This window comes from Vanessa cardui, chromosome 14, assembly GCF_905220365.1.
Source record: "Vanessa cardui chromosome 14, ilVanCard2.1, whole genome shotgun sequence".
Lineage (NCBI taxonomy): Eukaryota > Metazoa > Arthropoda > Insecta > Lepidoptera > Nymphalidae > Vanessa > Vanessa cardui.
Genome location: NC_061136.1, coordinates 6,752,065 through 6,896,243, shown reverse-complemented (window position 1 = coordinate 6,896,243; position 144,179 = coordinate 6,752,065). Strand labels below are relative to the sequence as shown.

Below are 144,179 nucleotides of genomic sequence, written 5' to 3'. Positions count from 1 at the left end.
AAATAACGTGAAACTAATAAATTTAAAATACGTAAATTTGTACATTCGTATCACAAACATTTTATTCCGTAAAATTTTCAGTTAAAATCAATTTGAAATACAGAATTCGCAAGAACGCTTCATGTGAAAGGACGTTAAAAGCTTACCCGTGCTTAAAGATTTATGTTGGAAAATTGTTAAAATGTTCGTTTCCCGTCAGACTGATAGACATAACATAAAATTAAAATATGTTAACAGTAAAAAGTATTACTAGTGTATAGGTTATAAATACTGTGGTAAAGATTAATTAATTTATTATATAAAAACTTTTCGTTAGATATTTCACCTATATTGGTATTATAAAAACGACAGTAAGACTATATCTGTCTGTCTGTTGGTCTTTTAACCACTGAACAGATTTCGATGAAATTTCGTGAAGTAAACTTACTGATTTGACTTTTTATGCCTACCATTCCCCAAAACACGTGTGACAACAACTTCACACAAGATAAGAATAACTATAGTTTGTTGCTGGTTCTTTTTTGCAGGATCTACGTTACGAATCCGATTTAGCTTTAAATCCTCTAGATGACCGGTGAGAAATCCTTATAACCAATTTGAATTGTGGAAGTGACGGTACGGTACGGTGCGACACGAAATAAAAAGCTCCGTAATATTCTCACAGTAAAAATACATAAAGTCAATAAACGTGTGTGTTTGTGTGCTTATAATTGACTGATGCCTAAGTGTTATTGTATTGTTAAATAAAAAGATATTTATAATAACCCTAATAATATATAACAACTAATAATTCTAGTACATAAAAGTGCATCTAAAAAGAAAAAGAAGAGAAACCTTAACAGGAATAGTGAGTGGCGATCAATTGTGATTGTAAAGTGTGTGTAAGAGTATTAATAAGCAGTAAACAATTACGTAAAGTATATCTTATGCAGAAAGAAATGATAAACAAATCGGAATAAACAACAATAACTTTTTGTGTCGGTAACAGCTAAATAAAAATAGTGACTGAGTTTGAGAAGTATTAACCTACCTTCAGTTAATTTTATACGTCATAACAATGATACATAAGGAATAACATTTTTAACTCACTGACGAGTACGTGATTGGTGTAGCGGCAAAGGCCCTAAGGTGTCACTCGTCGTGTTCGGGATCGATTCTCAGCTAGGGCCGCTTATTCGTACTTGTATATTTATATTTTTTTTTTATATTTTTTTTTTCTTGAAATATATGTCAGTAAAGAAAATTAGGAAAAATTATTAATTGAAGCATTATTTCAATAACTATGCCACCAAAAAAAAATAATGTTAATAAAAGAACAGAATCAGTATGCACTAAGTGCAAAGTATTAATAAAAGAGGAAGACTATCTTAATTGTGCCCTGTGTACAAAAATCTACCACAAAGTATGCATCAACAGTATCGATGATATTGATAGTAATGAGACCTGGGTTTGCCACGAGTGTAAAGCTAATAGCCGACGCCGAGTAAATAATACAATTACACCAACGGTTAAGAATGTAACTAAGATTTTTGAAAACAATAAAGTCAAAACTACTGATTGCAAATCTAATTCTTCTTCGCCTAAAGATATACAAATAACAAAACAAGACATTAGAGATATAATTAAAAATGAAATACAGAGCATGAGGACTGGTTTATTAGTAGATATTAGAAGTATGCTAAGAGATTTGATACAGGAAGAATTAAAGTCAGTTAGAGAAGAAATAAACAATATAGAACAATCGATGACTTTTTTGAATGAAAGCTATGAATCTGCAAAAAATAATATAGCAAAATACCAAACCAAGTTAGATAACCTTGAAAAAGAAACCAAAAATCAACAATCAGTTATACAAAACTTACAAAATAGACTAGAGAACATGGACCAGCAAAACAGATGTAATAATATAGAAATTCAAAACTTACCAGAACACAGGAATGAAAATTTGATAACAACTATAATGCAAATAGCCAAAACAGTGTCGTGTAACATCATGGAAGACGACATAGTTCAATGCACTAGAGTTGCAAAAATTAATAACGCTAACAAAAGACCGCGTTCTATAATAATAAAATTCGCAACACCAAGGCTGAGAGACACTATGTTAGCTCACGTAATTAAGTTCAACAAAATAAACCAGCAAGATAAAATCAACACTAGTCACATCGGGCTGGCAGGAGACAAGAAACCTATTTACATTATGGAACACCTGTCACCTGCAAATAAAGCATTACATGCGGCGACCAGGTTAAAAACTAAGGAAAAACGCTACCGTTTTGTTTGGGTTAGGCAAGGAAAAATATTCGTGCGGAAATCGGAAACGACGGAATGCATATGGATAAAAAACCAATCAACTTTAGACAAGTTAGAATAAGACAGGAGATGTTCAATGCATGATTGGCAAGAGAAAACTCATAAAATTCTTTCCGTTATCTATATATTACCAAAACGTTCGAGGGCTTCGTACAAAAACACATGAGTTTCTATGCAACCTTCTGAGCTGTAACCATGATATTGTAATACTCACAGAGACTTGGCTAAACAACCAAATCAACGACTCCGAATTGTTTGATAACCGGTATGTTGTCTACAGAAAAGATAGAGAAAATTCAATCTTTCATAAAAATAAAGAAGGAGGTGGTGTATTAGTGGCAGTTTTGAAAAAATTTAAATCTTACAGACTAAAAACATATGAAAGTAATTGTGAGGAATTATGGGTAAGAGTTCAAACAGCGAATAGTAGCTGCTATGGAATTAACATATGTGCGATTTACCTTCCTCCTCCTGTAAAAAATGAGGTTCTTACTCATTTCATAGAAAATTACAACAGGATCTCCGAAATCATTAAAAATGTTGTTGTCGTCGGTGATTTTAATCTAAGCTGCATAAAATGGTCTCCAAACGAAACGGACGTCACCTACATTAATAAAAACAACATAAATGTAGCAAAGGAATTTGTAAATTATGTATGTCTTAATAATTTTACTCAACACAACAATGTTAGCAACTGCAATGATAGAATACTAGATTTAGTTTTGAGCGAAAACAATAACATTAAAGTGTCGCAAAATTTCATACCTCTGGTACCAGCCGATCAATTTCATCCACCACTAGAGATATTTATTCATAATAACACGTCATCCAAAGGAATTTATAATAACACAGAGAAAATAAGAATGAATTTTTTCAAGGCAGATTATGATAAAATAAACAGTGCACTGGATGAAATTGACTGGCTGCATGAATTCAAAAATTGCAGTACAGTTAACGAAATGGTCGATATCTTTTACCGGAGACTACACGAAATAATAAATAAATATGTACCTAAATGTAAATCCAAGGGCAACAAGCACCCACCGTGGTTTACAAGATGCCTTATCAAAATGATTGGAGAAAAACATAAGCTACTAAAAAAATTCAGATTATACAGGAATCCATTAGATGAAATATCATTGCAAATATTAAATAAACGTTGTAGGGTGCAATCAAAGGAATGCTATAATAATTACATTAAAAATATTGAAGATTGTATAGGCAGGAATCCTAAATACTTTTGGATTTTTTTAAAAAATAAAAATAAAAAATATAATAGCGTTCCTAATAATATGTACATGCAGGGTAAAAATGTAGAGGGAGAAATCAAAATCTGTAACGCGTTTGTGTCGCATTTTTCAGCAGTGTATAACTATCACACACCACCTTTACAAACCACCATCGAAGAGCGGGGGACTGACTTGATGGGCACATCTCTTCTGAACCATTTGCATATTGAAAGAAAATCAATAAAACTTTATTTAAATAGTCTTAAAATAAACAAAAGCACAGGCTCAGATGACATCCCACCTATATTCCTGAAGAGATGTGCTAATCAATTAAGTGGTCCGTTATGCTTAATATTTAACAAAAGTCTGCAAACAGGAACATTTCCCTTGAAATGGAAAGTTGCGAAGGTTGTCCCAATCCACAAATCAGGTGATGTAGATATAATTGAAAATTATAGGCCAATATCTATTTTACCAGTAATTGCCAAAACTTTCGAAGCCATGGTTCTTCCGCACCTTACTTTTTATTTTAAGCAACACCAAAATAATAATCAACATGGTTTTGTAAAAGGCAGATCGACAAACACTAATCTGGTGGCATATGTAGACCGTATTATGATGTTAATGGACGATCAAATACAAGTCGATGCTATCTACACAGACTTTTCGAAAGCCTTCGACAGAGTATGTCATGATACACTATTAAAAAAACTATACAGTTTTGGAATAGTTGGTTCTTTACTCGATTGGCTTAAATCGTATTTAAACGATCGTACACAATACGTTGTCGTAAGTGGTTTTCGATCTGTCTCTTATAGAGTCAGTTCTGGGGTTCCCCAAGGGTCACATCTAGGTCCATGGCTTTTCAATGTTTTCATAAGGGATGTATCCAACACAATCAAGCATAGTGAAGTCTTCCTTTTTGCAGATGATTTGAAACTTATTAAACCAATTAAAAGTAATTTAGACTCTGTACACCTTCAAGAAGATTTAAACGCTTTACATAAGTGGTGTGAAATGAACAAAATGATAATGAATCCCGAAAAATGTTTTCATATAAAGTTCACCCGCAATAAAAAAAACCTTCCATCAGATTATTACATTCAGGGATGCATTTTGAAAGAAGTTACACAAATTCGGGATCTGGGCATCATTTTAGATTCAAAGCTGACTTTTTTGCCGCATTTAGATAACATCACGGCAAAAGCATCAAGAAATTTGGGGTTTTTAATTAGAAATGCCAAAATATTTAAAAATGCGGCAACAAAAATAATGTTATACAATGTATATGTGCGCAGCATCCTAGAGTATTGTAGTACAGTATGGTCGCCACATTATAACGTGAATCAACTTAAAATTGAGAGAGTACAAAAAAGATTTTTGCGTCATTTAACTTTTTCAAGTGAAGGCTCAAAACAAAATTATAATTACAAAGATCAATTATCATTTTATAACATGTACAGCCTTTCAAGTCGTAGAATTCTCTTGGATCTTTTGTTCTTGTACAAAATAGTCAGAAATAAAATCGACTGCCCTCAAATTCTCAGGGAAATAAATTTCAATGTGCCTAGAAAAGTATGTCCACGTTATCCAATAAGTGTATTTTACATTAGACCATCTAAAACTAAACTAGGACAAAATGCACCTCTTGTAAGATTAGGTAAAACATATAATAAATACTCAATGTCACTTGACATATTTGAAGACTCCATTAATAAATACAAAAAATATATTCTGGAGTTATTATTAGAATCGTAACTATAAAATAAAACATATGTTGTAAGCATGTAAATTTAAGAAATTAATGAAAAATGTATTCAATGTTATTATTAATTTTTTTTTTATACTTAAATTTCGAATTTTTCAAAAAATATATATATTTTTTTTAAATTAATTACTATTTATTGTTTTCTTATTTAAATTATTTTGTCATATGTTATTAATGTGATAAATGATTTGAGTGTACTAATTTATAATATTTTTTTAGCTTTATTTTCAATGTTATTAATTATTATTATTAATTTAAATTAGTTTATTTTTAAATCTTTAATTTTATATACAAATGTGGTTAGCAATTGTTAGTATTCAGTATTATAAAAATATTGCTTATGTTGTAATCTGTCTTAAGTAAAACAAAAAAATATATTGTACCTAAGAATGCATGTTGTGGCCGTCTTAAAGAGTCGCACATTTTATATAAGTTTCAATGTGTTTTATGATTATATGTGTAAGTGTTGTGACTGCTGATGGTCCTTAATAAAAATAAAAATAAAAAAATAATAAATAATATTTTACATTATACTAAAAGTTTCGTTATTTGGCAAATGATTTATTGAATTAAATATTTGTAATATTTTAATAGAACTATATTGCTTTATAAAATACTATAATATTAAAAATAAAATATTAAAGTAGACCTTTATTTGTATTATCAGATGATCAAAATGAAGATCACACTGTTTAAAATTGTTATTTTTTCATTGCGTCATAAAACTGAAGTCATAAATTATTAAAGACTATCTAGATAACTTCAATGTTCAATCGTAATTTTGAAGCTCTTGTTAAAATTTTAACATAACTTCATCAATGATAACAATCATATTAAATTTTTTTTTCATAATTAATTTCGAATTTACCTTTACGTATTACTTGAAAAATGTGTTTGAATGCAAAAAGCAATATATTTGACGTAGAATACATACATGTTATGGCCTTATAACCATAGCTGGGCACCGTTAATCAAATAGTTAACTTCGTTAATCGTTAATCCGCTACAAAAAAAGTTAGCTTCGTTAAGCGTTAAAGCGTTACATTTCAGAAGAATTAACGCAAGTTAACGTTAATCGTTAATCCGTTAATACGTGTAAAATTGCATTTTTATATCGTTGCGTTAGTGAACTTGTTGACTTAGGTTCTGGAAGTTAACAGGTTAGGAATAAAACAAAATACTTGTCTAATTCAAATGTGTAATTTAATCGTCGGGCATAAGGTGCATATTCCCCTTCATGAACATTAACATGTTGAAGTTGTCGTCTGAAAGCGAGGTTCGTTTTGGTGTTAAAATGTCTTTACCCGTGGAAAACAGACGTTCAACTGCAGCGCTTGAGGGTATAGCAGTATTGTATTTAATAAATAGATTTATGAATATCTGTTCCCCGAGGAATGCAGCATCGTTGAACGAGTCTTTTGATTTCATGTCCAGCCACATTTTAAGAGAAGAGACTTTGTGCTTTACTCTTTAAAGAGTTGGAGCTCTTTGGTTTTTCTATAGACTGAGTGACAGAATCAAAAAAGTCTTCTTCCTCGTCATCATCGTTGTTACTCGCATTGCTCCCTCCGCCAGTTAAACTATCTCTGTCCTTCGAATTTTCCGCGGCTTCTTGTCGTAAAGCATCTTCTACCTTTTTTTCCATGACCTTTTTTACTGCATCCACTCTACTGCTGACATACGTTTCCAGCCATATCAACCGGAACTTTGGATGAAATGCCGCGGCAAGTAGGCACTGTTCATCATTCAGGAGTAGACCAAACCTTTTCTCTATACCATTTAATAAGGCATTGGCTAAAGCTGTGCAATTTACTGGGCCCTTAGATTTAATATTTTTTAATTTATAGACAGTTGCTGCAATTGTCGGTAGTAGTGATCCGAGATATGCTTGAGCTTCTCCTTGGATACGATCGAGAGGGACGTCATTCGTTTCATACTTGTCTGAAGCTGTTTTTCGCGCCGCGCCGCGGTGCCGAGCGGTAAAAAGTAGGCATTAGATTAACGATTAACGGGCTTCTGCATATTAACGAAAGTTAACGTGTCCGTTAACATTTTTAAAAGTTAACTTAAAAGTTAATTCGTTAATCAAAATGTTAACTTCGTTAATTAACGATTAACGGATTAACGAGTTAATGCCCAGCTATGCTTATAACAAAGCATAATAAATACATAAAATTAATTTAAAGAATATTTGCCTTCTCTAGTTACGTGAGAAGCATAAATAAAGTAGAACATCACAATTACATCGAAGTCATATCAGTAGAACTATTCTGTAAGAAGAAACTCGAAACTCACTGCAGAACACGAGTGTGAAGTAACAGACTGTGATAGGCGATATTAAAATTTGGAAAACACGCATAACAAAGTATAGATACAGTGTGATTCGATTGTCAACATTCCACAAGTGAGATACGAAGTGAATTCATACAGAATAGCACCGCTGAAGACCAATAAAGTGCACATAACGTAATTCATGCGCAATATGCCAGAAATTTACGGCCACGCCAGTTTTACAGTCGCTTGCATATTTTCAAGACTTTTTTAAATTATGTTGTTTTGCGCCAATATTTCATAGAGCTCTCTTGTGGTACGTACATACGAAATGTAAATAAATATTACATAGAGGTTTAGTGGTTCGCGTATAATAGGAACGTATGGAATGAAACCTCTACGGCGTCATTGCACGCCATATAGTCCGCGCTAGTGCACTTTTGATATTGGTAACAGACATCGGTAACAGCAAATAGTTATTAAAGACAAAATGTATATTAAATAAATAAAATCAGAGAAACAAAAACCAATGGATTGTAACTAATACATTCTGAATAATCGAAAACGTGATTATAATTTTATATTAACGAATAAATCTTATAAAAGTATATTTTATTAAAGTATATTTAAGAATATCGACTTAATAATATTTTTGAATATCAAACCTTTGAAATAATAACAATAAAAATAACTAATTACAAGGGCTGCTCTGAAATTCCATAACTGTATTTATTTACCCAATAACAACGATCTAGAATCACATAAATAACAAACCCTAATTAAGCCCTTTCTCTCTGAAATGGCAAGAAAAGTAATATTAATTTAGTTCTTTTTTAAACGACACGTAATCACGAATGTCGTGGAAACAGTTTAATTTAATTTGCTACGTAAAGCAAGAGTATTAAACTACAGAGCTTTGTTATAACCCTTTTTGTGCGAGAAACCTTCGTTACTTTTTGACGCAATTTCCTTAATCTCCTCCATTCGTTAGCCGAAACAACATCGTTACTAGAATGTTAGTAAAATTTTTGTTTTATCTAACAAAGGTAAAATTGGATAAAAATAAAAACTTCTGCTGATAAAACTTTTCCTATAAGACCGTCCGATTTTCCACTCCAACGAAATAAGAATAGGGGGATGGCATGGTAAATTTGATTTTGATACCTCTCATCAAAAAGTCGTTTCGTAACAAAAAAACACGAAGAAAATTTCTAATTCGATCCAATCTAAATCCAATTATACCTAACTGAGGGTTAGCCACACGAAGGGCGTAGACGAAGAACGTAAAAGACGATATACCAGTCATGATTATTAAGGTAAAACTGTTGAAGCAAAAATATGATTATAGAACTCGATAAATAATTTATTTAATCCAAAAGCTTTTCCAGAATAAAATTCAATGTGCTATGGATATAAAATAGTAACAACAAACAACAACAAAGCCTGTAAATTTCCCACAGCTGGGTTAAGGCCTCTTCTGATTTTTAAGGAGAATGTTCGGAACATATTCCACCACGCTGTTCCAATGCTGGTTGGTCGAATACACATGTGGAAGAATTTCTTTGAAATTAGACACATGTAGGTTTCCTCACGATGTTTTCTTTCGCTGCCGAGCTCGAGACGAATTATAAACACAAATTAAGCGCATGAATATTCAGTGGTGCCTGCCTGGGTTTAAATCCGCGGTCATCGGTTGAGATGCTCGCGTTCACCACTGGGCCATCTCGACTCTCGTAAAATAGTAAAGAAAAAAAATAGAGAAATGTGATTATTCAAACGCTAATTTCATGTTCCAAAAATATATACGAGATATGAATTGCGCAGGTTTCCCTCGGATTAATTTGGAATCATGGCTTCAGAACGAGCAAATTAAGTTAAGTTTATGTTTCCAGTTTTGGTTCACAAATGTAGAAGCTGAATTTAATCTCGGAATACATTTGAATTTTTTCATTGGAATACTTTTCTTTATCTACTGGAAATTTTATCATAAAATGCCATTCTTATTCTTTTATGGCACTAATTAATCTTCTAATGATATAATTAGGTTGAATAACGAATTACTTAAAGTTCAGCTATTTCAGCTCAGTCCATTAAGATTTTAAATCGAAAGTACTAACTGGCTGGTTTTAAACTTTCTAAATATTGTTTCGCCTTTACTTTTCTCATTTTGAAAGTATAATATAACATTTAATAATATAGATAATTTATTAGTGTTACGAGAGTAACCTTAGCCTTCAATACGGTGTTATGACATTTGATTCTATATCATAATTTATATCACATTATTATTGCATATTATTAATGTAGTAGGGGCTATTGAATTTACTTTATTATATACAATTATTATTGTATTTAATTAATCAGTAATTTGTAAAACTGTAATTAATATTATTTTATATGGGATAGCATTTAATACTGGCATGTAACACTATTTCTTATTTTAAATATGATTGAGCTGTCATTATAAAACAATTGGACGATAGCGGGGATTCTAACAAAAGATAGAGAGATTGAAGCATCATTGTAAAACGATAATATTATTTTGGCCATCCCGAACTACTGAAATTACATTAGCTTTTATTTTCGTATAAACCACTATTTTTGCATAGATATGTCATGTTTAAGATGCCTTAAACTAATTTATATCAATGACACAGTTTCAATAAAAATGATTTTTTTATAAAAATGCTCGTCAAACTTTTAACTTTAAAATATATTATACGATATGTTAATAATATATTTTACAGTTACCCGTTTGCTAGCGTGTATTTATATAGAAAATATGACCACGAAATCTAGCCAGTTCATCTGGATACATTTCTCACAACTTAGAAATAATTTATTCGTCGACTAAATCCTACAAGTGTGCAATTATCTCCGAGGCAGCAACTGGCGAATGAAAATTTACGCGCCTTCTGTACCTTAATTATAAATGTATATATGTCAATGCATTTAGAAAGTCAATAGAAAGATTTAGAAACAACCTAAAGTTAAAATATTCTAATATATAATAAATCAATAACAAACATCTACAGCCTATAAATTGCCCGCTGCTGGGCTAAGACCTAATCTCCTTTTGAGGAGAAGGTTCGAAACATAATCCTCTACGCTGTTCCAATGCGGGTTGGTGTAATACACACGACGCAGATTTTTTCTGAAATTATTTGATCTTCACGATGTTTTCCTTCACCGCCGGGCACCAGATGGCATATACACACAAATTAAGCACATGAATATTCAGTGGTGCTTGCCTGGATTTGACCCCGCAATCATCGGTTAAGATGCATGCGTTCTACCCACTTCAGTCATCTCGGCTCTTAATAAATCATATAAATTATATATTAGAATATTTTATCAGTGTTCTAAAAATTATATACATACGTATATTTGCAACGCTTATTTTATGAATATGTATAAATTTAATTAAATGTGATTCAATTTAACGGAATCTAAATCTTTTATTCACGTATAAACGCCAAAGAGATTTGGAATACTTTTGTTTCATACTATGTCGTAGCGGTGCACTAAGAAATTTCATTGCAAAGTTTTCAAGGCATCATCTCATTTCAATCTTCGTCTGATCGACTCGTTCAAAATAACATTTTGCTGTAAATACAAGACTGATAACTTGTCATATGCATTGGTTATATAATTAGATTTAGATATATGTATCTTATGGTCGAGCAGCTTTTTAAGCGATAGAACCCAATTCTCGTCAATAAGAAGACTGGAGTTTGGATTGGTTTTCGTGCTTTAAATGCCATAAAAACCCTGTTGAACTTTTTGTCCTCGCCAATTTACCTTCAGTTTATAAAAGAGGAAGATAAATAAAACACACAAACACTTTTGTATGGTATATAGGTTGATTTTTATAAATCTTAGATCCAGAGATATGGACAAATCCGATCAATCGTGCAAGGTGACTTCGCTGCTCACAAAAGTATTACATCTGAGCAGTGTTGGGCATTAATCAAGCAATTGTTAATTATTTTATTAATTGACTAAAAAAGTAATTGCAATTAAATTAATTACAATTAAATTAATCGCAATTACACTTTTAATTGCACCTTGCAATTAAATTAATTTGATTAACGTATGTCAATTGCAACTTACAATTAAAATAATTGCAATTAACTTTTTTAGTTGTTTTATAAAACAATTAAAACTAACAATTAACTTTATACATCAAAATGTAATTAGTAAATTTTTAGGAAAATTAAGCTATAAGTATTAGACTTCAGACGAATAAAAATGTGGTCAAAGACTCTAAGTTTTAAGCTTATTTTTTCTAAATGTCTCTTTCCACAGAAAAAAAGTGTTTATTTTTATATTATATAATATAAAGTTGCATTGATAAATATTTCTTCAGCGTAGGTATAAAACAAAAACATTTCAAGTCGTCGTTTTCGCTCAAGTCTTTATATTTTACAGCAGTATTTTTAATTGTTATTTTTAATTAAAATTAACAAAACAATTAAAAATTAATTAATTGTTAATTGTTACTAATACAGTTAACAATTAAATAATTGTTAGTTGTGATTTTCCACAATTACAATTGATTAATTGTTAACTGTAGTAGTAACAATTAACAATTAATTAATTGTTAATCTTTAATTTTAATTGCAATTAAAATTTGCCCAACACTGCATCTGAGCACGCCCCGAATATCTCAAATTATTTGATCGCGAATTAATTTCTCTGATTTATTTACTTGATGGTAGGGCTCAAACACAAGCTTATTTTTTATGCACTCTACTCAGCGGTTACTCTACCGCCAAACAGTGATACTAAAAATTGTTGTATTTCAGTTGTAAGGCGAATAAGCCAGTGTAATTACAGTGCAAGGCACATAAAATCTTATTTCCAAAGTTTTTTTTATTTTTTTATTTTTATTTTATTCGGGAAACAAACAGTACAAATTAAAAAAAAAAACATAAAATATAAATCATTGACCAATAAAGTTTCCACAATTAAATAATACATAGAATAATGCGAGCAAGTAAATTACAATTTAAAAAAAAAATCTAATACATTGAATAAAAAGTAATATCATATAAACAGAAAATAATTAATAATTATAGTAGATATTTATATAGATAGATGCCAAGTTAATGGCATTGGCTATGTAAAAGATGGGTATTGTTTCTCACCATGATAATGCTTATGGGCTGTAATGATCATTTATCACTATGCGAAGCCAATTGAATATCTACCTACGTAATTAAAAATAAAATAACTATAAACGTTAATAATTGTTTAACCAATGTTTATTTGAAAAAAACATGAACCAAATACTTTCTCTTCGACAAATGAGCAAAGGTAAGTATAATAAATAACAATACAATTAAAAAAAATACTTGTACAATAATTAATATCCTTAACATAAAAGTGGAGAGCAAGTTACAAGACATTTATACATGCTGAAACTACAATTTATTAGATTATAAAATTTTGTTTGAATTCAAATAAGCAATTGGACAAAGCTTCCCCGTTTAATTAATATTAATATAACAAAAAGGACGAAAGTAGCCAGAGCTGTATATAGATTATTAGAAGGTTATGATTGTTTCTGAGCGGTAAAGGCACGTTTTTAATATAAGCAGCGCACAGTAACGTCCGGTCGTAGTTACATAATTAATAAAGTACCCCAGTTAATGGGAAATGAAAAAAAAAACAATTACTAAAGTGATTTATTACCGTTATCGTTGGCCGTTGCCCTCACTTTTTTTCTGACCATAAGCGAAGTAATAGAGGAAGTATGAGGTAAATCATTTATAACTGAACAAATATTTTTCAATACTCCTCTTTGTAGTTACTTCAATAAATGTCAGAATGATCATTAATATTAAAAAGTATGTTTTAAAATGTAATAAAGAGGTTTTAATGTCAATACGTGATAAAAACTTTACAAAAACGAATCTCATAAAGATACCCTTATCTCAATAACAAATAACATATTTATGGGAATTCATTAATTTTATCTTTTAATAACGTGATAAAATTAAATATAATTATTAAGAACGAATAAACAAATTAAGACTTAATTAAAATTCAAAAAGATTTTAACGAATGTTGATTTTTATTTACTTTAATTTGATAAAAATAATCCCGTACAATTTTGATTTTTTTTTTTATATTAAATAATATATGTAGGACTGTACGTTATAGTTCCTTTGCTACCTTATTGTTTTTGTTTTATTCTCTGTAGTATTTTAGTAGGAATAATAGTTAACAGTCTTTGACGTATTTTCGCAATAATGAAATTTAAAAAGCTAATTATGACAGTGACAGTAGACCATATGCAGATAATGAACAATGTTTAGATTTGAATACACTAAAAATACTATAATCGAGTAAGCAGCGCCTCAGTCTTTACTCGCGCCATAAAACTTCTACGACCCGCCTCCGATGACGCACGGACAGTTTTATGACCGTGGTGATTGTGAATACGTTTATAAAACTAAGCGCCGTTTCTGAAATGCTGTCATCAAAGCTGTTAAAAAGTTTTAGAGTTTTATTTATAATCGTATGCAGTGGTATCGATAACACGATCGAATTACATTTTATAAGGAAACTGTAATAAGATAAAAAAATGTTCTGTGTGAGGTCGGGCCTTACTATAATTTATTCTAATATTTCAAAACTTCTTTAAAAATACTGTGACGCTGAATCTCTTCAATTGTGTATAATCTACGTGTGTGTCGAAAATATATTTTTTTTTTTAATATGTCTTATAATTTAAACTGCTACAGTATGAATATTTAAAAATTAATTTATTGAATTCATATACCGAGGGCTCAAGAGACAATTTTTAAGTTCCATTGTTTGCTTTGTATACAAGTGTGCTTACATTACCTTACAGTATATCCGAGTAAAGGCGATAACGAAATCCGTATGCTCATCTGCCTTATCAAAATAACAATCGTAGATTCAATCGATATCCTTAGAAACAGACTCAGATTTTGATTCTATAGGATTAACTTGCGAGTTTTTCTATAATTAGTAAAATAATCGACTTAAAAAAAATATCAATTTTATAACTCGTAGCTTCATATACCTACCTAGGTATGTAACTAATGAAATGCCTAAAAGTCCCTTGATATAATATTATAATAATCCATCGAATGTTATAATGTCCATAGCAGATTTATGATGATTATATATGATATATTTTTTTATGGTATAGGTTGGCGGACGAGCATATGGGCCACCTGATGGTAAGAGGTCACCATCATCCATAGATAATGACGCTGTAAGAAATATTAACTATTCCATATATCGTCAATGTACCACCAACCTTGGGAACTAAGATGTTATGTCCCTTGTACCTGTAATTACACTGGCTCACTCACCCTTCAAACCGGAACGCAACAATACTGAGTACAGTTATTTGGCGGTAGAATAACTGATGAGTGGGTGGTACCTACCCAGACGGATTTGCACAAAGCCCTACCACCAAGTAAGAGATTAATTGTTCTTAAGAAATAAAAGACAACGAAACTGTTACGATCGGTCGTGCATGGATCTTTTGTACAAAATGATGCTCTAGGGACCTAATAACGACCCGAAATCGGGTTTTGCGTCAGTCAAACTTGTAATTTAATGACCAGATGGGAATTAAATAAAATAGAGCTGGTTTTAATAACACTTTGTTTATTTGTTGAACATTGTGTGTTAGAGTTAATGATAAATAAATGGCCCACCGTTTCACGATCAAGAATGTTCCAGAAGTATTATACTTAAACCAACAGCAATCTATTTATTTATAAAACAATAATAAGACAATTATAAATATTTTCAGCGTTTAATTATACAAAAAAGAATATAAACTTAATTTTAGATTATGGTTTTATAAAAAAATTACAAGTTGTATTTACCATGAAACAACAGAAAATAACAAAATATTTTTAATTCGTACTTTCGAGATTTTATATCAGGAACAACAAAAATTAAATATGAAGATGATAACCAAAACACATATAATGTCTAAAATGTACTTATATTATTATTTTATTCTATTATTGTTATTCGTATAACAAAAAGCTTCTGATTTTAAACATTTTTGATAGATTACTGGATTACACAAGAGGCAACCGGTATTTAACCTCCAGAAGTCTTACGGATAACTAACCAAGCCATTAGACTTTTTTTGTAAGGGGTTAACGATCATCAGATGGTTGACAGGAGAGGCGTCTTAACATTCTATTGGCAAGATAAGAAGACAAGACATTCTTCTCTAATATAATCGAAATATACATTTATGTAGTAGGAATCAAACCTAAAAATATTTGGATAAACTGGAATGTTTATGGTTCTCATTATAAAACAAAAACCGGAGTGTGAAATCTTAGTATTCTACTTTATCTATATATATACTTAATGCCTTTAGATGATGCTCTATCTAAAGCGATTACATATTCAATATAGTGCGAAACAACGTTTTTCTGTAAATAATAATACACCAACAATAAATAATGAAAATGACAGAAACTTAGAAGTATCAACAAAACAAAAAATCTGATCGATGTATGTATTAAAAAATAATTCAAAACATGGCTTATTTTTTTGTAATACATATAATGAATAGCTAGTAATAATGTAGATACTTTTGTTATAAGGGTGAATGACCGGTATTATTAAAGGCAAATAACATCTTGCATCACATGGCGACTCTTCCTAAAGGACCAGTATAATGTATAATAACATTGATTTGCTAAGGCCTCATCTCTTCTTAAGGAGAATACTTGGACCTTATACTACAACTTTTCTTAATGGTGATATTAGTCGAACTTAAGTTTGAACTTATAATATACGATTAAGATTCACGAACACAATTATTATTGTCTTAGTGTTAGATTACTTTGTTTTCAATCAATCATGTAGAAAATATTTAAATAATTTTAATTTTACTTTTAATTGCTAGTAATTTGTTCTTAATGAAACAGTTACACATAACAAAAACCTTGTAAATCAACTATACAAAAGTGAAATAAAGAGCAGATTATTAAAACCTTTAATGATCGTTTGAATTAAAATCCATCAATAATCATGAAATCAAAAGTTTATGCTATATAAAAATAAATTACAGAACCACGTTCATTTAGTATAAATTTAAACGAAACTTACTTATACGTGTATGAAAATCCATTAATGCACTAGCTTGCAAATGAGTTCCTTTTCATGAAAGCTAAAATCGTTTGCACAGCGAAGCAATCTTTTTAAATAAGGGGATAGTTTAACGTTTACATATTATTTAAATTCACGTATCCATTCTAACGAGAGAGTTAATTATTGAGCACAATAACGGTTCATGGTAATGTCCATTACGTAGGCGGATGCATTGGTACTAAATAAATGTTTTTTCTAAATAAATCAACAAAAGTACGAGGCGGAAAACGCGATACGTTTGCGCAACTAACGTGTGAAAGTCGTAACTAATCAGTGCCGTAGATAACTAGATGTCACTTAGCTTAAAAGCAACGCGTGATATATCGCTGTTCCATTAAGATCTAGTCGTTTCGTAGTTTATTAAGATAGGTAGGATTGCACGGTCATCGAAAACCAACGCTTTAAGACTACCAATATTCATACAAATATACACACATAAAACATTCAATACACGAACATCACTTCTGAATTATACGTTTTACAAATAATTTTATAAATTTACATGGTACGCATTTGAAATTGTTTTTAATTTAACATTTGACAAAGCAACATTGTATCTGTAAGATATTCCAGTATTTATTAATAATTATGGTACAGACATGTATGTCACCCAAAACATAAAATGGCCGTCACTCCAGCGATGTTTTACAACAAAATATTATCAATACAATACAGTATTACCATAAACACCCTTTTAAACGTGGGAAAACAAACGCATTTATCATCCAGCTACAAGTTTTCATTTTAGAGACGGAGCCCATTAGTTCGGTGATGGTGCAAGTTCATGCAGGTATTGTTTAGCGTAGATGATCGAACAGTCTCAACTATGGAATATTACAACTCCATTGTTGGGTTGAAAATTAAAATGCTGCATTGTTCGCTCGCACGCCATAATTATTGTTGTTATTTCTCGAACTTTCTGTTTATTACAAGCGGAAAATATTTCCCTTGTATTTTGGATACATGCTTAATTAGCAGAGCTTGTATGCAGATATAAAACACGCTGCATCGGTTTGTTATTTAAAAAATAAACCTCAAAAAATAGTAACACTAATATCGGACTAAGAATTATGTTTTGAAATATTATAACATATTGGTAGTAAATTTTGCAGCAATTTTGCTAACGAGTTTTGGTTTTTATGTTCAGTCAATTTTAAAGAGGGAAAGTTTAAAAGATGGCACGTCATGTAATCTTCTTTGGGTCGACCTTAAAAGAAGCGGTCTCCCTCATCGACTCGTGTAAAAGTTTAAATTGTTCGCTACTTTTTCACTATCTCCCTACTGCACTCACTTTTTCCTATTTAAACTTTTTCGTTTCGTTTTAAGCCGCTTCGGACTTGTAGGTACAAGTTTCTTGCAGTTGCGTGATAAAAATACTATTATAATACTGTGGTTAACCGAGTAGATTCAAGCGTTTTCTTTCAATTCCATCTCTAAAGTTTGTAGTAATTAAAAATACTTGAACAGCTCTTAAAGTTGAATTGAAATGTGCAACAATTTTGCATCAAGTGTTTCATTCAATTCAGAAACATTGCAGCCAACAAAATTCAATCCTCAACACTCTCAAAAAAAATTTACTTTAATACCGTCAATTATTAAACTTACATTCCATTCAAACTAAAGGCATCTTAAGATTATTAATGTAATCTAATACATAACAACACTATAAACACAAAACCGTTTTAATTTCAAAATATATTAAAGCATTAAATCCTTTCAATCAAAATAAATTAGAAATCCCATCTGAGTAACGTTGATCGAACGACAATTTAGTTTACTCGTACAATCTCTCGGGTAAGGGCACTCGAATTAAGCGCTCACGGATCGAACGCATTGAGGTTGAGAGCGAACTCGAATCGAACCGTTAATCTCCTTGTGACTGTAAATACTGTGCAATTCTAAAGGCAGACTATTCAGATAATTATTCAAGATGCACTCCCATAGACATGCGCTATTGGAATAACATAGGGTCAAGATTACTCACATAGGTTACGTATATGTTTTTAATGCTTTGCAATTGATAAGAAGCACGAAATAAATAATGTGAGAATATCTAAAATCTCATTTGTGGTGATCACTAGTACTAATACTATGTTGTATAACAATTATGCATTTTGTAGTTTAACAGGTCAATTAAACAAAAAGTACCTACAACTCTTTATTTTTAAAATTCAATATAGAAGTATCTATTTACTTACTAATTGGGACTGACATAACATAGTTTTATTTTTTGAAAACAAACGTTTCTCTACATTTTTAACAAATTAATCAATAGAGGCAGTTTGAACGTCTATCGAGTATGGCTAAACATTTTTGGTAAGACTGAAAATCCCTTATCATAGAGAAAAGCTCGTGGTTAAATATCCACTGAATTGTTTTTGTTTAAACTGTTTTTTAATCTGTACTGACTGAGGTACATTATTATTAAATTATAAGACGCATGTTATCCAAGATAAAATATATACAAATTTAGTTATTGAAAAACAAATAAAATTACTGAATCTAAATTGCAATAATTTAAATACAGTTAGAATTAATATTCAATTAAACGTTGTACATTCGAGATTCAAACACGATTAGAGCAATCTTGTACTTGTTTTAATTTGTATAATTTAAACACTAAGAAATTCGCAGTAGTAGTCTTCGTGTGTAACAAGTTATTTTTACTATTTTTTTTTAAATTAAATATGGGAGATATTTTATATTTCATAAAATTAGGATTTTAAAAAAAGAACATTTTATAGTTTTAAATATGGAAATTGATCATCTAATATTGAAATGCGAAAAGTACTCATATTATTAGTTATGCGCGCAGCAGATTTATTGCAGTTAGTCGTGAAATAAGTATTGTGATATGCAAGTATTATTTCAAAAATGTCTTCGTAATTCTAACCGAATTCAAGAAATGGAGATGGTTATCAATTCCGTTGAATTCTCTTTATTTGTACCTCAGGACTTTGACCGATTTTGATATTTTCCCTTCTATTTCCTTTTAAATTAGAAGTATAGTTAATCATAATTTTATATTACTTTTTACGTTCAAACATGTAAAGTTACTATTTAGCCATTATTGCTCATTGTCTGCAATACTTAATAAAGTATTAAGACTGTCTTTTGTTTTTAACTTTATTTAAATAAGTACTTAGAACAGTTATCGTAAGATTTAAAACCTTAATTAGATGCATGTAAAAATAACATAAAAGCAGGTCTGGCGAGCGACTGTGCATAAGAGATGACTTAATTATGCACGCATGTTGCGACTTAAAGGTTAAACCCAATGGTGTTGAGGAAACAAACAAAAATAAACATTATTGCTTTCATACTTTTTATTCATATGAAATACAACGAAACGATATCTTATTTGTTTTCTTAATTTAAAAAGGTAATCATCGATTAATCGAAATATTTAATAGCAAAACCATTAGTTATGTTATTAAAACATTAACTAAAAGCCGCAAAGTGCTTATCTGAAACCATAAAAAATAATTATATCAAATATAGAAGTTATATGGAAAGCATTCCCAGACGTACATTAAATGCTACATTTTGATGTAAAATTTCACTGCATTGTTTTGTATCGGGTACCATTTTGTTACCTCTGGGCATCAGAACTGGTTGCCATGGCAACGCCCCTGCGGTAAGCCTAGCATCCCGGATTGTTTGAAAATTTCCCCGAACCCGTCCGATGTTTAATCCGAATTAAAACAATAAAATAACTCAATACAAGTTGTTTCGAGAGCCCGTTTATGGATCCCGTTAAAATATTTTCCGTGTAATATGACAATGCAATTGTTTTTATGTTAGCCCGTCGTGTCACGTGAAAATATTTTTATATCTTAAGCGTGTTGGCGCCGCGTATGTAAATAATGAACATTGAATACAAACTCTGTTGATAAAAATACAAGGAATTAAAAATAAATTACAAATTTATAAGCAGGTTACTTTTATTGTGTTTTTTTTTTTATAGCTGTCTTGTTCATATATCAACTGATTGTACAACGTGAAAGTATTTTTATTAACGTTACGTTAAATAAATAACCAATGTTTGAACAAACACAAACCAGGGCAAGCATTTATTTTAATAAATTTCTTATAAAGTAACCTTTTAGTTAAATTTCCTGGCTTCATACGTCTAGAATAAGAGTCTATAGTCTATTTCCTACACAAGAGGACAAAAGTGAAATGAACAATGTTTGACGTTGATTCGACGCGATATCATTGGACGAGAACTTGAATAATCCTCCGTGATATTCACTAGGGATTTTCTATAAAAAAAAATGCATTTAACGTCTTTGTAACTCTTATTGGTACTCTGGAAATAAAATTATAGTGAATATAAGTTTTTTATTTATGGAATAGGTTGGCGGACGAGCATATGGGACACCTGATGGTAAGAGGTCACCATCACTAATAGACAATGACGCTGTTAGAAATATCAACTATTCTTTATATCGTCAATTTGCCACCAACCTTGGGAACTAAGATGTTATGTCCCTTGTGCCTGTAGTTATACTGGCTCATTCACCCTTCAAACCGGAAATAATACTGAGTACTTTTATTTGGCGGTAGATTATCTGATGAGTGGGTGGTACCTACCCAGACGGGCTAGCACAAAGCCGTACTACTAAGTAAAGTAGTTAAGTGGGTTGGTATTAAATTATTAATAAAAACATACCAATTAGGTTCTGTTAGGAGCGTACAATATAGCTGAGGTTTTCGCTACGTATGAAATACGTAAATGTATAAGTTTGTTTAAATATACAAAAAATAATCATTAGATTTTTAGACCAAGATTCAGTCGATAACTGTTAAATAGTCTACAAACGTGTAGATTACCAACAAACACCAGAATCATGAATACTTATTTATTAATATAAAATTGTACTTATAATCATCAGTAGAACATATTACAAAAAAAAAATCCGTACCATTACAATATTGCGATCCCCTTTCGTCAAAAGCTTTTAATCTTAATACAGAACCTAAGCATTGCTATCATCAGGACACCAGTAACATTAAAGCAGTATAGGAACTAGGGTCGGTAATTGCTCGTTAAGCTTCATGGACCATGCAGCCACACTGTAAAGCTGCGTTTGCATCACACGAGTGATAAATACACGAATGAGCGATTTTAACAAAAAAAAAGAAGTCAACAGAGCGTACGTGTACTCTTACAACAATAATAAGATCAATTTTTAATCAAAAAAATGTATAAATAGATTTTATTTCTTTTGCATTGGCAATAATCGATTTCTTTTTTTAATTCGAATTTAAATCGACTAAAATAATGACATTAAAGTTTTTTTTTTTTAAATATATACTTCTGTAATAATATTACAATGATTTTATTTTGACTGTTAGATTTTTGTTTTAGTCGTATAAATACTTACTGTATATTGCATCTACTGCTTTAATCGTAACTAATACAAAATTGTACCATGTACCGGCATTGTCCAAAAAGATGAGACTATAATTATATTCATATTATAAAAAGTTATTGGCACGACAATCCAACCTGAGCTAAGACTACACGTAGCAAACTTATATGGGATATTTATCGTATAAAGTATTTATATAGCGACGAATTTATATAGCGACGAGTAACACGGTCTCTAGTGTGGACCTAGCATATATCGAGGGGACGAAAGGTACTCGAAACAACTGCGCGGTATGAGGATACTACGAGTGTTGTACATCAGGTCGATTGTTATTGATATGTCGATTCCAACACCACTTGCCATGAGAACTCGAATTCGAGTCCGAATTAAATCGATTCGATTTAAGTGACTATTTACACGAAATTGAAGGAGAATTGATCAACGCTCCAAATACTCGATACACCGAATTACTCGTAAATTATATTTGGTTATATATTCTCAATTCCTGATAGTCGAAGTAGCTCAGTGGTTAAAACTTGCGAATCTAAACTGGAAATTGCGGATTCAAATACGGGTAAGTTCGCATAAATGATTATGTTTTAACATTTCATTTGTGTTTATTAATCATTCATTGCTATTGGTGAAAAAATTATAGTAGTAAATGAGAGATAAAAATCTCATGTGAATTTTCCAACCAATATTGGATCAGCGTTTTGGAAACTCTTAGCCGTCTTAAGGAAAATAGTTTTAATTCAAAAGAGAAACATTTACACTATATTATTTTTTTTAGTTTTATATTGTACGTATTCAATTTAAATGAAATGAAATGAAATGAAATTTATTTGCAAGAATATGGTTACATAAGATCTTACAGTAATTATGTCCTTATCATATTCAACCGTTTTGGTATGCAAATATTACACTGAATCATGCAATCAAACTACACAATTGGAATAATTAAGGCAACCATCATGCCTTGAATAAAATATTTATACAATAAAAAAATGTCAATATCTAATAAAAACTGAATATCAATCTAAACAATATTGGAATAAATAAACTTATGATTACACTACTTATCATTGAATTGAAGAAATTAATATTTGTCATGCGGTAAAAGGGACTAAAAATTAATATTAACATTATATTTATCTATATATCCAATTCATATTATATCTATATTGCAGTGTTAAAGAATTAGTATTTTTAATTACTTAAATATTGTTTTATGTCATAATAGCATTTTTCTAAAAGCCACAATTTTATCCTTATTTTGAATTTATTTATTGGTAAATTATGTATTTCATCTGGTAACTTGTTGAAAATTTTAATTGCCTTATAAAATGCATTATTTTTATAAATGTTGAGGTAAGACCTAGGTACATAAATTTTATTGGGATATCTCATAGATTTTTTAACTTCTGAATTGAGCTGAAAATAATTGGGATATCTTTTGACAAATATACAGATTTCCTTTATATACAAAAATGGCAATGGCAAAATCTTTAGTTCTTTAAATACTGGCTTGCAACTTTCGAGAGGTCCTATGCCGTAAATAGCCCTAATGCACTTCTTTTGAACTCTAAATGCTCTTAAGATGTGTACAGAATTTCCCCAAATTATTAACCCATACGATAAAACTGATGCGACATATCCATGGTATGCAGTTATAGCTGCTTCACGTGAAACTGTCAAACGTACACGTCTTAAAGCATATACAATTTTTTCTAACTTAGTACAAACATAGTCAATATGGTGATTCCAACTACAGTTTGTATCGAACATGACACCTAAAAATTTTGATACATTTGTTTCTTCTATTTTATTTGATTCGTATTGAACGTTTATGTGTATTTTTTTACTATGAAAGGAAATAAATTGTATGACTTTTGTTTTATTTAGATTTACTTTTAATAAGTTCACATCGAGCCAATTCATCACTTCATTGAGGGCTTCGTTAAAGTAAATTAAAGTATATATTTATTAATTATAACAAAAGCAGACGAATCTTATAAGTATAGATATTATGAAAAAAGAAACTCGAAAATCATCCCAGAATACGAGCATGAAAGGTTAAGTGATGTGCAACATTGACTATAATTATAAAATTTATAGGAAACACGTATTCAAATGGCGCATCACCGTAAGTTATTTCTCAATATTTCACAAGTGAAATACGAAGTGAATTCTTAAAGAATCGCGGAGCCGCGTTGCAGGTGACGCGTCTGCCATTTATCGATAAAATATCAATTTTTATATAATTTGTAAGAAAAATAAGAAATTTCAATAATGTTTCATATGATTGTGATTCAATTTTAACTGCAACACAGCAATACAAAATACCGATATTCAATGGAGGAATAACTAAAGGATCTAAAGATGGGTTCATACAAAACGAATACCTTTGTAATATTTTGTTCCCCTTAACTTCTATGCCAATAACATAAATAAAATAAAACTTCCAAAACCGACGCTTCATATGTTTTGAAACAATATTGTAGGTATTAAATTTTGTTTTACCTTTACCAAGATTGTAGGCACATGAAATTAGATAATCTAGTTATTATGTAAAGTCATAAACAATAATTTGCGCAAATATATATAAGCAGGCTTAATATTATGTATAAGTAAATAATTTGATGAGATTGTTTATTTTTTTTTTTTTTACAATTTACTCAATTAAAATAACGCAGCTAAAGATATACTAAGTGGTAAGTATGAACACATTATTAAGTTCTCCATATTCAAATAATTTTAAACAAAACCACAAAAGAAATTCCGGTACATTAAAATGAAACAACATTTTATTTAAACAATGAACAACTTCATTTAAGCGTCTAGGCTTTTGTGGCTCACGAATGCGGCAACAATTTGTGTGTCAAAGCCCTAAACTCTGAGAAACTTGAAGTTTGCATAAGAGCGAGGCATTGCTTCAATAATGTAGTGCTTGACTTGAGAGTCTCAAGGGCCCTCTGCCACAGCTGTTGCTGCCTACAGAGTACAGCTGCGCCTCGTCACAGATTAAAAAGAAATACACGCGATCATTGTGCAAACAAATGTCTGCGATACTGTTTAGATGGGACCAAAAAATATTCCTTTACCCTTAAATAAACTTTTGTGGCTTGCTGTTTCTTCCAATTTATGAATTAGTTTATTTTATAAGAACCCTCATAAATTAAAAACTTCAAATCATGCAAGAGTTTATAAACACAGCTGTTGTGGGAATGTTTAACATTGTGTCACAAAAAGTTTGTATATAAATTGTTAATTTATTAGTGATTTAAGGATGTAAGTTACGGAAAAAAAAGTCAAAAAGTGAAGGATAGTACAATATAAATGTCGCGCCATACGACTAACACGCGAGCCGCAGCTTGGATAATGTCAACGGGCAAATAGACAAAACAAGCATTGTCTCTATGCATAATGTGTATGGAACGTATCCAAACGTCCAAACTGCCTGTTTTTATACGCTTGGAATTTTGAAAACAATGTTGACAGTGCTAACAGTTGACACCTGTCGGACCGGACGAGGCGCTAATATCATTCAGTGATAATTTTTCTCTCCATCGACCAAATATAGCACGTTTCTTAACCAACTTTTGAAGTCATAAAAATCAATACTATACGTTACAACAAAAGATTTTAAGTATATAATTCAGAATAATTTTATTGTTTTGTTTTATTTTTTATATTTTTAAGAAAATTTTCAAAACTTATGAAATGATTACAATTGAATTGAAAAACTAAAAAATATTAACAGTGCGAACAGACCAAAAACCTTTACGAGAATTTCGTAACAATTTCGGTTTTAAAATAGCTCCAGATTTCTATGAAATTTCACACCGAACGCGTCAATGAATAACGTGGGATTAGACCGAAAGTTATGACATAGTTCTGCGGTAGGTCGTACAGAACGTTCCCTGAACGGCTAATCCGAAACATGTGCGACAAAAAAATTGACAGAGATAAGGGACGATTTCCAGAACTTGCAACGTACACCGTCTATAAAAAGACCATAGGATCAGCGCACGGATTGACAATGACAACCGCTTAAGAGCCGCTTTATTTATTTGTACAAGTATTTCCTTTTAGCGGCGGAGTCGTGTAAGACAAAACAAGGATCTGTTAGATAAGTTTAACTCGACAGAGACTAGCTATATTATGGTAATAACTTAAGATCCGAGCGGAAGGTCCCGACTATTATGAGTGTAATAGATTAAATAGGTATTAGTATTCAAGAGTCTTGATATGTTCCTTTTTTGAGTTTCAGATGCATTGTTATTCCTTTACATGTGAAAATAAAATTCTGAAACATCTAATTTAAATTCTATAACAGGTATTACATGTAATATTCTGTCTATATACCTACGTGAGTACTTACTGTTCTGTTTTTTGCTTGTAGCAGTAGAAATTATTTAAAAAGGTACACACATACCACATATTTAAAGCAGAATAAGAAAAACATAGGCTATATTCAGTGTTGTGTATCAATTAAAAATATACAAAAGATTCATAAATTTATACAGTGCTATTCTGTAAACTTAATAATAATTCGTATCTCACTCGTGAAATGTTGAAACGAACTTACGGTGATACGCTTTATTGGTGCGTGTATCCCGTAAATATTACAATTAATTATTACACTAATGTACCATGTAACTTTTTGACGTTTCACGTTCGTAAAGAGTGAGATTCTATATAATACTCACAGCGCTACAGTTTCATTAAAAAAATGAATACAATAAACGACAAATTAGAATACACACGTAATCCGAATCTTTATTCTGTTAGTTATACAAACCTTTTATGACTATGCACCAATAAATAATTCATTACCATTAAAATTAGATATACAGCACACATATCCGATTTCAGTACTGTTTTGCATGTATTTTGTTTGGCCGTGTAATTTAATGAGGCTAGATTCATAGTTCAACGTACGCATAAAGCGTAATAGTTTTCAAATCGAGGAGGGAACCACAAAACTATCGAATGTGTAATTGAGTCGTCGTGAGTCACTCAGGCGGGCGCACATCTGCTGCGTAACGCACTGGTATGACGCTATAGGGTATGTTAGTGGAATGAATCTCTTTAAAATTGATAATCCTTTATTAATACTCATAATCATTTGCTTCAAGCTAAAATATCTATGTAAGAATATAATATATGTATAAATATTTTCATTTAGTTTTAATATGTTAAAGTAATAAATGTAGTATCTACGTATTTTTTATATTTTCTATCAAAGGAGGAAAGAAATTGAAAAACGAACCATTGAACCACAAATATTATTTTACGAAATAAACCGTCAATTTTCACTATCTATCTTGCCACTAATTTAATTCGTCTAATATGTTTTACATAGCCTCTTAAAAATAAAAAAGAAGCAATAAATTTAAGTAAAAAAAAAACTAACTATTTTTTTCAAGTATACACAAATCTGAATCGGTTCATAAACGATTTCTTAGAAAAATTCAACAGGATTGAAAATCTCATTTTATTTTTTTAATTTGATTATTAATAATATAAGTTAATCTGTTTTTTTTTTATTTATATTAATAAAGTAATGCATAAAAACAATGGATATTTATTTAAAAGAACAAAAAAGACCTTATTTATGATTGCAAAAAAAAAAAGGAAAATTAAAGAATTTTAGTATTGTTGTTTATCACAGCTACATACCACACAGCCAGAATACCTACTCCCTACAGTACATTACTATGGTTGGTTCCGGTACTTTTTGTTTAGCCCCTCGGCAGCCTCGGTGTATTATTTAGCGAAAACTAAGGGACTCATTTAATGGACTTCGTACTACAAACTAGGGGAGTAAAAGATTAGATTTCTTATCGTAAAAAAAATCTAGTCACGGAGCGTACGTGCACAATTAAATACGAACAAATCGTATTGATTAATGACGTACAATCAAAGAGTCTTTATTTATAAAAAAAATCGTTGTAAGTAATCGATGCATCTTTCTATTTTGAAGGAACTTCCTTTTTCATATAGGTACAATTGTTTTCCGTTTATTTAATATTATTGCAACTCATAATAAAAATACACATGAATCGATTTACTTCTTTAAAGTATTATTAAATAATTTACAAATAAAATTATGATTAAAAAAACTTTTTTTCAAATAACTAACTATAATTCGAATAGAATATCAAGTATTGTCTACAAAAAAAAATCGAGAAATACTCAAAACTTCTTTCAAAAATTAAATGGCTTTAAATTAAAAAAATATATATAAAATACTCTTAACAATTGAATACAAAGAATGACATTTCTAAGACCCACATAATAGATCCATCAAAAATTAAAATAAACGCAAACCACAAAATTTCAATCCATTATAATTGGTTGCGTTAGAATTTACGCCATGCGGGTAATGGGAGTGGTTATTATCACCATTATACACCCATGATGTTGTTCTTATTCAGAAACTATATCACCATACCTAATGAACTAATCTCCACCATGAATACGATAATTAGTGGATTGTATTTAAATGTATATTTTCGAAGCAAAGTTGACACTATTTCCATTTCGTTCGAAAAAGTTTATACTCTGATCTGAGAACTGAAAGGATGTCCATACTTGGAGTTCAAGTTTACTTCATACCAAATTTCATTAAATTTGGTTTAGCGGTTTTGTTGTGAAAGAGCGACAGAGTTACTTTCACATTTATAATATTAATATAGATTTAAAAATAAAGTGTTCAATTTCCTAATTCAGAAAATGAAATAGTCTGAAGACGATTACAGTATTACCAAGGTGTGCTCACATTCATGAATTGCCTACTTGAACTCAATGGACTGGTTTCATTTGAAGGCTTGTTTAATTTTATGAAAACCCATCTGTGTAGGTACTACTTACATGGTTTACCCCCCAATGAAAATAACTTTTATTTATTTAGTCCGATTTAAAGGGTAATTCAGCCAGTAAAACTACATGCACAAGAAATAATAATATATGGAAATAATATAAAGTTTGTTGTGTTGAATTTTTCTTACAATCCCATTATCCGTTATTCATTAACAAATATGATTTATATAGCCTTCATCATTGTTAGTAACCAATTGTTATCACATTCTACATAACCGATTTTTTGTTGAATGGATATGTAAAAAAAAACCATCCTGACAAAACATTTGTCGTGTGTCACCATAGAAAATAATGGAGAGAAACGCATTCTATCCCTCCGTGACATTGATATAGGTGTGAAATATGCATTATCACAATGCAATTTATAGACCTTATGTACTGAAGCATAGGGGTGACATTAAAATAAAAAAATATTAGCCCATACTAGCCCCTGAGGAATAAATTATAGTTTCAGATAAATATCTTATGGTCGCTTCTACCCGCAGATTTGTCCCCTCGGAGCAACAATAGCAAAATAAATGCCACTCAAGAGTGAAAATTGAATTAACTCCAACATTAAGCGGGAACCGAGAAACGTCACGATGAGTTTTACAAGCAACCGACGTTTTTTTATTAAATTATCAAGTGTAACAAGTCACTTGAGATGAATTAATGAGATGGGGGTTTTATCGTTGTGACTTTTTAATTACCTAAAAATAGTTTTAAAACTTTTATAAGAGGTTATAAATAGTCAAAGTAAAATATCTTTGTTTAATAAAGTATAAATCAATCACCGATTCAAAATTGAACACCTCGGACCTGAGAAGAAGGCGAAAGAAGCTCAGCGGGGTTATTTCTTTTATAATAATATGTTGATATTAATTCATAACATCTACATAGATGTTAATTCAATTCCGTGGTTATAAAATAATAAAGATTATTTTTTCTTAATTTCTAAAATTACTCTATTAATTGAAACACCTGATGGTACCAACACCTAACACCATCAGCACTACCAGTTGTCAAAGCTATTATATTGTCAGGATATTATAAAATATTAGCCAGTCTTGACAATATGATGAAACTGTTAGAAGGAAGATGTGCTATAAAAATCTGTATTGTTACACACACTTTAACTTAACAACACTTTATAGTCAGTAAAGCTTTAAACGGTGGAAGTATTTAGCATTTTTTTATAATAAGCATTATTGAATATATTATTTAAGAAAAACTTTACATTTTAGCATGTATTGCCTATGATTATGATTTTTCTTTCAAACGATTTATCTCCTTTCTGAGAGTTATTATTTAAGTTTTTTTGAGTTAAATATATTAGATATATATTTGGCTCATAAACTTTAAATGTCTTTCAAAAACAATTCAATTATAATTTAATATAAGCGACAATAGCAACCAATCGGCATCAGCTATAATAACCACAAGCGTTAAACAGTTCAACGGAATGGTTCATAAAGATGGCGATGCGCACAACAATGACGCTGGGGACATTCAGAGCCAGTTTTATTTTAGTGTGCAGTAAACCCGCCTACGACATGACACTCATGATATCCTGACCTCCGCCCTCCATCTTAAACTTTATTGGCATCTACGAACCCCGAGCTATAAACAATTATTTAATCTGTTTGCAGTTGTTTCCTTCGTTTCTATTTTATTATTAAATTTTTATCGGAAAAAAATATTATAATTTAATCATTGTTGCCATAATAATTGAGTTTTTTTTAATTATCCCTTTTATACGTTTTTTATTAGTATATACCGATAATATAAGAGCCGAGATGTCCCAGTCGTTAGAACGCGTGCATCTTAACCGATGATTGCGGGTTCAAACCCAAGCTAGCACCACTGATTGTTCATATGCTTAGTTAGTGTTTATAATTAATTTCGTGCTCGGCGGTGAAGGAAAACATCGTGAGGAAACCTGCATGTGTCTAATTTCATAGAAATTGTGCGGTGGCACCGCGTTGGAATAGCGTGGTGGAATATGTTCCAAACCTTCTCCTCAAAGGGAGAGGAGGCATTAGCCCAGCAGAGGGAAATTTACAGGCTGTTATTGTATTGGTATATATCATATATCAAACTGGACTATTATAACGAAAGAACTGGAAAAATTAAAAATTATAGTCGTCGTTAAAACCCGAGTATAATATGGTTGTTTGATTAGAATAAGTGTACGTTTTAAACGGCTTGTTAGTGAACATAAAAAGTATTTATTCATATTTTCCACTATAATTATTTGAATTTTATGAATTAACAAAATAATTTAAATATTAAATTCATGAAATATTTAGTTTTGTAAGGAAAACAAAAGTAGTGCAGCAATATGTTTTGGATTCTTATTGTATTTTAATATCGTATGGAATGTTTTCTAATCCCATTGATTTAATAAATTAAAATAGGTATACTTCATTCAAATAGGTTCTTACGAGCACATTTGTATCGTATATATTAAAGAATAACTGAAATATAAAGCTATAAACGACTCCAAATGTAGATTCCCATTATCTGAAGATTTGTATCTTTTCCATAAATCATTACATCATATACAAATTTCTTTATCAGGCATGAAAATCATTCCAATCATTATACAACGACAAATAGCTTGCCTCCTGAATTACTTGAATTTGCGGAGTCGGAAACTTAGTGAACAAGTTTATATTTCCTTCTTACGTTTATGTTATCTATATATTTCTGTTTCTAACAAAGTCATCATAATTATACTGGACATGCAATATATATCCAATATTGTGATTCTATGATAGCCAAGTTTCTAGATATCAGATTAAAAATAGCACGAATGAGTGTTTCTGAAAGTTGTATTGTGTTTTTTGTATGAAGAAATTACTCTAAATACATTATATCATAAGATTAAGTTATGTTTTAACATACTAATCGACTGTTAATGTCTTCTAGTTATCGAACAGTCTTAACTGCACTTTATACTTCCTATTCATAATATTAATTTGTACATAACACATATTAAATTACAAAACATTTGCTTCTTAAAATAAAAACATTGCCCATGAATGCAATTCAGTGCGCAAAATCGTTTGAATTAACATGACAAAATAGAATTGGCAAAAATATTATAACCTAATCCACGAGCTCTTTGTATCTACACGCCAATACACATTTGATAGCGATTCCTGGTCGAGCAAATCTGAAATGCATTTTCCAGATTCTACAGAGTCAATTTTAAGTGCTGTACCTCCCGCAATGCAGTTGTTATGCTTTGGCCACAATCCAGAAACGAAATTGTATATAAAAATATACATTCAAGAAATCTTTTAAACGAGATTGCAAAGAAATATTAAAGATTAAAGTTATATTAAGAATCAACGAAGCTGGTCTGGTTTAAAAAATTCAAATTAGAGTATAAAATTTAACATAACCTCTTATTGGCAAACATGCAAAAGTCATAAAACTGTAAAAATATACCGGATTTACTGGAATGTATCCCGCAGAATATTCCCGCTTAAGCCGAGTTAATATTCCAGCTTAGTATGAATCACGTGAGTCGGTAAACAATATTCTGTTCAAACCGCATGTCAATTACAGATCTGTCTGCATCGATATTATTCATGTCCTTAATGCGCCCAATTTGTCTTTCGGTTAACATGAAGGAGGTAACTTAAATATCATTACGGGACCGTCATACAGAGGCGGTGGTTTATTGCCCGGAGTCGTTTAACTTGTTTAGTTTTATTGGCCTTAAGTCGTTTATCGTATTAAGTCACTCCGTTTGTTACATTATCTTACTTTCCGTAGGGCGTTATGATAAACTGAACAATTTCAAAAGCATTAAACTTCCTTTGATTAAACTTCTACAGTTAACGTTACTTAAGACACTATTTTATTTCGATCTCTTATAGTTATTGTCAATGAACACGATTCGAAATGAAAACAATTATGTTCGAAAATCGTATCAATTAATTTTGATAGGATTTGCCAAGAATACCAGTGTCAACGGTTCATAACTAATTGATAACGGACAGGCAACGCGCCAAATGCACGTGACACAAAATCAATAATCCAATGATGGATGGTGCAGAATTTTAATTAAGCTCACATCACCCTGTTAGCTGACAAAATGAGCTTATAATGGCATACATCGTATACGGATGTTATCTACGCAAACGAGCCTTTACCCATAATAAACATTAACAAGGAATCTTCGCGTTTTAGTATTAGATAGTAAATAAGCAAATTGTGGGCTGTAAGTAATTTAAATTTTATATAGTTCAAAGTCCAACATATTTTATAATGTGAAATTCCCGATACTCTAATATATTATCACTCGACAATGATTTTATGAGCTTACATATAAAACCTTTTTTAGTATTGCAACCGATGATTAAGAGCACTTTTACTGGTTCATTGACATAAAAAGGGGTCGATATGAGATCGTTTCTAAATATAGAATTGAGATGACTGAAAGCGAAAACACAGGGTGCGACGAATTCAGTTAACGCCCAAAGATCGCCCCCTGCGAGGCGAATGAATAACCATGAAATTACTCGTAAAACTTACATTAGTGAGGCAGTTTCTGATGTCCCATACTCCATGTGGTTCACTCGTAAATTCATAACATAAATTCTATTTAAATCCGTAAAAAATTGATAGGTATATAACTGCTTGCGAGTTTATTATACGAAAGGTGTCCTTATTTTGTCGTCATATATTATTTTATAAGCACCCTCAAACACGTACATCCCGTATAATTAAAATGACTGTTTATACGATCTAGTTTATGCAGATTTGTATGTTCTACTTATGTTATACCAACTTATAACTTTACAAGGCAATTACATCACCCTACATTTTTTAGTTAATTACATATAAGTTTTATGATACCCATTATTTTCTACATCGCAAATAAAAACTCTGTCCTTTTAAAATGTTTAAATACTTAGACGAATTCCGGTATGACATTGAGCATACCAGTTCAATCGTTTTTATTAATCCTCTAAATCTTAAACTGGAACATGTTATAAAAAAGTATCCTTAATCGAAACTATCATTCTAATTTAACTATAAGTTTTCATGGTTGTATTTTAATACTAAAATATTTAAATGAGGTTTTTGAAATATACAGAAAAAAAGAGGCTGTCAACAAAAAGAAATTATCTTCATTCAATCAAAATAACAAGCAATTACCGATGAAATTTAATCAACTAAATGCCAACATTTAATAAATCGACATCAATGACCGTCATTCGTAATTGGACGGTTATTTTTCATCATACGTTTCGGCTTCTTGGCTGTCAGCCGTTTTACAGTCCAATGGTTACACAAAGCAGACCGGGCACCGTGACATGATGAGGTGTCACCTCCGGATGATAAACGATACGCCACCTCGCGCGGCAAATGAGAAATCTAATTCTCAACTCCCGATACTTCCTTCATCGAATAACTAGTCGTTACGTAAGATGAGGAACATATTAAATTTGTGTTACGTAAATATAATTCTCACTATATATAATTTGAAGAACATATGAATATAATTATGTTACCTTAAGATGAAATTATAGTTTGCTAATATCCTCCTTTTCCAGCGCCATAAACATACTTTATATATTCTTGAGAATAGACAAACATGTTAAGCTGAATAGGTTTTTTTTTTTATAGCGCGTGTTCGAATTTTGTTCTAGAGCTTAATATAAAAATTGTCTTTTATTATTCTACTAATAAATATACCTTATTAGTTTTTTTTTACGAATATAAGATACCCTTTCGTTCGAACTCTAGAACAACTATTCGTTTTTTAAATTTACATTTTAAGGATTATAATCGGCTGCAGTGTTTATGTTTGTATTACAACATATTATAACAAGGCAACGTGAATACCGATGTATTCATAACTTCCGTCGTCGACGGCCATAAAGCATCGTACACTTGCATTGTTCAAGAATGCAATTTTAATAATGTAACTTCATCGTGTAACTGAGGAGAATAGAAACAATGATATCATTCACTTTTGATAACGATAACGACTACTATATGATTTTAGTATCATGTTTCCTTAACTACACGTGTTCATTGTCCACGTACTTGTGATCATTTAATCATATTGTATTTTATATAAATAAAAATTTTAACAAAAAGTAAAACCGACTTCAAACAAAACATTATTTTAAAACAAATAAATATGCACTAAAAAGAAATAAAAATATTTGCGTATTCATCATATATTTTAGAGTCCTCCTAAGTAAAATGAAGTGAATAATATAAGACTACTAAAAGTCGATTTACAATTATATAACATAGTTATAGTTATTGTTATATTGTGGAGCCGGTGGTGGTGAATGCAGCTCCAAACCGATTTCTTGGCCGAGCAGTAGTAATATTTTAATTTTCTTACAATATATTGTTCTAAAATCCACATTATCTTTTTCATAAAATCCGGGTTCATTAAATCTTAACTACAAAAAGAACGTTTAGTCCATTCATTGGTAGGCATTGTATAATTCATTTAGTGTACAATAGCGATGGTAAACAATCACGCATCTGGCTTGACTGATTAAATATTCAATTAAAAGGCGAACGAAGTCTGAATTAGCGTAATGTTCACTTCCTTGTATGTGTGTCGAAAAAGGGTACCAAATAAGAATGTGAGTTAATCACACATTCACATCGTATAATTAACTAATACTATTATTTCCAAATAATTTAAAAACGGCCCAAAAACTTAAAAATTACAGACAGAACTACTGACATATCAATTCGTATTACAAGTAGTTTGAATTTAAAAGGTCTTTTCATTATATCATTATCTTGATTATGTGCAAAAGGTATTACTCAAAATACTAATAAAACTGTACGTTTAAGACTCTTTTAAACGGCAGTAAATTTAAGAAACCCGCTCTACCTGCAAGTCGTTACTTTGCAAAATGCAAAGGCATAGACGGCAATGAACTTTTTAAGTGGTAAGTCTGAAAGCCGTCCTTGCATTCATAATAAAAAGCCTGAAAAGAAATACGTACGACGGTCATACCTTTAGCAACAGTTTTTGGTTTTTCTAAACTTATAAAACATATAATTACGTTGCTGCTACTCGAAAACTAAAGTTTCGTAAAATTATTTATCAATATAAATATAATTATTCAGTAGCATCGGAAAGCAATATTAAAAGCGATGTCTTTTTAATTAATACCATCCAGTTGCATATCTATTCCACCCACTGCCATGAGCCATCAAACGGGACAAAGCTATAAACTGTGTCAAATTAAAAAACCCTTTGAACCCGCCGTGAACATAATCGTATACTAAAATAAAAAGATCGTTACGAATTCGAGACATGTGTCCACATGTTACTAAGAGACAAACCGTGTATAATGTGATAAACTATAGCCTCGTACCGTTGAGACGGCATTTAATTACCGTATTTTAAGATCTTGCTCTTATTTTTACACCACATAGTGCTGACGTAAAAAAACTTTTGAATGTTTTGAGACAGATCGTGATTGTTTTTCTAATAGTTCTTTTATCTTTATTTAAAAATCGAAGCAGCTTAATAAAAAAGAAACGACAGCTTAGGAAACTAAACATTTGTCTAAACATATTTAATCAAAGAAACTGTTTGATAAATAATAATAAAAAAAACGATAAATTCACTTTTTTGAGGAAAAGGTATAATATATAAATGAAATAAATGTTTTAAGCTATTAGGGATCATATTATAGCAAATTACCTTAACAATAAATGTTCTCTACCTATCTATTGCAAAAAAAAGAAACATTTAAATTACACTATCAGAGATGTCTCTAGTGTTTACTATGGGACGTCTTCCCGTCGCCGAGTCAAGATAACCGATATACAAGCAGTAAATTTGTGAAGCTCGTCCTTTAAAATCACTACACATCATTTTTAACTCTATTTCATTGCAATAAGTATCCTATTAGCAAAACAAAGTACTAGTAAAATGAATAATGTTAAAGGTTTCATGTACACGCACGCCACTGTCATATACGAATCAAAAACGCTCCCACGTCCTCGAGAAGCGCGCCCTAAAATGACTTGGTTATTGACACTCTCTTAAAACAGGAATCAAATCAGTCAAGTGCTGTAAAATAATACCCAATTGTATTATTGTGTACTGAAACCTATAATAATTATTGTTGACTTTATTAACTAAATATGTATCCATTAAAAAGACACACAACCAATCACCACCTCAACCCATCAAGATAATTGAAAGTCTTATTATAATTAATGAAAGATATGTATATAATATTTATGTAGATATTGTTTTAATTCATTTGCCACACAATGAAAAATAAATTATTTTTTGTTTAATTTATACTATCAGTTCAAGAGTTAATTATTTATGTTTAAGGCAACTAATTGCATATTATAAAGATATGGAATTATTTACTAAAAATATCTCTACTTAAAAATCAAGTTGCTACATGACGTCGATTTCAAAACTCCTAGACAGATTAGGAAAGACAGAAGAATGGACGTTAATAATTTCAAATCTCCAAGACAGATCAGGGAAGGCAAAAGCGTGGAGTAAAATAACCGCTACTGCAATAGCAGTTTGCGGTCCTTGCACTACAGGGTTGCACGTCAACGGCGTACCAAGAGTCCACTGATACCTAAGCGGAATGTTCACACTTGGTATTTAGGTTACTTTTTTCAGACGGTTAAGGCAACATCCTCGGCCTCACACAAATCATGTTTACCTCTATGAATGGATATATGATTGTGAGTTGAAGAAATGGGGTATTCCCCACCCTACATATTGCACAAGGAGACCTTTCTTATCCTTATAAGACTCAGAAATAAAGCGAAAATCATTAAAGTGACGAGAGGAGACTTATATTGGCTAAGTTCTGTCGTAAAAGCTCTGTGTGACAAGGGCACTCTTGACCTACCCCAATGTATATACACTTATTAACACATCAGTATCCGAAAAGTAAAAAAAAAAAATTAGGTAAAATATATATAAGGACTTTTCACTTAATAATAAATCCCTGTGAATAATTTCGAAACGTGAGTTACGTATTGTATAAATACTTAATAGGTTAAAAAAGCTTTAGCTTAAAAACTAATAATATTTTCAAAATAGTTATAGTGCGACAAAATTGGTTACCTACCTACAAAAAATATAGATAAATTATTACCTAATAATTTCTTCGATATTATTTCATACCAAAGTATTTCATGGACATTTTTAACTTTTAAAGCTAAGTTGTATTGAATACGTAAGTGATGGTCAGAATGCGTCCATTATAACCGTTACGTGAACCAAATGTGATATTGTAAACAAAGGGAAGGGGTGTTTACCATCAACTCGAGTATTCTGTCTATAATATTGTTATGGTAAGCATAAACATTCGTCTATTTATAAATCGTTACATACCATTTTATATTAGTAAGTATAGGTTTTTTTACTTAGTGCGTAATATATACACAAACTTATTCTATCATATTATGTAACAAGATATAAATAATCTGACAGACATAAATAGACGAAAATTAAACAAAACATTTTACGCCGACATTAATTAATTATTTACATAATCATTTTTATATACCTATTGCTCTAAAAAACATTCTATTATAAACGATAACTTTGAATATTGATGAACCAACCCATAGCGTTGGCAAGCAAGCATTTGGTACCTATATTGTTTTATTTATTAGAAGTAAATCTAAATATCTACCTATGTATTTATCTATAGAGGTTTATTTTTAACGATGATGTTAAAAGTTTTTTTTTTTTTTTTCAAAAAACAAATAGGTACCTATATAAAATAATTCATGAGAATTATTCTAGTGATCGGATCGGATATTCAAATTTGAAATTATTTTTTTATTTTTAATCAATAGCACAAATCTTCAATAATATTTTTTTATAGTTCTTTCTATAAATGCAATGAAAATTCATGTTTTACGACATCTAGTTAAGAGAAGTAGTAACTATTTCGAATATATGTGCGTATATTTAGGACGTATTTAGGTTCTCTTTTTAATGAATTTTTAACACTAGATTGCTTTTTAATTCTTAATTAAATTGAAATTGAATGAATGAAATGGTTTTTTTTTCAGAATATCTTGTTATTTAACTATAAAATAGTCCGCGCACCCACTGTTCTTAGAATTCTGTGGTTAAGCAGTTTTGACTTTTGTCTGACATTTAACCAATAGTTAAATGTCACAACAGACTTGTCATTTCTCATTTCAAAAATCAAATTCAAAATAATATGTAATAATAGGTTATTAGTAAAAATATTATAATTACGACTTCACTGTCTAATACAAGTAAGCATAATGAATATTATAAGGAGACAAAGTTATATTACCAGTCAGCTACTTCGTGTAATCGTAAATGAAATAAGAACAAAACCACAAATAATTAATTTTTCTCAATGTAGTAAAACTTTAACTAGTACTAAATTGGTCAACTCGAAACTGATTAATTTTTCCTGTGATATAACACGTTCTAAATCCAAAAAGGTAAAACTCTTGTTTATAAATATGACGTAAGATTAATTCATGTGAAATGAATTTGCGCCAATTTAGAAACATAAACAGTCGCTTTATTTTTTTTTAGAAAATCGATGCAGATTCTGATGATGAGGCTGAAATTTTTGATGATGACATTTCACTGTCGAGAGATTCCAAAATTGTTAAAATAGCTACAACATCTTTAAGAACTGATGCTGTTCTTAAGTCTGCTTTAGGAATAGCAAGAAAGTAAGTAATAAATATATTAATTAAAAATTATTTCTCAAATACTATACCTTTATATTGTCTTTAATAATGATCCTGTTGGCCTAGCATTTAAATAATTGCCAATTTTCAGCAAAATTGAAAAACTGTTTTATGAAAGCAAGATCAGAGTTAATGGTAAGAAGATTTTGAAGAAAAGTATGCCGGTAAGTTTTTATATAGTAAGAAATAATTAATAGTATGGACTACTGGTTTGGTTTTAAAAACTGATTAGGAACTTTAATATTCAAAATTAAAATCTGTGAGATACAAAATTCACTTATGTTTTATTTAAAGTTTTTTCTTTTTCATCAAATATATATCAGCACTTAACATTAAAATGAATTCAATAATTTTTAAAGGTACAAGTGGACTATGAATTAGACGTAATAAAAAGTGTAAGTCCAAAAAACCCAGAACATTTATACATATCGAGAGTTGAAATATTGAATATAGTGGCAAAAGAGGAGAGCATCTTAGTGACTGCGAGAAGATTTAAAACACTCCTTATAGAAAATTATGAAAATGATCCTTACAAACCTTCTACATCAGATGAAGATCAATAAAAATTGTAATAAGCAATTTTTTATTTTCAATATTAGAAAAAATGTATAAATACAACTAGAATAATAAAACTATATACATTAATATAATCTTTTCCCTTTTTCAACCATGATACAATCATTTCATTTTCTATATGTCTAAATCTATATCACAGTCGGAACTCTCAAAAATAGATATTTGAGAGCTCAATCCTGATGATTTTTGACTGCCTAAAGGATTGCTTAATTTTTTATCATTTGTATTCAATGATTTAACTGTATTTTCTTTAGATGCTAATTTATTAATTTCAGATTTTTCTTCATAAAATTTATTAAAGTCATGTTTTGATTTGAATTCAAATTGTTTTAGTTTATTTGCTGTTGTATCTAACTGTTTCTTATCCTCATTTATTTTAGACTCAATTTCCATTGTACTTATATTGGATTGTTTTTCTTTTCCCACAATAATTTCATTTTGTGATTGTTTTTCATTTATACCACCATTATCAATATCAGTGTCAGAATTATTGAGGATATTAAAATCAATACCCAGTTCTGTGAAAACATCGTTTACACTAGGTACTGCTTTAAAGATTTCACTTTCATTGCAAATATCACTGTTAGGTTTCTTACTATTGGATTTAACTTTTTTATTCTTTTTTGTATTTTTTTGTTTTTTATTTCCATAAAAACTGCTGTCAATTGTTACATCTTTTCGTTTTCGTTTAATTACTCTTTTCTTTTTACTATCAAGAGGGGGCTCTTTTTCAACTTTGTTTAATGTAGCATGTTTCTTCAATGTTGCTGCCAATTTATCGTGAATAACTTTAACATTTGTATTGTCTTTGAAAGTTTCACGCTTCTTATCCAATATTTTACCATCACAATTAGGATTTTTCTTGTTAAAATATGAACTAGTTACAAGTGAAGCTGAGAGTGGTATGTTATCATCAGAGACATCATTATATTTGGCAAATACTTTAAAGTTTTCGTTATCAATATGATTTTCTAAGGTTTTATGATCTACTTGAAGCAATTTTCCATAGTGGAGCAGCTCATCTCGCCAAATATCAAATAAACACATTTTAGTTAACAATTTCTTTGCTGTGCACAAATAATTAAAATCTGGATAATCTAGGAAAGTAGAATGTAAAGCGTCGACTGTATCTTCCAATGTACAGTCTTGCATTGATAGATCAACTAAGGAAATTGCTACAATAGCATCAACTGGTAATATAGTAGTTCTATACATAAGGCGACAATGAGCTTGTGATAACCTGTAATGAAATTTTATTAATTTAACTTTGCAATCTTCAAATAAAGCAGTTGATAGTTACACATTCTTAAATTGTAAAATACCATTTATAAGGAAATTTAATAAGAATATTTTTTTTTACCTTATTAAACTATCAAGCATTCTGACAGTAGTTCTTGAAGGATCTCTATATTCTGACTTTCTCTGCATCATATAATAACACTGTAAAATTGTGTTGGCTGATTTTGTCATCTGCGTATGTCTTGGTCCTATTAATCCTATGTACATCTAGAATAATTTATAACATAATTTATATTTATTCATCTCGAGATATAAAAATGTTTTTGACTACAATAACATTCTATATATAGGCATTTTCATCAAATAAATTTACCTGTAGCTTTTCAATACTCCATTTCTTTTTTGATTCTTGATGATCAGCATCACCAAAAAGTATGTAGGACGAAACTAATTTATCCCATGTTTTGTTTTTTGAATCAAGCAAAATAAATATCAAATCAAACCTGAAAGAATGTTTATAAATTGCAAAATTGTATACATATACTCAATAATATGTTAATATTGCTTTTTTGGATTCAATATGTACAGTATATTAAAAATTCAAAATTCCATTACTGTACTTAGTTACATGAATTATTTTGATATTGAGAATTGAACATGTCTTTTAATGAGTAAACTAATTTATGTCAAAAAATTTTGGGATTATTTAGTAAGAGAAATTTGTTAAAGCCTAATATGATTATTAGATTTTGTGCCTACATTAAGTTCATTTTAGACTATGTATTAATACAGAATATTATTTACCTACTTAACAATGGGGTTCCCAAGGATACATTGACACTAAGTGGCTCATCTTTTTGGTACTGCCCTTTCGGATTACATGCAGCTATGACAGCACAACGGGTGTTAAGCTTACATACAATTCCAGCCTATCATAAAAAAATGGACAACATCACATATTACTCTGATCTCACTGTAAGTAGCTAAAGCACTTGTGTTATTAAAACATTAGAATTACCTAACAACGGTACCACAAACACTCAAGACAACGTAGAAAACTAATGAATTTCTAAATCGACTCGTCCGGAAATCGAAACCGGGACTCCGGAGCGGCGCACCCATGAAAACCGGTGCACACACTATTCGACCACGGAGGTCAATATATTATCAAAATATAAATATAATGTATTACAATATGTTAGACTATATATTCAAGAAAGAAAATAAACGTGGCTTCTTAGGTTTAATCTAATTAATTATAATAAATAATTGCCTTTGCCACTGATATGGTTTGTTGTTCCATAGCTTCATGTATAGCGGTTCTATCGTGATCTCTTAAATGCGATATCTCGTCTATACAACAAACACCACCATCAGATAATACTAATGCACCAGCTTCTAATTGCCATTCACCTTCCTCCTATTGATTATCAAAAAATATACTTTTTAGAAATAAAAAGGAATTAATATAACTAGTTATAAAGAAAAAAGTTTTTTTAAGACACAAATAAAACATGAATACTTAAAAATTTGACTAGCAAAAAAAAATATAAAGTAGTTAAGCAATTAATTTGTGAAGCTTTTAATTTCACACCTACTCTAAGAGCGGCACATGTGAGTCCAGCTCTTGTACTGCCAGCCCCTGACGTAAACACTGATCGGGGTGTTAACTGTGCACCAGCCTTCAATAATTGTGATTTTCCTGTACCTGAAATGACAACATAAACACAACTATAGTCTAATCCATAGATATTAAATAAAGATATGCCAACAAGGGACTAATACAAAAATAAATGAACAAAAACAATTTCAAACACATTCATAAAAGTAACAACAATATTGTATTGTCTAGGAGAACACATACACAAACTAGGCATAAAATACAGCAAGGCAATTAAACGAATAAGCAGATATATTAACTGAAGGTACATGAACTTTACATTGAATAATTATTTTAATCATAGGTTTTTTGTCGTTACTCCTTTTTGAATTTCGAAGGCTATAAACAAAATATAAATATCATGCGGTTTATATATATACACAACACGCTATTTAAATCAAATTAAAAAAAAATTGACTAAATGTATACTATACCTGGATCTCCAACAAGTAATAAATGACATTGTCCTCTAACATGTGTTGCCAGTGCCTCATCAGATTTGGTTTTGTTACTTTCACCTTCCGTCTGGTGATCAGAAACTGTTATGACAGTCAGTAAAACAGCCAGCTTGACCAAATAGAGACCATAAACCTAGAATATAAAGCAAATGGATTATATCACATGAAATGGGTACAATACAGTATCATCCATACTCAATAATTTTTGATTAATGTGGATTGTTACTTTTAAAATATAAATATTATTTAGCCATTTGCAACAGACCTGAGGGCAAACAGATCGCAGTATTTGATCCCTGCCTTTCAAAGGACACTGTTCATATTTTCTCCAGAAATCATCAAAACAGTCCTTAATGTCAGGTGCCATTGCTATGACTTCTGATCTTTGGGCATTTATAACTTCCATATAATTTGCTTGCAAAACAATTTCTACCTCTGATTTTTTATTTTGTACTGCAGGACGCCATCGTCGCCTTACTGTTCCACTGTAAATTTAAAAATAAATTATGTCTTCAAACTGTAACCAAGTCAAAAAAGGGATATTTAATTTTGTCGCTTTTTTTGTTTTGCATTTTATTGAACTCACCAAATTATTATGTCATCCCCGGGCTTGCAACAGTCTACCAAGTCATCTTCCAGAATAACCCACATGGACCCTGGTATTGTTCCGATACTGAGTTTGTTAACTTGTTCCTTTAAATTCAGTCACAATGTGATTACTACTGAGATTGAAAATTAATGATACCTACTCATCATGTATTTATAAGTGTTGTTTTAGGGGCTATTTGTTAAACACTATCTTTTATAGATCATATATCTTTTATTTGAAAGTCACAAGAAATTATGATAGACAATGAAATCTGTGTTTAACTCACCTGTTTAAATTTACTTTACTATGACTACTAAAATTATTTCCACCTATCTTAATGACACACAAACTCTCTTTTACTTTACTTAACTGCAGTTAATTTGCAATAATAACACTGGAACTTAATTAGCAAGAAAATATGTAGGTAGTATTTTGTTAAACAGTAAATACTCACTTGTATTTTAATTTCTTGATAATCTTTACAATGCTCTCTAGAAACAAGATTGATTTGTGTAAATGTAGAGCATTTACATCTTGTTTCAGTATTCCCACACTTTGATGGAGCTTTTAATATATATCGGTACTCAAAATCTGCTTCCACAGAATTTTCATTTTTGCATTTCATGCATACATATTTCCTTTGATATTCTAGCATCTTTGCTTGTGTTACGCGCACCACAGTGCCTTAAATATACATATAAAATGAATGAAAATTATTTAATTAAAAAAAAAATGTGTTTGCATTAAAGAGATTATTACAACTTTATTTTATTGATATGTAAGTTTACACGTGGTGTAGTAATTAGTTGAAATGCTATTCCCTTCTTTCCTTCTATAATCATGATCAAAAATTACCTGTGACTTTTAAAAAGCATCCTAAATCCACATTTTTAGGAAATATTGTCCTATGTAATTCAGGACATACTGGTAAGCCAAAGAACCTTGCATGTACATTTCTTTTTAAATAACTGAAAGGTAACTTTAAAACTATAGACTTATATTCCTCTTTTTCTAAAATATTTTGTTGAATTTTTATTATATCTTTATTACAAGCCGGTATAGTATCTACAGGACTACATAACACCTTATCGCCAACATCAGGATAAGTTTCGAAAAGTTTTAAAAAGCTAGAACAAGAAAAACATGTATAAGAAAATGACATAAACAGTTCACAATAACATATTTAATAAACTTACTCTATTTTAATACTGTAGTATCCTAGAATATCTTGTTCCGATAATATATTTATACAATCTTGTAAATGAAAAGTCGTAAGGTACTCGAATATCATTGTTAAATTAGTTTTATTTTTCTAAAAAGGATTAAATAAATTTAATGTAATAATATTATTTTCAGTCAGTCAAGACATTTTTATACATAAACATTGAATTAAAGAAATTAAGACAAAATAATATGCGTTTCTTGTTAAATTTTCAAATCCTTTATCAATTTCTTACACAAGATGTTTGGTTTATTTTTAAATAATATATATCCATTTATTCAATATAAATTATAGATAAAGAAAGTTCCTCTAAACTCTCAAGTCTCACTTGAACTTATTGACTTATTGAGGTATTTTGATTTTCGGTGGAATTTCTGTTAAATCGACAACTGACAGCCTTGACAAGCATAATTGACAATTAAGATTAGAGTTGACATTGGCAAAAACAATCGAGAAATCAACATTCAAGTGCAACAACAAAACAACAAACAACAAAATTTCGCATTTATTCAAAAGATTTGTTAGGAATTTCAAAACCTATATGACATTCATTAGACTATAGCCGATTTTTGTGTGCAGCTATGGTCCCATAATGACTGGGATAAAAGTTGTTTTACGCTTTCAATAGATAACTCTAAAACTTAGTGGCTCTTGTATATAACTATGAACTACCGTATAATTTTTAAGATGCGTCAAAAATGCGTTAATTTGGAATCATCGGTACATATCATGGCATTAATGCACCGAATATAATTTTTCGATTTGGTAATTCCTAATCGAAATTGCTAAATTCTTAATCTTGTTTATATTTGATTATTTTGATTCTTGCGCATTTGATACTTTAAAAACGAAATAATTCTTGTTCTCTTGCTTGCTTGCATATAATTACTTAGAAAATAATGGTTTTAAATTTATTCCGTATACCATTGCGCAAAGAATTAATTATACAGTACTCTTCCAAAAGGTCGTCAATTTTTATTAATAAAAACAAAAATTGTCATTTTTGTTTTTATTAAATTATTATTATAACCAGAACCCTGTAGAATTTTGTAATGATTTGTAGGGGTGTCAGTTATCATTCTGAAAAATTGATTGGGGCAGAATGTTTAAAAAAATCAATAGTCATAAATATTCTATTTTTATTAAAAGTAATTAATTTGAAATCCACCCATAATTAGCTTAAAAATTTATTAATCATTTGTTAGTTGTATCTTTCAGATGCACTACAGATAGCATTTATCCATTATATTTGTTTAGTGTTTAGTACCTAATAATTTTTAAATAAAACAATACAGTTTTTCTCAATAATGTTGTTACATTTATTTACTTATCTTGTACTTTAGTATATTCTACACATCGAGATGGGTCTGTTGGGAAGTATTCTTGGCATTTCGTCATAAGCCTCTTCAAAGCCTGAATATATTTTCTTTGTGTTTCATCATTCATAACATGGGCGACATTTTTGGAGAAAATTTTTTCACGACCAGTACGAGCGTGAATACCAACCATAGTTACTCCAATGGGCCATGGAGCGTTTCCGATTGCCATTTGAAGATATGCATCGCTTGCCTAGTAAAAATGAAATACACACAAATATTAATTAATATTGCAAAATTATATTAATTCTTTTGTTTATCAAATACATTGTTATTAAGACTAGATGTGTCTGCGACTTCGTGCGCGTTTGAATTTGACAACGATGGGAAGCACCTGATATGATGGCGGAGTGGTGGTATGTGCGCGTACTAAACAGTATTTGGATATTGCAGCAAGTCTTTATTATTATTTTATATATAATTATAAATTAAAGTAAACCTAAGGTATTCCTTATTACTCTTTTGTTCCAGAGATAGCCAGAACAAACAGACAGACATACATCATATTATGCATTCAGAAAAAGCGGTTATTATAAAATTACAAACAGACTCTCCAATTTTAAATACATTGATTGATGATTTCAGTTTGTAAACTTACCATTATGTAATTCCTTTCTAATAAATGTTTAGTTATTTCCATAAGACTATCACAAATGTCTTCAGGAAGAGTTTTCTTTTTCAGTTTCCTCATTAATGGCTTTAGATATACTTGTGTCTGTGTATATGTTGCTCGCACCATTTTGTGTTTAGTTGCAGTTTTTTCTGAGGCATTTGCAGAATTGAGCTGTTGCCCCCACAATTTTAGGAGAAACTGAAATATTAAATTTATGATTATAATTTGAGTCATTTTATAACTACTTCTATACATAAGTAAATCTTAAATAAAAAAAGTTTCATAATATTCATGAAAGAAGATGACACAGTGAAAATGTTGGGTTAATAATCCACTAAAGAATTTATTAAAAATAATTTCCAGGAATAAATCTAATTTAAAATATGAACATTATTTATTGCAATACTTGTACTTACTTGTAATAAAGTCATTATTACATTCATATCATGATTTCTGTCTCCTTGACCCATAGTTTTGGCCATCTCTTGGATTAAGTCATAGGTTACGGAATCATCAAACTCATCATCCTTTTGAGATTTCTCATTGTCATTCTACAAAAAATAAAAATATTTTGCCATCTAGATATATATGTCACCATAAAATTGTAAATACTGTTAGATTATTATCATGAGATTGTGCACTGTCTAAAGATTGGAATCCAAATTATACTGTTTACAATTTTATGACTAATTTTCAGGAGATTATAATCTAACAAAATAAATTTTATCAAATTTTATCAAATTAAATTATGAAAACTCTAACCTAGCCTAACCGCAGTATAATGGACTATTGAAATTGTATATGTATGATGGTAAGTTGAACAAACAATCACAATCTCACTCAATAGATTTTAAACTAACGGTATTTACAATTTCTCAGTAACACATACATTGTAATTAATTTATACCATTATTATTATGTAAATCAAATCAAATCAAATCAATTTTATTCAAGTAAACTTCACAATGAAGCGTTTTTGAATCGTCAATAATCAAATACTACCACCGTTTCGGAAAGCAGCTTCTAGCGAGAAGAAACGGCAAGAAACTCGCACAGTTGCTCTTTTCAAATAAACACATTTACAATGCTGTTATTGACAGTAATTAGCGTCCTATAATGGAACCCGAGCCTAACTCTAGGCGTTTCTCTCTAAAAAGTACTCTTTTAATGAATAGTATGATTTATTTATTAATTTAGTCTTAATAATATTTTTAAATTTTGAAAATGGTAAATTGATTATATTTTCCGGTATCTTATTATATATGCGTATACCATTGCCCAAAAACGTTCTATTTACGGTATGCAAACGGAAACTGTCGGTTACAAGTTTATTCTTATTTCTTGTATTAATAGTATGTACATCAGCATTCATAGAATAATTTTTAATATTCTTTTGTATAAAGATTATATTATCATAAATATATTGTGAAACAGCCGTTAATACACCTATTTCTTTAAATTTCTCGCGTAATGATGTCCTGGAGCTAATATTGTAAATAGATCAGATAGCTCTTTTCTGTAGAATAAAAACAACTTCAATCTCTGCTGCATTACCCCATAACAACATTCCATATGACATAATACTGTGAAAATTACTAAAATAAACTAGTCTAGCAGTACTTATGTCCGTGAGTTTTCTAATTATTTTTATTGCATAAATGGCACTACTTAGTTTTCTTGCCAGGGCATACAAATGGGTGCCCCACTGCAGTTTGGAGTCAAGGGTTATCCCTAAAAAGACCGTCGACTCAACAAACTCAAGCCTTTCATTTTTCAAAGTTATTGCAGAAGGATTTGATTTGACATTTGGCAAGGAAAACAAAACACATTTAGTCTTTTTAGCATTTAGTACTAAATTATTTATATCAAACCAACCAAGAACCCGCGACAGAGCACTGCTTACAACGTCATAGTTGTTTATTTTTCTATCAAGTTATAAAAATGAGGGATGTATCATCTGCAAACAGTACAATATCGCAAGTATTTTTTTACGAAATATGGTAAATCATTTATATATATTAAGAACAAGAGAGGTCCGAAAATTGAACCCTGTGGTACACCCATTTGCGCCACAGCGCCATTTGATTTTGCACCATTAACCACAACCTTCAAAACTCTTTCACTAAGGTAGGAGGAAATTAATTTCAATGCAGGGCCCCTGATACCATAATATTTAAGCTTTTCTAGGAGAATATCATGCCTAACGCAATCGAAAGCTTTTGATAAATCACAAAAAACTCCAATAGCATTTTGTGACTTTTCCCACGCATCATAAATGTGCTTAACAAATGCTACACCCGCATCAGCAGTCGAGCGACCCTTAGTAAATAAAACACATTTTAATATTCTTCAGATATTACCTGTGTGCCCAGAGCTAATATTTCATTTAGATAGGCTTGGTCTACTTTTTCCATAGCTTCTTGAAAGTCATTTCTGAAACCCTGAAAACATAAATATTCATATAATTATTATGTAAATATATATTTGTTTTATATGGTACAACAAATTGATAACAACACACAATACTTAGTTACACTATGTATAGTGTATTTTATTAACTAAGTAACATTAAAAATTACAATTCCAAGAAAAAATTATAAATCAACTACTTAACTTATATGTATCAAAAAATCTTACAAAAAGTGTTATTAGAAGTAATAATATAAATTAATTACCCTGTTGGCTTCTGGTTCTTGAATTTCTATTCTCCTTAGCCTCTTGAAGGACTGCAGTTCACTTTCTCCAAACAATGAAATTGGGTGTCCTCTTTCTCTTAACCTTTTAATTACTTCAAATCTTGGCAGGGATACACTTTCGGTTTGTTCTTTCTCATTTTCTACCTTATTGACTGAAAATATACATGAATATCTTGTGAATAGGTATCATTAGATGTGAATTTAAAAATAAAATTAATAAATAATTATTCTATATTTAGTACTGCTGGAGAAGCTATATAAGAAGCTTTAAATAATTTTAGTTGTTAAAATTTGAATATTTCTGGATTTGTAAACATTTTTAGTTTTACTTAAAATGTATATAGCTTTTTAAGAATTCTTAATTAAAGTTTACTTAAATTTGAGATATATGTCTTTGGATAATAACAATGTACTTGGCAGATGATACTAAGCTTTGACAAATACAATATAATATTTGTAGCAGTCCCAACCTTTTTCAACTTCCTTTTTGTCCTCATTCTCATTAGCTTCAGTGTTATTTGAGTGATACTTTTTGAAATATTCTTCTTGTTCCTTAGCTAGAAGATCACCCCTTTTAAAATATTTCTTGGTTGGATTCTATAATTAATAAAAAAATGTATTATAGCTCACAATCATATATGATAAATCAAAATTATCACTTGTAATTCACATACCAAAATATTTTTTTCTTCTAGAAGTTTCCGTTTTTTTGCAATTTCAGCTTTAAGAATATCCATAGTTAGATCACAATATACGGTAATAAAAAGTTTGAGACTATATTATTGGCCAGATAAATATGTTTTCAAGATGTTACTATCAACGAATTTGATTTTCTTATAAATATAGTTTGCTATTATTTATTGTTGTCAATCAGGACGGAGTAAATTAATAATATGATAAAATAAAAGAATACCGTTGGATACAAAGTCTACGTTTTAGTTGAAAATATCAAAATAAAGTATGAAGCGTAGGTAACAAACACAACACTTTAAGACCTGTATTAGATGTCATTTATGACAGATAATTTGACATATCGAGGCAACCATAACAACAGAATCAGTGTTGTCACATTAAAGAACTTATTGGCTTGCAAAATTAAGATTGTGCCAAATTAATTGAGGTGAGAGCTAAATGGTGCAATTTTAAAAGATCATACCTTAAACTCTGTAAAGAATATAATTTTTTTCCTGTAGGAGGTTAAAAATATTGTACAAGACTACAAAAAACTTCTAAATAAGAAATCTGAAATATAATATTGATTTTTTTATTGAACTATCTACTCATTGTTTGCTAATAATTTTAAGCGTCATTGGCCAATAAGATCCGCTACTAAATTCTGAGCTCGTCGTTATTTCCTTCTTTTCATAAATTTCCCTGTTTATTTTATTTTAGGCTATATATTTGACTATACCTTTTTTATTTGTACATTTTTTATAATTTAATTTAATTCTGTTTATCTTTACTTTAACCTGCAGGTTAAGCGGTAGCTTGAAATTAAAAAAATAATTATACGCTTTACCGCACTTTCCGCATTGTTATGTCATATGACAATTTTATTAGTAAAGTCGGAGGTACAAAGAACAATAATAATCTACGCAATGCTATAAAATCTATCAACGAGTGTCCTAGTAGCCTTTGAGAAATTATATTTGTTACTTTTGCTGAAAAATTCCATCCTGAAAGATTTCAAACCTGAGACTGGTGATCAGATAATCCATTCATGCCATTGCCATTTTTAAAATCAGGGTCGCATCTTCAGAGTTAATTGTAAATGTTTAGTGCCATTTGCTTATAAGTTTACTCTCCTGATAACCTGTTGCCATTCAAGATTGCGCTTAAGCCTTCATTGCAGCATTTGTTTGTCTGGAACTTTAATATTTCGTGCGATTGTGAATCCATACCGATTCGTCTATGAAAACGATTATTCCGATGGTCTTCGATCTAAACTATTTCGCTATCCATTTGGTTAGTGATGCAATTTTTTGATTCACACAAGATGATCAAGGGAAGATAAATCACTTAGATAATCTTTCCCTCGTATATTATTATTAGAAAACGTCGATCAACCTACGACTCTGGCATATTAAAATATGTTTGAGTTAGATCAATTTCCGCGAACCACGATCCATGAGATAATAGATGAATTTTCATTGGTTGAATGCATTTGTTTAATATCTTTAGATTTACTATCGGTCGTAAAGAACAATTTAATACAATGTAGAAAAAACTATACCATCTGACCACTTCGTTTTCGCTAAAGCTTCTCTAAAATTTTTAACATTTCCAATTACATTACGAGCGACGCAAGGGATATAAGGGTTGTGCCATTCTTGAGTCTGATAATCAGCCTTGGGAGTCTTAGTAGAATTGGTTATTATTTAATTACCCCAAATTATCTTTTAGCAAAAGACTGGAAATTCCATTCCTTGCTAGTCAGGATTGTATTTTTCCGAACACCCGCCCTGATAAAGATGTAAGTTATTTGTATTTATTTTATTTGAGGTTTGGTTCAGGCCAAGGACTCCAAAGGCCATTTTTTTTCTTTTTGTAATGAAGATTTAGGTAAATACGTTTCACTATGCGCTTTTACTTCTAGCGTTCCATCCCGATGTATTTTTTAAGTTGAATTATGTGCAATATACTAACATGACTTGCATGTACGAAAATTTACTGAATAATATTATCGTATAAAGACATTAGCAAGTTTAAAATCACAAAGAACTAGTATTTCATAATATAACTCTATACCTATTTATAATAGCTACTACAAATTATAAATATGTAAATTAATTATTGTATTTTATATTCTTAAGTGAGATACAGAAAAATAATACATTTCAATTATTTATAAATTAGACAACTCATATAAAGTTATAACTCCTAAGGCAACAAGCAAGAACGAAGAAAATCTTTAGTAAGGAAAATTTTGAAAGAAACTTATCACAAATATACTTGGTAAGTATAAGTCCTCGGGTAGGTACCACCCACACATCGTAATTCGTATGTTACTACCAAACAATGTAACTAAAAGAATGATTGGTGGTGTAAGGTTTGTTTTTTTTAACGCACCAGTCTGTGGGCCAAGCCACTTACTATCAGATGGCCGTCTCTTATCTATACCAACAAAGGTATATCTATAAGCAGGCAAAATGCATTGCTTTCGTATTTCTTAGAAATAAACAAAGTCGAGAGGCACAATTAGCTTTCGGAAATTATACTTCTAGGTGATTTATTTTATCAGTTTAATATCAAATAATTGTATTGCAATAATCAGATAAGGGCTGAGATTTAGGCAAGATTTTTAAGATATCGAATAAATTGAAATATAATGAATTTGTAATTACTTAAATCATCAAAACAGTCGTGTAAACAATATTGTAAAGTGAAAATGTATGTAATATTTTTACTTCTTTTCTGTTTTTTGTTTCATGCAGAAGGTAAAGTTGCTATTTTTGTTAAGATGAGTTACGTGAACGTGCAAATAATCTTGTAATTGACTTTTCTTTTATTATTGTAGGAAAGTTACGAATAGTGGGTGGTTCCAAAGCTCCTCCAGAATTTGGGAAATTCAGTGTATCACTGCAAAATATTACAGGGCATCATGTTTGTGGTGGTGCTATTATTTCACATAGGCATTTGGCCACAGCTGCACACTGCGTATACCGGTAAGTCGCAGACGCATAATAGGCCAAAAGTTATATTGCTATATGTCTGACATTTAAATGTATCTTATTTCAGAGCTGATGCAAAATATATAAAAGTTGTAGTTGGAACTACCGATTTGGATCTCAAAGGATTAAAATACAATGTAGAATCAATACACATTCATGATTCTTACAACTACACCCTAAAATTAAACGATATAGCAATTATAACCATAAAAGGGTTATTTGACTTAAGAAAAGTAGAGATGATTAGACTAGATGAAAATAATTTAAAAGAGGGAGAAATTGTTCAGTTAACAGGTTTCGGAGCTCAAAAGGTATCGTACACTTGGAAAAATAAAAAAGTTTTACTTATATGTATATAAAATATTGATTAGAAAACTGTTAAACAGCCTCACGGAGAGTCAAGTCGGAAGATGCACGCCCTGAATTTAACAGTATTCGATCAGAATATTTGTCAATATGCCATGCGTTACACGCGAAAAGTCTACGACAGTATGTTCTGCACGTTTACAAAGATTGGCCAAGGAGCATGTCATGTGAGTTTTAAGAAATCTTTATCCATTACAATAATTAACTTAAGGGAAACAAAACAAGGTAAAGAGCGATAAATTCCACAACGGTTAGTGATTATATCATTGAAGAATCTAGATTAAGATAAGAGATTAACATTTATTATTGCCATACATTATAAATAACTTGAGTCTGAAGTCGCTATGTCCCCTACATATTGTAACAGAAATATAGATCTACGCAATGATGATGAAAATTTTATGATTTGGCCGCGAAAAATTAAAATCTTATATGGATTTTATTATACGTTCAGAAATTTGAGTATATATACTTTCTGTCAAATTGTTTTTGATTATGAACAAGTATTTTCATTATGCTGAAGCACAGCATGACATGCAAACTATATAATGAATAAAATGAAGTTGCTTTCTATAACCGCCAATTTTGTCGTCAAGTCACGGGAAATGAACAACTTCATACCTTATTTTCATGTTTATTTTATTACTAGTTTTAGTATAGTAGTGGTGATTAGAGAATAAAATACAATTATCATAATAATTATTATTTTATTCTTTATGAGCACCTTATTACAATTAGGCTGTGAAGTTCAATTAAAAACTATTTTTAAAAACAAAAGATGCTTAACAAGCATCATTTTTATTTGAAGTTAATAAACCTATTAAACAATAAATTTATATTTCTAGGGAGATTCCGGAGGACCCCTTACCAAGGATAATAAACTGGTTGGAATAGTTTCATGGGGGATACCTTGTGCTGTTGGTTTTCCAGATGTACATACAAGAATATCTCAACACGTTAAATGGATTCGTAAAATCATAGATAAAAAAGTTTGTACATATTGCAATTTTGTAAAGACAAATTTGTCTCATAAATAAATATAAGGACAGATTTGAATACTAGAATATTTTGTAGTAATAAAAACAATTTTTGGTTTTTAATTATGTAAGCATTTGATATTTATTTTAGAAAGGTTATCCCTATTGAGATATTCTTTTTATAAATTTCTTTAAACTGTTTAGATTAACCTGTAAAAAAAGCCAAATGTCGCTCATAAAATCAAAAATAAATGATACCTCAATGTAAGAATAAAATAAATACCTTATAAGTAAGATTATTGTTTGGTATTTCCATGATAATTGCCATAACAGGTCGACCATGTGCGCATTGAAAAGGAGTCTTGCAATTTGCGAGAGCACCGATCATATTCACACAGTCATCTTTCGACAATTGATCACCAAACATAATTGCATATCTGCAAGCCTAATTTCAATAAAAGCTAAATTACCATATTGACGATATTTGGAAGATCAATAGTCAATTCCTAACTAATATAAGGTATAATTAGCGCGCTATGAAACTGGAATGGAACCTTGACGAAATATAGGAAATGACAAAAATTGGGTCGTAGGGACGTCAGAAAAGAATTAAAAAAATATTCAATTCTGAAAAGGGAAATAGAAAATTAACATATGTTCAACTGCGTGAATTATTTAGTGTAATCGACTTTTGTAATATTCACCTCTCTTTCTAATCTGATAACAATCTTATCGGTAAAATGATTGTCCTACCATCGAATCGCTAAAATAACTGCGCGAAAATCCACTCTAACAAAGAAGTAATAACGTCTTTGCAGGTCATTAACGCGAGCATTACTACTTATTTGTTATCCGGACGCTACCATTTCCGTGACCGGACAGCGTTTGTCTCATTTCCAAACGGTTGTATAGATCCCAATCTGATAGCGCACTGAATACCTATATATATAGAAATATTTTAAGAGTTTTCCTATAAAGTAATGAATTAATTATAGACACACTTATTTTTACTTATTAAATACGCTCGAAATTTTTAGAGATCTTTCCACTTTATTTCCATAAATCTCAGTCTCTTAATCTGATTTTACTCTATTTTTCCTAAGTTTCACATATTGATGGGTCGGCTAATCCGACAAAATCGAAGAGTTTATATACAACTAAGCTAAGTCTGTACCATACTACGGATGCGCGATAATGTAAAAGCTACCAATATTTTAAGATTTAATGGCATAATAACCCAATAACATTGCTCCGCATTGGCAGCTTTATATGTTAGCAACTAACGATATAGTCATATTTTCAATGAATATGAATAAGAAGTCAAATATTTGTCAGTATTGAGTTACCTATTAGTATATTGTATCTACTTACCTCACTAAAAATAAATTCCATTAGACACTTTGGGTATGATGAAACATTACCTCTGCTTGATTGTATTTCCTCAATCAGTTCAGATATTAGCTTTTTAATAGCAACGAAAATAATTTCCGCCTGTAACATGTTAATTAAATAAGAGAACGATTGGAAATACCCTTTATTTCGTATTTAAATTATCTAAATTTCTTATTAAATATTGATATATATTATATACTATTTAAGTCTGGAACTGGTGACTATTCTTGGCTATCCTTACCTTTCTATGATTTTTACCTAAAATTGCTTCCGGAATAGCATGAATTAATACATGATTTTCAGCAAAAGTCCATTTTAATCCAAATTTACTAAATTTGTCCTTATAATTGTAAAGATAAAAATACTCAGCATGATTAAGATTCAGTTGAAATGTCTCAAATGCGACGCTTTTCCATTTGCTTCCGTCGAAATAATCTAGGCGATTAACATTTGTAAGCATATGAAACAAAATATTTTATATTAATAAGTATCTTTTGATTTTTAAGCTAGGGTTAGATATGAGTTTTCATTAAGAATATCGCAAGCAGCTGCTTAGGTACCTGATAAACTTTTTTCAAGTCTTACTCTCTCATCTACAGCATGTTGATCAAATAATGTTAAAAAATCAGATGACTTTCCGCCGCTAGAATATTGACTTTGCATTTTAGCCGCTATAAATTTTTTATCTACCTGTCCCAATATCTAGAACCAAAAGAGTTTATTACTTATGTACCTCGCTTTTAAATAAATATATTTGTATGAGATTATACCCTACTTGTGCTTGCTTCAACGATTCAGAATTAAATATTAAATCTGCATTATCTTTGTTGATCCTTTCGTTTACTTTATTCAGGTCCTTAGAAATAATGTCTTTGACATTTTTAACATTCGGTTCAAATATTTCAAATTTATCGTGGACGTCTTCCGCAAAATGATTGTAAATAGCCTAAAAAAATCGCTATCCAGTTAGTATTAGAACAAACAGTAAAAATATAACAAATTCATATACAAATCTTACGTCTTCATAATATTCTTCGTCATAATTATTTACATGATCGGTATAATTTTTTAATTTACCCTCGAAAATTTGAGACATACCTAAAATTAATTTATGATTCATTATTTTGTGATTTTATCGTGACATATTGTATGATTTTGTTATAATGAAATTGATTTCCATCGTCAAATGTTCCAAATACCTTTGGGTACAAAACGATGACGACTCTTCAGTTTGAAATCCTTGTTATGAGCCTGACTTTTGAATATTGGCAGCAAAGGTGCTTCATTATCTAGTTTACCGTCAGACCATTCCACATTTGTTATCTTATTTTTTTCACTATTCAATGTGAATCCATCGTTCTGTTCTTTATCCTTGAGACTATTGACAAATTCGTTTCTGTCAACATCATCGAAACAAAATCGAGTACAATTATTGTTACTTTTCGTTATTAAATTTATTTTCTCATAATTAGAAAAACTTGTGTCAAACTCATGTTCAATATCTCTCATTTCGGTACTATTTAAGATAGTTTCGCAAAATTTTAAAGGTTCTATTCCTTCATTGTTTTGCGATGTAGGTGTAAAAATTAATGCTTCGTTTTCAATATGTGATAATTCTTTACTCGGTACAGTATCCTCAATTGAGGTTGATGTATTTATGATACGATTACTTAAACTTAAATTAGTTGACATTTTCACTGAGTACGTTTTATTAACTCCATCATTGAAACTACATAATGAATTTAAAATGTTTATCGTGTAAGTATTTTCGAAGTTCAAATTCGTATTATTCAACGATATTTTACTATTTATGCTATTTTGAATACTATAAAAATTGACAGATTCATTAAAGTTAAGGTTATTTTGCGTCATTGCGTTTTTATAATGAAGTGTGTAGTCATCGTAATGATTTTTGTATTCCGTTAAAATTGCAGATTTTAACAAATTTAATTTTTTAGCTTTCTTTTGACGTTGATTTTTCTCCGTATAAGCACTTGGACATAAAATTGGGTCCAAATGGGACAAATAGCTATGTGATTTGCAAGTAGAATATTTTTCAATTATTTTTCTATTGTTATGGCTGTTAAAAGTGGAAACAATATTTTTGCCTGAAAAAAAACTAACTATTTAGTAAGTCACATATTGTTACATTGGTCTAATATAGAGAATACATGCTAATTTTCAGAAATAATTCAAAATACCTGTAGCTAAACCTGAATAAAAAAAAAGGATGATATATGACACTTGAAATAACTAAATTATTTTATCTATGGGTACGAAATATGAATGACATTTGACAGATATATATTCTCACTTGACACTTGTTTGTTATTGTTACTCAAACTTATAACCTAATTGAAACAAACTTTTAACCATGTAACCGTTTAAGCTTTGTATGCTTAGCCTTATTTTTTGGAAAAAATCTACGAGCTTGTAAAATGTAAACTTACACGATGCGATAGTCTCTTCGATAAAATTGTTTTGAGTATCTGTAAATAAATCGATGGGGTCTTTTTCTTTATTCTCATTAGTTTTTAATAAATCGTATGTTGTTTTAACTAGTTTGGTTCTTGTATGTTCTACAATGTTAGATTTGAAATATTTATGTTTTGATTTAATCTCTCTCATTTCATTTCCACTATTTATATGAAAATCTAAGCAGCGTTTTTCATTAGGATTGTGTATTTTAATATTATTGAAGTATTTTCTGCCAAGTATACTCTGAACTTCAATTGATAGTTTGTGACATCGCCTTTGAACAGTTTTTGTTTGCTCTTCAAACTTCTTTAAAAGAGGTTCATCGCAAGCATGTGCTTTCATTATTTTTTTTGTATTATATTTTGGTTTTGTACTTTTTTTTTCATTTCGTAGCAGGTTTCTTGTATTGTTATTGTTAAGGTAATTGATATTAGGTCTATGATTTTTTATCAAATTGGTTTCTGATTTATGCGACTCAAGCAATCTATCATTATTAAGTTTTTTGTCCATATTGTTAATCATTAATTGTTGCTTATTTTTGCATAAACTGTTATATATTGTTTTCTTCTTCAAAATATTTTGTGCATTGTCATTCATAATATTCCTTTTTTTAACGTTTCTTTTTATGTTCTTACCTAAAAAGTTTCCTTGTTTCAATATGAAATTTTAATTTATATATAACTTATTATTTATTTATATACTGACTTTACCTTTTATACCATTTTGTAGTTGTGTTATATTAGTTTTTCTCTCATTCTTATTTAATATTTTGTCCATAATTTCTTTGACTTTTTTTCTTGTGTCATTATTATTATCTTCATCTATTTCTTCTCTAACAACCAATGGTTTCATTTTAATGTCTCCAAAGTATAAGTTGATTAATTTTTTAATGAGGTTATTAACTTCTTCACAGTTTTTAAATTCAACAAAAGTTTGTTTTTGATTATAGTTAAAATCATAATCATAGTAAGGACACATTATAAAAATAAAGAAAAATGGAATCTTGCTGTTAAAATTGTATTCATCTGTGAACTACATTTAAAAAAAGTATAAAATAAACGATAAGATATAAAACATTAGTTAAACCATATCAAAAATTTACCTTTACTTTTGTCTTATTAAAGTTTTTCTTAGTAAACATTTCATTAATAGTTGTATGTAGAAATGTGTTTGAAACAAATCTTCCGTTTAAGAAAACCCATTGATATTTTTTTGATACCAAACAATCTTTACCAATGTACGCTTTCACCTTATATTGATTTTTTTCTACTTGAAGATCATTTAAATCACTACTATTTATTTCAAAAAGAGACCACAATGTCTGGTATATATTTCTATTTTTATGGATTTTAAAAATAATTTCATTTTTAGAATCATCTCTGAGACTAAATGAAACATTACAATGAACCAACGATAGCTGCTCTAGAGCCAATTTGATATTGTTTATTTCATTTAATAAATCTATAGATTTTCTTTGAATATTACGATTGTAAAGAAAGCCTGATATTTCTACCTAAAAATGTTATAATGTCAATTAGGTGCCAGCAAACAAACTAAGCAAAGTTTTAATTTATGAAGGTACATACAGTGGTTCCTTTAGAGGGTCTTGAAGTTGTTAAAATAAATTCTTCTGTACTTCCTTTAAAAAACATTTTCATCCAAGTTTCTTGCGAATTTTTAAATTTTGAAGATATTTTTACATGTTCAGAAACTTCTATAATACTTGCCAAAGAAATACCTTTATATCCATAATCTTTTGATGTAGATTTTAGGGAAGTGTCATCTATGAATTTGCTTGTAACATATTTGTCTCCTAAAAGCCTAAAATTTTCCTTAGTAATACCTATACCATTATCCAGTACTTGGATATATTTATTTTCTATGCATACTCTAACTGCTATTGAAGTAGAGTCAGCATCAAGTGAGTTATAAACCTATAAAATATTATTTAATTATGTAGATTCTTTAAATATGTATTTTAATACTTAATTACGTTAATCGTATTTTTTTATTAATTACCAATTCTTCAACAACTCTTTTGAAACTGTTTATATATGTCGAAGCCCGTAAAAGATTTTGATTCCTATCAGATATTTTCTTTAATAACGCCATGTTTTACTGATCTGTTACCGTTGTCTTTTGTTTTAAAAGTAAAATATTTAGCTTTACAGTTTTCGATAAAAATAACATTTTAAAACAGAAAATAGGTAGGTAATAAATTTTATATTTAACTATACATCACTAAAATTATTTCAGCTTAAAAATCATGTAAAAAACCCCAATATCATGTAATATTACTATTATCACACTATTATCACATTACACTTACAGCCACGGAAACATTCTGATCAAAACATGTTTTTTTTTTTTAAATATATTTAAGATTTAAATAACAAAGGTAAAATACCTAATAGCTTACAAAGGAAATTATTTTTTTCTAAAATTTACTGGCGAAATTCAAGAATTTTTATAAATTTAATAGTTTTATATTTATGAGTAACATTTATTTAGATACATATGTAAACTTTTTTTAGAAGCAATTAGCGCACTTTAAAAATGCTCAAAATCGATATTATTACAAAAACAATTGATCACGTAAATTATTTAATTTAATTTAATTGCAATTATTAAATATAGAATAACAGATACATACATATTATGTTGTTTTTTAATTATATTTTGGAATATAAGAAGTATTCCGATAATGCGAAGACTTTTGTACTTCCTTCTAATTTTCCCGTTCGTTTATAATTGTCTTTCTTGTCACCAGCCCCTATTGGCCCTAGCGAAAATTTAGCCGTGAGGCCCCTGAGAGCTTTAAAGCTTAGCTATATCGAGAAATTTGAAGCTATAATCGATGATCATTTTTTTTATATATATATCACAGGTAGGCAAACGGTAAAATAGGCCACTCGTTGGTTAGTGGCCACTACTACTCATACACATTGGCGCCGGATTTAATCTAACCATTATTATGTCGCTTGTGCGGTGTGTTACACTGGCTCATTCACCTTTCGAACCAGCACACAGCAATACTACGTATTGCGACAACACGCTGTAGTTGTTTTATTGTAAGACTTAAAAATAAAGAATTGATTTTTACCCTGGTTTAAGCATTTTGCCCACGTAAATACACACACATACATATGTTATATTTACAAGACCCAAATTCTAGGTTTATGGTGGCATTTTTCTACGATATATGTATATTAGAAGAACACATATTATCCGAATTTAATTTGAATTGTGAATAATACTCACTAAGTAGGTATCGTGGTAAAATTTTCAACTCCTTTCTTTATTGAGTTTATAATAAATTATCTGGATAAAAAATGACACTCATTGAAAGTATAATTTCCTTAAAAAAGTTTTCTATCATCCTTTTTGAAAACGAAGAGTGATATTTTCGAATATAGGTCAATCAAGATGGCAAGATCTCCTAAAACGGATACATACTTGTATTTTCATTAAGAAGTGACCTTTAAAAATATTTAAGTTCCGTCTAAATCATTATATTTACAATATTTATAAAAAAATCTACTAATCCTAATTGCTATCTTCCAATAAACGAGTATGGGTACGCAATTGGTATCTACTTGTGTGAAAGAAGGATAAACTACCGAACATGACTTCGATTTTATATTATTTATTATTAAGTATAACGATTATCATATGATATATTTTAATAAACTACAATACATATTTAAAGTATTCTTACCCCAAATGAATCAATAATAGAAATAGAGCATTAATACTTCATACATGATACGACTTCACTAATGGTCATCGATTGCCGTTTCAACCCTGAACTCTTAAAGGGCCCGAAGCGGTGTTTGAACATTCAATAGTCATAGCATGAAACATTTGAACGCTACGTTATCAAGAAATAGACAAAACTATAAACTTTTTAATCGATCTGATCCATATTTAAGTATCAAATCATGTTTCAGTAATTAAAGTTCAATTTATTTATAGTTTATTTAATCGAACAAAAACATAAGTGCTGGTTATTTCAATGTCAATAAATGAAAGATATTTATCGGTTTTACATATGATGAACGTTTCTCTGGAGGAGGAAATCAAATTGTTTTGGGAATATGTGAAACGGTAAGTTTAGTAAAGAACTATATTATAGCACATTTTTTTGTTGACCGGCATTAAGTGCATACTCCTGCCCTTTTCCCAATTTTATTTGGGGTCGGCGCAGCATGTCTTCTCCTTCCATACTTCTCTGTCAGACGTCATCTCATAAGTAACATTCTTTCTAACCATATCGTCTTTCACACAGTCCATCCATCGTTTTCTTGCTCGTCCTCTACCTCTACATCCATCCACATTCATGCTCAAGGCCTTCCTCACAATATGTCCCTCATTCCTGCGCATTACATGCCCATCCCATACCATACCATGACCGGCATTAAGTACTATTGAAAATGTTATGGCGCACGAGGAGCACTTTAGGTAATATTACACATTAGGCTTACTAACTAAAATTATTAGTTAATTATTAAGGTAGTAAGTAATAAGCCACATCTATGTGTACATTTATGTGATACTAGAACACTGAAATACACAATTAAAACAAATATTACCTACTTGAACATTTTTTATGTTGATGTAAAGTTAAGTCCCTAAAAATACAACTCATTTTTTTAATTTTAATTATAAGTTCTACGCATAGTTAGCTCGATATTTATATATTTGTTATTTTAATTATAAGTTTTATACAAAGTTAGAGTCGTTATTGTCGAGCGAAAACTCCCACAGATGAACGTTATCAATAATTGTTATCCGTTCTTTTTATCATATTCGCTCTTTGAATGGAAATCTTTTTAGCAGTTTTGCAATTTTTCCTCACATTCTAAATACACATATGACTCATATTTATATCTCTATATTTACATTGTTATAACACAACCTGCGTTTTTGTTCAGGGCAATGTGCATATATTTGTTTTAATGAACTTAAAAAAGAATGAGTCTCAATCCGCAACCGTTTTCATTGAGATACTTATGCAATTAGACCGATAGTCCACCTAGTAAGTCGTTACCAATGTACATAGACGTTTTAGCGCTCTGTATGTCTATCTGTCTGTTTGTTCCGGCTAATCTCTGGAATGGCTGGTCTGATTTTGATGGGATTTCACTGGCAGATAGTTGATGTATTAAGAATTAACTTAAGCTTCAATAATATAATTTATTATTAATTTGAAACGACATTGAAGTACGAAGATTTCGCATTTCATAGTTAATTGGAATAGATATTATATACAATAGGAATTACGAATAACAATCTTCATTTAAGAGAATGAAAAAAAATATATGTAAAGGCAACCAGTTATTTATATGGCATCTAGCTTCCATTATCCACATCAATATTATCTTAACTTTTACTAACAAAGCGAAAACAGGGTAAGTAAAAACGTCGATATGATTGAACGGGCACGTTTAATTTTCTTAGAATATTTATGGTCATTTAGATAGTCACGGTGACATCTGATAAAGGATCATTGGTGACTAATATTTGAAAAATGTTATTTGAAAGAAGTAGACATAGAAAACTTTGATTTTTATTTATCAAACGCTAAAATCGCTTATATATGTTTACAACTTAATAGCTATAAACGTGCTTGTTATTATGTTATTAAGTATATAAATACATACCAATATTGTGTTATATCATATTTCAATAATAATCAGGCACACAGTAAATATGACTCAAAAAATTGTTATTTATATTTTAATACATCTAGTATTATATTGTACCGTTGTTACTTCTGATTTTCCATAACACAAGTGCTTTAGCTACTTACATTGGTTTCAGAGTAATGTATATGATGTTGTCCAATATTTATTTATTCATTTAATGATTTACCCATTGCAATAGTACTCGTAATCCTTATTAAATAAATATTTTAGGCTACGTCTATAGAATTAAGTATAATCACAATGATCACTCATTATTTAGGAACCCAAAAATAATCGTAAGAGATGCTGATTTTTAATGCAATGATTTAACAATTTTAATTTTGGCTGCTTATGCTATGCGTATGTGAGTATCATACCTCAGTTACATGTTATGTAGAAGACATTTCAATCAACAATGCTATTGTTGGCCGAAGAGATATCACTAAGAAGTAGGTACTATAAATATCTTACAAGATTTTTTTACTTTGCCAGCCATTAATAGAAAAACTTCTGATGGCGACGATTTTTTTTTATAACTACTTTGTCATAATTGACTTAGTCATGTTGTAATGTATTTAACATATGAATACGCTATATATGCCTTTATTTGTCTCATTGTATAAAGTATGTATTTACGAAAAACGATTCGTATTAATTTTGCTATGAATGATTATCGTTGTGCTGAAATTCGATAAATCTTACTAATTTACAATATTGTATCATTATACATTTATCAACAACAACAACAGACTCTAAATTTCCCAATGCTGGGCTAAAACATCCTCTCTCTTTGGGAAGAAGGTTTGGAACATATTCCACCACGCTGTTCCAATGCGGGTTGGTGGAATACACATGTGGTAGAATTTCTATGAAATTAAACTCATGCAGGCTTCCTCATGATGTTTTCCATCACTGCCGTGTACTAGTTGAATTATAACACAAATTAAGCATATGAATATTCAGTAAGATGCATACGTTCCATCCACTGGGCCCTCTCGGATCTGTATTTTTATCACAATGTTAAATATTTTTTCTAACAAAAGCTACGAGTAATGTATTTCTCGAGAACAATTTTAAACAACATTCCACATTTCTAAGGTTTGATTTCTTATCTGACCAGTATAGTAGTCATCCTTATTGTTGCGAAACAATGTCCTGCCGATAAGGTATAAGAATTTATGCCTCTTTTAAATGGTATATCTATAAATACTTTAAGAAAGTGTAGGACTACATCATTCCTGTCTCAAATTTTGGATAGTCAAGAAAGAAAACACAAAAGTAAGTACAGTTTGATTTTTGACTTTGAATTTGACTCTTGGGGTTTTAAATGCTCAAAAAATATATATATTTTTAATATTATTCTTGATAGAAAAATGTTCGTTACTATTTATTTTATTTCAGATGATTAAGCTTTTAGTTTTCCTAACGGTAATAATATCAGTATTATCAGCTGAAATACCATCGCCTGGGATATTGAATAAAGATGACACACACAAACCTGAAATTGAGGAATCAATTGAAACCCATTCTATTCAAAGTAAAATTACGAAATCAGAACAAGAACATCATCCTGTTTATCGATCAGAAGAACATAAGGATGAAAGTCGAGCAAGGATAGAGCCAGTGAGGTCTAGAGGGCCTATAATTAAACATGATATGTTAGCTGATGAACCTAGCGGAGCACCATTTTCAGACGTTAACAGAAACGTAAGTACGATCATTATAAACTATTAAGCCCTACTTACACTGTCGCTAGTACTATCGGGTAGAGACCGAGCACTAATAGACATTTCTTTGCAAATTCCTACACTTTTGTGTCAAAATACAAAAGTCGGTAACTAGCATTACAGACGCGATAACCTGGTTGCTCAATTAGTATACATTTGTATAACATATTTAATATTACATTACCATTATTATATTATTCAATTATTGGATTTTTATTAATACTCTATATTTAATGATTGTGATAAAATTGCAGGATAATAATTATGGTTTCGCGGGACCAATGGAAGTGGCCTATCCTGATATTCCGTATGCTCCTGGCTATGGATATAGACACGGATATGCTGGACAAAATAAGTAAGATTTATTTTATATCATTATATTTGAATATTTTGTAGTAATTTTCACTTATAACTAAAAAAATTAAATTGCTTTTAAAAGTCAGTTATGATTATTTAATCATATCGTCCGATTATTATTACACGTCTATCCAAAAAACCATAAAAAGTATGTATATGAGTTTCTTTATTCCACCTTAACTTTTCAATGTCTGAAGGGATCGGGATGGGTATAGTTAGAATCCTCAGCCCGAGTGTCATCGATTGTGTGTGTGACAAATAAATAATTATAAGGGAGAAATTGAAACAATCTCATTTTTTAAACGTTAATATAAAAAAAATATGTTATCTAGAATAAATTTTATATGATGTTTAATTCGTTACAGCTATGATCTATATGGAATTAGTGATGATTTTATAGAACCAGATACTTCATCTTTTGGACTGCTTTGGAGCCAAGTACCTGATTCAAGGGTATTTATTTTATTTATTTTGCGTGTAGCCTATATATAACTAACTAACGGATACTGTTGAGTGTTTCAAATATAAGATTAATAGATTTTTTTATATCAATCATTCTTTAATAAGATATGAATGTTATTCTTTCATAATTTCAGTATCAATAGTTATAACTGTTGTATGTATGAGGAAAATTTTCTTTGTTATTTCTCAGATAAAAAGGACAGATATTTAAGTCATAATTATTTGCATTAATATTAGTCATCATACATGTAGTTTACTCCATGTAAATAAAATAAAATATGATTGAAAGTGAGCTATTCACGTTATAATAATGTATGCATTAATTTATTTTTAGACGTTGGTGAATTATGCTGGCAGGACTATTAGTTGGGTATTCAGCAGCATTTTCGTACTAATGCTCGGTTCGTTCCTAACCATTGGACTTTGTACCTACACTGATCTGTGCAGGATTACGTTTAACGGTGTTGGTCCAATTCATGAAGAGATGAGATCCCTTATAACCCCAGAACGCTTGGAGAAAATTAGTAACGCTGCTGACTTTGTAAAAACTGCGATCAATAAATATCAAACCATTCAACGTGTACCCGAACCAGGTACTAGGAAGCGACGTTCAATCTTCTATTAAATTGTATTCGAATAATTATAAAATAAATATCTGATTTATTATTTTTTTATTTTTATTTCTTAATTTATACCTCAAATATATACTTATGTTTTAACACAATTCTGTAATTTATACTCATAATTATACTCATATATATACTGCAAGTAAGATAACAAGTTCTAGAATAAATTTATTACTGTCATAAAGACAATGTATACTTTACAACGAAAGAGACTAATACGTGTAATCTTAAAATAATAAGGCATTTGTAATAACTCGACATTGTTTGTAAACATAGATCGTACATATATCACCTTAATTTCATAAAATCAGTGGCGAAGGTCAGGCAGATAGTCACACCTAGAAATTATTATATTTGATGTTCTACGATGGAACGAAAATTCATTGCCTAGATTTCTTTTAATGATTATTATAAAAATATTTTTACACTTATAATATTACACTATTAAGAAATATTACGTGTTTTGATTTTTTTCATTTATAAAAATATTCAATTATAAACTTTTTAAAGCGAATTGTTTACGTTGAGGCTTCAATTATAATCATATAAAAAATGTGTATCTAATGGTCGCAAGAATGCTAGAATTTAGCATTTTCCCGTAAAAACGTTGCACCTATAATGGTGACTTTATTGCATGAATTAAAAAAAAAGTATATGTAAGTCATCTGTTTAAAAATATAAGTCAGTTAAAAATTTGCGATTTAAGATATACTCTTTAATCGTTTTATAGGTAATGTATATAAATAATAAATTAATTAATAAAATAACATATATAAAATAAAATAAAATAAAATAATTGAAATAAATGACATATTTTTCAACAATGAAAATAAAAAAATAATAAACAATGTTAATCTTATGTTAAGTCGCGATCTAAAGTTATGTTTGTGTGTTTAATTTGACACAATTCTTCATTTATACATTGAACATAAAATTATTAATAAAAAATGATTTAAAGTCGAATTCAACTATAATGATTAATTATATAAATTGAATGTGTATAGTACTGTAGGTTCCTTCTTCCTTTAAATAATAAAAAAATGACAATTAGGGTGTCTTGGAATTTTAATGAAAGAGTAAGTCAAGAATGCGTTAAGGTAATTTAAATATTGTATCATTTGCAATTTTAATGGTTTTTTGAATCATGTTAATTATAAATCGACATAATTATGAACGAATTAGTTAAAAGACTTTCCTATTTATAGAATGTCTAATAACTTTTTTAGTCATTCTTTAAGCTACCAGTAATAAGATTATATCCAAAATTATTTGATTTCATTTAAAATGAAGGTTAGTAAAGTTTATGTCAAAAATATTTTTTATCAAATTAAACATTAACAAGTTTTGTAATTTTACAGATATTAAAAGTTGTGACGATCGCTTCAATTTTAACAGCTGTGCGTGGAATTAGATACGCCTATTTTGATAATAATATTATTGAATTCGACGATAGACCAACACAAGTAAGTGAATTTATATTATAATTATTAGCCCAATTTCATATCTATTTATTAACAAAAATGTTTAAAGCCTCTTATCCTCCTGTGGAAATAGGATACTTTATTCATTTGGGGTTTCATCCACTATAGTAATTCAATGTGTATGTATAGACTCTTACGGCAGATTTTTATTCCACACATACAACAAAATTTTAACTATAAATATTCACCAATGCATACCTGTGTTCGAATCATTTTACCTCGTTGATTTTCTACATCAATGTTAAATGTGTCGCTGTAAATTAATTTTGTTCGCGTTCCTCATTGCCATATTATTATTATGATATGTCAATCCTTTTAAAAAAATCGTAAATTTGCATAATTTACATTATACAAAATTACACTGGGCTATAACATGTCACAATATATACGGTACGTCATGTTATAGTAAAACCTTGGTGAAACTATAATTAAAGTAAATACAATAATATGAAAGAGTTGTCGTTTCCAGTTGTTACTCATGAAAATTACAGCCACTGATAGGCATTTTCCATAATCGCTTATACTATTCAAACATCACGTCAATTTAGCAATCAGTGTAACAATTCCTCTCTAAGAACAAAGTACATAAGGAATGACATCAAATCTGGTATATATAAACGCATCTTACGGGTATATATTTTATCTTAAAAAATATATTAAAAAGTAGCTGTCGCTGCGGCTTGACTTGCGTTTTACATTTAGGCATTAGTTGTTAGGCACAAAAATAGCGTTTGTCCTTCGTTGAAGTTCAAGCTTGCCTTATCTAAAGTTCATCAAATTTGGTTCAGTGTTTCAGCCATGAAAGGGCAAGAGACAGACAGTGTTACTTTCGCATTTATAAAATTAGTAGAGGCAATCTCTAACTTATCTACATTGTACATAAATAAGGTATCAGTTCCACATTCGACAATGAATATCTTGGTTCAAAATACTCTGCCTGAAGAATATTTAGGTCAGAAATAAATATTGTTGTTCTAATTGTTAGATTGATAAAGATTAGACAATGGTCAACCATTGTCATTGTGATGACCTCCAGGTCATCTAGAAATTCTTTTCATTTTCTTATATTAGGATTTTGGCTCTTTATTTTTTTTTATATTTTGAAATAAAGCAACCGTATTAATGAAAACTTGCTCTTTAAGACCCGTCAATTTCGATTTTAGTTATTTTTTTTACAGTTGCCTATTATTCTTGACATTCATATTTTTTGTTTTTGGTTGGTAAAACTTTTAAACTATTTTTTAATGAAAATTTTATAGGAAGATGTGTTTTAGATTGCTGATTATGTTACTTAATCGATCAATAATTGAGCGTAAAATATGCAAAAACCTATATGTTGTTTATTTTTATTTTAGACAATTTCATTACCATATCCTTACCAAGAACCTAATACAATGACAATCAAAAAAAGATCACGGAAATACGCCGCCCCAAATTTAGATGAACTCGTATCGACTGCAACAGTCACAGGAGCGGCAGAAGAAGCACAATCAATGCCATCGCCCAATCAACCAAGTCCAGCGCCTCCAGAATCGAGTCCATTGCGCTTAGAACCAAGTCCATTGCCCATAGAATCAACTCCATCGTCCATAGACCCAAATCCATCATCCCTAGGACCAAGTTTATCGCCTGTAATACCAAATACATTGAACATAGAAGCAGCTCCATCGCCCATAGAACCAACTCTATCGCCTATAGACCCAAGTCCATTGCCCCTAGAACCAAGTCCATCGCCCATAATACCAAATCCATTGCCCATAATACCAAATACATTGAACATAGAAGCAGTTCCATCGTCCATAGAACCAAGTTCATCGCCCATAATACCAAATCCATTGCCCGCAGAAGCAACTCTATCGCCCATAGAACCAAGTCCATCGCCCAAAGACCCAACTCCATTACCCATAGAACCAAGTCCATCGCCCATAGACCCAAGTCCATCGCCCTTAGAATCAAGTTCATCGCCCACAATACCAAATCCATCGCCCACAGACCCAAGTCCGTCGCCTCTAGAACCAAATCCATCACTCATAATATCAAGTCCATCAACTTTAGTACCAAGTCCATTGCCTATAGAATCAAGTCCATTGCCCATAGAATCAAGTCCATCGCCCTTAGAATCAAGTCCTTCGCCCACAATGCCAAATCAATTGCCAATAGAATCAAGTCCATCACCCTTAGAAATAAGTCCATCGCCCATAGAAACAATTCCATCGCCCATAGGAACAACATACCACATGATATCAGTAAGTGTAAAAAAATATTTTATTAATTTTAGGCATTGATCGATAAATATTTTTTTCTACGATTTTTTAACAAACAAAAGTAGAACAATTGCTGTAACTACTGAGCCGAAATGGCCCAGTGTTTGGAACGGTTAAACGAAAGTTTTATATAAACCTAGGAAATAAGTCGCTTGATGGAACATACATCTGCTTCTTATATTTAAATTAGCTGCATCCATAAAAAATATTATAGTGAAAATAAAGTAAGTGTTAAAAGTAAAAAATCACAGTATATACTTAGTATACCTAATTTACTCAATGACTATTTTATATTTAACTAATAATATTTTTGTTTACAGCTGTTCGCCGGTTTCGTGAAAAGGATTTTAATGAAAGTCTTCACCAATATAACTATGTTTATATTTAGTTTTTTTAGCACGTCAACTAAATTTCTTGCTTCATTGAGTACACAGCACGATAGCGACGTTGTAGCTGAAATGCCACTGAATTAAGTTTCTTTGTAACTCAAGAACGTCTTAAAAGAGCGACAAAATTATTTGAAACAGAAATGAAAGGCTTGAATTAGAAGTAATGATATAATCTATATAAATAAAGATAGAACCGCCTTGTTTTGTTGGTATTTCAATAAATGTTTTTAGTTATTATTTGTATTTTTTAATGAGGTAATCCCAAAACCTATAATATTAAAATCATCATTTGGTGTGATGGCATTGCATGCATCTTTCGTATTTATTATGATTAGTATGAATTTTAAATGTTTTTTTATTTAATATAGGACTAGGTGTCGCGCGCGGCTACGTTTTAGAGGGCTCGTTGTCATTGGTTAGGCAAAAAAAGTAGATTATATCCTTTTTTGGACTTTAAGTTCGCTTCATACCAAATTTCATAAACTTTGGTTCAATAGTTTTTTCGTGAAATAGCGACACATAGACGGACAGACGGAGTTTCACCTTTATAATATTAGTATAAATTATTGTGATCTTGACCAATTTTCACGTTACAGTCACGGCGGTCAATCTCAAGCGAGACAATTGTACAAGTATTGGTAATCACTCGTGCTTTCTCTATTTCTTTACTCTGTAACTGAAACTATAATATCGTTGAAATGGATGCTTTTAACTGAATAACACATTTTGTATACGAAATTAAAATTATTTATATTTTTTTATTCTTAGCAATCATTTTATCTTCTTCGATAAAATATTTGCGACTTAATTAATAATATGAATTATACACCTATTCTTAGTATATTACACTATTGAACTCGACAAATGTTGAGGCCAAATCAGAAATTAAATATTTGCTAGCTCTTCAGAATGTATTCACTATACCAATCGTAAAGTAATTTGTCACCGAGATGGCACGTGGTCCTTGGACTAAAAATTGGCTATTATTACGAAAGCATCGTCAATAACATTTTTTTTCAGGGATATTAACTTAAAAATATTTTTAGGGATCTTAACTTAAAATTCACAATAACCTTTTATGGGAGATTTGTACATTTTCTTTAAGTTTGACTCATTGGTATAAACTTCAACGTCAGAATTTTTGTCGTTTGCTCCTCAACGATAGGAACTTTCAGAGAAGATTTTCGAGTAAAACTACTTGAAGGTAAATCGAAATACTTTAGCGACTGACAATTTGTGTCTAAAATATTACAAAAAAATCACACACTGCTATAAAATTTAATGCACTGTCTTAAAAAAATTGAAAAAAAGAGCATATAATTAATACAAACAAACAATAGTATTATGAATATAAATAGCTAGGCGGACTAATATAAACGAGGCTTTTACATAGTAAGGACAGGTTAGGTATATCGGCTGGCGACCATTTATATGTTGTTTGTAAAAATATTGCACAACACTTATTTAATCCGAGTCAATTCGAGAAGCTTGTATGTACTTTATAATATATTATACCTATGTAGGTGTAGATTTTCCATTTATTCAATCGGATTGAAGGATTTTGGTTTGATTGTATCAGATACATGAAAAACCCTTAAACGGAATAAGCATTTTGTTCCTCATATCAAAAACAATTAGCATAATAAAATTAACATTATCGGTTAATGGAAATTGCATGTAACAGACTGATTTTTGTTTTATCTGGATAATCAATAATGATATTTTACTACCGATAATTTTGATTGTTGATTGTTTTTAATTCAGTAGTACGTATTGTTTATCATCGTACAAGTACAATCGGTTGGATATCCAAATTCGAGTCTAGGATTGGGTTAAAACATGGTTTTTATTGTTAAGATATACCTACTCGGTGTCAGTCAGACGTATTGATGTCGGCGGAACTAGATTATCGTTAGTCAAAAACATGTAAAGCACATGATGGCCCTTACTAATTGCACTCTAAGTGGGCTATGAAAGTAAGGGTATACGGAGTACCTGAGTCCACACATGCAAATACTCATACCAATATGTCCTGCGCAGTTGCCTAATCTCTGTTTCGAAGGCCATTAAGATAGTAAATGTATAGTAATAGCCGATTCCTTAACAAAAACAATATAACTTAAAAAAAAATTCGTAATGTCCAGCAATTTGTCAAACTTATTCCAGCAGTAGCAAACTCTAAAGTAAAAGTTTATAGTAATGGTTGATATTTATTTTTTTAATTGGATATTGGCTTTGGCTAGCACTAACTCCAGAATACCTGAATTCATATAGTAAATAATTGAATAAAAATACGCTCATGTGTTTTCTTATATTCGATGGAATTATTAGTCGAGATAGCTCATTAGAGCCGCGATAGCCTATTGGTTAAGACACGTGAATCTTAACCGAAGATGGTAGGTTGAAGCCCGGGTAAACACCACTTTATTTGCTTTAATAAATTAAAAACTGCATATATCCGTAACTAACTAACCCGTAGTGACGGCGGATCCTTCACAAACCTTGTCCTTAAATGGAGATAACTTGTATCATTTTCATTAAGGCAAAGTTTTAGTCGTTTTTATTACTAAATTAATAAGCACAAGATTATTAAAACCGCTTATTTATATAACAAAGATGTAAGTAGCAATTGGTTTTTCGAGTAGCATGTGTTAAAACTCGAGTTTAAATAGCCTTGCTTTTATACGAATGTGATGTCATTCAGTAAAGAATTATTTTCGTCCTAGTGACTCACGAGATAACAATAACGCCAGACTGGCACATGAATTTAAATAAGCATGTTGAATTGAATGCAAAATCGTCGACAATGTATCACAATATCATCTTAAAGTGGAATAGAATATAGAACTTCCTTAGTAGTAGACACGTATTGATAAAAAGTACACGTTATTTGTATAAGTTGGAAAAGGACAAAATCATTTATGTAATGCAATTCTCTTTGTGCGTTCCATAATAAGGTTGTTAAACTTTAAACGATTCGAACTTGCAAGCGTCGTAAGCCGTGTCTGTTGAAGCGTTGTTCAGTATTCGTTAAATTAAAAAAAAAAGTTACAGATAGAAAAAAAATATTTAAATGACAATGAAATTAAAATAAATAAACGGTCAATGTTACATTTATACGGGCTGTGTCATTGACGTCTTATCTTGTGAGCAGTGCGATACCACATGTTTTTACTAAATATTTACATCAGTTGCAATTTTGCATTGTGAGTCCGCGGTACGCTTACCATTTAACTCTTATCAAAATAACGTCACCAGTCGACGGAGAATTGTTAATTACAAAGATTTGACCGTTATCACGATTTTATCTTTGCGGTTGGAGAAGCGCATCATAATATCAACAACCAGTCACACATGAGATCGGCTTCATTAACGACACGAAATGGGGAACTCGAAGAGTAAAAAAATGAAAATTAACCAAAGTGAAACTCAACCGAGCGAGGAAAATCGAGAACGGATAAATTCTATTAAGACTGAGTCCCCCGATGTTAGCGTTAAGAAAAGCGGTGACGTCGAAACGATTTCTGAACAAATGGATGAAAAGTGTAACGACAACGCTAGCAGCGCATCGACTGTAGAAGTTTTAGATGATAAGTGAATTAGTGCCAAACTTAAGTTACTACCTGTTAAACCACTGCAATCTCCAACTAGGTTACTATTTTATGCATTTCGGTAAATACTTTAATGTAATGGTTTTATAAATATACTCATTTATCACCAAAATTGTTTTATTGTAACTGAAAAAATAATTTCTACGTTATAAGAATCGAGTGCATGTGAATCAGGGATATAAAGAAAAAAAAAATTCAATTTCATTTCTGTTCTAAATAATAAAAAAAAAGATTTAATTTAGCCTGAATCAATTTTTTTTTCAAAATTATTAATTGTTTGAAAATTTGTAGCAAGTAGGTATATGGTATTTGAATATTATTTTCATGAACGTTCTAAGCGATACTGTGTGCCGTTTTATTAGGTTCAATAAAAGTACCATAAAACACTTATAAAACACCATATTTACAATGATAAAGTGTTGTATTTTCAATTTATGCCTCGCCTTTTCATTGCTTTCTCGAATAATCATTTACAAAGATATTTTATGATTAAATTATGACAAATTTTATCGATGACTATATATTGGTTATGTAAAGATGCTTACGTGATATATTGCACATTCTTAACTAGAAAAAAAAATCGTTTGAAGTACAGATGATGGATTCTCCTAGGAAATTTTAATAGTAATTTTTATCAATGCATCGCTCATTCTAGCTGATAGTGTATCTGACTTTCCATCGACCTTTGTGCATTATTGCAATATTGATTGCAAGGAAGTAAGAACCTTGAACGAAATTATATATCTCATTATACAAATAAGAGCTATCAAAGTATAATTGCCATTGTCGTATTATTTACTTTAATCGGTAGGCCTTTAAGCACAATCGCTTAGGATTTAGTGTTCAACGCCAGTAATGGTCACGTATAGAGGCTTCATTATTGTGACTCATTAGTCTTATAATAGATGATCTCTTCATCTAATACATACGATTATGTTACTCACGCAATATCGTTTTAGTTTATTACTTCCAGAAACAACTTAAGATTATTTTTAGTTAGATAAAATGAAATTTTGTTCATTGTCTCGTGTTCAAACAAGGATTAGATGACACAGTTGTCAAAGTAAAGCCTAATAAATTTTGTCATAGTTATTCAGATATTCACGGATTAGCGTAAATTTTGATATTATTTTTTTATTTTTTTATGCTGTAGGTTCGCGAACGAGCATATGGGCCACTTGATGGTGAGTGATAATCATCGCCCATAGACCATGGCGCTGTAAGAAACATTAACGATGCCTTCATCGTCAACGCACTACCAACCTTGTGCCTGTAGTTACACTGGCTCACTCACCCTTCAAACCACAACGATACTTAATACCCATTATTGTTTGGAATATCTGATCTGGTACCTTTTCCGATGGGCTGGTACAAAGCCCTACCACCAAGTTATGCTTTAATATGTCCCAAACAAATTTATATTATTTCCTAAAGCGTCAATGTTAACTGTCGGTGGTGATCGGTGATCACTAGCCATCAGGTGGTTCATCGTCTGTCCGTGTACCAATTGCATTAAAAAATCTTAGTTTCTCTGGTCGACTCAGATTGTAATTTGCCTTAAAGGATTCTATTTTTGATATACATCACATCAACATTTAGGTAACATTAAAATTTAAAGCCGGCTAAACTACGGGACAAGTAGTTTACGTAACATATCTGTACATATACAATTATACATAGTATTATTATAGGTGTAGAGTTCAATTGTTCCTTTTCGTGGCAAATTGAGGTGGCATTTCGTTATTGGTCACGCGTACATTATTGAAAAAAACGAACACCAAATGACCATGGATATTGAGTGACTTGCGTCGTCATTCTGACTGGTCATTTGTTCGACCCATCGTTACCATAGTCCCCGTAATCATAACACCGTAATAATACATGGGTATAAAACAAGCTGTATTCATAACTTTACTGATCGTTGACGTGACAGGAATATTACCAACTAAGTGATATTTGTGCTCGAATCAGCGTTGTAAGAAGCGTATTTTAGAAAAAAAATTACAATACACTTAGATAATATTTTTTATTAGATAACTTCACAGCTAAGCAGAATATATTGTAAATAAATTCATTTTTATATTTTGCGTTATCTGAACATCATTAAATCTATATTTTTTGTGTGAATAGAATTTTGTAAAAGTCAGTCAAACTGGGGCAATGTATGGATAAAACTGTTGTGGAAAAGATAAATGCGGCAAAGTGAGTCACAAAATTCAAAATTCAAATCTGGAAGACGTTCTTTTTTTAAATTCTTTGTCTCGGTTAATGTGCAATGATAAAGTAAAACTCGGCTTTGTTTTCAGAAGAAGTTGACAGTGACTAGGATAACATTAACAATGTTAACTTTTGTTGTTTAATTCTTGATATCTTTGTTTTTGAAGTACTCTTGAACTTGATGTCTTATCACAAATAACACTGAGTCAAACTTCTTCTTAAAACAAAAAATAAATAAAAAAGAAAGTTATTTTTAATTAGCTTGATTTTTTTTATCTTTCTCAGTTGTTTATATTGAAATAATTTAAAAACATTAAAAATGAAAATATTACTTGCAATAGTCACAACGTTTCTTGTAATTCATATAAAGTGGTGAGTTATACCAAATATTTAGTTCGGGTGATGGAAAACACAATTGATTATTGCGTTTCTTTATTAATCTGTGCACTTAAATAATAAAAAGCCTAAAATTTAAAATTATACAATTAAATTTATACAATCACCGAATCAAGTAATCAATTTTTAAATTGCACTATGCATATATTATTAATAGTGTTGGTTTTTATATCACGTATTTGTTGTTATCTGGCACTTAAACATTACTGTATATATATATGTACATATATTTTAAATAAAAACTTTTCAACGAACGATTTTATGTTTATATTTTATTTTTTATGTATTTTTTTTGCAACATATGTACATATAGGTAAGTACTTGTAATGTGACTAACAATATTATGACGTTCATTTTGTTGCAAAATATTTTAAAGATACTTTCATTCACTTTATCACTATTTCTAAATTAAAAATCGATTAACAAACACTTTAATATTTATTTATAAGGACAATGAAATTACCATATGATAAATAGTACATGAGACTTTTTTTAACGTATCACTCCAAAGCTTCCTAAAAAGAAAAAAACTCAGTAAAGAAAACTTTAAGAGTATTTACGAAAATAACGAATGAAACCCAAAATAGTTCTTTCTATAAAATAATGATAAAATATCTCAACAGAGAGTTTTTTATGTTTATCACAAGCTTTATATAGGATATTCGACCTTTACCTTTTTTGTAATGTTGAAAGTTGAAAGATTAATATTTTTTTTTTCCATATCAATAGCCAGCCCAAAATGCCACTATGCACTTTAAAAATAAATACTTGAACGTATTATAATTGTATTCACTTAAAGTTCGATTATTAAAAAAATACCCATTAATACAATTTGATAATTTAAAAAAGAAGTCATTAAAAAATTAGATAATAACCATTTTTTTAATTATATTCTTTTTTGATACTTAATAATAATATTTATAAATATTTTCTCTCAGTAACGCCGCAGCTAGATCTAAAGGCAACAGGATGCCGACTCAACCAATAAAATTGTACTATCTACCACCGTCGCCCCCATGCCGTTCTGTGATGATGACGGCCAGGGCACTGGGACTAGACTTGGAACTTGTGCTAACGAACATAATGGAAGGCCAACACAAAACACCAGAATATTTGAAGGTTCGTTTAAATTCTATGAAAATAAAGAAATGTCCAAATCTAATTAGAAATGGTATTTTTATTGTGCATGTTTTGTGCATATTTCACAATTTTTTTCGTGCATATTTGTATGCATATTTTGGAATTTTAATAGTGCATATAATCCGATATCTAACTAATACATAGTAGGGCTTTGTGCACGGATGAATATATTATTAATATATATTCTATCATAGAATGTATATTCTATCACCAAACAGCAATGATTGAGCCAATGTAACTACAGGCAGAAGGAATATAACATCTTAGTACCATAAATAGATAACGTATTGGTTATATGAAGAATGATTTATATTTCTTCCATATCTATTGCTAGTGGTGTCTTACCATCAGGTGACCTATTTGTTAGTCAGCTTACGTGTTATTAAATAAAATGTACCTCTTAATATACTGATATTAACATTACTAGAAAAATAAAAAATATATTTTAATTTTTTTAGTCCGTGTCAAACACGATTTTTAAATAATATTTAGGTTTACATTTAACAAGGACATTTGTTTTCTAGATGAATCCGCAACACACGATACCAACAATGGATGACAACGGTTTCATACTATGGGAAAGGTATTATAGTTGAAACTAATACTAAATTAAAAATTACGAAGTTAATTATGTTACCTGTTTATTCAATAATTTTAATATTTAGTCGGTTGCTTACATTATCTATCGAGGAACGGTCGACGTAATCCTTAAGAATGACGTTTCCCTTTATCATCGAAATGACGTCACCGCATTCCATAGTTTACCCGTAACGTAAAGGGGATTATTCGATAAATAAAATGAGTAAATCCGGATTAGTAAATAAATAAATTCTCATTATGATTCAAATGTTGTTTGGTTTAATTACTAAATGATTCATATTTTTATTCTCAGTCGTGCCATCATGCCTTATTTCGTAAATGCATATGGACGCGATGACTCTCTGTATCCGAGGAATCCACGTCAAAGAGCGCTTGTTGATCAGAGGCTTAATTTTGATCTGGGTACATTGTACAAGCGATATATGGATCTTTACGTATGTATTTGTTATATTTATATGCAGTGTTTATTGTTTTATTGATGAGCAAGTTTTGTTTTGGTTTAATTATAGGTAACAAAGAATTTAATAAATAAGCGTGGTTGGAAATATTGGAAGTAATTTATACAAAGATATCGTATGAATATAAATCAAAATTATACATTTTGTCATAAATAGAAGTAGGGAACTTAGGGACTTCCCTACTGGACGTTATTGGACAAGACTGCTCTAATGGGTTGGTAAAGACGGGGCAGTTTTCATTCGACGCAATATGCAGATTTCCTCACGATTTTATTATCATCAGTGAGTAGTAGATGAATAAAGTTTAATGAAACATGAAAATTTAGTTGTGGGTCTGGGTTTGACCCGCAGTTTTCCCTAAAATTACTCAGTTGAGCCATTTAGGCTATTTCATTTTTAAATTACGTAATAACAAACGTGAACATACATATAGGATGCTGAAATTATAAAGATTCTTGACTTATATTATTGTTTACAGGCGCCAATGTTGTTTAAAGGTGAAGCATACAATGACGAGGCAGCAGAGAAGTTAAACGAGGCTTTGGATTGGTTGAATACAATGCTAGAAGGCCGCACATTCGTCGCTGGAGACAACCTCACCATCGCTGACATATCTATTGTCGTCACTTTTACTAATTTAGAGGTAAGGTATTGTCAACGCAAATTAATTCGCGTCGATATAATAAACTTTGTATCAACTTTAAAAATCTAATACTTTATAATAATAATTTCGATTATTGTCATTCTTTAATTGCCTCCATGAAAATACTATCTTATTCTTTTCAACTGTATATGTATATGCAAAAGAGATAAGTATATTTTACAGGAGTAAAGTTTAAGACTAAATTAACTTGTCGACAGAATACTTTAATTTTAAAAGAAAGTTCGTAGTTTCAATCCTTTATAATATCAACGAAGGAAAACATTGCGTGGTATCTTGAATGTATCAAAGTAAATTTTGACTCTTGTGTCCCACAATGGACGGCATTTTGGCCTTTTAAGAGAAGTTAAAATAGTAGTATCTAGACATGCGGTAGCGTGTCAACCAATTTTAGGTAACAGAACTGGCGAATAGCAGCGTGTTATACTTATTTCAATAAATATGTAGAGTCGATATCGCCTGCAGAATATTAATAGCAGAAAAGTGTAAACGGGTCGTATCAGTAAAAATTTATAGGAATATAAAATAAATACGTCTTCCTTAGCGAAATAGTGATGTTTTGTACGAAACATTATCTCAAAACGAGTTTAAGTAAATTTTAACTTCACCTATTAGTGTGTGTGGGTGGAATCGTTTTGATGATTTTAAGCAAGTCACCCAACCGATTATGACATTTCGCAAACTTGTTCCTTGTAATGCAATAGCCAACAAATTTTATTTTTATTTTATTAGTTTTAGTTCATGGTGTATTTTTTAAATGTCAATCGTGTCTACAATCGTATTTGGACGTCACCTCGGCTCATAAGTACCGAGATGATAAAAAGGATGAAACAATTTAAACACGGCATAGGTGTAACATTGAATACGGTACAATAGCTTCCCTATCCCTATGCTTTGATTATTATCAGTGGTATAGTGATAGACGTAAATTTAAAATTATATGCTCTCGGCATATCTCGTACAGATACCTACTATATATACCTCTATTTATGAAAAAAGCATTAAATTAGTTTTAATTATTGGTCATTAGCAAATTTAATTGCTATACTGGCTACACTCAATCTGTGAGCCTAAACGATTAGGCTTAAATACACAATGGAATAATCATATCAAATTATCAAATATGAAGTCAAGTAATTCTGTCAAAGAAAGACAAAAGAAACAAACAGACTTGATTATCTTAATAGTTATTTTTTATATTTGCTATTTCGGAAATTTAGGATAAGAATTCAATTACGAACCAAGAAGAGAGAAATAATAGTAATAATACTCGACCAAATTATTTACAAAGTTGCTGTTCCAGCATCTTCGTGCGCGTTTGAATTCTAAATAAAAATGTTACCTATGTTACTCCTTATTACATCAGCTTTCTGCAGTAAAAGTCCCGTCAAACTCGGTCGAGCCGTTCCAGAGTTTAGCCGAAACAATCAGACAGACATAAATTGGAAAAAATAATATTTTAGTATATGTAAAATCTAAACACAGATATGACAGATATATATTTACATATATTTTGTAAAAAGCGATTATTCAATACTTTCAAACAGACACTCCAATTTTACTATTTGTGTAGCTAAATTAAAAATAACTATCTCTACAAGTGGTCTTTATTAAGAAACAGTTAACTATCAGTATTCCCTTCCACAGGTCTTTAAAATCTGTAATTGGTGTCGATTCAACAAATATCAAAACAATAAAGACACTAGGGAAATAACATAAAGAAAACACTTATATAAAACAATGTTTTGGAATAAGAAAATAAAGACAATAATTCCCGATGTAATAAATAATGTTAATTTTACAGGCCTTCGGGTTCGACTACAGCGCTCATGAAAACGTCGTGAAATGGTTCGAGAGAACGAAAAAGACCCTTGAACCTTACGGCTATGCAGAAATCGATCAAGCAGGTGCAAACATTCTTGCATCATTCATGAAAAAAGAATGAATATTAAACACATTTTATTGTTTATTTCATTACTAGTATACGCAATAAAAACGTTACCACACGAACCATTTTATTATTTTCCTTATCAGCTATTCATATTACTCACTATGCTGAATTGGCGATTGGTCTAAATTATTTTGAGTACGGTAAACATAATCGATTATAACAAATTAGTAACGAGGCCCTATCAGTGGCTCTGATGATGCTAACAATGAGATAATATGGTGTTAGTTGTAATAAAGTTTCCGGTCCCACGTGAACATGTTGACAGTTTGAATTGAGGTGGGCATCTCTGTCACAGAACAATGCGCTGTCGATCGCGGACGAGTCGCACCGCGCTCGTAACGTGCCCAAGTTTTCAAAACATAACCGACGGTCGATTGTTTCAATTAAAAAAAGTCACTACAAAACGAACAAACATAAGGCAATATTCACAAACATCGTGACTAAATTCCGCCCGAGAACGGCGTGTCAACAATTGCTGTAGTAACGCGATAGTATTCTTCACAAACGTATAATTGGAAAAATGTAGTTGGTGTTGTGTTTCGTTGTGATATTAAAGTTTACATCTGGATCGAGTACGAGTAACATAATGCTGTACGATGTAGGTATTTATTTTAAATTTAAATATATAAAAAAAGTATTAATATTTTTATATATGATTAAATTTAAAGCGCAACTGCATTTAAAATACTCTAGAAAAAATTAGAAAGATGAAATTAAATTAATAAGGTTTTACTATTTTATCATGTGGGTCAGTTAAAGATAATAGACGAGAAAATATTTCAATGCCAGACACTCGCGAACAACTGCATAAAGGATGTAATCATTATTTAATCACTAAACTTGGACCTTTGTTATACGTTTATCATACGTTATTACATCTAAAATGCGTACATAATTAAGAACATGGTACTACTATAGAGCTGCGTAACGAAATAATTGTCAAGTACATCTTTGAAATTGCAGGTGTTCAAACTATTTTTCAAATAGAACCTAACATTCAGAGAAGATCATTACTAAATACTATGTAAAATCTATTACAAGAACAAAGCAATAATACAAAAAGTTTTTTTTTTTTTAATTTGTTATGCAATCTTTTTGCAGTATATATTTTCAATAGTTTAAGACGTATACTTTAATACTTGTATCATATATTTATAAATTTCAGAAGGCCGTAAATTTCATACTAGTATTTACTGCCGCAGTAGCAGTTCAATTTCCAAACAATCCAACATCAGCGATGTCAGCCGACGAAAGACTATTTTTAGGAGAAAATAAAAAGAGCGAACAATCTAATGAGAGTGGTCATGAAGTGGAAATAGATGCTGAAGACAATAAAAAATTCTTAGATGATGCCATGAAAGCAGTCTTAGATCCTGCTACAGTCATTGTAAAAAATATTGATATAGTTGATAATTTTAAAACTCAACTAAACGAAATAGATAAAGAAAATTCAACTTTAGAAATATTCATCGATGAAATGGATAAGCTTAGCTTGGAAGTATGCAAAGCATCGCAAGAATCTCTATGGGATTTTGTTACAGATATAAATAATGACTATAAGAAAAAGAAAATGGTATTGATTTGTCTGAAATAACTTTCTTGCATATTGCGTGTCGTTTTTGCAAAATGTACTCATTCTGTTATATTTCAGATTCGCGTAGCAGCCGAAGAAGATGAAATAAAGAAGCAATATTGGATGATATTAAAGAAAAAATATGCGGATGATCAGCGAATTACGAATGATTTAAAATTAAAAAGGAAATTTAGAATTATTAAAGAGCGCGGTACTAACGTTCAAATGCCGCAAACTAAAGTAAGCATCAAATATTTCATTCCTTATAAAATAAACTAAACCACTATAAAAAAAACATCAATTCACTATTGATATAAAGAAGAAATAGATTTCCTCGACGACGTATTAACATACTCACTTTTCTATAAATTTATTGGTGCTTTTTAATTTTCTCGAGATTTCTCTTTACGTTGACAACTCCATATATCATAGATAAATGTTGACAAACAACTATATTGGTTGAATGAAAGAAGTAATGGAAGTACTTAGCCCGCATTACTTATTAATATGGTCTACAAACATACTTATTTCAATTTTATTTATGGTAAGGCTTTTAGAAAGACATTTTAAAGGTAGGTCTACTCATGAGTATTTCTAAACATACGTATTAATCCCCCACTGCTTGACTAGACAAGCATATTGGCTATCGTGGAGAAGATTTGAAGCATTTTGCGACTGCATTTGATTAGTTTGTAACCCTAATATTGTAAAGTTTAAAGCGTTATAAGGCGACCTCGTAATCCTCCCTTCCTGCTACAAATACTAACCTATGAAGTTTATGACGAATCGAAGTCATTAATCAATATATTTTGTTTTGAATACATTCATGTTATTATAGATATTTACAATAGCAAGAAATTCAAATTTAGACTTTATTATTTGACAATTATTATTGTTTTAAAAATTATTCTCTTGAATTATTCTTACACAGTAGGATATCAACATACGTACTCATAGCGTGACTTCATACCTAGTCACATCATGATCACAATGATCACAAGAATCAATAGTATTTTGTAATCAAGCATCTTTAATTTTAGTCTAAACATTTTGTTGTCAAGAATTAAAAAAAAGAAGCATAATTTAATTTCCAATATCAAAGTAATCGAACGAAATGTTATTTTATTTCATACATATAACTATATAAGATTAAAGCCGTAGGATAAACTTTTATTATTTCAGCAAAGAGAGGAAATAGATACAATGCAGCGTATTTGGAGTCGAACTACGGTATGCGCCTTCAATGCGACTGTTTGTGACAACGAGAATGCTTCTCGAACAATGAGCGGTTAGTTACAAGGCAAAATAATGTCACTTTCCTGTTATTCAAATTTACTTTGCATTTTGCTAGATAGTACTAATTAATTTTAAACAAAATTAAATTTACTTTTATAATAATGCAACAATTGATTTTAATTTGTACCATGACCGTTGAAAAAAAAATTACAATTAAGATTCATGAGACATTACATTTATTTTTACATTTCCAGATATAATTTCTATATTCAAAACCAGTAACGATACTAATGAACTGGTTTATTATTGGAAAGCCTACCGAGACGCGACTGGAAAGAAAATCCAGCCCATCTTTAAAGATTATGTAGCGAGAATGAATGATGTTGCGCTGGCAGAAAATTTCACCGATGCTGGTGAAATGTGGCGATATGCATTTGAAGATGAAGACTTTCTTAGAACTGTGGATAGACTTTGGAGAGAAATTAAGCCTTATTACGACAATCTACATAGTTATGTTCGAGCTAAACTAAAGAATTACTATAAACAAGAGCTAAAAGATGATAGCAAGCTAATTCCAGCTCATATTTTAGGTACCTATACATCTGTTTCAATACAATCTTTTATAGCAGCAACAATATTATTATCGATTTCTATAAATAGTGTAAGATAAAAATAGACTGAAATTAAATTTAAAAAATCGCCCCTTAATCTGGTGTAAACTGTATAGTCTAGTAAAATGTATTATTACATCTTAATATAAATGATCAAATAAATATTGTAATATGTAATAAAACTAAAAATGAATGACGATATTAGTTAGAGTAATTGGTTAGAAATAATGTTACTTGTAAGTTGACGTCCGACAGAGAGGTATGGAAGGAGAAGACATGCTGCGCCGACCTAAAGTAGAATTTCGATAAGGGCAGGAGGATGATCATGATTTCTCTACCTATATTAGTGGGTTTTTGGCATTTTAAAACCAGACCAAACCAGTAGTCGTATCACTTAGTTTCGAATAGCGCCTACATAAATTAACGAAGCAAATATTTTTTTCTATTTTCAGGTAACTTGTGGGCTCAAGAATGGCAGGCGATTTATTCGAAAGTAGCACCGTATCCAGAAGTTGCAAGACCGTCAGTAGATGAAAACGTTAACATATTAGCAAAAGATCTTTTCAACGCGGTGGATGATTTTCATCAATCGCTGGGTTTTGACAGTTCGAAAGATACATATCAAGATATAAAAGAATCTATACCAACAGTTAATTGCTTACCATCCAGCCATGATATGTGTGACGGTGTTAACTATAAGTGAGTTATCAGAATATTTTTTATCTCATATGTTGGTGAACCAACATCTGGGTCACCTGAGGGTAAGTGGTCACCACTATTAGACAATGATGATGTGAGAAATATTCAAAACCTTTCACATTACAAAAAATATTTTATTAAACAGACGAAAATAGTTCAATGACCTTTGTATGTTAAAAAAAATGTACATTACCAAGTATGATAGGATTGTTGTTGATTTTTGTCGATAACAAAAGCATATGAATTAATTAATATTTTAAACCTGTAATAACTTAGCTTGGAAATCCATCTATTAATGCCTAATTGAATTTCTTTCGAAAATAAACTTATTTCCAGCTTAAACTCTTCAATAAAATATACCCATTTTATGTACTAATAACTATTACAGGATAAAATGGTGTGGTGAGAGGGTGTATGATATTACCGTAGGGCTGTCAAGAGCGGCCAGACTGCTGGGACATATACAATATTTTAAGCACTATCGGAACCTCCAACCACTCTACAGAGACGGTCCAAACCCTGGTACGAACTTGATTATTAACCTTTAAAATGCCAACGTGACTACTGGAATGTGACTAGGAGATGTCTCTACTAGATTGTGACTAGAGTATACTCTTAGGGATAATCCAAATACTTATTTTATTTCGTCTTTAAAAGTGAGCTTGTATGGGTAGGCACTTACAAATCATATATACTACAATATTTGCTTATACTTATATATGCATAATAAAGTAAAAAAAAAGAAATCTAGTCAAGATACGTTTCAAGATTCGGTGTAAACTTTCGGCATTAAATTTAAACTACATAAATCGTTAGATATCATACTTACTATAGTATTACACTCATGAGGTATGAATGCCAGTTTAGTGGATATATTACGCTATTTTTATTGAAATCTTAAAAATTAGGAGTTTTATATTTTTATATTAGCTTTTGTTTACGCTGAGCAATATAAGAATGGTAACAAATTCTTAAAACGCCTATATTTAAGGGCAATCTTGACTTACATACCATCAGATGGCCCTTGAGGCCGCCCATCTACGTATACCTACTATATAAAAATAGAAATACCGATAATACCGATAGTTACTCATAATGCTGGCATCGCCAACATTTATTTCAAAAAGCGGTCACTTACTATCGAGTGGAAAAATTTCCTGCTGTTCTATATCACTCAAAGAAATAAAGTCAACCTCTTTCTAAAGTAAAAAATATAACTAATAGAAACCTTAGAATTAGTTCCAGTGCTTAAATCCTAACAAAAGCGGTCAAGTGTGCATTTTATTGAGTCAATGAAGGCCTTCGCCGCATACGACTTGTTAAAAATCAAACATTCTCTTTTGTTTGAGCTTTGAATTACCACGGTATAACATTTTCGTTTTCAATGATCGCAGGATGCAATAAAGTCTTAAGACCTAAGTTTTGCTCTCAATGTAAATCTAAATTATGAGGTACTGAGTCTATAATACTAATATTGGGTTTCATTAATCATTATATCCATGTACATGGAAACTTAAAAACTGTACCAGTTTTATTTTAAAGTCCGAATAAACCTATGACATTTAATCTTTCGACCATTTTCTCATGAATGCCAACTTGTTTCTGGATTAAAATAAGTTCTTTACTTCCAAACATTCTGTTTGAAGAATTAATGAAAACATATTATAATTTTATTATGAACCCATATTGTCCAGATTAGACTTGGGAAGAATACAAATACTTTTAGCAACATTTTCTGATTACAATTTTGTAGGTAATTTTTATTTAAAAAAATCTGTAATTATTATGACATAAAAATGTCACATATATATTTTTTTTAGGTTTATCTCATATTTCTTAATTTAAACTCTTTCTTAATTTTAAGCTACTGACACAGGCCTGACACAATTACATAGCCAATCAGTATTATACAGGGTAAAAAATACTCTATTATTAACTCATATTGACATTTACTCTACTTCCTCAATGCTTGTCTCCGCAATGCCTAATTGCGTATCTACCTAAAATATTACTTCGATTGCTGTATATCTTCCATTATTGAAGATTAATGCAGCTGGGGAATGTTAGCAAGATATATGATATACATACATATATTAATGTAGAAGCGCATTGATATAACATTATCACTTTAAAGACCGCACGAAAGACTAATTAATTAAATGCTGATTTATTAAAAGCTTTTATTTAACTTTCAATGTATGTATATATGTATGTGCGGGTGGAATCTTGCTACTCAATTTTGAAACAGATATTACAAGAATGCATACTTTAGAAAATAATAAACTTATAACTTCTAATTGAAATAAATTTTGCTTCTTTGATTTTCTTTTACTAGTTTTACATTAGCACAAAAATATATTTTTATTTAGGAATTAAATTTTTGATTATCCATGTTAATAAAAATCTTATCTTCGAAGGAGTTTATTCGTATCGTCCAAAAATGTTAGTGTCAATTATCAATAATTCCGAAGGTTACATATCAACAAACGTGTCACGTGATCAACAAGCTTTATTTTAGCCTTCCACGATGCAATCTCTGACATCGTAGCGGTGCAGCTAACCTCGCCGAAGTATTTGCAAACCTTGAGCTTCGTCAAGGTGACGACCGGTGTCGAATCAACGATCAACCATTTGTTTTGGCTCGCTCTCGAGAAGTTCCCTTTGATGGCATACGCGTATGTTCTAGATAAATGGCGATGGGATATCTTTGCAAATAGTAGCATGGAAAAATGGAATGAACACTGGTGGGATCTCAGGTAAACACCATGTTATAAAACTTAATTATATGATCCTCTTGTATGTTCTAAGAGCAAAATTTAGTATGAATTATTTTTACGGAACTCCTCCAAAAATTATAAAACGGATTTATTAGAAATTTTCTCGTAACGAATTTTATCTTTTAGTTGAGTACTAATATATCAAATAGATTTTTTTTTTAATTTGTGCAATAGAAATACCTAACAGTGTATAAGTTTAATAAAATCGTTTTTGAACACAAACACTTCCAGAAAAGAGATAAAGATACAGTCAAAGCCATTCGTGGTGTTACGGGTAGTTTGTGAGTTTTGTAGTATATATTTACTAATTTAATTATTTATCTTATTATTGAGTGCACGTGTGTAAACAGTTCTGTAGACTGCCATTTAATAAATTACATATATAAAAATAAAATAATTTAAATTTTTTATTAGGTTATTATTTATACTTTTTTTATGATATATATCTGATATGTGTATATTTAGTAAAAGTAAAAGCGTTAAATGAGCGATATCAGTTAATAGTTTGTTTGGCTGACTTTTATTTTCATTATCAATTTAAAAAAAAAACTTCCAAACTCAAACTCAAACTCAAATTCCTTTATTCAATATAAAAGCATTACACTTACTTATTGATTGTCAAATAAACACTACCACCGGTTCGGAAAAAGGAACACCCTGACCTGAGAAGAACCGGCGAAAGAAACTCAGCGGGTCTTTTTTTTTTCTGTTATTTTTTTTTTTGTCAAATTTATAAGGTACATAGTAGTATATGATTAGAAATAGCCAGGAGGCGATCGTTTCATTCCCAAGGTGTGCTATCAAACATAAACTCGCTAATTGTATAGTAACCTTTTGCACACAAGCGTTCCTTAACAATTTTTTTAAATTTGGCAACAGAAGCATTTTGAACGCTTTCTGGGATCCTGTTGTAGAAGCGTATACATTGCCCCACAAAAGAGTTACTGACTCTATGCAGTCGAGTAACAGGAGTAACAAGATTGTGTTTGTTCCTTGTACCAATGTTATGAGAATCACATTTTCTCATAAAAACATTAATATTTTTCCGTACATACAAAACATTACAAAATATGTATTGAGAAGCAACAGTCAATATCTGAATTTCTTTAAATCTATGCCTTAATGATTCCTTGGCTCCTAGGTTATAGATTGCGCGAATAGCCCTCTTCTGCAGCACAAATATAGTTTGGATAGCGGCTGCGTTACCCCAAAGCATAATACCGTAGGACATTATACTATGAAAGTAACTAAAATATACTAGTCGAGCCGTATCAACATCAGTAAGTAATCTAATTTTTTTGACCGCAAATGCCGCAGAACTCAGTCTACCCGCCAATCCGTTTATGTGGGGGAGCCACTGTAACTTGGCATCAAGAGTAAGGCCAAGAAATTCAGTTGTTTCAACTGGATCCATCGATTCCCCATTGATAAGTACATCGGGTTTTACATTTTGCACATTTGGTGTGCTAAATTTTACAATTTTAGTTTTTTTATTATTCAGTCTAAGATTATTTACGCTAAACCAATGTACTATATCGGACATAGCATTGTTTACATCGTCATACTGAACCTGTTTCCTATTAATTTAAAAAACCAAAGAGGTATCATCAGCAAACAATACTATATCATGTTTGTTCCCAACAAGAAAGGGCAAGTCATTTATGTATATGAGGAATAGAAAAGGTCCAAGAATTGATCCTTGTGGGACCCCCATACCAACTGAGACCCCAGGAGACCTTGTCCCTTTAACGTCAACCCTCTGAATTCTATTATTAAGATAGGAAGTCAGAAGGTCGAGTGCACATTCTCTAATTCCGTAGTGATATAGTTTCCTGACCAGAGTTTCATGCTGAACACAATCAAAGGCTTTGGATAAGTCATCTTGGTGGTAGGGCTTTGTGCGAGCCCGTCTGGGTAGGTACCACCCACTCATCAGTTATTCTACCGCCAAATAACAGTAGTCAGTATTGTTGTGTTCCGGTTTGAAGGGTGAGTGAGCCAGTGTAACTACAGGCACAAGGGACATAACATCTTAGTTCCCAAGGTTAGTGGCGCAGTGACGATGTAAGGAATAGTTAATATTTCTCACAGCGTCATTGTCTATGGGTGATGGTGACCACTTACCATCAGGTGGCCCATATGCTCGTCCGCCAACCTATACCATAAAAAAAAAAAAAAAAAAGTCGCAGAAAATCCCCAAGGCATCCTGCGACCCCTCCCAGGCCTCATAGATATTTTTTATAAGTTCGATACCTGCGTCGGTAGTCGAGCGACCCCTCATGAATCCAAATTGTTTTCTGTGAAGCAGATTGTGTCTATTGAAATATGCTAATAATTGATTTAAAATATTTTTTTCAATTATTTTGCTGAGGGTAGGTAATATTGAGATAGGCCTATAGTTATTAGGATCTGAAGTGCTACCAGATTTAAATATTGGAATGACTTTACTATGTTTCATCAGGTCAGGAAATATACCACGCTGAACACAATCATTGAATATTATTGCAAGATAAGGTGCAATCACATCAATAATTGAGTTTATCACCTTTACAGAAATACCCCATAGATCAGCAGTTTTCTTAATGTCTAATGATTTAAATGCACAAATTATGATATTGGTGTTTACAGGGGTAAAATTAAATTTTGATTTGCATTCTCGTACATTTTCTTTCATCAATGATTCGGCAACAGCTGGAGAAGAAATAAGTAACCTAGTTGTAGAAACTGGTATGTCAGCAAAAAATTGTTCAAAAACTGAAGCAACTTCTCGTTCACTATTTATGACTTTATTATTATAATTTAAGTTTAATTCGGAGCTCCGATTACCACTTCTACCAGTTTCACAATTTATAACTTTCCAGGTCATTTTTATTTTGTTATGTGCATTCTTAATTCTATTTTTTATAGTTAAAGACTTAGCCAGAAAGCACACTTTTCTAAATAATTTTGAATAGTTACTTACATAGTTGGCAAAAGTGGCACTATGATTGTACGTCCTTTCATTATAAAGCTCGTACATTCGTTGCCTACTTTTATGAATTCCAATAGTAGCCCAATCATTGAATTTCAAAAAGGTTTTTGTATTAACTGTTTTAGAAGTGAATATTGCATTAAACTTGTTTCTAATTAATTTATTTATTTATTCCGCAATAGTTTTTTTTATTCGTTCCAATTAACACAAGTCAAAAGTCACATTAGCATAATAAATGGTTATTGACTGAATAATAACTTCATTAAGACGTTTATCTAAGCGTTTAATAATTTATTTGAATGTATACAAGGGATACATAACCGTTATTATTAGTTTGTAATTATACCTTATATATTTATATGTGATCGCAAGTTTTAGTAAAATGATTTTGGCTTATTTGTATGGCTGACCGCTAGCCTGCCAGCCCTCTTTCGGATTACTCCTACTGATCTTGGTAGGTACTGTGGTACTAGGTAGGTAATATAACCTATCCAGTAATATAACGATGGTTAATATTTCAATATAGTTCCAATATCTTAGTCATCATCGTTATCACTCTGGATCCCATGTTTAGGGTTTTTTTGTTAATACGTCATAAATGGTAAAACGCAATTTTATTTTCATTCATCATCATCATCATCCTCCTGCTCTTTTCCCAATTTTATTTGGGGTCGGCGCAGCATGTCTTCTTCTTCCATACTTCTCTGTCAGACGTCATCTCACAAGTAACATTCTTTCTAACTATATCGTCTTTCACACAGTCCATCCATCGTTTTCTTGGTCGTCCTCTACTTCTATACCCATCCACATCCATGCTCAAGGCCTTCCTCAACTCAAATATAAAAAAATTAAAATAAAATACATTTAACTTCATAAACATCACGAGCAAGTCCGACTCGCACTTGGCCACTTTTTCGGCCAAATAGCAATTGGCTCGTATTTGTGCATTTCTCCCATGTGAAGCCGGAATAAAATCGATAATAATATTTTTAGATCAAAATTTATTTTCACAAAGTCGAGTAGCTGTTTAAAAAGCTGTGTAACATGAATGTATTGAAAGCCAATTAATAAAATGTAAGGAAACTATTTGTACCGGTATTGTATTCTTGTTGACGTTATCGAAATCTTGTTGGTCAGTTTTGTTACTAGATGGTTCAGTATTTTGCTTTGTAATTACAATATACTTAAAACATACGAGATACAACACGTAGCTGTGTGTTACTTTATTTGCCTGTTTCATAATATTTTTTTATTCGACACATTTTTACATAAATTTAAAAGATACAATAATATAACGACTTACAATAACGATAATTTTGTTGAAGTAACATTACGTGATAAGGTTACCTTAGTTATATCGTTCAAAAGTAATTTTTGTTTTAAAATATACCAAACAAACTATTAGTAATATATGTATAATTACGGAAATATTGTATTTATCACATTCAATTTTTCTTTATTAAATTAGTGTATTCCGAACAAGGAAGGAGTTATTATCGAGAGTTTGCGCAAACACAAAGCCAAAGTCAAAAAATCTTTATTCAATTTTGAACCGTTACACTTTTTTATTGATATTCAAAAATCTAAAACATTTCCGGTAATAATTCAGCAGCATTTTTTTAATGTCATTTATTGCAAATTTTGTTTTAATACTATAAAATAATATAATTTCGTTATGTGAAAGCAAGAATCTCATTCCCAGATGAACAAGTGCACTTGTTTTTCTTTCATTTCATAATCTAATGAGCAACATTTTAAACAACATAAATTTTTCTACATAAGTATTGAAAGAAAAGAAAACATTTTGCGACACTAAATAGTAATATATTATTTCAATTCCAGGATAAAAGAGACAGGTATATCACCACCCGTTCCTCGAAATGAAAGTGACTTGGATCCTGCTGCCAAGTATCACGTGGTTTCTCACGTCCAATATATTACGTAAGGTTTTTTTTATTATATTCTATATTTAAACATTTTGTTCCCCTTGGCATTTAACATTTCCTTCCCTTGGAGGCTTGAGGCAATAGGACATTTACAGGCTGTTACTTTACGTTTACTTATTTAAAAATTGTATTTTCGAAACTGTGACACAAATATAAGATAAGTACACTTATATTATTCTAGAGATGATTATCTAAAGAGGTTCTTATATACAAGTTTTTCAAAGGTAAGTGTAAGTTTTTAGGGTAACATTTATATATAACAAAAATAAAACAAGTATTAAAATTTATAACCTGATATCTATAAGTAATATTCATTTACATTTTTATTATTTTTGCTTCGTCCATTTAGATAATTAAATAATAGACTTTTTATATGCCTTGCTAAAATTACGCTACAATAACAAAACAAATAAAACATATACAAGAAGAACATGCATTGCTTTTCGGAAAAGGTTTTTTTGTGATATTAATATGTGAATAACATTCTCTGTTTAAAATTTGGAATATTGACATGACAAGCTTGTCTTTTGTATTGCTTAAAAATAGGCCTTGTCATGTTCCAATTATACGCACAAGGAGTTGTAATAAGTAGTTTTTATGACCAAATGGTTCAAGAACCATACGTTATCGGGTATTTGGAAACAAAATAACAATAAAGATTGAACGGAAACCCGTTTTATTTAAGCTGATAATATAAATAAAGATTGATCCAAGGCCCATTTTATTCTGGCTAAATAATGTTGTACATATTCAAAAATCAAAATCAAAATAAACTTTATTCAAGTAGGCTTTTACTTTTGATCGTCATTTAACAATTAAGTGAAGCCACCACCGGTTCGGAAAGTAGATTCTACCGAGAAGAATCGGTAGGAAACTCAGTAGTTACTCTTTTTTTATTTATAAATAATGAAATATTTACTCAAAAAAGTGAAAGTATTTATTAAAAACAGTGTATTTCATGCCTTGTTAGTATTTATGAGACATTAAATTATTTATAGGAATAAAAATCAAACCAACCAGTGTATAATAGGTATTATGTGACATTCACATTCGGTCAATGCCCACTTTTAACAAGTTTGGTTTTCAATATTATGTGGATATAGTCTCTTGCATCGATATACAGTTACCTGATTATGTCTGATTAATTCTTATTTGAATCTTAATCACGGATACTACTTCTTAAATTTGTATCAATATTTATCTTTTTTATTGAGCATGTTATCAGTATTCAAAATAATATTGAATCATACTGACTAGAACGGTGAACAAGATACTCAAAATAAGCATTCCGATCGAAAAATTTCTTTTCAATTCTGTTGGGATTTTGGTCAAAATTATCAAATTTTGTCGAGTTTTTTTAGTATTGCAATGCTTGTAAGCAAAAGTTTTCAAACATCGCTATTCAACAAATATCATGGTAGGAACCTGCTAAATCATGGTGTGATGCCAAAGCATGGAGAATCGAAGGCCACTCATCGAGCATTGGAGCAAGTTATGCTCGTGTATCTTTAAATATGATTAAAAATAATTAACAGACTGATGTGATGGTGATCCATCTACTATCCCTTCAGTCATATATGTTTAAGCTTCATATATGTTGAATGTTTTTTGGAGCAAATGAACCCTAGAATAGAGGTCTTATACTGATAAACACCGTTATGGATGTCCTCCTTCTAAGTACCTCGATGACTTGACGAAGGAGGCGGTACCTGACAAGATGAAGAAGGCCAAGAATCGCGAAGTTTTCTGTACCTTTGTCCAACAATGGATTGTGATTGGCTGATGGTGACATCCAGAATACTGAGAAGTAGGGAATAAAGTAACGCCCTCGCTTTTAAATTTTTTAAATATTAAAAAGTATTTAATTTGATATAAGATTTTAATTTTTTATTAGTTTATAAATGGTTACATTAAAAAGTTATTCGAAATTATTACTATTTGACGCTTATAACCTGTTAATGCTTATCTGAGCGTTCTTGGCGTGGCATATTGCGTTTACATTCTTGAATTGTTTCACTAATAATTGATTTGTTAATTAAAACATCTCAAACTTTAATTGATTGTGCGAAGTAAGAGTTATCGTGAATTCATAAAATTTTACGTATGATTTTCTTTGGCATGTTAAAATACATTATTCTACCAGGCGTCACTTGAAACTAATCCGTTTTTTGAAGGCCTTATTTGATAAAAAAGAAAACACTTCATAACACATGGAAAACATATATTTGGTTGTTGGTCTCAATAAAGAATGTAAACAAAATTAGGTTATTTAATATATCACCTAATTCGATATTGAAGTATATTAAGAAAAAATAAAAAAATATAAGTATTTAGTAAAATTTTTCCATTTAACTACGCCATGGAATATCGTATAAGATTCAAATAAGTAATTGTATACAAATATAATATGTATTAGTAGTATAAGTATGTATGTGTATAAATAGTTAAGTAGTAGTTTTCACCCGTACCTTCAGCTGTTTGTGAGAGTGCCAAGTATCCTATGTCCTTTTATATACTCCTGATGATTTATATGAAAATGATGATTGGTTCATTATCTAACACATAGTAAATTACTCAACTCACTTTCGTATTAATAACAGACTTTTACCTTTCAGTTTAGTTTTTAATTTCTTTTTTAGATACTTCATTTCACATATTCTGGAATTTCAAATACTATTATCATTATGCAAGAAAGCAAATCATACGGGACCTCTGCACGAATGCTCCATATACGGCGACAAGGAAGCGGGAAAACTGTTGAGGTACGAACTTACTTCCTTAAGGTCTATAAGAAACATCTATAGGAAGGATCTTGTTTTGTAGAGATTAATAATGATGCGTATTTTAATATAACCATGACCCTAACGAGATAACTTCCTCTGTAAAATATTTTAACATTTTCAAGGTTTTTTATTTCGCTTTTTACCTAGGTCTGGGTTGTTTATGAGGTCATGGCATATTTTAAAAATCAATAGGAAAGGCTTATACTGGTTTATTAATGACAAAAAAATATATCAAAGTCATCACTTAAGCGAAACAATAAAAACAAAAGTTTCATTAACATCCTAGCAAGAAGTTTTTACTATTATTTTTTTTAAACGTGTCGCTATAGATAAATTAATGCAAACAATACATTCAATTTAAGCAAGTAATGGACAAGGGTAACAAAAACACATATATAACTTCTTGGTTTACAAGGTCGTTGGTCCATTGCCGATTTAAGGAATGATTATTATTTTTTAAAGTGTCACTGTCAATAAACAGCAGAGACCACTTACCAAAAGGTGGTGCAATAGTCGATTAAACTATTATAAATAAAATAAAACAAATATCGAAGAACATGAAAAACAATACAACAAATGAATCTACTACTTTAGTTTAAACAAACATACGTCTGTGTCTAGTCCAAAACATTTTCCATGTCCAAAACATTTTCCATGACCGTGTGGTTTTCCAAATCAATTCACACATTGACATATAAAGTTTTAGGTTATTCCAATTTTCCAAACAGCACTTAAGGCGTTTTTATAATGTATTAAATGATTTCGATAAATTATTTTTGGTTTTAGTAATGGGATGTCTCTCGGTGCAAGCGAAGACTGGCAAACGGTATTATATAATATGACAGGGGAAAGTGAACTGTCTACAAAAGGTATTATAGAATATTTTTCAGGACTTAATGATTTTCTCAAGGAGGAAACCGCTAAACTAGTAAGGGATAACGAAGACATGGACACAAGTGCTCCAATTATTGTTGGAATTATTGTTGTTATATTAACCTTGTTGATGTTCATATTATATTGTGTAAAGAAGCGAGACGCATCCAGTAGATTGTTCTCTCTATGTGGATTAAGTAAAAATGGTTCATTAGATATAGCCGCGAATGAGCTATCGCAGGGAAAGGCCAATGAGAGCGCAGTTGGAGTGAGTGAAGCTAAACTGTGAATGGACTATTATTGATAAATATTTATACAAATACTTATGTAAATTTTTAAATTTAATCTAATTCGATTAACGTTCCCACCTATAAGATCATTGCGAAAATTGAAAATAAATGATGAAATTCTTAAAAATAATACAATAAAATTTTATTACTATATTTTTAGTATTATTTTATTACCTTTATAGTAAATCGAATATTTAAATTTTATATGGAAGTAACAACCTGTAAAAATAGCCATTTTGGTGGATATGAGAAGGAGTTTCAGCCCTTAAGATGTTTTTCTTCATAGTGGAACACGAGACTGAGTGCTCGCTAATGGGATTCGAATCCGCGACCTCGTGTTAAAGTTTTCACGTTCTCGCCACTGGACTATCTCAGTTTATATTACAGCTAAATTTATGTTATTTTGTATTAATTATTATAGACTAGTTTTATTCAGTTCACCTAAGAGCATCCAAGCATAATAATATGCTTGGATAATATTACATAATAATCGTTCGATTAGTTAAAGATAGTAAGCGTTTCATACAACTAAACGACCAAATTTCGCGCTTATAATAAGACAACTTGAGTATAATTATATAACTTAAGATTAAAACGAGTAACGTAATTCAAATAATAAAACTTCACAGTTAATTGTCAGCACAATCCTATATTATGAGATCACAACGAGCGTTCTAGAACGAAGAAGACCGGGTTAACGAGTTTTCTCTCCTTACATTGAACTAAACTAGATTAAAAGAAACCATAGAGCTTTCTGTCACAAGACAAACAGTCTCATGTGCTTTCTCTCTTTTTATTTAACAAAACTGCGGTCTGTTTAAGCTATTAAAATATCTTTGTAGTAAGTCCAAACATCTCATTTTTGGGTTAACCCAGTATTCGAACCCAGGAGTTCAGATTTCGTCGCATAATATAGCCACCAGACTAACGGGGCTGCTTGTTTTGATAATCAATAAATGAACAAACAAAAAACCTCGTGATGGAATATTATTAAATAATATGTCACGGTCTGTTGCTGCCAAAGGTTCTTCGCGTAAAAGGTTATGTATTGAATTGTCTGTAAATATATTCAATAAATTTAATAGTATTAAAAAACAATTGTTGTTATTAAGAACCAATGTTATCATCCAGGTTAGTTGCTGTCATAACATTGACTGTTTGGAAGGAAACGTTTTTGAAAGTCAATATCAGTATAATCATCAAACAAAACTGTAAAGAGGAATTTTTTGTATGTAAAAAAATATATAAATTAAAAACAGAAAATTATTTTTACACATATAGAACATTGTTCCCCGCGGTTCGGTCCAAGTAAATTTTTTTCCTTTAATTGTGTCCTGTGTCTGCCTATATTGGCTGTATTAATCAAGGTCATAGCCATAACATTATTATGAAAATATATTTTAATCTATCCAATGGTTTGGTGACGTCATTACAAACAGATTTTTACTTTTGCATTGAGAATATATAGAATCATACATAATATTCAAAATATACTTGAACTCTCGACCACTAAATAAGCTATAATATCCTTTCGTATATTGCAAAAGTGAAAGCGAGTTTGTATGTTTGTCCTCATTTAACCTTTTATCGCCTGAACCTAAACATCATAATATTCATGGCACATGAAAGTTAGTTTGTCAAGGTTGTCATATAAGCTTCAATAAAATTATAATGTCCACCCAGCCAGACATATCTATATAATCTTAGTACATTGAAAATCTAACACATAGTATTCTAATAAAACATTGCGTATGCAAAAAGCAGTGATGGACGACACGAACATCAATATGGACATCCGCTAAATGGCGACCTGTCGAAATAGTTAAGAGTACGAGCCAGTCAGAACCACTGCAATCATCCGACGGTTACCACTTGCAGCTAACGCACACACTGCGACGCGGCCCGCGAAACTGAAGCAGCGCGCGATTTGCAAATCGAAATTCGAATGCAAATTTAATTTTAGTGACAGATAAAAAAACGAACACTGGCCAAAAATACAATAAGACAATAAAATATAATAATAATTCGGTTTTTATTTAGTGTTTGTGATGAAAATTGGTTGTGAATAGAATTTTAAAATTTAAAGGTAAGTTGGAAACATCTTATATCATTGTAGCTTTAGTATTATTCGCAATAATCTTATTTCGAATTTCTTTGTTTACATTCATACAACTGCGTAAATTCAAATTTAACGATCGGCGAAAGTAAAAGTTTATTTGCAGTTTGTATACCACAAACCCACTTTAATTTGTTATATAAATAAGTGGATTTTCAAGAAAAAATGTCAATTGACTGTAGCATAATAATTTCTTGTCGGTTTTTCAATTCTTAAATTTATTTAAAACAGCAATCGAATAAATAAAATAAATTTTATTGTACATATAAAATGCTATCGAAATCATAAAAAGTTTTATTCACAATTTCTAAATAAGAAGTTGAAATTTATTTTCGAAATATTCTTGGCCGAAAACAATTCGTCTTATCGAATTCCTTCGCGTTTAAATAAAAAAAAAGGTATAAGTTATTGTCATAATATTATAACAACATTGTATAACTTTTAACCTATGTAAATCGTATTTATCAGCTGACTTTAAAAAAGAAGAAGGTTCTCACCTGATCTTTATTTGTGTGTAGTTCGATATGTTCGCCGGTTGTCAATCGATTCATGTTTATTATTGTATTTAAAAAAAATGTAGCAATTTAAAACTGGAATACCATATCGGCGAAAATTTAAGAAACAATTTCTTAAATTTTTGCCGAAGGAAAGTTGATACTACCGGTAGATACCGGTAGAAAAATATTTATATTTAAAGGCTAATGAAAACAACACTGACATATATACAGCCTACTTAATTTTTTTTATGTATATGTTAAACACTTTAGACTTAATTTTTCTTAGATAGTCTATATTTCATTATTATTTTTTTAGCACTTGTAAAGTCAAAGGTACTACTACGTATTCTATTATTCGTATTTGCAATACTACTTGATTCCTTAACATTTTCGTTGTAAATTATAATCTCGAGACAAGCTTAATGTCAGATTAATTGCACGCAGCGAGCCATGAACGTACGGTCGTAACGTGTACATTTTTTATAAGCAAACTTTTTTTTAATTTTCCCAAGTTTTCATTAAGTCATCCATTATAATAGGAAAAGCATTATTTACGCTTCGATTATACATATTTATTTTAGCACTGTAAAGTACTGACTCGTTTTCGTACGGAGATGATAATGTTTTTATAAATTGTTATTTTATGTACATACATATGTATATAGATTTAGCCAAGTGCCAATCGATTTCTTACACTGTGCTCCGTCTGTCAAGTTCTGGTACGTCTTATCGCACGCACACGTTATTTCAAACGGTTTATGAATAATGTTTTCAACTAAAAGTTGTTAGAGAAATATGTCTGATATTGATTCACGCTATCGGGACTTTTTCGGCTATCTTACCTATCATAAAACCAATTGTAGTTCTCTTCGTGACAGAGGAGACAGTGCTCAGGAGAACACGAATGGAAGGAAGAAGCCGCTGCTGTGATTTATTGTCGGATAAGGCGAGTACCCCACATAAAAAAAGCATATCTTGACTTCCTGAGACGTCTCATAATTAGCATAGCGAAGCTTCGAAGTCTGGCAGTCATTAAATTTTATGACGAAATGATCCATGACAATTTTTGAAAACAGTAAATACGTTAAAAAGGATTGTCTTATTAATTACTTAATGCAACCGTGATGCCATGATGGCTGGCTTCTTCTGCTTAAATGAAAAATCCGTGATACAAACTACACGATATAGTGATAGTGCGTAGTCACCTCAGTTGGAAAATATTACTATTTTTCATGTAGTGAAAACCTACAGAAAGGTACCCAGGTCCCGGAGGGTGGGGGGTTTTTCAGCGATATTCTTAACCACTTTCGCACTTGCGAAGAGGGTAGGGCGTTTTACGGTGTTAAGCCATCTATAATTACATCATAAAGTAGGGAACCATAGATGTAGCGATTATTGCAATTGCGAAATCAATAATTTCGACATAATTATATTGTAAAACAGCTCTAAAATTATACATTGCAATTGTAAGGCTGTAATTTGTTTATATATAATTTGTATATAATAGCTAGAAAGGCCACCTGATGTTAAGTGGTCACCAGCGCCCCTAGGCATTAGCACTGTAAGAAATAATAGCGATTCCTTACTTTGTAATGCGCCACCAATCTTGAGAACTAAGATGTTATGTCCCTTACTCTCACCTTTAAATCCGCAACACAAAGATAATAATTATTGCTGTTTAGCGGTAAAATATGTGCTTTTCATATATCTCATGTAAATAGTACATTTTTTAGCAAAATTTAAATAGTGTGATGATTCTGATAGTAAATATTTTGTTATGACGGAAAATGATAATTTAAGATTAAATGAAACGCCATAGTGATGATGGTATCTGCTCCTAATAGTCTCCTCGTGGCCTTGTTAGTTATGTAGCCTGTCATTCCATTGTTGCCCAACTTCACATAGATATAATATAATTGCACTATACTTTGTAAGCATATAATTGTAAGCCTGATATAATGTAACAAAGAATGAATGTAGGGTTTTATGATGGCTCAAAGAATTATACAGATTTCATTTACTTTTTTTTAACTGTTTTTTTTTATGTGTTTGTTTTTATATATAGCACATATAATACTACCTATTTCGAATGCGTTGATGTGTGTGCTTCAAATATTTACTTAAATATGTATTAGTGATTGGCTAAAATCTGTTCAAACATAATTGATCCAATTAACAATTCTGTAAAAACTGAAGTATATAGTTTAATGAACTAAGTGTAAAACATTTATGTAGATGATTACATATCTATGTTGTATTGTATTGTATTGTAATAATAGTTCAGCTGATTTTATAAATCGATAATCGAAATCGTGTGTTCGACCAATATTTCGCTAAAAGCAAATACTTCACATATGTTTCAAAAATGTGTATAATTTTTTCTCATAGTTATTGTAATGTTATTAATGGGTTCTTTACTTTAGGATGCGATTTAATGCTATTTTTAACAAATACCAACATTAATGACGTTACAGCAACATATATTGTTTTCTCGTTTCCCCAAGTTTATTATAATATGTTGATGATGAATGTATAGTACGAAAAAACTTAGATGTAGCATCGCCAATTTCGATAAAAACCGATTACTGCCGATTTATACAATCAATAGAAATAGCTCCCTATCGCGCCATTCGACGCTTTTCGTCGCTATAGATTCTCGCGTCAGTTCAACCCGAGAAAGCAAGTGCATGTAAATCGACGTGTCAAATTGACAAATATATTAGGTCATATGATATAACAAGTTATTACGTCTGTGTAAAAATCATATTCAGATAAGAAATAAATATTGATAATTTGCATACTATATATGTATATATAGATAGCATATTTACTTAATTCGGATGTGATCGGTTTTGCGAATTTAGCCGATGCTCCATCTAAGTTGTGTTGTTGTTGTTATATGTTTGCAATAATGAGACTTGTAGTTACTTACTATACCACAATTTGAAAGACACATAATAAAAAAATATGAAAAAATATGAAACTTTCTCTGTAAAATTTGCTATTACATAACAACTATTAATATCTATTTTAAAATTACGTTATAAGAAATTACGATATTAGAATCGCTTATTAATGCTTACAATTTTAATTAAATTATAGTTTAAAATGCTAATCTACTATTGATACAATTTAATTTATTGAAAACCAACTCTATTATTAGTGCAAAAGGTCGAATACAAAAAAGTACTAGATTTCAACAATAAAAAGTGGTTGGGTTAAGATATGCTATTAATTGAATTAAATGCTTTAAAGTATTGTATTTTAAATATAACGTTAAGATGCAAAAAATAATAATAATATTACGATAATGACGTTTTAAGTTATTCTGTAAAATGTATCGCAGGCTATTTTCCGTGTTGTTATTGTTGAAATATAGGCAGAAGAGCAAAAATACTGTTTGATCTATACTTGTCTATACTTGTAATAAATCTGTAGAGAGGCCATTTCTGTACATGAAATTTATTTAAAAAAAAACTATCAAGGGATGATAAGGGATCGCTACTGGTGCCAAAAATGCAATCAGTAAAATTTTTGTCTGTCTGTCTGTCTGTCTGTCTGTCTGTCTGTATATTCGTTATAGAAACAAAAACTACTCGACGGATTTTAACGAAATTTGGCACAATTATTCTTCCTACTCCTGGGCAGGTTATAGTATACTTTTCATTACGCTACGATCAATAGGAGTAGAGCAGTGAAGGGGAAATATTGGGAAAACGGGAGAAGTTACTCCATTTATTAAGCTTCCGTCGCGTGTGCAGCCTTAATGGTTAAAGCTACATAGAAATCATGTACGACACAAATGTTCTTAAATTATTATATAAAAATAAATTCCTCGACAGCATATGTCTATCTTTCATAGTTGACTCACAATAACACGTGAAACTTCCGGAAGCTTAGTAATTCGGCGCTTTCTGACTATATTTGTCTACTCTTACGTTTACAATACTCTCACTCATCCCTAATTACAAAAGTTCACATTATTACCTATTCAATAAAAAAAAGAATCATGTAAATCGGTGTAGAAACACCAAAGTTATACATGAAATACGCTATAAGTCATCGCGCGTGAATACAGAATCATGCCATAAGGATTATTTTTGTGTATCGGTTGCCGCGTTCGACGCGCTACGCCGCGGGAGGTATAAAAAGGCGGCGGGTCCGCGCGCGAGTTTCTCCGTTGCTATGCAAGCGTAGTAAAATGTCCCTTAGAAATAAGGTAACAATTTACAAAACTTGCATACGACCCATCCTATCATACGCTAGCGTGGTGTTAGCTCACTCGAGTCCTCACAACATAGCTAGACTACAGGCTATTCAAAACCGCTTCTTACGCATTGCCTCGGGCTGTCCGTGGTACATGCGTAACGTTGACCTCCACAGAGACTTTAAAGTCGAGTCAATAGCTAAGCTATTCAAAGACCTCTCTATTAGATATTTCGACAAAGCGTCGCAACATTCGAACCCCCTTATATCCGAGGCGAGCAAGTATAGCCCCTTGTAGTTACCCTATCCGATCCGTAGGCGTCCTAAGCACGTCCTACACGATCCCGTCGACAGACTCACTGCCGACAACATTACCCAGATAGGTACAGACAATACACACCGACCCAACCGTGCTTTTCAGCGCGACTTTTAGTCTAAGCATATTATTAGTTAAAATTTTATTTCTTTATAAGTGAAGTAGTAGTAGGTACGCATTTTAGTTATTGTGGTAGTGTTTAATTATATTAATAGTTTATTTTCGTAATTATCATATAATAATAATTATTACTATATAAGTATATCATATAATTATTACTATATATGTAAGTAGTGTTTAATTATATACCATATTTAGTTATTATATAATATTAATAGGTTTCGTAAGTGTAAGGTAGCTTTGGTTACTGTCGATTGAAAATACACAATGCCACCTAAAAAAAGACCATCTTTATCTCGAAATTCGAGAGATGCTAAGAGGATGAGAAATGCGCGTTCTCAAGAATCGGCAGAGGAAAGAGCACATCGGTTAAACTCTATGAGAGTTAGTGCCTCAACTTCTCGAGCCAATGAAAGCTCTTCAGAGAGAGAGATGCGATTAGCAGCTGACAGAGAGAGACGAGCTACATCACGGGCGTCTCAAAGCTTTTCTCAACGAGAGCTGAGGCTTACCATTGACCGAGAACAACATGTGTTATCCCGAGCAGCTGAAACTGCTTCACAGCGAGAATTGCGTCTCACAGCTGACCGCGAACGACAAACTTTATCTCGCGAGTCTGAAACATTTACTGAAAGGGAATTACGTCTCACAGCTGACCGCGAACGGCATGCATTATCTCGCGAGTCAGAAACCTTCACTGAGAGTTGCGTCTCACAGCTGACCGCGAACGGCATGCATTATCTCGCGAGTCAGAAACCTTCACTGAGAGGGAATTGCGTCTCACAGCTGACCGCGAACGTCATATATTGTCTCGCGAGTCAGAAACCTTCACTGAGAGGGAATTGCGTCTCACAGCTGACCACGAACGTCATATATTGTCTCGCGAGTCAGAAACCTCCACTGAGAGGGAATTGCGTCTCACAGCTGACCGCGAACGTCATATTTTATCTCGAGAATCTGAAACTTTTACTCAATATGAAGACCGTTTGACAAATGATAGGGTGCACCACAATATTATTAGATCTCTCGAAGATGAACATGAGCATGAACAACGACTAGAGTCGGTACGCGAACATTACAATTCTTTGAGACAAGAACGATTAATAAGTTTGTCTAATGAAAGATTAAGAATCGAAAATATTCGGTCTCTTGAAACGGACGAACAGCGAGAGGCCCGTCTTACTGCAGACAGATTTCGACATAGTCTTAATAACTTAGATGTATACATAGAAGACCAACCTAGAAATACGGTGGCATGGTCCGACAAATATAAAAGTGGGTTTGCTTATAACCTCACAATTGATTACAAATCATCTTCTGTAATAGGCGATATGAACGTGGTATGTTCTTTTTGTAATGCTTCAAAGTGGAGTAAGGAGTCGGCTGGTTTCTGTTGTTCTGGAGGCAAAATAAATTTGCCTTCATTCGAAGACTCACCGGAACCTTTGAAATCACTACTTTTGGGGGAACATGTGCAATCTAAACAGTTTTTAGACAACATTCGCACCTATAATAGTGCATTTCAGATGACATCCTTTGGTGCGCAACAAATCTCCGAAGGTCCTTTCATGCCTACTTTTAAGATACAAGGTCAAGTTTACCATTTGATAGGATCTCTTTTGCCTGAAGACCAACCTAAGTTTCTTCAAATATATTTTGTATCCGACTACGACGAACAGTCGAATATAAGAAATCAATATTTCCCGAATTTAAATGCTGAACTCATTTCACAACTTCAGAACATGTTGCATCAGGTTAATTCGTACGTATGTTTAAGTTTTAAATCGGCATTAGAAGCTCTTCCTGGAGATCATGATAACAATTATAAAATTGTTATAAATGCCGATAGGCGTCCAACGCAGGAGCACCCTGGGCGTTACAATGCTCCATCCACGAATGAAGTTGCTCTGGTATTGGTCGACCAGGAATGTGATAGGCGTGATATCGTTATCCGTTCTAGAGACAATCGTTTGCAACGTATTTACGAAACCCACAGAGCTTACGACAGTTTGCAATATCCTTTGATATATTGTCGAGGGGAAGATGGTTATAATTTTGCTTTATACCAAACTGATCCGCGTACAGGCGCACCTATTTATAATAAAAAGATTTCATGCCTTCAATTTTACTGTTACCACTTGCAAGTAAGACGGAATAGGTTTGTATACTTGCAACGTTTTCGTGGCTTATTCAATCAGTTTATTGTAGACATGTACGCAAACATTGAAACCGAAAGATTAGTTTACATACAATCTAATCAAAGGCAGCTGCGCGCTGAAGAATACGTGCACCTTCGCGACGCCATGCAGCAAGATAATGATACGGTGAATATGGGCCGTTTAGTTATTTTGCCCTCTTCTTTTACTGGTGGTCCACGCTACATGCACGAACGTACTCAAGATGCTTATTGTTACGTGAGAAAATATGGACGTCCCGACTTATTTATTACTGTAACTACCAATCCTAAGTGGGATGAAATCACTCGGGAGCTTCTTGAGGGTCAAGCACCGCATGACCGTCATGATATCATCGCAAGAGTTTTTCATTTAAAATTAAAATCAATGATAGATCTACTTACCAAAGATAACATTTTTGGAGAAGTATTATGTTACATGTATAGTGTTGAATGGCAAAAACGCGGCTTACCCCACGCACATATCCTGGTTTGGTTAAAAGATAAGGTTCGACCTAATGATGTAGACAGTTTAATCAGTGCTGAAATTCCAAGTCCGATTGCAGATCCTGAGTTATACGACATTGTTAAATCTCATATGATACATGGTCCATGTGGTGTATTTAACGGAAATTCTCCTTGCATGCAAGACGGTCGTTGCACTAAAAGATATCCAAAAGCCTTAGTGGATGAAACTGTAACAGGACATGATGGATACCCATTATATCGTCGCCGTTCAAGAGATACTGGTGGTTTCACTGTTGAAAAGCGAGTATCTGGACAACAGGTTATTTTAGACAATAGGTGGGTCGTTCCGTATTCTCCTGTGTTGTCCAGAGCATTTCAAGCTCACATAAATGTTGAAATGTGTAATAGTGTAGAGTCAATAAAATATATTTGTAAGTACATTAATAAGGGCAGTGACCAAGCTACATTTGCTTTGAGAAATGAACATGATGAAGTTACAAGATATCAGTCAGGCAGATATATAAGTTCTTCAGAAGCTGTGTGGTGGATCTTAAGTTTCAACATTCATGAAAGATTTCCACCTGTGACTCATCTGGATGTTCATCTTGAAGGTGGTCAACGTATATATTTCAACGCCGAAAATGTCACAGAACGGTTAGAGAACCCTAGACAAACAACTTTATTAGCATTCTTTCGACTTTGCCAAACTGATGATTTTGCAAAATCTCTTTTATATGAGGAAGTTCCATCGTATTATACCTACGATAAGCAACGAGGTGTCTTTAATCGAAGACGCCGTGGCAGGCCTGTAGATGGTGAGTCAGGTATTTTCAAAGAACATGTTCTTGGCAGAGTATACGCCGTTCATCCTAACAACGCTGAGTGTTTCTATTTGCGATTATTATTACATACTGTGCGAGGACCAACCTCATTTATAGATTTGAGAAAAGTAGACGATGTTGTTTTTCCCACTTATCATGCAGCTTGCCAAGCGCGTCATTTGCTAGAAAATGATCAGCATTGGGATGACGCTTTAGCAGAATCCTGTGTTAGTGATAATCCAAGACGGTTACGTAATTTATTTGTAACATTACTCACATTTTGTAATTTGTCAGATGCTGTACAATTATGGGAAAAATATAAAAACAAATTTTCAGAAGACTTTCTTAGAAATATATCTAACAACGATGAAGGCACAACTAATGATAATTTCCGTGATCTTGCCATAAATCAGTGCTTATTAGCCCTTCAGGATGAGTTAACAGCAGTTGGCGGTAAATCACTATGTGAATATGGTTTGCCAACACCAACCTCAGTCGGAGAAGTAACTAATAGGGAATATTCCGCAGAGATTAGCTACAACTTAATGGAACTGCTGACAACATTAGAAAACGGTATCCCAATAATGACTGCAGAACAACGTTCAGTTTATGATCGCGTGTGCAGAAGTGTCCAAAATAATTTGGGAACAATATGGTTTTTAGATGCACCTGGAGAAACTGGAAAGACCTTTTTGACTAAATTAATATTGGCTTATGTTCGAAATCAACGTAAAATAGCTCTTGCCGTAGCTTCATCCGGGATAGCTGCAACATTGCTACCAGGAGGTAAAACGGCTCACACAATGTTCAAAATACCAATTGATTTAGATTGCACGGAAAGTCCAACCTGTAGTATTTCAAGAAATAGTGACAAAGCTAAGGTATTACGCGAGTGTAATTTAATCATATGGGATGAATGTACGATGGCCCATCGAAAAGCAGTAGAAGCAGTAGATAGAACTTTAAGGGATATAAGAAAAAATGATCGACCAATGGGCGGTATCACGGTTTTATTTTGTGGTGATTTCCGACAAACCTTACCGGTAATACCACGGGGAACCCGAGCTGATGAGGTTAGGGCTTGCCTGAAAAGCTCTTATTTGTGGCGTGATATACAGTCGGTGCATTTGACTATAAACATGCGAGTGAGAACTGGAGATAACCCGGATTATAGTCAATTTTCTGATACATTATTAAAGATTGGTGAAGGTACCTATCCACAACTACACCAAGGAAAACTTATTCTGACGCCTGAATTATGTTGTATAGTGCAATCTCAATCACATCTTATATCGTCAGTTTACGGTGACGTAACAAATATATTGAATAGGGACAATTCTTGGCTATGCGAAAGATCTATTTTTAACCGACTTCAAAAAAAGGAGGAGGTTCTCAATTCGTCGGGGCCTTTTTTTTTTTGTTTTTATTTTTTATGTATGTTACCGAATTACTCGAAGATGGCTGGGCCGATTTTGACAATTCTTTTTTTTAACTCCTCGCAATGATCAGGCAACTGAGATTAATAACAAAATACTGTCGAACATACAGGGGGAAAGCAAAGTTTATAGATCAATAAATAGAATGGTCGATGAACAAGAAACTATTAATTACCCGATAGAATTTTTAAATTCTTTAAATATGCCCGGACTTCCTTCTCACGAAATTTGTTTAAAAATTGGCATTCCGATTATTCTACTCCGAAATTTAAGACTACCAAAACTTTGCAATGGAACTCGACTAAAAGTAACCCAGTTGCAACAAAATATTATCGAGGCTCAAATTTTAACAGGTTGCGGTGCAGGAGAAACCGTCTTTATTCCCAGAATACCCTTAATACCAAATAATTTTCCATTCCAATTTAAAAGGACGCAATTCCCAGTTTCGGTGTGTTATGCAATGACAATTAATAAGGCTCAAGGGCAGACTTTTCATGTTGCCGGAGTAGATCTCGGTGTCAGTTGTTTCTCTCATGGTCAGTTATACGTTGCTCTTTCCCGTGTTAGCAGTTCTAGAAATCTTTATGTTCACGTGCCGGACGGGTCAACTTTCAATATAGTTTACCCGGAAGCTTTGCGCTAAAGTATTTTGGTTCTATAGGTACTTAAGCCCCATGTGAACGTGATGAAAATAATATTACCAATACATTTTAATTTAATAACACACAAGGAGTTACACGTTGACGAAGTCACAGGCACAGCTATCTATACTTTTCTGCCGGAAGTTACTATTCCACGCGGACGAAGTCGCGGGCAAAAGCTAGTGTATAATAAGAAACAACTTACGAAACTATTTCCTTACAAAGATGAATTTAATCAGTTTCCCTAATGCGGATAATTTTATCGGTGCTGTACTGCTATCGCATACATCATCAGCCCGTTTTTGTACACTGCTGGACATAGGCCTCTCCATTCGCATCCAGCTCCTGCCTTCCGCTTTGCGTATATCAATCCACCGTGCCTGAGGACGTCCTACACTTCGTTTGCCGAGACGCGATCTAGAACACATTTTCCCCAACGGTTGTCGGTTCTACGACAAATATGACCAGCCCACTGTCACTTCTGCTTACTAATCCCGTGGGCTATGTCGATGACTTTGGTTCTTTAAAGGACCACCTCACGCTGAGCGACTTTAAACTGGTGGACCAGCCTTGTCGTGAGTGTCCACGTTTCGGCTCCATATGTCGTGACTGGTAGGACGCACTGGTTAAAGACTATCGTCTTAAGGCACTGTGGGATCGACGATGCAAAGATTCTACGTAACTACCATTGCTATCGTCTTATTGTAAATTTCTCGTTATATATTTGAGGGAGATTTTTGATGCTGTAGGCGGACATAATGGACATCGCCAATGATTTATCAACCTTGTTTGCTTTGGTGTTACGTTCCTGATACATGTAAGCTTTCTCACTTTGCAAACCGGAAAACAACAACACTAAAAATAAAATGAAGTTTACTCTTATTCAATTTTTAGCTTATAATAAATATTATTGAGTACTTAATAAATTAACTTAAATTAAATTATTTTTTATTTTACTTCAAGAATGCCGTATAAATTGACCCTAAAATTGACACTTTATCATTTTTATGTTAATATATTTTTGTTACGTATTCTTAATGCATACAATTGCCTTACAAACTCGCAAATACACGTAGGTTCCTTTTAAAATCTTATCGAATATTTGGTACGGTAACATTTTCATTGAATTTAAATAAAACTATTTATAACGGATGAATCGCGTATATTAATTATTTTTAAACATCCCGACGTTTCGAGCAATAATTAATATACGCGATTCATCCGTTATAAATAGTTTTATTTAAATGTGTAATCATCGCGAAAATTTAAGACAACATTTTCATTGAATGTTCACATACAAGAAACGTATAATATTTTTACAGCCTTTATTTATCCAATCATCAATTTTAAATGAAGTATTATTTATTAATTCGCGAAATTTATTGTTACTAATGTATATGGTTTTTTTCTAGAGCAGGAATGGCCTTGAGAGTATCGGCATCTGAATCGTTGTTAACCAAAAGTCCACCAACCAGCAATATATGCATACATTTAATACAGAACAGCGTTCTCTTAGTTATATTCAGGTGGTGTTGGTTCTATAGTATAAATAATGTCAATAAAAACCCAATGAAGGTAGACGAAGATAACTTAGTGCAGTCAACGAACGATAGTGTTTCGTATCGCTATCCTAAATTTATACCGAGTTTCTCCGAAATTTCATTAATAAATAAATACACGTCACCGACTCTGAGCCCAAGACTACATTTGTCTACAGAAATTGTTGGTCAAATAAAATTGCTTATATGGCCTCTGCATTCTTGTACTGAGGAATAAATCATGATTTCCACTGTGAAAAAGTAAAAAATATCCGATCTATTAATCGTTGAGTTATTAGTTCGCCAAATTGAACATTGTTATTTTTATTTTGAAAAAGTTTTTGATTTATATGTTCTTTATTTTTCTTTGTTTTCTAAGTTTTCCTTAGTAATAAGACAACATTATAATTAATACAAATAAAATTATCGGTTAGTGTTAAAAATATATTATTATGCTCAAACATATGTTAGTTGAAGGTTCAGCCTTCATTATTTGTCGTGTTTTTAAAAATAAAACAAGGTTCTAGAAAAGTTTATATGGATACCAAATAAGTGGGCATTTTTTCTTCGAATTTATAAATTTTGTTTTAACCTTGGTAGATTTTCGAGGTAGCATGAACTACCAAAATGAGTAAAGCCGTTTTAAATTGTCGATAAAATAATAATTTCCATATAAAAAAATATATATTATATTCAAGGAAATTAAAAATTGTCTTTATTCATAATTCAAGAATAGTATTATGAATAAAAACTACTTTTAATCCGAAACCGAATCCTGTATCGAAATTTAAAAATAAAATTAAATATTCTCTTTTGTATTTTTCGGTGATATTACATTTAGTTACTTGTACAACATTTTTTTTATACTTTTCTGTTTTTCCGGATGCAGTTTCATTATTTTGTGTGTATACAACTAAGTCTAAATGGATAAGGTAGCCCCCTTAATTTAATATAGAGCTTCAAAACCAGATATTGTGGGGGTTCATATTCCGGGGCGGGTCAATTAAAGTAAGTCATGTGTCTGATTTCTTTCAGTCGTGCCGGATTGCCGTTCCGTCAGTCTATGAGCACACACACCTATTCCGTCTTAACCTCTCGTGTGGTTAAAGTATTCTACAGTTTAGTTTCCAAGGCCAAATTGGAGACAAACAATATAAACGAAGCATTTAGGCAAAAAATATTATTAAAAAAAGTTTAACTAACTTTTTTTATTATATATTTTTTGCTTTTTTTTTTTTACAGATTTCTAAGAAACACAATATATGTATATTCTCTTATGAGAAAATATTAATGATTTTAGATAATGAACTGAATAAAGAACAAACACAAACTTGTTACTCCTGTTACTCTACTGCATAGAGTCAGTAGCTCTTTTGTAGGGCAATGTCGTATACAGTTCTACAACAGGATCTTAGAAAGCGCTTCTCTTGCTATAAAAATGTTAAGGATATAACGTAAACTCACTTACGATTGATAGAACACCTTGGGAATAAAACGGTCGCCTTCTGGTTACTTCTTCATAGAAGTAACCAGAAGATCTGGTTACTTCTATATATAAGTAACTGGGTGGGTCTTTTTTTGTAAATTTTATTAGTAAAATATAATAGTAAAATTTACAAAAAAAAGACCCACTGACATTTTTTCCGCAGTTCTTCTCATTGAATAAAGGAATTTGAGTTTGAAAACATGACCATTTTTTATTTGCACTTGCGAAAATTAAGCGCGCCTTGTCAGAAAACTCATTAGAACACAAGTAAATGGGAATTCCGAGAGTGTTATTAAAATATTTTTTATACAGAAAAAATAATGAAGATGAAATCAAAAAAATTGTGAATTCCCATTTCAACTGGATGGTTACTATGCAAATTGTAAAAAAAATATAAAGTAGTATATCTTTACAAAACAAAATTGTAGTACACGTGTAAAAATAGTGTTTTAATTATAGTTCTAAATAACATTAAAGGAAAATCAATTTACGCTTATTATGTGATAAATATAATAAAATACTAGCCCGCGGCAAGTCGTGTGCTAGTTGAATATATTTACAGATTTAATATATAGTTAATTTAAGACACCTTTATCACCACATCGTTGTGTATTTCACCCCCTTAGGGCTAGAATATCTAGAAACGCTTAAATACATATCTACGCATTTTTAATTAATATTAACTTAAACTTAAAATTCCCTTCCTTAATCCTCCTATCCTACTCACCAAATTTCAAGGTACTAAATAGTTTAAGCTCGACGATGATGAATCAGTTAGCCAGGACTCAGTACATGTTATCTTCTATATATAGATAGATATTGATTCATTAACTAAAGGTACGTAAAAATTTTAAAAAAGTAGACGAAAAGGGAAACTTAGTGCGTAATACATTCGTGAAAGGGCTTTGAGTTAGTAGTGCTAATTTCTCCGTCCTATTAAACTTAACCACAATTCTTTCAAATAGATAGCAGAACCAAGTATGTAAAAAAATAGATTTCATGATATTTACGATTAAACGATTAATATTTAATAAGTAATAAGGTGTAGGCAATGATGTTTTAGTGAACAGATATGTTATTAACGAAAAAACAAAAAGTGAAGACTAGAAAACGTCCTAATTGGGACGTTTGCCTTTATTCGTTTTACGTAATATGTTATAATTCATCATAATTACGTAGTAATACGTTTTGCGTAATTAAAACATCTAGTTGTCCCTTTACTTATTGTTTTTATCAAACTATCCTTTTTATTTGTAAAGAAATGTAAAATAAACGGTCCCCGGCGCGGCACACTTTTTTCTATTATTTAGTATGGGTATAACATATCTGTTTATTAGAATATCATTGGGTGTAGGTTAGTGAATTTTGTACAGAAAATTACAATCTATACCTACATTATTTACGACTGACATGACTTCAAAATAGATTTATGAAAATTGACCATTTCTTTTCAATGTGTAGCATTAAATCACACTTGATCGAGTCAGTGTCAGTCTGAGCAAGGAATGACTAATCTTAAGATTTGTCTGACTTCGAAAGTTGTTAATGGATTCCGCTATTCGAAATGTTAAGCTTGTAACGTTAAATCAGGTTTTTATTTGTCATTATTATAATATGACATGTATATAAGCTGATATGTACGTGATGGTGCGAATGTATTAAGTGTAAGGACTGTATGTACTCATTAGCTTCGCTCACACATAGCACCATCTTTATCTTTACATAGTATTAAACAAAGTCGCTTCTCGCTGTCTGTACCTATCTATCTTTAAAATTATGTAACGGATTTTGACGCGTTATTTTTAAATAGATAGAGTGATTCGAGAGGAAGGTTTTTGTATTTAATACATGTACGATATAGTAAAGAAACGTTGATAATTTTAGAAGTTTCTAAAGTGACGTCGTAAATAAAAAATCTGTAGTAAGTATATTTAATATCAGCATTGCACCCGTGCCAAGCCGGGGCGCGTTGCTAGTTATTGTTATGTGCGCTGTTGCGGTGGCTGGGATTATCTATATATTGCGTACTAGTGCTAATAAAAAACAAACAAGAGCTACAAAACTTGTCGGTGAAGAAATTTCTATAGTCATTTGACTTACCTACGATCAGATTTGTAGTCGATCGGACTTATGAAGGTCAACAAACTTTAAATCTAATAATACCTGAGATATCATGTCATACAAGTTAATATTCTATAGATACCTACTTTCTACGATGTTTGTATATATTTATATTTAAGTGTTATAAGATAATTTCAATTATAACTATTAAATTAAATGCACTTTAGAAAAATGTCATGTCATTTTGCATTGAATTAAATGTAAAGCTACCACTGTGTCGGAATGTAAATGTTACCGAGAAGGACCGGCAAGAAACTCAGTAGTTAACATTTTTTATTTCATTCCAATTACAGTCAAGCTGTATGTCAAAAAAGTACAATTAAAACTGATATAGGTATATCATGCCTAGAAATAAACTAATACGAAGTCCAAGCTTTTTTATAGTTAATATTTTCGTGTATTCAGTAATAGGTCTTATTTATCATCGTTTTGTTTGACACGAGCTTTAAATTTTTTAGTAGGCCAAGATGAAATAAATGTGGAATCTAATTATATAAATGCATACAGTGATCCAAAAAGGATGTATTAACTTTGCGAAGTCGGAAACCAGGTGTTATTAGTTTATCTTTAATGTAGTTAAATAAATAATGTATTCTGCAGACATTGTATGTCTGCAAGTATGTTTTCAAGATACAATACTCAATTTATACACGTTATAATACAAACAAAAGTAACGATAATATTTTCTTAAGAAATATGTTATCAAAATCAAATCATAGAAGGATACATATGTAGATATAATTAAGGACTAATTATTATTATTCTCATTTCACACACATTCGGGCACACGTTGTAACTGTAAACGTTTTGCAATTATTGTATCTAGATTTGCATTGCATAGAAACGATGACCACTTCGTTTAATATTTGACAATGCGAAAAATAAATTGTGAATTATTGTAATCAGTGTATATTATGAGTTTAAAAATGGTTATTTACTAACGAAACTTGAAAATAATACTTAATTTATTCAAAAATCAATAAATAAAAATGCATTTTTTCAAACGTTTGTCACGTGACACAAAACGCTCCTGATTGGCCGGGCTTATGATGAAGTCACTTTGTTGTAAACCTTGCTTTTCTATACTATACGTACCTACCACAGATTAAAACACAGCAAAGTGACGTCACAGACCCCATTGCATCGCCATATTGTCCAAGTAGCGTTTTCGCGCGTTATTTAAATATGGAATTTTTAATATGATATTTTTCGCAAATATGTACTAGAAATAAAAAATCTACTTTTACTGGGTTCCTTAACCTCTACTAAATAATATAAAATGGATTTTAAAAACCAGTCAAATAGCCTATTTCACGCGAGCGATCAGAATTAGAAATGAAATTCAACAAGAACATGATCGTGAATTTTGAATACGTTATAAGCTATAACGTCATAAGCGACTTTAATATAAAATAAAATTTAATAGATAGACGCATCAAAGCATATCACCATAATTGTTAACATATCACGAATGAGAAAAAAAAGACAGTTTTTACATAATATCATTGCGGTTTCCCTTATGTGTACAGTAAATTCCTAAGAAACAAAGTCCCAACAATATTTAATGGACGATTTTTGTTGTAGTCTTAACACTTATGTTTTTGTTTCGTATGGGAAAATCCTGACAAGAATTTATTATAAGTTAAGTAATATATTAAAATCGTATACTAAAAAAAACGTTAATAAAAACTCTGCACATACGCGTTCGCTGGTAAGTCATGTTTATTACTTTGAATTTGTGACGTAGTCTATTAATAAGTTAACACAACGTGAGCAAATATGCTTGACCACAAGCATTGTATATTTTATATATTCAAATTTGTATTAGCAAATAAATGGATCTACAACATTGTTTTTCATGCCTAAAAAAAACATCGAAAGTTATATATATATGGTGTCTTGCTTTTTGCCTGACAACAGACGAGTGAAGTATGTAATGTGTGGAGAAAAAAAAAACTGGCTAGTTTCTATTTTTTCTTAATAATTAAAATAGGCTTAAGCTTGACGCCACACATGTCTCATGTAAAGTAATGATAAATTTAAGTTGTTGATACGAGGTTTTCTAGATATTGCCTTTATCTTGGTGATACCAAAATTTAACTTTTACGTCTACTTGGTGGTAGGGCTTTGAGCAAGCCCGCCTGGATAGGTACCGCCAAACAGTAGTACTCAGTATGTTCCGGTTTGAAAGGTGAGTGAGCCAGTGTAACTAATGGCAAGGAACATAACATCGTAATTCCTAAGGCTCCCATTGGCGATGAAAGGAATGATTAATGATATATTCATTAATATTAAATACTGAAATGTGACCTTTAACATGCTTCAGAATTATTATAAAAATTTCTACTTACTATTTAAATAGTGCGTTTAGTTCAAGCTGTGTATAATAATAGAGACAATTTTAGATAGTGCAATTAAAATCGACTTATTTTTCAAAAAAGGTGACACAGGAGAACCTTCAATTCCAGACTTACAAGCCATTATTTACTATAAACTCCAGTTATCCTCTAGATTCCAATACCCATTGCTATCTATAGGATGTAAATATCACACAATTACAGCATCTTATTTTATTATGCGACCTTTTGGATTTTTACTTTCATGATCACGACATAGTTGTTCATACATATAAATGTTCCGTTCAATTAATCTATGATCAGATAAATAATCTAAGCGCACTCGTTATTATGTATTATACGGTTTACACAACACTTAATTGTGGTATTAAATACATTGCTAAATTGAGCCTTACTCCGGTCATAATATATATTTATGTTATAAAAGCTAAAACACAAGATTTTTTAGATATATAAATATTTTTAAGTCGTTACTAAGATTGGATATGAGGTTTTCCATCCCCCTTGAAAAGAGGATAAGTATTTAAGTTTTTTTTTTGCAATAACTCGTTTCTCCGTCATGATATTAAAATAGTGATTGTGCATTTTTGTTGGTTTTAGATATAACAATTACAATCATTATATACACAGTTGATTAATAAATAATATTTATCGTGAGCATGAGTGTATCTTTACATAGCATAAAACAAAGTCGCTTTTTCTGTTCCTGTGTCCCTTGGCACGCTTAAATCTTTAAAACTATGCAACGGATTTTGTTGCGGTTTTTTTAATAGATTGCGTAATTCGAGGGGAAGGTTTGTGTATATATAATATAATACATGAACATTATAGCAAAGAAACACTGATAATTTTAGAAATTTGCAATGTGATGTCGTAAATTAAAATTCTGTAGTATATTTAGTATCAGTGAAGACCCGTGCGAAGCCGGGGCAGGTTGCTAAATATTTTACATATCCCGGAACCATAATTTTTACAGGCACACACCAACACACGCGATTTCACATGAAACGTTCAACGATTTTATTTGATTCTATTGCTTGTTTTGGATAAAACACAATGACTGCGCTTGATCGAATATATATGCATAATAATCTTTTTCATCTTATTTAAATGCCAGAGTTGAAATGAACGATTGCAAAATGTTATTTATAATTTTAGCATTGTCACGAGATGGTATTTCGTTCGTGGACTTAAACACATGTATTTTAAAACATAATAATTGAATAGTTCCGTTAAATTCGTTTCAATAGCTTCGTCCAATGTCAGTTTGTGTATTATTTAAAAAAAAAACACAATATAAAATAAAATTTAATAACAATTCCATGTGTTTTAAAATTGGATCTGTTAGTGTAGCGTTAGCGTTTTATTAAATGCCTTATATCCGCCTGAGAAGCGACGGCAAATCTTATAGATTGAAATACTAAGTTGCGCAAGATGTATTCGAGTATACCTACATGTATACCTACGCAAATGCAGGTGCTTAGTTTTTATGCAACACGGAAGCACAGGAACAGCGACTTTGGGCTTTCCACGCATCTTTAAACTACTAACTTGATGCTCTGTTCGACCGTGACAACTTACTCGCCATACTCCGGCCGGCTACCGAGATTTTTTTCTTGTAAAAACTCCATAACTGCAATATTGCAAAAACGGAATCCGTTAGATAAGCTCTAACTTATTTAGTGAATAGTCTACTATTCACGAGATTAACGAAGATATTATATTTGTATATTTGCGCAACGATTGTGTATTATTTAATCACTGTAATACATAAAATACGAACTTAGGTATATAGTATTATTATAGTTTTGTTACAGTAATCAAATAACGGTGACAAGGCCACAGCAATTGATACTTCAGACGTTCAAGTGAATGGTCTGCCCTATGCAGCATTTGCGTTCTCTTTTCAGATTTTTTTTTCAAAGTTCATTTAATTTAATTAAATGTTATGCAGGTAGGATATAATGTAGCTCTGTCTTTACAAACGATAAGGGCGTTGTCATTGCTTAGTGATAGCTTTCGATGGAACATTATAACTTATCGTATTTATATTTACCTAATATATGTATATATTTACTTGGTGGTAGGGTTTTATGCAAGCTCGTCTGGGTAGGTACCACCCACTCATCAATTATTCTACCGCCAAACAACAGTGCTCATTATTGTTGTGTTCCGGTTTGAAGGGTGAGTGAGCCAATGTATCTACAGGCACAAGGGACATAACAACTTAGTTCCCAAGGTTGGCGGCGCATTGACGATGTAAGGATTGGTTAATATTTCTTACAGCGTCATTGTCTATGGGTGGTGGTGACCACTTACCATCAGGTGGCCCATATACTCGTCCACCAACTTATAAGATAACAAAAAAAATAATGTAAACTTGTAACGTATTTGTTTAACAGTAATTAGTGTTACAGCATATTCAAATGAAAGGGCTCATTGGTTCAGCAATGAAGTTGTGTTATTTTTATGATGTAGTCGTGTTCTGACTATAGTTATGGTTTCTACAAACTATCCTTTTAGGAGATAAGATTATAATATGAGTAGGTTTGTAACTATTAAGACAAAAAATAATATGTCTATGGATTCAGCAAGTTCTGCCTGGTATTGTTGGAATACTCGAGTATTTATTTTAATGTATATCCTACTAGCTTATTTCTGGCTAACATTACAATGCCATATTTTTTGTCTAAACAGATATTCAATTCGAATCACGCCAGTCATTATTGATGACCTATGGATGGACTACTCAATTGTTAACATAATGCTACATGTACTACCATTTCGTCACGTAACCTATTCGATCGCCAGATTCTTATAAAAAAACTAGCGGCCCGGCCCGGCTACGCATGGTAAATGATTTTTTTTTAATATTTTAAACTTTTATTTATATATTTTTGTTGTTTTAATGAAACGTATTAAAATTGAAATATCTTTATTATTGTAATGAAACTCTCTGGTGGCTTGATTTTTTTCGCCGTGTTTAACAATTATCGTTCTATTTCAACTTATTTACTCAAAAATCTTAATAAACTATATACCTAAACCTTCCTCATGAATCACTCTGCCTATTAGTGAAAACCGCATGAAAATCCGTTCAGTTGTTATGGAGTTTATCGCGAACATACAGACAAATAGACGCGGCCGGGGAACTTTGTTTTATAATATGTAGTAAAGAAAAGAAACAAAGTAAACGACTGGTAAATCAATCTTTGACTAAAATCTTATGAAATGAAAGTACGTCCAGTATTTTTTTTTAAACAGTACCTGTTGTATGCAATTCCTTTCAAATTGGCTTCCCAACGACATTGACATAAGACATTGCGAGTTAATTGAGAAAACGTAGACAGACGAACCGCGTTATTAGTATGGATTAAGGTCAATTTTAAGGACCTAATTATGCCTTGGGGTTCATTGAGTCATTAAAAATTATCGTCAAATATGTTTTTTTAATACTCATCTTTGATTAAGGAAACTGGTTTGGTCCGTGAGGATGTTTTGAGGGGTAATGACTCCACGACCATAATCTTATATCTCATTCAAATTGACGACAATCTTCTTAAAAAAATAATATGAAATATGAATAATAAATGAAAAATTAATAAATTAAATTCCATCGCCTTAATAACAGAATCAACGAAAATACGCGGTGACGTCGAATGTTGTCTACAATAAAACATATAAAAACTTGGTTGGCAACAAGCATGTTATGAAGAGATATCTCCAGATTTCTTAAATATACTTAACCTTTTTAGCAATAACAATAGTAATCTTAATTTTTTATTTTATTAATTCCATTATATAAAGATAAATTTCTTATAAGATTGTTTTTTGGACATTCAAATCCAATTAAATATGGTATACCCCTCTTCCTAACGGCTTTGGCAAAGTTCGCGCCGAGGAAAACAAATATTACAGAACAAATATAACACCATGTATTGTATGTTTTTTCGTATGTCAAGGTTTCTCCTTTTGGCATTTTTTGCAACATTATGAACGAACGCAGACTGAGATAACTTCCTTGTAAGAATAATTAAACGTCGCTAAAAATAGATAACGTCATTAAATGATACTTCAAGATATCTATTACTTGCTTTAGAGGACTTTAAGATCATATTTAAGTCAATATGATATTCATATGATTGATGTGTTTGAATAGATCTGAAAACTCGGTACAGAGCTTGACACATAAGAATAATGGTATCCTTATAAAATAAATGCATTTCACAAACGATCAAAACTTTCTTCGATATTAATCAATCGTGAAACAGTTAATTCCAGTTTGTTCCTGTCGTGAAACTTTTCAGGACGCCCGAGATTTTTTTACGTAAATAAAAATGATTGCGCAATTTTTATCGCTAGCTACATAATCAAAGATTTGTGTTTAAATCAACGTATTATTTTGTTAAAATATTAGTATCTAGTTTTCTTTTTTTTACTATATAGATACGACCATATGGGCTAACTGATGGTAAGAATTATTACCAATTCCTTACATTGTCAATGCGCCAGCAACTTTGAGAACAAATATTAAGTCCCTTGTGCCTGTAATTACACTAGTTCACTCAGTTTTCAAATTGGAACACAACAATATTGAGTAGGTACTGTTGTTTAGCGGTTCATTATTTGATGAGAGGGTGGTACCTACACAGATGGGCTAAAAAATGCCCTACAATTACAGGTACTATTGATAGAAACCCTTAAAATATGTCTTAAAATAGAAACATTCTGATTTTCAATTTAAGTTTTCCTCTCTAACAATCACGTAAGATAAAAAAGGACAGCGAGTATTTTTTATCAAACTTCACAACTTAAATGCGACTCACGTTTAACTTTCTTAACGCATTTGAATACGACTTTCTATAATTTAAAGGGCTCCTTGTAAAGTAGCTCTGGCAAAGTACGTAACGTAAAGCATCATGTTACATTTGACAGATTCTCTTTTCCGAATCGACCTTGATAAGGAACACGGAATCGACCGAACGAGGCCATTTCAGTTTGTCATATTATAGTTTTTGTTGGCGCGCATTGTGGAGATGTCCTCAAGGTTCATTGTACAATATCTCTACATCCGTATACATATATCGAATGATTCGTATATTTGCTTTATGTACATAAAACATTTAAGTAAATACAGAAAAATGTAATTTTAAATTCCTACTGTGTAATTCATTATTTTAAAAGAATGCGTGGAGTACTACAAAAACCTGTATTAAAAACTGTTAATCCGAAATTTCAATTATGCAGGCGGAAAATTAATTTTCGTTACATCAGTGGAGAAAATAAGACATGATGTTGCAAATCTTAGAACTGTTTTTATTTTATTAAAATTTAAACGATTGACGGCTCTAAAAAAACTATAGCTATCGTACCGAATAGAAGCTTTGATAAAGATAGAATGATGTTAAAATCAAAATTGGGCGTCGCGTCTAATATAATGTGCATATAAAAAAGAACACTGTATTTTTTTAAGCCATTATAAGATACAAGAGAATTAAGGATTAACTCATTTGTCATTATAATCCAAATTTATTTTTATTCTATTATTTAGAATTCTCAAAGATTTAAGAAATTGCTCAATATAATTTTATGAAATAATTCCGTTCCAAAAAAAATGTACCTATTAGATAATTTATAGGTTCATTCATTCAGAAATCTCATTTGGAAATATTAAAGGCGTTAATGTCATTAAAAAAATAATTAATTCAACATGTATCAGTATATATTTCCGTGCAATTGCATAGTCTTTGTAATCTCTTATTGTTCCATCATCTACTTACCTACGTTTAATTCAGATGCAGTAATTGATACTTAAACTGTATAAAACTACAGGGATCAAAAGAATATTCCTACGAGTACTTTGTAACATTGATCAAATTATGTAAAGATGAGACTTCGTTAAACAAGATTTAGCTATCTGAGGAACTATCAGCAACACTTCTGCAACGTTTCTTTTTGAAAAGGCATACAGAATATTAAGTAGGTTGTATCTTTTTTATTGGTTTAAATCTTATCATTGGGGTGAAAAAAACTAAGATGATATCGGATGATATTTTCAATCTTTTAGGATTCTAAATTGCGTTCTAATCGTACACTGGGGATATGTTAAGCGGATCGAAGTGTATTCTGTAATGTTTTATATTGTATTCGTTAAAAAAAACATATAATTTCACTATAACTGCGTAAGCGTAGCACAGTGTATATTTTTGCTACATATGCTTAGCAACGTCACACGCCCTATTTCTATGCCCTGTCTAATTTACCTATCTCTAACAATTAGAATAATTGCTAATAATGAAATGGACCATAAATTAATATGGTACCCACTTTTTTATATTACAATAACATAAAATTCAATGTTAGTTATATTTTGTTCCTCTCGTATCAATTAAATTGTCCATTAATAAATGTTTCCCAAACGGAAATGTATTCACTATTTTTTAGATCGCTGTATTTACTGAACCATTAAATTAAATTCCGTTAAATTGGACGTCAGCGTTTTATCATTGTTTTCTCAAAACATCCGTATCGTGTATACTTTTAGTTGATATTTACAATACCATCGACGGAATTATACATTGCTTTAACAATAAATAACTACATATACAAAGCATATATGGCCAGTGTGATAATATGGTACTGAAGCATAATAAAAACCATTGCGACTAGGTAAGCTAATTCTGGTCCATGTTCAAACGATAAATAAGTATGCTATAATCATGAGATTATTACCACGTCCGGCATTAGCGACATTAGTGCATTAATCAATTAAAGGTACAAATTTTTGTGATCATCGAGGCATTTGAAGTAGGTATGCAGCACGTTAATTTTTTGTCACGTCGGAAATCTGACATAAGTCTAGTGTAAAAAATTTAGAATCACTTTTAGGTGTACTATTCATTGTTCTTTATTTGTTTCAGATTTATAAGTCACAGTCATGATGGCTGATGAGAAAAATGTCGAAAATGGAAACAAACATATCACAGAAAAACAAAACAAAATCAGCGGCCGAAAAAGTTCCGTAAAAAGCAAAGAAAAAACTAAAGCGATAAAGGATGATATAGATACTGAAAATTTAAAAGAACTAAATATATTTCAAAAAGCAAAACTTATGATGTCTCTTATAACAGTGGAACCAATTTTGGCATGCTATGTTATGCCATCTGTTCTTTCAGCGTTGGCTACACAGAATTTATATTTGGACAAAGCTTGTCGAGTTAATTTGGGCTTTGATCATCATATATGTGATGCTCTGACTAAAAGACAAACTGCCAATTATACATTTGAAGAAGAAGCAGTTCAAACACTAGTAGCTTCTGTAGCTGGATGGAAAACAGTATTACAATCATTTTTACCTTGTGGAATATTAATATTCCTCGGTGCCTATAGCGATAGAGTTGGACAAAGAAAGTTTTGTATGCTTTTGCCAATTGTTGGAGAATTCTTAACTAGTATAGGTCTTATTGTTAATACATATTTTTTCCACCAATTACCGGTTGAGGTTGCTGCTGTAACGGAAGCGATATTCCCAGCTTTAACTGGAGGCTGGTTTACTATGTTCATGGGCGTATTTAGTTACATAGCGGATGTTACGACGGAGGAACAGAGAACGTTGCGGATTGGAATTGTTAATCTATTCTATTCTGTAGGAGTGCCATTGGGTGCAGCTCTTAGTGGAATACTGGTGCGAAAAATTGGGCTATACGGCGTGTTCTCTCTAAGTGCCACAATTTATGTATTGAGTTTCTTATATGGCTACTACAGGATCGTGGAAGTCAAAAGAACCGATCTCAACTTGGTATGTATATTTTATGTACTAATATAAAATAAAGTAAAATTCGTATTGTACAGTTTAACATATATTTTAAAATAAAATATCAACTACATTTACAATATTAAAGTGATTAAATTAGATTTCTGTTTAAATAACAAATACATTTTATTTTAAATATATTGACACTTCTTGAATGAAATTTTTAAATCCTTGTTTACTTCAAAATGAGCCGTTAAATTAGTTTATATAATTAAATGCATATCGATATATCTTACTGGAGGTTTTTGAATATTAATATTACTTTTGTCATTTTGCTGAGTAATAATGCGTTTATGTAATAAATCGTTCTAACTTTCACCGATTACAGCAACTATGTAGTTAGAAGTATTTATGGTAGAAGAATAGAAAATGTAGGGAAATTCATTCGAAAGTGGTTTTCTGTTTTACGAAACGTGTATTTATAAATATACTGAATATATAAATAATATAAATACCAGCACGGGTTGGCTGGTATTTATATTATTTATATATATTTGCTTAATTTGTGTTTATAATTCGTCTCGTGCTCGGCGGTGAAGGAAAACATCGTGAGGAAACCTGCATGTGTCTAATTTCATCGAAATTCTGCCACATGAGCATTCCACCAACCCGCATTGGAACAGCGTGGTGGAATATGTTCCAAACCCTCTCCTTAATGGAAAAGGAGGCCTTATCTCAGCAGTGGGAAATGTACAGGCTGTTACTTTATTTTACTTTTTTACTTTACTTTACCAGCACTGACTTGTGGTATTGGAATTTATTTTGACTTAAAAGTGTAAAAACTGCTAGAAATAATGTAGGAACAAGATACGGCCATGAATAATTGGCGTTGCGTCTTCGGTTACATAATAGGCCACGAGTTCAATGACTAAATCAGATCATCGAGCGTAACAATACAAAAAGTCCGTCAACTTGACCCACTTTGGTGTCAATCTCGCTTGAAAGGAAGGACAGTTGTTAAATAATATGCTCCAGGAATGTACTATTTGCCATCAGTGGTACTAGATAATTAAATATTTAGATCAATGGTTCTGACATTTTAAATGCTGTCTACCTTTTTTATGGAATACATATAAAAAGGCAAAGAGCGTATCTAAAATAGAAGAGATAGAGATAGAAGATTAATAATTAATTGACTAATTAATTGACTAGTTTTACAAAAACTTGGCACTTAAAGTAAATATATCCTTTAGATTGAGAATTAGCACGAAAAAGACATAGGGATATAAACTTACTAGGTGTACATAGTTTTGTTCAGATATCATGAGAAACATTTTTTTCGTATTTGTAAAAGCTACTTAAGTCTATTAATTAGTCTTTTTTCTGAGATCGACATTCTAAGAAAAACAATAGAATAAGGTCACTGATACTGATCTAATGTAACTACTTATCACCTCAAGAGGATCTTAGGTACACATAATTGCTGTAATAATCTTTAGACGATTGTTTTATGAGTAATTCAATTCAATTTAATGTTTCTGCATTTGCAATACACCGAAAGTACTGACTTTAGAAATTCTTGTAAGTTATCTGATGGATTGTAAAAAATACATGTTGTTGAACTATTTATTTTGTGGAGGGATATTTTCCACCAGTTTGTCAAAAGATTTTACTGGCCAAAAAACCCAAGATTTCTAAATTAAAAATATTTCAAAATAAATGTTTTATAGGCTTTTATTATATCCGTATAAAGACAAGAAATATATATTTAACGAATTATTATGAATTGTTCGATTGTGTTCGTATCACTAGTTTAATAAAGGCTTAGTTAAAAGAACCTACTCTTATCATACTTAGTATGTTATATGATTTCTTAATATATGTTTTTTTTAGAAAAAGACTAATAATTGTTGCGAATGGACTCGAGATTTCTTCGACACGCGCTACGTGAAAGATACTCTGATGGTCGCCTTCAAACGTGGTCCAAACAATAGGAGATTAAGAGTTATTATGCTTGTGGTTGTCTTGTGTGTTGTGATTGGACCAATATACGGTAAGTTGCAAATGATTTGCTTAATAGAGTTATCCTAATCGCATGAATCTAATTTACCTGAAAATATAATAAATGTACCTGTTTTAACTGATAGGTATTATATAAGTCTTCCATCGTGTGCCATACTAATATTTGGAAAAGGCATTTAATGTATTTTAATTGATATGAAGTAATAATTCTACTTTGGGATAGCTTTGAAAAGGCGCTTAAAATTAGATGTTCATATTTTGTAGGTATGGAAAATTGACCTATTCATCTATGAATAATAACTGATTGCCATTTTTGTCCCGCACATAATTGTTTTGTGGATTTATATGTCAACAATCATGATCCATAAAATTCGTACGTGAAGTATACTTCATACTACTTTAGTATTAACATGTTGTTAATCTTATATAGGTAGTTTTTTTTATATTAAGTATATTAAAGTTTTATTGTTTAAAAGTCATAAGCCTCATCTACCCATTTGAAAACATATTATCCGTTTGGTATCAATTGAACGTACTCGTATTTTGCAACGTAACGCGATTCTCGACTGTCCACAATTTCCTGCTATTGATACCCGCAACTTGCGTCATTCACGCACGCTTTGCTATAATTGAAAAGATGAAAAAAGTACGACTGGAAAAATGTCTTGATAATTATTATTTCAATCACTGTAGATAAATTGAATCGAATAGTTCCTTAGCTATAACACGATTGTACAAATATATTATATATTCATAGGCTATTTTCTTGTAGTGGACAGTACATTTTTCTATTAAAGATCGACCTTAAAAACTTTTTGGTCTATAATATTTTAGTATAGGCATCAAAACTAAGTAGCTGTTGTTATATTGGTTTCTATATTTTCAGGGGAGATATCTGTGATGTACTTGTTCACAAGATATCGATTTAACTGGAACGAAGTGGATTTTAGCATGTTCTCTACTTATGCTATGTGCACTTCTCTAGTGGGTACGTAATGTTATGATAATATGCCTATTGAGATTCTAACAAAGCCTCCTTGTCAACTCTTCAGTGTACATTGTAATGCGTAACCTCCAACCTACGATACTTATAACAAAGTATTATTGTTATTATGTTTGCGAATGACATAACTATCTCATATAATAATATAATAATAAATAATGAATGTTGATAACATAGCTTTGTAACGATATTGTATTTTCGAAGAAGATGAAAAATAATTTATTACACATAAATTTTGGAATATGGTCCCCATTTTCATAATATGGCTATGTATCTTCATTAACACATATATATGAATATATCACATTATTGCAGCCGTGCAAACCTGAATTGGTCGATAATTTTTTGAATTAAAATACAAAGAATCATAAGTAATTCGATTTGAACAATGATTATGAGGTTTAATATTTTATAATTAAATTAATTATAGTTTAATTTGAAATTGTTTTGATATTTTACATCAAAGGAATGCTTGAATTAACTATGACATGATAACAATGTATTAATGAACGTTTGCATACTTCACAGGGACGCTTTTTTCCGTCGGTGTGTTCAGCCATCTGTTAAAATTTGACGACGCCATAATTGGTGTGATCTCTTGTACGAGCAAGATATTATCTGGTTTTATGTACGCCTTCTCAACAAAGACTTGGCAAATATACATAGGTAAGAAAATTTCATGTAACTTTTTTTGTTTTTTTTTTTATCTACCCCATATATAAAAAAATACAGCTTAAAAATAAATTCGTACTTACCTGTTTTTTTAAAAGAGCCTTTTTCGAATAACCGTGCTGTCAAGGTGAACGGTATATTTTAAAAAAATATGTGAATGTATAAGTCCATACTGTAAGCCTTTGTATCTTAAATATATTATAGCCTAAAGATTGAAACACTTAGTGTTCGAAGTAGATCTAAACTAATCATGAATTCTTTGCCCATTTTAGCTCCACTTATTGAAATCTTTAATGGTACTTCATTTATTGCAATGAGGTCGATGGTTTCGAAGTTGGTGGAGAAAGATGAATTAGGTGAGTAATAATTATAATTAACAAAAATCTAATATTCCATCTGACATCTGATATACCATATTTTATGTAGAACACCAAATTTTATATATAAAAAATTAACCTCCAATTAACTGATGGAAATAACTATTAGTATAAAATACATTAGAAGACTAACTATTTCTTCGTCACATATGAACTGAACAGTCGAAATTATTCTCATTTGCAGGAAAGGTAAACTCTTTCTTCGGCGTGGCAGAAGCAATGATGCCGTTGGTATACGCTCCGATGTACACCACAGTGTATACTGCAACTTTGAAGACGTTCCCTGGAGCCTTCTTCCTTCTCGGTGGAGGACTGACTGTGCCCGCTGTACTTATATTCTTGTGAGTATCATATTCTGATAATTAAATAAACCTGTAAACCTATTTTAAAACTCTTGCTTTTATGGTAAGCAAAATTATCTGTACTGTTGAGTGTTCAGGAGTTTCTTTTCTTGAAGTAAATCAATCGTGTAAGATCAAGTCATTCTTAAATATTCCCATTTAACTATTTATAATTTAATTATTACTATACTCTGTAGCACCTGGCGTACTGTTAATTATTGTTGGTACTCAAAGACGGTCAGATCTGTACATTTTTTACTATTGCAACAATACAACTTTACTAATGGTTATATCCCTAAAATGTTTAAAATAAAAATGCATTGCCATCGGAACTGAACTAAATGTAATTTCAAATCCGTTAGTTAAGAGAAAGCGATTCTAATTCAGCTTGAATGATTTAATCAAATTAATCAACCAATGCAAGTTAAATTTTAGCTTGCAAGAAATGAATTTTATATAAGTGAAAAAAGAGGAATACCACTTTGTGGTAGGGCTATTAGCAAGCTTGTTTGGTTCAATGTTACTGTTACCGTTCCGCAAGGAAAACTCCACGTATCGGATGAAATGTGCCTACGTTGGTACTCACAAACTAGCATTACAGCAATGTATTAGAATAAGTTGTACATAATGTGACATTTACAGGGTATCACTTTTCTTTTAAATATAATTTCAGATGGTTGTACATGGCAAATAAGAAGCATAGTAATGCAAACGCTCAACAAAAGGCTACAGAGAATCCAATCCCAGATGAAAAGCCCGAAAAGATTGGCATTGAAAATAAAGCTTTTGAATCTGAAGAGAAAACTAAAATCTCTTCTAAAACGGAACCCACAGACAAGAAAGAACCAGAAAATGAAGACATCAACACTAGTCAGTCGCAAATTGAAATGGGCTTTACAGAAAGTATGCTTTGTACCAGTAAATTGTAGTACATTAATTTCCTTTACCTAATCCGAATTTATTAGTCTGCTAACAGATGTAAATATAGCGGCTTCGCGATTCCGATCGCTTACATGGCGTTTAATATGACCCATCAGTACCAGGCTAAAAAAGCTTACAATTTTAAAATATAAATTTTGCTTTATACAGTATTAAAACTTCAGCATCCTTTCTAACTATGGGTTAAAGTTAATTGTTATAGTTTCAAGAATTTTGTCCTCTCGGCTGATATTAGAGGGCCTAGGCAGTTGCTTAATTTCATTTTAGAATAACCCGGTTTTGACTATTAATATTATTTATAAAAGTGACAAGAGGCTCTTAACAAACTGATTTAAGCTAGCTTGCTATCGAAAAGGCTATCAGTAAGATTTACAGTAGGAAAAATCATTGCCCGAGTTTCAATTTCTTCGAATCTGTACCCTAATCATGGTGCGGTTTTGTAAAACACTACAAGTGCGAATTTTAATCTGATGATGAAATTGTGGTTTGTCTAAACACGACCGATCCAGTTGAAATGTAAAGAAAAATGCAGACTGTTTTGCAAAACAGTACCAATCCTTATATAAGCGTGAAGATTATTTCTTGTCTATGAAAGATTCCTATATTGTAACATTTCTCGATTCCATTCATTACTTTGAAAATAGCACATATCTTGTGTCAATGAATGGACAAAACATTATTTTAAGCCAGCCAAACAATAGCAACATTTTACAAAAGCTAACTAATACATAATTTTTAAAATGTGTGTATGGCAGTGAAGAAATAAATGTCTTCGAAAAATTTACTCGATTTTTCATCATATGAGAAGCAATGTTTGTTCAATTATCGTATTGTATAGAACTTTATATAACTCGTCGTCATTAAACTCGTCATTAAAGGAGCGATCAAAAATGTCTTAATGTATGCGATATTCCAATCGAAGAGACTAATATTTAAAACAAAAGATATATGTACATATGCTATGCTCTATAAACAGTTCTTGAATAATATATCTTTGTTAATAATTCAAAAAGGAATATTACATTCGAACACTGAAATTCAAAGAAAAATATAACTATAAGGACAAATATTGTTGCCATAAAGTGAGAAAAAAAAAGAAAATAAAAGAAAACCAAATCATTTAGTATAAGAATACAAAAAAAGAGGAACTATATACATATATGTACAAAAAGAACAAGGACATATTATACATAGGTATATAACAAATGCAACCTTATCTTGTTAATACATCTGCAACCATGATTTGTCCTGAAAAAATCTACCATTCGCCTTTTTTGTTGGGTTGAACTCAACGCTCATTTTTTTTACCAATCCATTGAATATCATATATTGTTAGATCTCGACCAATAACATGACGTTATTTCAATGTCAACATTTTTTAATAGTCTACTACTCTTGTGGTTGAAATGGTTATATTTGAATGAGTTGTACAGTTGTCTATAAATAAATATACAAATGAATGAATTTTATGGACATTAGTTGCGATTGTTATTTGAATGAATGTAATCAAATAGTGGATGCAATAAAACATTGGAGTTTTATTACTTTTTAATAAGTACTACAAATAAAAAAAATCACAATAAATGTATTGTGAACAAATCGAGATAACAGTGAACGACAAGATATTGACAATACTTGATGTTTAATTTGTATACGGTCCAGACCTGTCAAGATAGACAGGGATAGAGTGTAAGAGAGAGAGAGAGAGAGAGAGAGAGAGATAAAGAATATTAGTATTAGTGCTGATGTTTGCAATTCGTTTTTATAATAATTCGAATCCTATATTTATGCGAATGCATTTTTACTCCTTCATTATCTGATTGTTATTTCATAAAAATATGAGATTAATATAATGCTAAATCAATTAAAATGTCGATACTGGAAATTTAAAAAACACTTGGTGACTAAGTTACATAACAATATTTTATGATTTTGTCATTACTAATAAATTAAGCAGTTTTTAGGAAAAAATCAAATCATGTAATATACCCACCTAATTTTATTTATTTTTTTGGTCGCAACTTCAAAACAAAAAGTTTATCAATGTAAGAAATAATTAATATAAAACTGCATATGTATGTAGACTATATAAAATAACAATCAAAACACCTCTTTTTAAGATAAAAGATCATATATAAATTGGCTCTATAATCTATGTAATCAGCAGATTTTTTTCTGCAATAATTTTGTTTAATTAAAAATAGGTCTGTGATAATTCTAAGGAAGCTAAAATATGTATTATATTGAACATAATAGTTATTAGGTTTTGTAAAACATTTATGACTGTGATGGGATTTAATAATTCAATGAAATTATTTATATATTATTGTATTATACAATTTATATATAATAGGTACTTCTGTGATTCTAATTATGTAAACAGATTAAAAAAAATATATTTAATTTTAGGTAGGTACTTAAGATATTAATTATTTGATATTTTTATTATAAAATATTGTAAGTTATATAGATAGTCTAGTGTTGGATTATTCAAAGTTATGTTACAATGTTAGCTGTTGATATAAATATATATGAAAATTAAGTACTTATAAAATGACCACTTTAAATATAGGCGTCTAACTTAAGTTCAAATAAATTATTTGTTTTTATTTGTGTTTTCTTTTTTGTTTTTGATGAATGTCCCAAAACTGCAATTACTCGAAAGTTATTTTGAGGAAATCAAAATTCGTCAACGGCTCACTTGTATGTTAACATACAAAACTAAAAAAAAAACAAAATATCTAATTAATGAATGAGCAATTATATATCATTGCTGTATAGGGTTTGCCCAAATAAAACTAATAGAAAAAGATCTCCAATGCCAAAGAAATGCCTGCCTATCTGCTTTGAAAAAGATATAAATATTTGTAGCTGTAACAATAATTAAAAATAATCATTTTTCTGAAGGAAAATATTCAATCATATCCATTAATCAGTGGATATATTTAGTATGGCGATGAAAGAAAAAGCCGTGAAACGTGTATGTGTCTGATTTAAATGAAATTCTGCCACACGTGTATCCGCCAACCCTAGTGTATTGGAACAGCCTGGTGGAATACATAAAACTACTTCTCAAATAAGACTAATGGAATACAGTGCAGTGCAGTAATGTCAAAAAAGAGAATAATTTAGATTTGATTTAATATATTGCTGATACGATAAAAAATATTTATAAACATGTTTTTAGAAAGAAAAGGTATAAAGTTATAAAGTTCTTGGGCCCCAGAAAAAGGTTGGCACTTTAGCCCTTAAATTCATATAGTATTCTTATTCCTTATAGTTATATAAAGACCGCTATAAGATGTATTCTATCAGGTATATAAGTAATATAACAATAATTTATTACAAACGATTTATTAAAAATGCAACAATGCTTATATAAATACAAACATTAATTTTATATTATTATTTAAAATAAAGTTTTTCAACTTATTTTGAACAATCATGCATTTTAGAAATATAAAGACACTTCTTGTAGTATATACCTAATATTGTCTTTTATATATATGCTTTTGTTTTTATTTCTTACAAGCATAAAGAATCATTCAAAATATAGCAAACGAATTTTTTTTTTTATAAAAAAAGTATTCTTATCGTTACAATAATAATATACCTTAGTAATATATTTGAATAACCAAAAAGCATCTAAAATTCTTAAAAAAAGTATAACATCTCAAAAGTTTTATGAAAGAAATGAATCAAATCATTTTGGTTAATTTTCTTAAATGTATAACAATCATAATATCATATAAGGGAGATTTTTTTCTATTTAATAAAAAATAGATTATATCTCCTAAACTGTGCATAGTATTTCATACACCTTGTGGGGTACCTCTTCGCCGGCAAAAGACAAGTACATTGTTTTGTGACTCGGGTGTACCTGGAATAGAAACATACATTGATTTCAGATACTAAAACTAGCTGAACCAGCGGCTCCTTGTTATAACTCAAGTTCTTAGCAGATGTTTACATCCAATACGTAAAGAACCTGCCTTCCAAATTTCAAGTTTAATAGGTATGCTGGTTTTTGAGATTTTGTGATTAATCAGTTGAATGATTTATCGCTTTTATATATATAGATTTCAATTTAAAAGTATACTAATGATTTGTAGGTTTAAGTCATTTTAAACAGGCTGACCTACTTCTTTACCCACATAGAATTTGGTATGTGACAAATATCTACATCAGAGTTGGATGGAATCTGCTTTATAATTCAATCACAGGATTTGACTGATGTTGATGTATGGGTTATGGCAACAAGTTAAGGCACCAATAGAAATGGTTAAAAGTTAAAAATTGGTTAACTGAAAACCACATATTTGTTCAAAACGTCATAAGCACCATAAGTGTAGTTACGAAATGTTTTCCACACTCTACTAATAGTTACATACACAGACAAATGTATGCAGGCACACATGCATGCATGCATATATTAGTCGGTGGTCCCTATGACACAGATTCTCCTGATTTAGGTTGATCTTGTATTATAATAAAATATTTGTATTTTTATTATTTGTAAATTAACTATATATAATAATAAAATGACATTTTTATTGAATTTGAAAAAAACGTAAGTATATTCAGCAGATGCAAGTGAGATGAAGATGGTAATAACATGGCTGTCTCTTGGTTTTGGGCCTTTCACATAATATAACTAGTTTAATAGAATTATAATATTACAATATTACCTTTCCTGGGGTAAGAGATCCTTGTTCCCTTGCTCTTCCAATATACAGTGGTTCACCAGCTGACGTATTGCCACCGATAATAGCATTTGGTGGAATTATACCATCTCTACTCTCAATCCAACGAATTTTCTCTGGACGAGCACAGCAAACCTAAGTTATGAAAAGTAAAAAGCATTTAACATTTTATTCATATTTAGGCCAGCAAATTTTATTTCCTTGCCTTAGAAGAAGATTATTTGTTAAAAAATAATGATAATCTACAATAAAGCAAGTTTTCTTGCTGTATTATAAAATATATGGAATTGGTAATTACTTTTTTAATAATGGTGTAGTTGCATTTATAAAACTAAACAGCATAAACTAAATAGTTGTTTTCTTATCTTTTTAAAAATCAATACACAAATGAGGAACATTTAGTAAAGAACAGCATAGAGCATGTAGGTTTTACACATAGGCCAGTATATATTGAAACCTGTGCATGGGTGCCCAAGTAAGCACGCAATATGTGCGCTATGCTGCATTTTACCTGTACCTCTTCACATAACTTGGATCCTCTGGAGGAGAAGCTATTAAGTTTATCATTTCAAATTTATTTTAATGTATGTAAAATTAAATTATTTTCAGCTGTGGTTCCGCTTAAAATGATGGGGGAAATATTAGTCAATAGTAATACCAATAATACCTCAATGTTATGAACAGCATTTTCACGTCCTCCCCAGGGCACATATGCAGCTCTGTGTTTGATAGCCAGTTTTCCCGGAATCATATCACCTTCATGTCTGGCTCGTATGACCCATAGTGGACTCTTGTCATGACCTTCAAACCCAGCGACGACTGCTCTATTGCTCAGAGCGTGGGCATCATTTGGTGTAGAAGGAATCCATTCAACTGGTGCTGAAATATTTATATATATCCTGTTAACATTTTACATTTATAGGAAAAGAGCACCAATTAAAATAATTTTATACTTTCTACTTATGTTCTATATCTATAGCATAAACTTTTCATAAGACCATAGTTAGATTCAATATTGAATAATTTACAAACTATGAATCATAATATACCAACAGGCGCAATGAATTAGATAACAATTTTTATCTCAATTTCCTAATTTATTTGTATTTGTTGAACTTTTATCTTCCAATGAACACTCAAATGCAATTAAGTAACAGTAAATGTGACATTATTTTAAAAAAAAGTTTTAAAAATACATTACAATCTATAAATACATACAGAGTTAGAATGATATTGTTTTTCTATAAACTTACCTTCATAACTAGGCTGAGGGGTAACTGTTGGAAATCCTTGGTATGCGTAAGATGGAGGAGCTGTAGGCCCAGATGGATAAGACATAGCAGCCGGTGGAGGTGCATGTCCAGGTTGTAGAGGTTGTGTGGGGTAAATAGCAAAGCCAGGTTGGTATGGGAATTGAGGGTTTTGGCCTGAGGGGTATCCTGGAGCTGCATGGATAGGCTGACCGGGTGGTGGTGCATTGGCTGGATTATAAATTTGGGGATATATTTGGTTTTGTGGAGGTGGATATTGAGGAGGGTTACCTCCGTACGGATCTGAAATAATTGTGCAATTATGAATCATCAAAGCATATTGTACCCACTAGCATTCTGTTTTATAATTTAAAATTAGTCTATTATATAAATGAATATAACATTATATTATGTATTGTTTGAAAATTATACATTAACATAACAATTTAGAAAAATCAGCAACATGACTGGCATGAAATTTATTACATTTGTTAGAAAAAATATATGAAATAATTACAGATTTTTTTCCTTTATGTTAATGCATTTATATCTGAAATGTATATTTTATTTATAGTAAATCTTTATTATTATACTCAGATAAGATACCAATAAGGTAGTTTCTTACATACCCATTAAATGCAACAAGTAGTTGGTATGCTTATATAAACAAATGTATAACTTTAAAAAGTTAATAAAAAATAAATGAATATTGACTTCAATTAATGAAGTAAAGATTAAATATTGGTAAAACTAGTATAGTAAAATTGTACTTACATCCGGACATATCTATTGACGCCGAACGGGGCAAATACAGTTAAGCTAGACAAAAGTTAACAAGTATGTATTCGTTACTGTTTTAAATTCAAGTACGAATAGTAACAATTGATAATATTGATGCAATATTTTTAATACTTTGGAAACGATTTAAAAGTGAATAATTAAAATAAATAGTATATTATAACTGTTACTACTCTGTCTACGACAGCAAGAGTAGAAATCCTAATGACTAAAACATAAACGACAAACGTTACTATAACACACGAGAATCTGCGTCGCTTAAATGTCAATGTCATTGTCAATAATTCATCAATGCATTATTCAGTACCTACTAGTTAGAAGTGGTGCCTATAAAATAAGGGGTCCCAAGTACCGATTTGTTTTTGCGTTCAAATAAATGCAGCAATATATGGGATATATTGCTGCATTTATTTTCTGATTAATATTTAGCCTAACCTCACATTTCAGTCGAAATAAATCAAATTTACAAAAATGTTTCTTTTTCTCTTTGATACGGCAATATTATATGGTATTATTTAATCACTGCAATTTTTGTAGTACTATTTTATTTATTAAAATAAAAAAAGGATACATAGTACGTACTAACAATTAATATAACGAAGGCTATTTCGTAATCGATAATGGCTAATCAAAGCGATTTATTGTAATTTTCAGTCTTCTGCACAATCTGGCGAACAATATGCGTAGTTGTGGTCTAGTCTGTGGTCTGCTTGAAAGCCGGTTTGCTCAGGTGGTTGGCAATCTTCAAGTCAGTTTAGGGGGACGGTTCGTAACAACTCTTGAGAATAGTTTGTATATGTGACCTATGAGGAAGATAAGTCCGTAGTTTTGCGAGGTAGATTAATTGCCCTCTTAGAAGATTGCTGAAGTCTTACCTTGTTTATTGACGTAATTAAAGAAGCTAGCTAGCTCTTTCAATATCCTCTTTTTCTCTCTTTCTGAAGTTCATCCTTTTATGCACTTGAGCTGTTGTGAATTCAATAACAGCCAACTTTTTGTCTGGTCTTAAGCTTTTATAGAGTCCTAATCTCACCTTTTGCCAATGTCAGAGAGCTCCACGGAATAAAAGCATTTGAGAAAAGTGCGCTAGTCTACAACGTTGACTTCCTCTGAATTGTCTATTCTAAAAGAATTCATCTATTTTTAACACAGTTTTTAGTTTACTGATTTTCTAAGGCTTATAGTCAATGAACCCACTAATGACAGTTTTAAATTTTGTCAGATCAGGCCTCCGAAAATTGCGAGCAAAATCTTGCGAACTTTGGAGCCTTGGTCTTAGATCATCGCAGATCTCGTCGTGTCAGCTTTTGAATAGTTCGGTTAAAGACCCTTCTGACCAAAAACCATGGTACTTTTCGTCTAGTTTCGTGGCAGAAAATGACAAAATACGATTTTCGTAAAGTATTGGAACAGACTTGGGACTGACTTCGATTGAATTTTGTCTGTGCATTTAGCAGCGCAGAATAAAGTCGGTGTATTGTAAAAGTCTGAGCTTTGAATGAAAAAGTCAGAGCTATTCATGTAAGTTGAAAGTTTTCATATTATATTATCTACTAAGAAAACTATTTGAAAAACTCTGCATCCTCAAAAGTCGAAATGAAAAGTACACACATTTTTTCGATAGACTTTTTTAGCCAGACTTATAAGTCTGTACAGATGTCTGTACCACAAAAGTCTGTACCAAGTCCGTATGGCGTCGACTATAAGGTAGTAAGAAAGTCTGTGCAAATTTCTTTTTCATTTCACCCGTAGTGTCATACATGACACTCATGAAGTTCATAATACCTCTGTTGTTGGTTAGGTTTTGGTAGACAGTTCCATCTTTTGTCGTTCATGTAAACTACCAGATTAGGGTCTTACGGAGAAATGGTATCGTTTTATTTAGAACTTTTATACGATGATACTAGATGGAGCCACAACCATTATTTTTTTTCTACAGCCAGAATATAAAAAATCACTGATTAACAGAAATAGACCGTCTTCCTTTTTGATAAAGGCTTACAAAAATTTAGAAAAGGCTTAGAAAAAATCCTTTCAGAAGTTTTTTTGCTTAACGTGAATAGTCACAGTAACAAGTCACAGGCTTATTGATTAAGCCATTACGTTTCATATAATCTAGTTTTTGTAAAGGAGATAATTTTTTTGGCTTTTATTTGTGCCAAAAAGATACAGACTATTTCGCCAAGAGATATTGTACTGACGCTTTTTTCTATTCGTGCAAAAAATTGATCGAATTACTAAAAATAAACTGTTAAATAACACGTAATGGATTAGAATTTAACTTTGTAAGCATATTTTTTTATTAAACAAAAATGTTTTTAGTATAATATCATTATAGCTTTATTATTCTAACATCAATAGTGTTAGGAAGATCTAACCCTGTATGTGACTACCATACCATTGTTGTGTTCCGATTTGGAGGGTGAGTGAGTCTGTGTAACTTCAGGCACAGGGAACGTAAAATCTTAATTACCGAGGTTGGTACGGTACTCTACACTGATGTTGTCACTAGGCTAGATATTATTCTATATAGTATCGATGGCTATGAGTGTCCACTTACAACCTATTGGCGCATTTGACAAACCGTATATTTAAATTTAAAATAAGCATACTATAGATTACGAAACGAAATTTATTTATTTTATTTTAAATTGGAAAAATGTTATTCGTATCTTCATGTTTTGGTTCTGGAGTTATTTTTTCCCCGAAGAACTAAAAACTAATATGATTTTTCACTACACCGGTAAACATCTGAAAAGTTAGGTAATTAATTTATAAAATATATGTGTTTTGAACAAACATTCAATTTGACGTTTATTAATTTTGTCAGTTTCAGTATATTAGGTTGGGGAAAAAGTCTTTTCGCATATAGTATGTATGAACTTGTAATAAAATCTCTTTGGTTATACCATTTGTATCTGGCTGGTTTTGGTATCATTAAAAAGTTTTAATTTTAAAGAAGACATTTCCAAATTAAAATTAGGAATTTGTGTGATTTTCATTTGTTTTTGTTGTTGTTAAAATGAGTGAATCTAAAGAAGAAATTCGATACATTTTAAAATTTTACTATAAAAAAGGTAAAAATGCAACTCAAGCCGCGAAAAAATTTTGTGATGTTTATGGACCTAATGCAGTATCTGTGAGAGTAGCGCAAGTTTGGTTTAAGCGTTTTCAAGCCGGAAATTTTGATATCAAAGATGCATCTCGCTCTGGTCGCCCTGTTACGGACAAAATTGATGCCATTTTTGAAAAAGTGGAGCAAGATCGGCATATTAGTAGTTACGATGTAGCTGAAGAACTGGCAGTTGACCACGAAACGGTTTTGACTCATTTGAATAAAGCTGGGTACACAAAAAAGCTCGATATATGGGTGCCTCATGAACTCACTGAAAGAAACCTAATGAACCGTGTACTCATTTGTGATTCTTTATTACGACGTAATGAAACCGAACCATTTTTGAAGAAGCTGATAACTGGTGATGAAAAGTGGATCACATACGACAAGAACGTGCGAAAAAGATCGTGGTCAAAGGCCGGTCAAGCTTCACAGACTGTGGCAAAACCCGGATTAACTCGCAACAAGGTATTAGGAGGAGGATTAAGGATTGGAAGGGCATCATTCATTATGAGCTGTTACCGCCCGGCAGGACCATCGATTCAGAACTGTATTGCGAACAATTGATGAGATTGAAGCAAGAAATTGAGAGAAAGCGGCCAGAATTGATCAACAGAAGGGGTGTGGTTTTTCACCATGACAACGCTAGACCTCACACATCTTTAGCCACTCAACAATAATTACGAGAGTTTGGCTGGGAGGTATTAATGCATCCGCCGTATAGTCCTGACCTTGCACCTTCAGATTTTCATCTGTTTCGGTCTCTGCAGAATTCCTTAGGCAGTGTCAGGTTAACATCACGAGAGGACTGCCAAAACCACTTGTCGCAGTTTTTCGATCAGAAGCCCCAAAATTTTTACAGCAATGGGATCATGTCACTACCAACAAGATGGCAAAAAGTTATGGAACAAAATGGCACCTACATACTTTAGTCAAATGTAAATAAACTATAAAAAAAACTTTTTGAATTTTCATATAAAATACGAAGAAACTTTTTCCCCAACCTATTATTTATTTCAGTATAAAAGTTGAATATGAATATAATAATAATCTTATCTAAAAATATATCTTACGCCACTTTGAGTTAGAATTCAGTTGGTTGGACAATCCAACCAACCTCTTGACAACTATTATTATATTAAATACTTGCTACATTTTAGTTGATAAGTATATAAGATATTAAAATATCAAACAGATTTTTGCACCAACACTCAGAAGTATTTACATCTTTATGTCATCATTATCTTCTTTCTTCATGGTCTACAAAAAAGCAACAAGACGATAATAAGAGTCGTGGGGAACAGACAGTTTTCTATATTTAATTAAAATTATTAAATATGCCTATAGATTACTCTGTCTCTCTATGAGTTTGTCCTTAAATAATAATTCAATTCGCACAATGTGCCTTCGATCTAATGGAATGTAATATTAATGTAAATATAATATATTTTTTACTTAACACAAAATAATATCGACAGCCAAAGCACACTTCTCACGATAGGAAATCAATCGTCTCAAGAGTTGTTACAGTCTTCGAGTTCTTGAGTCTTCAAAACACTTGAAGAACTCCTTTGGGATTTTACTTTTATCAAGGTAATATCAAAAGTTGATAAGTTATAGCTTATTTTTACCGCATATTTTCATTGAATCAATATCCTAATTCCTGAATGAATACAATGTTATGAATTAAATTGTAACTATCAAAAACTTTCTTTTTTTTTGGATAAACGAACGAGTAAACGAGGTTTGTGAAATCCTTTTATCATAGACTGCCAAAAATATTTTGATCTAAGGGGCTCAAGCACTAACAAAAGCATTGGAGATCTCCCATTATACATCCCTTATAAAATTGTACGTTCTTACGTTACTGACTGACAATAGGTTAACTTGTTTGACAGATATTCAGCAGATATTTCTGGTAGAAAATTTAAGATCTGCCACTACATCAAATCCACCGATATTAATCTTATGCCAAGAACAGCTTTCTATTTAATCGACTTTAAGAAAGGAACCATATTGAAATGAAATCTATTTTCTATGTCCGGTACATAGAAAAAAACAAACTTTTTGGTTGACGCGTATT

General features: G+C 31.0%; 11 protein-coding genes across 16 annotated transcripts; 7 read left to right on the top strand and 4 right to left on the bottom strand.

The window, feature by feature from the left end:
- Nucleotides 1-39,186: 39,186 nt before the first annotated feature.
- Nucleotides 39,187-40,399, top strand: LOC124535125 (mitochondrial transcription rescue factor 1). The gene is made up of 4 exons (XM_047111202.1): nucleotides 39,187-39,470; nucleotides 39,568-39,710; nucleotides 39,820-39,892; nucleotides 40,088-40,399. Exons 1-4 carry the CDS (start codon nucleotides 39,285-39,287, stop codon nucleotides 40,289-40,291), a joined length of 606 nt encoding a protein of 201 aa, XP_046967158.1. The 5' UTR covers nucleotides 39,187-39,284; the 3' UTR covers nucleotides 40,292-40,399.
- A 19-nt stretch (nucleotides 40,400-40,418) lies between these two features.
- Nucleotides 40,419-45,894, bottom strand: LOC124535123 (DNA helicase MCM9-like). Its single transcript, XM_047111199.1, has 13 exons — nucleotides 45,708-45,894; nucleotides 45,447-45,562; nucleotides 45,106-45,377; nucleotides 44,705-44,934; nucleotides 44,248-44,354; nucleotides 43,927-44,146; nucleotides 43,638-43,794; nucleotides 43,142-43,251; nucleotides 42,817-42,963; nucleotides 42,348-42,472; nucleotides 41,917-42,046; nucleotides 41,665-41,810; nucleotides 40,419-41,544 (listed from the first exon to the last, which is right to left on the bottom strand). Exons 1-13 carry the CDS (start codon nucleotides 45,744-45,746, stop codon nucleotides 40,419-40,421), a joined length of 2,925 nt encoding a protein of 974 aa, XP_046967155.1. The 5' UTR covers nucleotides 45,747-45,894.
- Nucleotides 45,895-46,767: 873 nt separating this feature from the next.
- On the bottom strand, nucleotides 46,768-51,177 carry LOC124535124 (pre-mRNA-splicing factor 18). Its single transcript, XM_047111200.1, has 7 exons — nucleotides 50,832-51,177; nucleotides 50,628-50,754; nucleotides 50,137-50,309; nucleotides 49,822-49,902; nucleotides 47,878-48,012; nucleotides 47,447-47,659; nucleotides 46,768-47,041 (listed from the first exon to the last, which is right to left on the bottom strand). Exons 1-7 carry the CDS (start codon nucleotides 50,892-50,894, stop codon nucleotides 46,796-46,798), a joined length of 1,038 nt encoding a protein of 345 aa, XP_046967156.1. The 5' UTR covers nucleotides 50,895-51,177; the 3' UTR covers nucleotides 46,768-46,795.
- A 2,186-nt stretch (nucleotides 51,178-53,363) lies between these two features.
- On the top strand, nucleotides 53,364-55,294 carry LOC124535225 (chymotrypsin-2-like). The gene is made up of 5 exons (XM_047111352.1): nucleotides 53,364-53,594; nucleotides 53,675-53,822; nucleotides 53,896-54,139; nucleotides 54,215-54,361; nucleotides 55,040-55,294. Exons 1-5 carry the CDS (start codon nucleotides 53,546-53,548, stop codon nucleotides 55,229-55,231), a joined length of 780 nt encoding a protein of 259 aa, XP_046967308.1. The 5' UTR covers nucleotides 53,364-53,545; the 3' UTR covers nucleotides 55,232-55,294.
- A 39-nt stretch (nucleotides 55,295-55,333) lies between these two features.
- Nucleotides 55,334-61,153, bottom strand: LOC124535397 (DNA mismatch repair protein Mlh3-like). The gene is made up of 11 exons (XM_047111606.1): nucleotides 61,061-61,153; nucleotides 60,628-60,975; nucleotides 60,291-60,554; nucleotides 59,747-60,073; nucleotides 57,763-57,922; nucleotides 57,582-57,661; nucleotides 57,124-57,265; nucleotides 56,805-56,998; nucleotides 56,543-56,662; nucleotides 55,455-55,616; nucleotides 55,334-55,381 (listed from the first exon to the last, which is right to left on the bottom strand). The coding sequence occupies exons 1-11, from the start codon at nucleotides 61,151-61,153 to the stop codon at nucleotides 55,334-55,336; spliced, it is 1,938 nt and encodes a 645-aa protein (XP_046967562.1).
- Nucleotides 61,154-64,430: 3,277 nt separating this feature from the next.
- LOC124535206 lies at nucleotides 64,431-67,899 on the top strand. The gene is made up of 5 exons (XM_047111326.1): nucleotides 64,431-66,006; nucleotides 66,130-66,423; nucleotides 66,710-66,810; nucleotides 67,178-67,265; nucleotides 67,609-67,899. Exons 2-5 carry the CDS (start codon nucleotides 66,130-66,132, stop codon nucleotides 67,897-67,899), a joined length of 774 nt encoding a protein of 257 aa, XP_046967282.1. The 5' UTR covers nucleotides 64,431-66,006.
- A 1,285-nt stretch (nucleotides 67,900-69,184) lies between these two features.
- Nucleotides 69,185-71,436, top strand: LOC124535396 (vegetative cell wall protein gp1-like). The gene is made up of 4 exons (XM_047111605.1): nucleotides 69,185-69,190; nucleotides 69,259-69,363; nucleotides 70,737-71,379; nucleotides 71,423-71,436. Exons 1-4 carry the CDS (start codon nucleotides 69,185-69,187, stop codon nucleotides 71,434-71,436), a joined length of 768 nt encoding a protein of 255 aa, XP_046967561.1.
- A 6,119-nt stretch (nucleotides 71,437-77,555) lies between these two features.
- Nucleotides 77,556-83,127, top strand: LOC124535205 (glutathione S-transferase 1-like). Of its 5 annotated transcripts, none has more exons than XM_047111322.1 (7): nucleotides 77,556-77,620; nucleotides 78,148-78,234; nucleotides 79,197-79,377; nucleotides 79,923-79,981; nucleotides 80,291-80,432; nucleotides 80,935-81,099; nucleotides 82,922-83,127. In XM_047111322.1, exons 2-7 carry the CDS (start codon nucleotides 78,182-78,184, stop codon nucleotides 83,060-83,062), a joined length of 741 nt encoding a protein of 246 aa, XP_046967278.1. In that variant the 5' UTR covers nucleotides 77,556-77,620; nucleotides 78,148-78,181; the 3' UTR covers nucleotides 83,063-83,127. The 5 variants fall into 5 exon arrangements, with proteins under 5 accessions (XP_046967278.1, XP_046967277.1, XP_046967280.1 ...); XM_047111321.1 differs by having other exon boundaries at nucleotides 77,565-77,847; XM_047111324.1 differs by lacking the exon at nucleotides 78,148-78,234 and having other exon boundaries at nucleotides 77,572-77,706.
- Nucleotides 83,128-83,363: 236 nt separating this feature from the next.
- On the top strand, nucleotides 83,364-98,978 carry LOC124535369 (angiotensin-converting enzyme-like). 2 transcript variants are annotated; one of them, XM_047111568.1, is made up of 11 exons: nucleotides 83,364-83,666; nucleotides 84,237-84,641; nucleotides 84,720-84,881; nucleotides 85,824-85,929; nucleotides 86,132-86,467; nucleotides 86,941-87,187; nucleotides 87,576-87,709; nucleotides 89,706-89,943; nucleotides 94,778-94,876; nucleotides 97,521-97,643; nucleotides 98,451-98,978. In XM_047111568.1, the coding sequence occupies exons 1-11, from the start codon at nucleotides 83,655-83,657 to the stop codon at nucleotides 98,824-98,826; spliced, it is 2,238 nt and encodes a 745-aa protein (XP_046967524.1). In that variant the 5' UTR covers nucleotides 83,364-83,654; the 3' UTR covers nucleotides 98,827-98,978. The 2 variants fall into 2 exon arrangements, with proteins under 2 accessions (XP_046967524.1, XP_046967523.1); XM_047111567.1 differs by having other exon boundaries at nucleotides 84,234-84,641.
- Nucleotides 98,979-100,665: 1,687 nt separating this feature from the next.
- On the top strand, nucleotides 100,666-134,839 carry LOC124535164 (solute carrier family 46 member 3-like). Its single transcript, XM_047111260.1, has 8 exons — nucleotides 100,666-100,913; nucleotides 126,044-126,921; nucleotides 128,770-128,929; nucleotides 129,785-129,886; nucleotides 130,430-130,567; nucleotides 130,846-130,929; nucleotides 131,135-131,291; nucleotides 131,965-134,839. The coding sequence occupies exons 2-8, from the start codon at nucleotides 126,061-126,063 to the stop codon at nucleotides 132,218-132,220; spliced, it is 1,758 nt and encodes a 585-aa protein (XP_046967216.1). The 5' UTR covers nucleotides 100,666-100,913; nucleotides 126,044-126,060; the 3' UTR covers nucleotides 132,221-134,839.
- Nucleotides 134,840-135,522: 683 nt separating this feature from the next.
- On the bottom strand, nucleotides 135,523-139,197 carry LOC124535165 (metacaspase-1-like). Its single transcript, XM_047111261.1, has 5 exons — nucleotides 138,958-139,197; nucleotides 138,187-138,486; nucleotides 137,601-137,812; nucleotides 136,919-137,068; nucleotides 135,523-136,110 (listed from the first exon to the last, which is right to left on the bottom strand). The coding sequence occupies exons 1-5, from the start codon at nucleotides 138,965-138,967 to the stop codon at nucleotides 136,024-136,026; spliced, it is 759 nt and encodes a 252-aa protein (XP_046967217.1). The 5' UTR covers nucleotides 138,968-139,197; the 3' UTR covers nucleotides 135,523-136,023.
- Nucleotides 139,198-144,179: the final 4,982 nt, after the last annotated feature.

Bases quoted from the DNA above. Each gene is read 5' to 3' on its own strand.
- LOC124535125 (XM_047111202.1), top strand. From the start codon at position 39,285: ATGAATATTATAAGGAGACAAAGTTATATTACCAGTCAGCTACTTCGT. The intron at 39,471-39,567 runs GTAAAACTCTTG...ATTTTTTTTTAG, and splicing joins CACGTTCTAAATCCAAAAAG to AAAATCGATGCAGATTCTGA. The intron at 39,893-40,087 runs GTAAGTTTTTAT...TAATTTTTAAAG, and splicing joins TTTTGAAGAAAAGTATGCCG to GTACAAGTGGACTATGAATT.
- LOC124535123 (XM_047111199.1), bottom strand. From the start codon at position 45,746: ATGGATATATATTATTTAAAAATAAACCAAACATCTTGT. The intron at 44,935-45,105 runs GTAATTTTTGAT...TGTATATTTAAG, and splicing joins ATGCTTTTTAAAAGTCACAG to GCACTGTGGTGCGCGTAACA. The intron at 42,964-43,141 runs GTAGGTGTGAAA...GATAATCAATAG, and splicing joins TCACATGTGCCGCTCTTAGA to GAGGAAGGTGAATGGCAATT.
- LOC124535124 (XM_047111200.1), bottom strand. From the start codon at position 50,894: ATGGATATTCTTAAAGCTGAAATTGCAAAAAAACGGAAACTTCTAGAA. The intron at 50,755-50,831 runs GTATGTGAATTA...TATTAATTATAG, and splicing joins TAGAAGAAAAAAATATTTTG to AATCCAACCAAGAAATATTT. The intron at 47,660-47,877 runs GTAAGTACAAGT...TTAATATTTCAG, and splicing joins TAATAATGACTTTATTACAA to TTTCTCCTAAAATTGTGGGG.
- LOC124535225 (XM_047111352.1), top strand. From the start codon at position 53,546: ATGTATGTAATATTTTTACTTCTTTTCTGTTTTTTGTTTCATGCAGAA. The intron at 53,595-53,674 runs GTAAAGTTGCTA...TTATTATTGTAG, and splicing joins TTTTTTGTTTCATGCAGAAG to GAAAGTTACGAATAGTGGGT. The intron at 54,140-54,214 runs GTATCGTACACT...ACTGTTAAACAG, and splicing joins CAGGTTTCGGAGCTCAAAAG to CCTCACGGAGAGTCAAGTCG.
- LOC124535397 (XM_047111606.1), bottom strand. From the start codon at position 61,153: ATGGCGTTATTAAAGAAAATATCTGATAGGAATCAAAATCTTTTACGG. The intron at 57,923-59,746 runs GTCAGTATATAA...GATAAAGAACAG, and splicing joins AAAATGGTATAAAAGGTAAA to AACGATGGATTCACATTGAA. The intron at 55,617-56,542 runs GTAAGTAGATAC...TATTGAAATTAG, and splicing joins TGGAATTTATTTTTAGTGAG to GCTTGCAGATATGCAATTAT.
- LOC124535206 (XM_047111326.1), top strand. From the start codon at position 66,130: ATGATTAAGCTTTTAGTTTTCCTAACGGTAATAATATCAGTATTATCA. The intron at 66,424-66,709 runs GTTAACAGAAAC...ATAAAATTGCAG, and splicing joins GCGGAGCACCATTTTCAGAC to GATAATAATTATGGTTTCGC. The intron at 67,266-67,608 runs GTATTTATTTTA...ATTTATTTTTAG, and splicing joins GCCAAGTACCTGATTCAAGG to ACGTTGGTGAATTATGCTGG.
- LOC124535396 (XM_047111605.1), top strand. The intron at 69,364-70,736 runs GTAAGTGAATTT...TTTTTATTTTAG, and splicing joins TCGACGATAGACCAACACAA to ACAATTTCATTACCATATCC.
- LOC124535205 (XM_047111322.1), top strand. From the start codon at position 78,182: ATGAAAATATTACTTGCAATAGTCACAACGTTTCTTGTAATTCATATA. The intron at 78,235-79,196 runs GTGAGTTATACC...ATTTTCTCTCAG, and splicing joins CTTGTAATTCATATAAAGTG to TAACGCCGCAGCTAGATCTA. The intron at 79,982-80,290 runs GTATTATAGTTG...TTTTATTCTCAG, and splicing joins GGTTTCATACTATGGGAAAG to TCGTGCCATCATGCCTTATT.
- LOC124535369 (XM_047111567.1), top strand. The intron at 85,930-86,131 runs GTTAGTTACAAG...TTACATTTCCAG, and splicing joins TGCTTCTCGAACAATGAGCG to ATATAATTTCTATATTCAAA. The intron at 89,944-94,777 runs GTAAACACCATG...TTTCAATTCCAG, and splicing joins GAACACTGGTGGGATCTCAG to GATAAAAGAGACAGGTATAT.
- LOC124535164 (XM_047111260.1), top strand. From the start codon at position 126,061: ATGATGGCTGATGAGAAAAATGTCGAAAATGGAAACAAACATATCACA. The intron at 129,887-130,429 runs GTACGTAATGTT...CATACTTCACAG, and splicing joins TATGTGCACTTCTCTAGTGG to GGACGCTTTTTTCCGTCGGT. The intron at 130,930-131,134 runs GTGAGTAATAAT...TCTCATTTGCAG, and splicing joins GGTGGAGAAAGATGAATTAG to GAAAGGTAAACTCTTTCTTC.
- LOC124535165 (XM_047111261.1), bottom strand. The intron at 137,813-138,186 runs GTAAGTTTATAG...TAAATATTTCAG, and splicing joins CCCTCAGCCTAGTTATGAAG to CACCAGTTGAATGGATTCCT. The intron at 137,069-137,600 runs GTATTATTGGTA...TTCATAACTTAG, and splicing joins ATGCTGTTCATAACATTGAG to GTTTGCTGTGCTCGTCCAGA.